The 125,811-nt window shown below is 38.2% G+C and overlaps 2 protein-coding genes across 4 annotated transcripts; one reads left to right on the forward strand and one right to left on the reverse strand.

Moving 5' to 3' along the window:
• Positions 1 to 57,546: 57,546 nt before the first annotated feature.
• Positions 57,547 to 114,074, forward strand: Tab3 (TGF-beta activated kinase 1 (MAP3K7) binding protein 3). 3 transcript variants are annotated; one of them, XM_070040675.1, is made up of 8 exons: positions 57,547 to 57,707; positions 86,475 to 86,666; positions 90,266 to 91,727; positions 93,074 to 93,234; positions 98,949 to 99,042; positions 102,038 to 102,121; positions 106,358 to 106,459; positions 109,807 to 114,074. In XM_070040675.1, the coding sequence occupies exons 2-8, from the start codon at positions 86,565 to 86,567 to the stop codon at positions 109,953 to 109,955; spliced, it is 2,154 nt and encodes a 717-aa protein (XP_069896776.1). In that variant the 5' UTR covers positions 57,547 to 57,707; positions 86,475 to 86,564; the 3' UTR covers positions 109,956 to 114,074. The 3 variants fall into 3 exon arrangements, with proteins under 3 accessions (XP_069896776.1, XP_069896777.1, XP_069896778.1); XM_070040676.1 differs by lacking the exon at positions 57,547 to 57,707 and adding an exon at positions 72,969 to 73,066; XM_070040677.1 differs by lacking the exon at positions 57,547 to 57,707 and adding an exon at positions 76,724 to 76,738.
• LOC138839926 (uncharacterized) lies at positions 57,783 to 58,085 on the reverse strand. Its single transcript, XM_070039398.1, has one exon. The coding sequence runs from the start codon at positions 58,083 to 58,085 to the stop codon at positions 57,783 to 57,785; it is 303 nt and encodes a 100-aa protein (XP_069895499.1).
• Positions 114,075 to 125,811: the final 11,737 nt, after the last annotated feature.

Genomic DNA, 125,811 nt, shown 5'->3' on the forward strand with positions numbered 1-125,811 from the left:
GTGACAAGACAATGATATTCGATTGTGTCTTAAAAGACTAAGTGGTAAACTCAACAAAATATGCCTACTGGTAGTCATTTCTAATGGATTTTTCAAATCCAAATTTGGCCTTACTACTTAGGATCTTTCTTTGGCTTTTTATATTCAGGTTCATCATTTCTATACCTTTACCCTAGAAAGCCTACTTCTTGGAATCATACTCCCATAATAATGTTCACTATTAAGCCAGGCGCCAGTGGCTCACACCTGTAATCCTAGCTACTCAGGAGACTGAGATCTGAGGATTGAGGTTCAAAGCCTGCCCGGGCATGAAAGTCCGTGAGACTCTTACTTCCAATTAACCACCAGAAAACTGGAAGTGGTGCTGTGGCTCAATTGGTAGAGCTCTTGCCTTGAGTTGAAGAGCTAAGGGACAGCACCCAGGCCCAGTGTTCAAGCCCCACGACCAACAAAAAAATAAAAAATAATAATGTTCACTATTTTATGTTGTTGTTTGTTTTTGTTTTATTTTGTTTTGCTTTTGTCCATCCTGGGCTGAGTCCTGAATGAGTCTCAGGGCCTGGGCACTGTTCCTGAGCTTCTTTTGCTCAAGGCTAGCACTGTACCACTTGAGCCACAGCGCCACTTCTGGCTTTTCCTGTTTATGTGGTACTGAGGAATCGAACCCAGGGCTTTGTGCATGCTAGGCAAGCACTCTACCACTAAGCCATATTCCCAGCCCTGTTTATATTTTCCTGCTGAGCAAAATCAGCTTTGAGCTTGTTTAAGCAGATGTGAAGTTTAAGGATGCATGTCCTGCTTTCTTTTCTTCTCCCCATGCTGTCATAGCTACTGGCTGTTGCCCCTTGGCTAATCATTAGTTCTAATGTGCATACAATGAATAAAGCCTTCATCTTATACTTCAACAAAAGAGGGAAAAAGACATCTTCTGCAAGTATAAAGCACTTAGGTTTCACAACATGAACAAAAACTTCAAAATTATTACCAGTTCCTGACATGCAGATAATTCTTCCAGAATTGCAGGTTCCTATCCAAATTATACTTGAAAAACTACCAGTTCCCTAGAATAAACTCTTTGTAATGTCCAGCTCATACCACCCCCGCAGGAACAGGAAGAATACTGCTTCATATTTCTCCCTTGAAAGGCAATGCAGTGTAGTTGATAAGAGATCAGAACAGATATCATAAACCTGGCTGTATTTATGACTCTACTTCTTAGAAACTGTGCTATTTTATTCTGTTCTCCTCGCCTCTCTCCTCCTCTCCTTTCTCCTCCCCTCCCTTCCTCTCCTGTCTCCTCTTCTTCTCTACTCTTCCCCTCTTCCCCACACTTTCTTCCCCTCTCTTCTCACTTTCCTCTGCTGTTGCTTTCTCTCCTTTTCCTCCGCTCCCTCCCCTCCCCTCTCTCTTTCAATGGTCCTGGGGCCTTGGCATTGTCCCTGAGCTTTTATGCTCAAGGCTAGCACTCACCAGACCAGAGTCACAGTGCTACTTCTGGCTTTTTTGGTGGTTAATTGGAGATGAGAGTCTCATGGCTGGCTTCAAACCATGATCCTCAGGTCTAAGCCTCCTGAGTAGCTGTCCTCTGTCTCTCAATTGTTCTCTTTCCTTGTCAGCAAAATATTTGCTAAATAATAAACTTATACTAGGACTGACAATCCCTACCGTTGACAAGGATGTAGAGGAACTAGATTTCTCATGTATTGCTGGTGGAAGTATAAAACAGCACAGTAACTTTGGTAAAGTTTCCATGGTTTCTTTTTTTCATAGTTTCTTATAAAGCTAAAACAGGCTTTTACCCCATGGTCCAGCAATTCTAACATTAAGTATAAACTCAAGAGAAATACAACATATTTCCACACAAAGGCTTATTCAAAAGGTCATAGCAACTTATTTGTAATATCTCTGAACTAGAAATAACCTAATGCCCATCAACAAATGAATGCACAATCCACAACTACTTAAGAAAAAGAAATGGCTGCTGATATAAGCATGAATTTGGATGAGTCTCAGCAATACAAAGTTGAAGGAGAGAGTGTAGCTATAAAATATTACATACTAGACTTTTTAAATTTTATTGTAAGTTGATGTACAGAGCATTTATAGTTACATAATTATATGTGTTTGTTTATATAAAGTTTTGTAACACATAAAACTATAGTGATAGAAATAAAATCAGTAGGCTCCCTGAGTCAATATGAGTATCAAAGGTGAAAATACTGGCATAAAGGAGAATGAAGGAACTTTCTGGATGTGGTTAAAATGTTTTATATCATGGTTTCAAGGTTATCTATATTTGTCAAAACTCATCAAACTATGAAATGTCATAATTATGCATTTTATTGTGTGTAGTTATACCTCAATAGAATTGCTTGACAGATCCATACTGCTTTCTAGGCAAGAGTTTAGAAAATATTTTTCTTCCCAGACCACAAAGAGGGATAGTGTATCAGCCTATCCGTGCGTTCACACACAAGATAGGCTGGAGGAACTAGGGTGAATCAGTGAAGATGAGTCTGTTGATAAAAGTCCTTCTACCAAAGTCTTTAAATTCAATAGTCATTGAGCACTCCAACATGACAGATAATATGTTTGGTATTATGGGTGATGCAAAAATAAATGATTCAGAAGTCCTACTCCCAGGTTGCTAATTACTTTTTACTTAATAGTGATAAAAACAAGCAAAAATGGTCAGGCCAGGCACAAGTGGCTCACTCCTGTAATCCTAGCTACTCAGGAGGCTGAGATCTGAAGACCACAATTCAAAGCCAGTCCTGGTAGGAAAGTCTTTGAAATTCTTATCTCCAACCACCAAAAGGCTGGAAGTAGAGCTGTGGTTCAAGTGGTAGAGCACTATATTTGAGTAAAACAAGTTCAAAAATGGTGCCCAGTCCCTAGATTCAAAACCCAAGGTCAACACACACACACAAACACACACACACACAGACACACACACAAGCAATAGTTATAGACTCAATTACTGTACAATAGGGCCATATATTGTAATGCATTCAATCAATATCCAGGAAGGTCACAAGTTATTAGGTATCCTATATATGGTTGCGAAGTGCCCTGGAGAACTTGCAGCCCAGGAATAGATTAACAAAGGCAAATTAGCACTCATCTACCAGAGTGTTAGGATAGGATTACCTTTTTTCTCCTGGGAATGATGTTTAGGAATATTGAGGACAAGTCTTGCTCGTGATGGCAATTTGGTAGTGAGTTAAAGGTGAGTATATACTTTGAGACACTGGGATGAGATTGATGAATAACAGTTATTAGCATTGCCAAAAGCAAGCTGAGTAACCGTAGGCTCATGTCTCTAATCCTAGCTACTAGGGAGGCTGAGATCTGAGGATCAAAATTCAAAGTCAGCCTGGGCAGACAAATCTTTGAAACTCTCATAGCTAATTAACTAGCAAAAACCCAGGTGTGGCTCAAATGGTACAGTGCCATCCCAGAGTGAAAAAGGCCAGGCAAAAGTGCTCTGGCCCTGAGTTCAAGCCCCAGTGCTAACACAATGAAAAAGACTTGCCCAAAGCAGCGCTATACTGAAGAGCTTCATACACTAGATCTTTATGAAAGGGAGTTGTCAAACTGAAAGGGTGAGTGTAGGTCATCTCAATGACTTCATTCAAGGAAACAAATGTTTTCTTCCTCTGTCAAAGTGCTATCTGGGCATTCTTATGTGGGCAGTTCTCATGGACCATTGTCCTCCAAGTGGTGACTTGGGAATCTTGATGCCTTCATTTTATAACTTCAAGGTAACTCTAGAGCCATCTAGCTAATAGATGAAGTGATAGACACATAGATTATGTGACATGTTTCATGGGTTAGGCCTAGAAGTGACAAACATCAATGCTGCCTACATTTCAAGAACCAGAATTCAGTTATACAATGCTACTTAGACACAAAGGTAACCAGGTAGTTTGATATGTGTCCAGCAAAAAGCAGAGCCGATTGGTGAACACCAGTTTGTATTAACCACAGCAATTCTAGCTGAGCAATTAATGTAAATGCTCACTGTTCAATTGTTCAAGAGTAGCCAAAAGAGCTATACCATAAAGTAAGGAGTGGGGGAGGGTGGGGGGAAGCATTCTACTCTTTGTGAAGGAAGTTTACTTTTTAGGAATATGTAAACAAATCAACAGGTGATGCCTGAAGAGCAATCCTATGCCACAATTGTAGGGTTTTAATGAACTAGAAAATAAAAATAGCAGTGATGACCATCCAAAATAACTCCACTAAAGACCTGATGAAATTGTCACTATGCTTAGTGAATCCTAAGCCTGGAGTTGGTATGTTACTTAGAGCAGCAGAAAGTTGGATTGTGTTGATTGGACTGAACTGTTGGGAGATATAGTTCTAGGAATTTGGCCGTGAGCTCGAAATAGGTATCCCATATATTATTAGTTAGGCTCTCATTTTTACTTTGTATAATATAGACTAAAAATGAAAGACATAAACATAGAACTATTATATGATCTAGCAATTCTATTTCTGAATATGTACCCAAATGAATTGAAAGCAAAGACTCAATCTGCTACTCGTAAACCAATTTTCTTAGCAACATAATTTACAATAGCCAACGTAGAAATGACCTGTCCATTAACAGACTAATGAATAAACAAAATGTGTCATATATATCAAGTGAACTATATAAGCCTTAAAATGAAGTGAAATTACGATATATGCTTCACCAAAGATGAAGCCTCAAAGTAGAATGCTAAGTGAAATAAGCCAGACATGATAAAACACATATTGTATTATTCCATTTATGAGATCTCTAGGATAGGAAGTTAACTAGAAACAGAAACGAAAATAAAAATTCCCAGGACTGTCCAGGCACTGTTGACTCATGCCAGCAATTCCAGCTACTCAGAAGGCTGAGATCTGAGGACTATGGTTAGAAGCCAGCCCAGGCACAACAGTGTATGACCAGCAAAATGCTAAGAAGTGAAGATGTGATTCAACTGGTGGAGATCTAGCCATGAGTTAAAAAGATAATGAGAAAGAAGTGTTTGGGGGGCTGGGAATGTGGCTTAGTGGTAGAGTGCTTGCCTTGCATGCATGAAACCCTGAGTTTGATTCCACAGTAGCACATTAACAGAAAAAGCCAGAAGTGGCATTGTGGCTCAAGTGGTAGTGTGCTAGCCTTGAGCAAAAGAAGCTCAGGGACAGTGCCCAGGTCCTAAGTTCAAGCCCCAGGACTGGGGAAAAAAAGAAAGAAAGAAAAACAAAAAAGTGTTTTTGCCCTGAGTTCAAGCTGCATTACTGGCACACCAAAAAAATTATGAGGAATAAATAATGAATAATTGCTCAATGTGTACAGTTTCTAGTTGGAATGATGAAACAGCTCAGGATGATGAAAAGTTCTAGAGTTTGAATTCTGGAAATAAGTAGTGATAGTTGAACAATGTTTGAATGTGCTTAATGCCATTTTGCACCAGTTATTTTAGGCATGTTTTCCTACAACTTAAAATTGAGAAAAAATGAGGGACACGGGCTACATAGCAGAGAAACAATCTGCAAAGAGCCAAATAAAGATCCCAGTGAGGAATCAAGTAATGTTTCATAGAAGAGAGAATTAGTTCATCTGAGCCTTGGAGAGTTCCAAGTTAAATATTGAAGGAAGAAGGAAAAAAGCATGACATATTCCAAGCTGCAAGAAAATGTAAACAAATGCAGTCATGAAAGTATGTAGCATATCCTATAAAGAAGTAATTTGTCTGGTCTATTCAGTGTAGTTCCTGATCTGCCCTGGAGGGGGCACTAGTGTTTTCTCTTTGGAACCCTGCTTGGTTAATTGCTGGCTACTCAACAATTCCTAGTACCTAGAACATAGAATATTGCCACCTGGTTTCACATGAGAAGATACAAAACTCAATCACTGCAATGCATGTTTTTACTTTGTTCATTTCAGAAGGATCTGCATAACTTTCTTAAGGGGAGATCATTCTGAAGAGTTTTATTCATTAAAAAAAATCTATCAATATATTGTCAGATACAGAGTACATTTTATTCCTGACACGTTAACTAATATCTTTTCTCCCCTTTGTTTGTTCCTCTTTCTCTGTGTTCAAGCTAAATAGATAAGTTTGTACAATTCTTCAAGGGAAGGATGAACTGGTGCTGGTTTTGATTCTTCCAAAAATTAGAACTCTTTCTCTGGATGACTAATTTTCATCCACTCTTCATTGATTAATTCACTCATGCATTCATTTGCCATTACTAGGGTTTGAACTCAGAGTCATGTGCTTGCTCAGATTGTTTAATTGCTTAACTGGCACTCTACCACTTGAATCACACTTACAATCTTACTATTTGCTTGTTATTTTAGAGATGACTGAGGCCTCACAGACTTTTCTGCCAAGGTTGGCTTTGAACCTTGAGCCTCATGATCTCCACATCCAGATTAGGATTTCAGGCCTGAGCCATGGTCATCTGATTTATCTGGATCCTTTTAAAATTAACAAGATGGAAATTTCTGAACATCAGGAATGAGGTTTGCTTATTCATTTGTGTACATTTTAACTACATGTTCCCTGCCCAAGCCAATTGTAAACAACATCAAGCACTGCATGCATTCTTATCTATACAGTTTCTATCCTTCTGCAGAATGTTAGCTCTATCTTTTTGTCTCTGAGCTGCCCTGGATCAGGAACTACTTGAGCTCATCTGTCTCAGGAATGGTTTGGCCATGCCCCATAGCCAAGCCCTGTAAGTCTGCCAGTGTAGTCTTTCTTGGGGCAGAAATGAAAGGCTGAGGAGACCTCCATGCCCCCAATCAAAGGACAGTTTTTCTCTAGTCATTTCATCAAACAAGAGGTGAACATAAGGGGCTGGGAAGGGAAGGTGGCTCAGTGGTAGCGCGCTTGCCTTGCATGCATGAGGCCCTGGGTTCAATTCCTCAGCACCCCATAAGCAAAAAAGAAAAAACCGGAAGTGGCGCTGTGGCTCAAGTGGTAGAGTGCTAGCGTTGAGCTGAAGAGCTGAGGGACAGCACCCAGGCCCAGAGTTCAGGCCCCACGACCGGACCAAAAAAAAAAAAGGTGAACATAAGTTCTAAACACATATTTTCAAGTCACAAATTAAGACTCTTTTGAGGCAAATGATAACAATTAATACCATGCCAGATACTGCTGGCTCATGCCTTTAATCCTAGCTACTCAGAAGGCTGAGCACTGAGGATCACAGTTCAAAACCAGCCTGGGCAGGAAAGTCCATGAGACTCTTATCTCCAATTAACTACCAGAAAACAGGAAGTGGCGCTGTGGCTCAAAGTGATAGAGTGCTAGCCTTGAGCTGAGAAGTTCAGGGACAGCATCCAGGCCTTGAGTTCAAGTCCCACAACTGATAAAAAAAATAATGTGGTCCCCTGGCTAGAAGTTGTTCATGATATAAACCTGGGAAGTTGTTACTGATGCAAACGTTAGACCTATTTACTTACTGAATGAGAAACCCTGGGCCAAGTGAAATGCATAGGACAAATAATTTAAAGACATGCCTAGTCTTGGGATCATGCAAATGCAGGGTAGGTAACTGACAGGATAGGTGTGACAACTCTGAGTCCTCTGGGTACTGTAGTTTGTTTTACAAACCCTCCTTGAGATTCTGATGGATGCTAGAGTTTGAGAACCATTGTTCCATTTCTTTTCAGTAAATCATTACGGGAGAAGCTTGTGTCTGAATCCTCTGGACACCAATTGAGACCTATTGAGTCAACCTTTGAAAATAGACATTTTCATCGAGTCCATAAGTGACTGTGCATGAGAATGCTCATCACAGAGCTGTCAGAGTGAAGATTTAGAAGAACAAACGCAAGATATTAACTATGATATATTGGATAAGCAAAGTGTGTAGAGGCACATAGCAGTTAGAGGTAAAGAGCTAGATGGGCCCTGCAGCAATTTGATGAATTCTTGGAAACAAAAATGATGAAAACATGATTTACAGCACTCCATCATCTGTGTAAGTGTAAAACGTCATTGTTTGGTTTGGTTTCGTTTTGTACTGATAGAAAAGCTTGAACCGAAGGCCTCATGCTATTGGCTAACTACTTTTACACATGGCTGTTGCTTTACCACTTGAGCTATGCCTCCATTCCAGAATTTTTCTGTTTAATGGAGATAGTCTTGCAGACTTTTCTTCCTAGGCTGACTTTGAACTACAAGCCTCCAGGTCTCAGATTCCTGATTAACTAGTATTATATATGTAAGCCATTGCACCTGGCATTCCAATCCATGTTTTTTAAATTCCCTGTTTCTTTTGGAATAAAGATACATTAGTAGGGAGAGTAACAGAGGGGAAGTAGAGAGTAATTTGTGAATAATAAACAAGTAAACAAAACAGAAAGTCTTGGTGCCAATGGAGATAATGATAGGAAATGTGATTAACTCTGCTGCTACATGAGATCCAAGGTGTACAGAAATCTCAGAAGACAGGGTTGGAAAATCCATCATAAACAAAAGCTACTTGCATCTTTTCTACCGCCCCCCTATCAATTTTTAATTCCAAAGTATGTTTCCTCTTAAGCATTTGCATAATTTGGTCACTGTATATCTTTCTAATCATCCTGCTTTGCCTTTTACAGTCCAGTAATCTAGTAAATACCATGATGTTTCCCACCCCTAGATCTTTATTCATGCTGTGTCTCCTGCCTGAAACATTCTTTTGATGTTTCTTCACCTGACTAACTTCTTTTTTTTCCCCTCTCAACTCAAATTAGTTCTATTCCTTCAGGAAAATATCTCTGACCTCTTGGTCAGGGTTCATTTTAACCCCTAGTTCTTACAGTACAGGGCAATCTAGTCATTCATTATACTGGAGTGATTGGTTTGAGTTTTATATAAATCTCTTCAGGCCAATGACCTACTCTTTTCACTGTTTTACCTCAGTACCTGCCAATATTGTTCCTGCAATTCAATAGGTTCTTAAATATGGGAAAGCTTACCTGGAAATAGAAATATTATTCTTTTGTTCTCTTACACAGATCTTCGCTGTCTTTGGACAGACAGCATTTGAAAACTAAATGAGAGAGAAAGACAGTGGAGAGAGAGAAAATAGTTCACTGTAACAAACCAGGGCATAAGCAGCCCTCTACAGCTACAGGGATCCATCATGGCTCTCTCTGGGCAAACCTGAAGTTTCATCTCTGTCTGCTACTGCCATCTCCAGGGGACTGGTTAGTTTTCACCCAGCTGCCAGTCTCCAGCTGCTAGGGAAGTCATAGCTCTATATTAAGATCACCTTCATGAATGAACCAAAAGTTCATTCATTCTATCCCTCTCTTCTCCAGAGTTCTGAAAAGGGTATTGCAGATGCCATATTTTCTAGTCAGGTAGAGACAAGAAGGGTCATTTTATACAACCTCCTCATATACATCAAATAATCTCTGAATTTAGAGTCTCACCAGAAAACTCCTAAAATAGACTGCTGTTATAAAGCCAAGGAGTTACATAAGAGATTAATATAGCAAATCAGAAAAAAATTAAAAATTTACAAACCATCCAGAGAAAACACCTGAAATACTCAATCTTAAATGGAGTTCTCTTTTTTTTTTTTCCCTGAAGAGGTTCCAGGAAGATGGCGGAGGAGAAGCTGGAATCTTTTTTTTTTCCTGAGTTTTTTTTTCAGTCTTATACCATTACATTTTGTAAAGATCCACTGGAGGTGTGGCTTAATTGGTAGAGCACATGCCTAGCAAGCACAAGGGATTGAGTTCAAACCCCAATACAATAGAAAGCAACCTTGTAAAGTTTGGGTTTTTTAAATATGTAATTTATTGTAAAAATTATTGTACAGAGGGGTTACAGTTACATGAGTAAGGTAATGAGTACATTTTCTATCGAGCATTGTTACCTCCTCCTTTGTTTTTCCCCTACCATCCCTTCCCTCCCCACCTCCCTAACTCCCCCCTCCCCCCAAGTTGTAAAGTTCATTTTCTACATAGTGTCTTGTACATCTCATTGTTACAGTAGGTAATCCTGTATCCTTGTTTCAGCATTTTGTTATTTCCCTTCCCCTCCCCAAATCAGAAAAAATGTATATATAAGATTCAGGGCACTGGAATCAAATATAGTGATAATAGGGATTATAACATGGGGGAAGAACATACAAAAAATCACATTGTACATTAAAAACAACAGCGACAAAGAAAAAAACCTCTTCTGTCTATATCTTGGGATTCATTTCACATAGCATCATCTTATATAGTCATATGTACATAACTTTTGGCCTTTTCTGCTTGCCTGGTAAGATTATCCTAGACAAATACTAGATATTGCAAATAAGGGAAACCATGGGACCTATGTTTCTTTGGGCCTGGCTTACTTCACTTAATATAATTTTTTCCAAATCTTTCCATTTCCTAACAAATGGGGCCATATCCTTCTTTCTGATGGAGGCAGAGAATTCCATTATATATATATATATATATATATATATATATATATATATAATGCATACATGCATACATACACACACACATACACAACACATTTTCTTGATCCATTCATCTACTGAGGAGCATCTGGGTTGGTTCCATATCTTAGCTATGGTAAATAAAGCTGTGATAAACATAGTTGTGCTGGTAGCTTTAATATGGTCTTGTTTGTGATCGTTTGGGTAAATACCCAGAAGTGGGATTGCTGGGTCATAGGGGAGCTCTATTTGAAGGAATTTGAGGAACCTCATACTGCTTTCCAGAGTGGTTGAGCAATTTTTTTTGACAGGCCAACTTATACTTTCTTAATGATAGAAAAAAATATCATTTGAGAAAATCTATTATACTGGTTTAAAAAAAAACACCTTTCTCCTAGTCAGTAATATATTATCTCAGAATGAGAAGTAATAACCAAGACAATTGAATTTATTGGCCTCAGCCCTAGTGATATTTTACAGTGAGCGATTTTCTCTTTGTGGGGGGGGGCGGGGTAAGAGGCTGCTCCATGAACTGCAGGATGCTCAGAAGCTTTCCTGACCTCTGCCCAATAGACACCAGTGGCACCTTCCTACATCCCAGTATCAGTAACATAAATGTCCCATGGATGGGGGCCCTAAAATGTGCTACACTAGGGGGAGACACAAAGCCATTCTCAGATAAAATGGATTCTGTAAATTAAAACATTAGGGCTAGGAATGTGTCTCAGTGGTAGAATGCTTGCCTAGCATGCATGAAGCCCTGATTCAATTCCTTAGTAGCACATGAACAGAAAAATCCAGAAGGGGTGCTGTGGCTCAAGTGGAAGAGCACTAGCCTTGAGCAAAAGATGCTCAGAAACAGTGCCTAGGCCATGAGTTCAAGCCCAGGACTGGCAAGAAGAAGAAGAGGAGGAGGAGGAGGAGGAGGAGGAGGTGGAGGAGGAGGAGGAGGAGGAGGAGGAGGAGGAATGGAGGAGGAGGAGGAGGAGGTGGAGGAGGAGGAGGAGGAGGAGGAGGAGGAGGTGGAGGAGGAGGAGGAGGAGGAGGTGGAGGAGGAGGAGGAGGAGGAGGAGGAGGTGGAGGAGGAGGAGGAGGAGGAGGAATGGAGGAGGAATGGAGGAGGAGGAGGAGGAGGAGGAGGAGGAGGAATGGAGGAGGAATGGAGGAGGAGGAGGAGGAGGAGGAGGAGGTGGAAGAGGAGGAGGAGGAGGAGGAGGAGGAGGAGATTGGATACTTAGCCTTTTCCTCTAATCCAAACTCCAAAGATTCAACCTTTTAAACTCAAAAGTATCCACCTTTCCAGTCACTGTTGGCTCCACCTGTAATCCTAGCTACTTAGGAAGCTGAGATCTGAGGATCACTGTTCAAAGTCAGCCCACACAGGAAAGGCCATGAGACTCTTATCTCTAGTTAACTACCAAAAAGGCTGGAAGTGGCTCAAGTGATAGAGCACTAGTCTTGAGCAAAGAAGCTTCAGAGACAGTGCCCAGACCCTTAGTTCAAGGCCAAGTACCAGCACACAAAAAGTCATACTTGCCAAAACTGTATTTAGAAAAATAGTATTTCAAAAATCTAATGAAGAGATACCTAACATAGGAAGTCTAGCTTTCCATAGTGACTATAGTTTTTCATTGAATAAGAACTCCTTAATAGCTGGGTGCTGGTGGCTCATGCCTGTAACCCTAGCTACTCAGGAGGCTGAGATCTGAGGATCATGGTTCAAAGCCAGCCTTGGGCAAGAAAGTCTGTAAGACTCTGATCTCCAATTAACCACCAGAAAACCAAAGTGATGCTGTGGCTCAAGTGGTAGAGCACTCACCTTGAGCTGAAGAGCTCAGGGTTAGCGCCGAGGCCCAGATTTCAAGCCCCATGACCAAAAAAAAAAAAAAAAAAGAACTCCTTAATTTTGGCTTCTGACAAATACTATCCAAGATGACCAAAAGAGAGAGAGAGAGAGAGAGAGAGAGAGAGAGAGAGAGAGAGAGAGAGAGAGAGAGAGAGAGAGAGAGAAAAGAAAAGAAAAAGAGCTATGCTGACCTCAATAAACATTCAACCATTCTTGATAGGGAATAATTAGGAAAGTGAAATATAGCAACTAATCATTCAGTGTTTACAGTGAGCAGAATACCAAACACCTCCCACTAACTCTACTCTTACCTTTTAGTATCTCAATCCCTAGAACCTATGCAGTACATGATAAAGTTAAGAAAATGATGGGATTACCCTGGATTACCCTGTAGAGTTCATTGTAATTACATAAATCCTAGTAAGCAAAAGTAGAAGACAGAGAGTCAGAGAAGATGATATGACAGAAGCAGAGCAGAGTTTAGAGTGATAAAATTGTCTGCTTTGAAGATGGAGGAAGTGGCTAAGGAATGCAAATGGCCTCTATAAACTGGGAAAGTCAAGGAAAAGATTCTCTCCTAGTGTCGCCAGGAGTAATGAAACTCAGTTAAAACCTTGATTGTAGCCCAATGAGACTGAACCATAAGGTAATAAACGTGTGATTAAGCTTCTAAACTTATGCTGATTTGTTACAACAATAGAAAACTAATGTATGGATCATGTCGGAGCACAGTTGCATCGCAGGGGAAAATCCAACAGCAATATTGTGGCTGTAAAGGCAGAATAAGGAGATTATTTTTTAGCTTTTATTAGCACAATTAAAATTTTAAATCATAGCTGCAGGTTTCGAACAATAGCAGTGATGCACTATTTTACCCTGCTAATGGCAAATAAGTATATTGCTTTTTGACATCAGACACTATTCTGAGGGCTTTGAATGTATTAAATCACTCAATCATAATAACACTATAATGAAAACATTTTCCTTGTTTCTGTTTTGCTGACAAGGAAACAATTTCAAGCTCATATGGCTAGGAAAAGGAGGCCTTGCTTCACATTCAGTCTCCAGAATGCAACTAAAAGCTGTCCATAGAAATTCTATGAAGTTCAGGTGTGGAATGCTTAAAAAGCAAAACTCTGAACTTTTACAATGGAAAACGATGCTTAACGATATATACCACAGTATCCAAGTATAGGGATTATCTATGGTTTTGTTCATTCTTCATGCCTGCCAGCTCGTTTTGATAGTATCTCGAGTTTCCCATAGGTAACCTCCTCCCCCATTGAAAACAGTCTCTGCCCTGATATAATACAAGCCAGACCAACGCAACCTACCACCACTACCAGATGATGAATTTGAATCTCAGAAACCCAGAAAGATTCTTTTTAATACTTGCTCCCAGATTTGTGGAGTTTCCCAGCTCTTGTCTTTTCCTAAGGATTGTTTTTTGGCCTTTTAACTCTGATTTGGTTAGCTGTCCCATATCCATTCAGTAAAGTCCTTTTTCATATTAGTCTACAAGGGTCTGTTATTTCACTTTTCTAATTAGTTCCTATCAAGAATGGTTGAATTTGTTTATTGAGGTCAGTATAGCTCTTTTTTTTTTGTCATCTTCGGTAGTATTTGTTAGAAGCCAAAATTAAGGAGTTCTCATTCAGTGAAAAAATGTAGTCACTATTGAAAGCTATGTTAGCTATGTTAGGTATCCTATGTTAGGTATCTCTTCATTAGATTTTTGAAATGCTATTTTTCTAAATACAGTTTTGGAAGCTTGACTTTTTGTGTGCTGGTACAGGGTCTGTTTCAAAATATATTAGCTAATTCTGACCAGTCAAGAAACTTTTAATTTACTGCAAACCCAGGCTGAACCCATTACTTTTCCTACCACATGAAAAGAGGCTGAAACATTCCCCTCACAGGTATAAAAGAAGCAGAACAAGGACCCTGGATTAGAGAGTAGATAGAGCCTCTTAAAAGGAGGCTGTAGACTGTAAAGCCATTCAAATAAAACGAAGCCATTCTCCAGTAATCACTCAGTAGTAGTTTGGAACACAGACAACTTTTCCTTAGCAACTATTGTTGCACAGACCATGTATCTAAAGGGAACTATGAGTAATGATTCAACCATCTCAATAGCCACTGGTGGGGACATACAGTAAAAGTTGCCTTGAACCTCAATAGCACCTGAAGTGATTATATTCAAATACCACTATTGGTAACTGTCTTGATTCAGTGTACACTATTGAACATTGCTGCCAAGTTTTTGTTGACAGAGGTGACCAATCAAACAAGAATTATTTCCAACAGAATGATACCATAATAAGGCTCATTTATTTCATAGCTACCTTATGAAACTAGGACATGAATAAAACTTATTTTGGATTCTTTAAGCTTCTGCAAGCCTATGCATCATTGCAATCTAAAAATGTTTCTTTGGGGTACATTTTCTCTCTGCAGGACCTAATATGTATATAGCTATAAAACCACAGCCTCCAATCTCTCATTGTTAAGATAAAAAAAAAAAAAAAAAAACTTTGAGATGCTCAGCAACTTCACTGGCCTGATTTTAACAGGTCTTAAAGTCATTTTTAGTTGTCAAAAACTTTTTTAATTACAAAAAGCTACATTTTTTCAGTAAATGAAATGTCAAGCGTTTTGAGATTGCCTGAGGCAGACTTTTTTTTTAACTGTTGTGGGTATTTTTTTAAACATTTCATTCTTGACTGATTCAAGGACATTAAAGACCTGATGTATACTGTCATCACCCCCTTATCTATCTCAACAATATTGTCCTAGATTCAGCCTATAGAAAGCAGGTTTTACTGTCATTCTAAGAATGTCACCAAGAAGTCATTCTACTTTTTTTTGTGGTAGCTAGCTCCATGATGGGGTCATTTTATATTTTTTTTAAAAGCTTCAGTTTGGCCTTTTGATTGAATGTTAAGCATTTCTAAGTACATTAAAAGAACAGGTGCAAATCTGGAAATACATTCAAATTTCAGTGTACTTTGTTTCGTTACCAAAACCATGTCCATTTGTACTCTCAACAGTCATCAGAGTAGACTTCTTATCATAGCCTACTCACTAATTAGCTATGCATCTAAGATAGGTTGCAAAAATGTTCCAAATCTTTTCCTTTTCATATTACAACTTTCCTCATTGAAGGAAAAAGTTTTATTCTTTCACCTTTGTGGTTTGTTTTGGCTACTAGAAAAAAATTGGGGGGCTGGGAAGGTGGCTCAGTGGTAGAGCGCTTGCCTTGCATGCCTGAGGCCCTGGGTTCCATTCCTCAACACCACATAAACAAAAAGAAAAAAGCCGGAAGTGGTGCTGTGGCTCAAGTGGTAGAGCGCTAGCCTTGAGCTGAAGAGCTGAAAGACAGCGCCCAGGCCCAGAGTTCAGTCCCCACGACCGGACCCCCCCCCCAAAAAAAAAATTGGAAAGTGATATTCAAGATGCACATTACAAGACCTTACAGGTTCCGTTCTCCTTGCTGTTGAGACTTGACATCACTATATGAATAGACCCGGGCTATCCTGTGGAGAGATGTGTTAGCTGCCCCAGACTCCCCAGCCAATCCCCTGACATACAACTGAGTCCAGACAAGATAAGTAGAATCTGGTTTAGACCATAAGGACTGCCCTCAGACTTATGAGCTAAATAAATGGTAGTTATTTTAAGCCACCAAGCTTTTGAATGTTTGTTACACAGCAAGAGCTGACTGATATAGAAGCACTAAAGTGCCATGGGCTCTGTGAAATAGAAGGATAGAAATAGGACTACAATTTTCTCATTGTGAAAACATTCTCAGTGTCCTGTTTACTTCTCGGCACTCAAGTGGTAAGAACTCACACATTTCTATATAAAAATTCAAGATATACAATATAGTATGTAAAAATGCTTGGAAACATTAAAGCATTCTACAAAATTAAGCTATCTGTGTAGTTGCACACAAGTTGGAAGTACAAATTAATCTAAGGGAAATCATGAGACACTAGGGCAAATCTAGGGAGGAGAACTCCATCTCTGTGGCAGCCTAGGGAATGGAGAAAAAAGGACTATAGAATTGATATGATATAGGATATATACCATATATATGATACAGATATATTGCTATGTATCATATATGGAGGGGGGGGTGTCCTACAGGAGCCCTCCCCCAATCATCTCATAGTTTATTTTTTGCTTACAATTCTCCCAACAGCTAAACACATTTGTCCACGAGACAAGAAAATGTGCAATTTATTTGCACAAAGGTACCATGTATTAAATTCACAATATAATGTCTGAGAATGTAAAAATGGAACTTTCAAGTACTTTATTGGAAATTAGAAATATCATAAATTATGCAACAATTTCCATTGTTTCTAATAATCATTACAGCCCTGCTTGAAATATACTCAATGTATTTAAATGCATTTTAAGTACTTTTAAATTTATTCAAGTTAATTTTCAAATGACATTAAAAAGTGTCATTTTCTTCTTTTCTCTTGGGCTGTACTGAGCTTAAGTGTTAAGCTCCTGAAACAATTGGCAATGTAGACTTTGGGTAACTTAGCCATTTCTAGCTCAAAACTCAGACTCTCTTGAGTACTGTTCACTCTTTGTTTCTTCCAGGGATAAACTAGTTCTTTTCTGGGTAGTTTACGAACAGATCAGAGTTCAGAGGGTTTCCAGATACAGGGATCCTGCCTTTTCTTGGATTTACTGGAATTTTAACTTGCTTATCTGGTTTTTGTCATTGACTGTAATCCTGTCATGGCCTATTATCACCAGGAGACAACTCTGATTCTTCTCAATCTTGTTCTCAGGCAAGCACCTTCAGGTCCACTAATACTCTCTGAGACCTTGTGAAGACTAGAAACACTCAGTTACTTTTCCTATACCAGGCTAATGTACATGGACCTCTGTGGGGCTGACATAAAAGAATATCTGCCTGGAGATCTCTCTGTCTCTATGTCCTCTACTGTGATACCTTGCTAGACAGCAGACTACTCTGGCTATACTTGACATATACGTCACAATTCCCTCTATCCTCAGATTTCCTCACATCCCTCCCTTTCCAGTCCCTACGTCTCCAAGAGAGTGAGGACCAGGCTCTAAGACTTAAAAATTCTCACCAACCCATCACTCTTTATTCCTGCTTTAAATACTTCCTCACTGCTGGAGTCGTTTGTCTCCAGGTCTGGCACAGAAACTACTTTCACATCATCTGGAATTCTCACCCACTTTGTTGTTTACAGATAAACCTTATGTTCTAACTCACTTAGGAGGTTATAAAGGGGGAAAAGGTAGTAAAAATGTTCTTTGGAAACTCTAAAGTTCTTTGAAAACAGAAGGTAGTATTTCAAGTAGTTTTCAGAATGGATGATACCTTTCTAATTTGAACTTAAGATTTCTTCAAACTTTTAATAGGGAAAAAGGGGAAAACAAAGAAGTATACCATTAATGGTCCTAAAATCTGAATTTATAAAGTTATTCACACATGGTATTCTTTACCAAACTATCTTATTTCTCTAAGGCATGATTCTCTTTTGTAAAATTTACACGAGTCATAATAGCAGTTGATTTTTTCTTCTAGGCATCAAAACTACTTTCAGGCTTCATTTTTCTTCCTTCTTGTGTCACATGCAATTAATTATACCTCCCTCAAAAAACTGACCACACTGATTACATATTCAAGTCACAGTCTGCCCACTCAATGGTCTAGAATTAAAATAAAGAGGAAAATGTGGGACATTCATCTTCAAATCAGAAATAAGGTTTCCAAAAGTATCAAAGGAATTCTACATATTGGAAGAAGCTCTTCTGTTCTTTTCCTTTTGCCAGACCTGGGGCTTGAACTCAGGGCCTGGGCACTGTCCCTGAGCTTCTTATGCTCAAGGCTACCACTTGAGCCACAGCACCACTTCTGGCTTTTTCTATTTATGTGGTACTGAGGAATTGAACCTAGGGCTGCATGCATGCAAGGCTATCACTCTACTACCAGCCCTGGAAGAAGCTTTTCATAACCCTTTTTTGCTCTTGATCATATATCAGGCCACCCTGAAGGCAGTGTCATCCACGGTGCTCCATATTTTAGGCTTCCTACTTCTACTACTTTAAGCAATTTTATCTTAATATAATCTGATGTTTAAAAATCAAATGCAATCTTTTAAATTTTTATTAACACATGTGCACACACACACACACACACACACACACACACACACACACACACTGGATTCTGTATGATAGTTCCACAAATACATGTAACATATGCTAAGTAGATCCAAATGCTCCTTTCCAATCTCTATTTACTACAGTTCTACTTCCAGAGACTTTTTTTAGTTTCTAGGTATGAGAGAGAACAAGTAGTATTTGTCTTTCTGTCTGTGTTATTTCACTTAACATTTTCCTTCAACATAAATAATAGTTCATTGTGTATATATACTACATTTTCTTTGTCTATTCATATTCTGAAGGGTACCAAGGATGCTTCTGTTAGGTTTTTAAAAAGAGGTAGCCGAGTAAGAACAGCAGCATACACGTGGTATTCAGGTAAGGGGTAGGTTTATTCATCGTTTCGGCTGGCACCAGGCCATCTTGGTCCTCCATGCCGTGGGGAAAGGCCTGGGAAAGAGAGCTGGGAGAGCTGGGAGAGAGAGAGCTGGGAAACAGAGAGAGCTGGGAAAGAGAGAGAACTGGGAAAGAGAGAGAAAAGAGCTAGAAAAGAGGGCCTTCTGGGCCTGGGCTAGGCCTTATCTAGGGTATGGGCGGAGAAAGGTGTGGCCACATCAAATTCAGATGTGACCTCAGCGGATGCAGATGTGACCTCTTCCAGGTGTGCCAGTTGCCTAGGTAACACAGGCACTGGGCAGAGACTTTGCTGACAGGAGGGTGAGTCTGCTTGCCATCCAGGAGCGGACCTTACAGCTTCCATCGTTTATTGTGACTAGTGCTATAATGAAGTGGATATGCAGGTATCTATTTGGTTTGCTGATTTCATTTCCTTTAGCTATATAGTAGTTGTAAAAATGTAGCCAGGTGCCAGTGACACACACTTATAATCCTAAGTATTCAGAAAGCTGACATCTGAGGATTGCAGTTCAAAGCCAGACCAAGCAGACAAGTCTGTGAAATTCTTCTTCCCAATTAACCAGCATAAAGTTGGAAGTAGAGCTGTGGCTATAATGGTAGAATGCCAACCACAAGTGGAAGAGCTGAGCAAGAAAAGAAGGCCTAAATTGAAATGCTAGTGCCATCGTATGCGCAAAAATCATAAATACCATACCTTACACAAATAAGATACACAATACATATGTTGATTATAAAAATACACATATTGAATAATATTACTTGTCAAATATATAATTCTAGAAATCTGACATTCTAATAAGTTCCATGGACTATGGAACTTTACAAAGGAGCAAGAATAGGTTTGAAAGTGGTCAATGCATATGACATGTATGCAGATAGGTAAGCATGAGCAGAAATGAGGAAATGCACCAGGCTATAACAGTTGGAATTACAAAACTCTAGATGGCCAATACACTGTACCAACAATTAAAATAATGTCTTTATATCCTCCTTATTTAACATACTTCCCATATTAAGGCTACATATGAACCTTGAAGTAGATAATGACCACTACATGAGTTTTACTGCCTGAAGGACAAAGAGAATCAAATGTCCATGCACTCACCCTCACTTCTTCAAAAGCACAGGTGTATAACTTCGCATACCTAAAAGTCATACCTGTGAAATTGCCAAACCATTGGGGAAGTCCCCAGGGGATGACCCTAACTTCAGGTCTCCTAGTAAGCTTGCCCTATTGGATAGTAAATCCTCAAGCCCTAATAATTTAAAACCAGTTGTCTCTTATCAGAACTGATGGTCTCCTAGCTAGAAGTATCATTTGTCTTTGCTAATGAATAACTTCTTGGCATCTTCCTACTCTCTGTGGTCCTTTTGCGTATTTGAGGCAGTGTTTCAATCATAGACATTGCATTCAAGGAACCAAGAAACATCCCATCCACTGGGAAAAAAATATATCTCTGAAATATTTTATTACTTAAAACATCTGAAGTGAATATAGAAAAATGTTAGCATTTGAAAAAGTCAAGTGTTAGGCTCATAAATATTTATTTCCTTTTCCATAATTTGTGTGTTTGTAATATTTTACAATAAGATATTCCTAGGACCTAACAATAATTAGTTGATATTTTCTATTATAAGTTTCCAGACAGTATGTATACATATGCAAATATATGTTTATGTTTTTAAAAATATTGAGCTCATAGGATTCACAGTACCTTGTTACATGCTACTTTCACTCTACTGTTAGAAGTGTTCAGTGATACAACACTTGTTTAACATGCATAAGTCTCTAATTTTAATTCCCTAGGACCACAAAAAATAGTGTCATGAATATATTACATTAACAAAGATAAATTTAAAATATTTTACTACATTATAATTCTATCATGCATTTATATCATATTTTTTATGCAAGTAATGGTCTTTAAACTCGGGACCTGAGCACTGTTCTTTAGAAAAACCCAAGGCTAGTGCTCTACTACTTGAGCCACAATTCCACTTCTGGCTTTTTGATGGTTAATTGGAAATAAGAATTGTAAGATATCTTAAGTAGGTAGGTTTCATTAGGTAGCCGATAAAGAGAACACCACATGCTATTCAGGCACAAAAAGAAGTTTATTTACCAAACTGTTGCCCCTGCAATGCATGGTGGAGAGGCATGGCTGAAAAAGGGAGGTGACCACCCCTGGGCCAGGACTTATCTAAGCCGGGGACAGGAAGAGGTATGGGTGGGGAAGGTGTGGCCACACTGGATCCGGATGTGACCTCAGGGTCTGGGACCCTCCTAAGGCCACATGGGAGGCATGTGACCAGAGGCGGCCCAGGATGTAACCTAGCCAGAGGAGGAGGTAACTGCTTCCAGGTCTGCCACTTACTTAGGTAACATAGATACTGGGTAGAAACTTGGCCAAGAGGTAGGGAGGTGTCTGCACAGGGCCTGCGTGGCCCAGGCAAACCTTACATGAATTTCATGAACTTTCTTCCCAGTCTGACTTTGATCCACAATCTTCAGATCTGAGCCTCCTAAGTAGCTAGAATTATAGATGTAAGCCACCAACACCTGAATGTACCACAATTTTAAACTAATCTTTATGCTGTTATAGCTTGTAATAAATTTCATTGTTTTATTTCATAATCAAAACTGTAAAGTATTATTTTGCAAATATCTTTGCTTAGTTATGTGATTTTATTCTTGCAAAAAATTGCTGAACATGGAGATGCTTAGACAAAAGAAATGTACTTGGGGGAGGGGCTGGGATGCCAGTCTTGGGGCTTGAATTCAGAGCCTATGCACTGTCCCCAAGATTTTTCATTCAAGGCTAACATTCTAATACAATTCCACTTCTGGCATTTTGGGTGGTTAACTGGAAATAAGAGTCGCAAGTACTTTCCTGTCTATGCTGGCTTTGAACATGATCCTCAGATCTCAGTCACATGAGTAGTTAGGATTAGAGGCGTGAGCCACTGGTGCCTGGCAAGAAATGTACTTTTTAAAAAATTATTAATGTTTTTTTATTGTGAAAATACCATACGAGGGGTTACAATTACATGAGCAAGGTAATGAGTACATTTCTTATCAAGCATTGTTGCCTCCTCCTTTGTTTCCCCTTACCATCCCTACCCTCCCATCTCCCTCCTTCCCCCCACCTTGCCAAGTTGTAAAGTTCATTTTTCGACATAGAATCTTGTACATTTCATTGTTGCAATGGGTCCACCTGTATCCCTATTTAAACAATTTGTTTTTTCCCTTCCCCTCCCCCAATTATACCAACATCAAATACAGTAAAAATAGGGGTTATACTGTGGGGGAGGGACATACAAAGCAACAAAGAAATCACCTAAACTTCTCTAAAGAGGAAAGGATGGCCAATAGATACACGAAGAAATGTTCAACCTCTCTAGCCATAAAAGAAATGCAAATCAAAACAATATTGAGATATCACCTCACCCCAGTTAGAATGGCTATAATCAAGATCTCTAATAACAACAGATGTTGGAGGGGATGTGGCCAGAAGGGAACCCTACTGCATTGTTAGTGGGAGTGTAAACTTGTTCAACCACTTTGGAAAGCAGTATGGAGGTTCCTCAAAAGACTCCACATAGAGCTCCCCTATAACCCAGCAATCCCACTTTTGGGCATTTACCTGAATGATCACAAACAAGACCATATTAAAGCTACCAACACAACTATGTTTATCGCAGCATTATTTACCATAGCTAAGATATGGAACCAACCCAGATGCCCCTCAGTAGATGAATGGATCAAGAAAATGTGGTATATATACACAATGGAATTTGATGCCTCCATCAGAAAGAATGGCATTGCCCCATTTGTTAGGAAATAGAAAGACTTGGAAAAAATCATATTAAGTGAAGTAAGCCAGGCCCAAAGAAACATAGGTCCCATGGTTTCCCTTATTTGCAATAACTAGTATATGTCTGAGACAAGCAGAAAAGGTCAGATAAGTTGATGTTAGGCGAAATGAACCCCAAGATAAGGACTCAAATGGTTTTTATTTCTTGCTATTGTTTCTAAGAAATGTACTTTTCAAAAGAAATATAAACATACATTTAAAACTTTGATACACATTACCAAGTTTCCCTGTTGAAAAATATATTCCAGGGGCTGGGAATTTTAAGGTCTGGCCATCTCCCTACCTCTTGGCTAAGTTTCTGCCCAGTATCTGTGTTACCTAGGTAACTGGCACACCTGGAAGCAGTTACCTCCCCCTTCTACTCGGCCACATCCTGGGCCACCTCTGCTCATGTCTCCCATCTCACCATAGGAGGGTCCCAGGACCTGAGGTCACATCCAGATCCAGTGTGGCCACACCTTTCCCCCACGTGGCCACACCTCTTCCTGTCGCTGGCCTAGATAAGTCCTGGCCCCGGGATGGATTGCCCTTTTTAGCCATGTCTCTCCACCATGCACAGCATGAGCAGCAATTCAGTAAATAAACTTCTTTTCCTTCCCGAATACTATGGTGTTCTCTTCACCAGCTACCTAATGAAACCTACCTATTTAATATTCCTTATAGGAATGTGGCTTAGCGGTAGAGTTCTTGCCTAGCACACATGAAACCCTGGGTTCAATTCTTCAGTACCACATAAACAGAAAAGCCTGGAAGGGGCTCTGTGGCTCAAGTGGTAGAATGCTAATCTTGAGCAAAAGAAGCCCAAGGACAGTGCCCAGTCCCTGAGTTTCAAGCCCCAGAAGAAAAATATATTCCATTTTATTCTATATATACAAGATTGTCTTTTTCTTTGTCAGTTTTAATCATTTGTATATAGATATCTTTGGAAAATTAAATATCATAGCTAAAAAAGGACTGGTTCTTTGCAAGCAATTGTCTTAAGAGAGCCCTGTTGGCTTAAATGTGAAACTTCTCAACAAACTAACTACAATTGCAAATTGTGTATTGCTGAGTGACAAGAAGTGTGACATCTTAGAAAAATATTGTCTATATCCTTAGGGCTAGTGTTATACATTATGCTAAAGGTATTTTTTAATCTTTGGAGAACGTATAGCATTTACCTTACTTCAACTGGCAATTTAACTGGTCCTAGAATCTAATTAGATAGAGATAATAAAAGGCTTAAAAAGTAATCCAGAATAAGGAGATTTTTATTCCATTGGAAATTTCCTGCTGTTTCTTAAAATTGCCCAGAAGTGTCCAGAGAAAGAAACTTCCCCTTCTGTTTCTAACAACAAACTATTGACAATTAAAATCACATTCCAGGCTTTGGTAAATGTGGGCCTCGCCCTTCCAGATTCTGGTTTGACAAGTACTGTTGAGATACAACAAAACAAAACACAACACAACCTTAGCCTGGCTAATAAAATGTCCTTTGAAAAGGGATACAGAAGAGGTCTCCTCAGTGGCACTTACTAAAGCTAATTAACTTATTACAAACTCTTTGCTGCCTAAGAAATGCTTAACTAAAACCATCAGTTTAAAAATATTGTAAGGAAAAGTAATGGATATGTAATATATACCTTTGATATATTATCAGATTTTCCTTAGGTTAGGCCAGTATAAGCCTCAAATACAGGCCTGTATTATGTACATAATTTAGAAGACATTATAAACTTCTATGTTTAGTTTTAGTCTTTTGAAAGTGAGAATTTTATTTTTTTATTCTTTTTAATTGACTGATAAAATTGTGCCTACCATGAACATGATACTTGATTGTATGTATATCTAGTTAAGGATAAGTCAGGCACGTAATCCTAGCTACTCGGGAGGCTCACTGTTCAAAGCCAGCCCAGGGAGGAAAGTCCATGAACTCTTGTCTCCAATTAATCAGAAAACCAGAAGTGGTGCTGTGGCTCAAGTGGTAGAGCACTTGCCTTGAACTGAAGAGCTGAGGGACAGGGCCCAGGCCCAGAGTTCAAGCCCCACGACTGGCAAAAAAAAAGAATAAGAATTCAAGTTGGAATAATGGAACTACTTTTATTCTTTCCAAAATTTGCTCCAGAATAGAACAAGATCTGCCTAAAACATTTAAACAGTTTACTATTAGAGTTTTCCAATTGTACTATGTTGGCAGTAATGCTAAGTTTTAAGTTTTCCTTGTATCAAGAATTCAACACTAGCAGAAGAATTTTTTTAAATACTCAAAATATACCTTAAAATTCACAGGCTTGTGGCAATTATCCAATGGTTATATTAGAAAACACAGGCACTTTACAAAAAACTTGTTCCACTGGTTCTTCACAATAGGAATTGTATCTGTATGACATCCATCCCAATTACACCAGTGCTTTCCATACTTTATCCCAAGGCACACATAGAGAGCTATCATAGAACTCAATGGTACTCCAACAGCTTGAAGGTAAAGGCTGCCTATGGTCAGAGAATCTAGGATTCTCAGACAGTTCCCTGAGCCATAATACTCCTAATAAGTCTGGCCTAAGTCCCAGCTTTGAAGGAGTTCCTGAGTCTGCTAAGATTGCCAAGAAATTGACTTTAGTAAATGATTCTTCAGGTATAACCCCCCTATTTTGAATTTGGTTAATCAGATTAGAGGAGCATTTCAATTACCTACCAGCAAGTTTTCTTTTATAATCTAGGGGAAAATGTTTAATAATTTTATTAATGTATTCCTGGCAAGGCTTCTTTACATGATATTCACTTGCTTTGATGGCAATACCCTACTACAACCCCAACCATAGATCACAGGATCTGAAGATTCACTCTACTTAAATGTAGTATCTTGTTTTACTTGACAAATTTTGTTTATGAAGACAGTTCAGATAAAATAACTTTTGGTGATTATCTGTTAAGGATAGCAGAAAATCAAAATACAGGGTTAATTTAATTGACTGCTCCTTAAACACTGACTGTCAAGTATGAATGTCAATTCTGATTATTCATACTTACTAGGTTCCCATTCTCAGCACTATTGTGGGAGTTACCATCTGTCCTAATAGCTCCAGACAGATAAACCAGTGATTTGATTTGATTTTTTGCCAGTCCTGGGGCTTGAACTCAGGGCCTGGGCACTGCCCCTGAGCTTCTTTTGCTCAAGGCTAGCACTCTACCACTTGAGCCACAGCACCACTTCCAGCTTTTTCTCTTTATGTGGTACTGAGAAATCGAACCCAGGGCTTCATGCATGCTGGGCAAGCAGTCTACCACTAAGCCACATTCTCAGCCCTAAATCAGTGATTTTAAATGGTGTAATCAGGGATGGGTACTACCCTACTTCCCTAGCCTTGTATCTTGACTATTTTCAAAGCACTTTTAGATAACCTAGAATCTGCCCTTCTCACATTAACTCCTGTTTTACAATGAAAAAATCAGCACGATTTTTTTAAGTGATCTTGTGAACTGCCAACAATATTGATAGACATTTCTTTTATCTAATCATCAGAAACTCTTAAAAAACCAGTCATGCTAAAAAAAACCCACCATTATTTGGAGCTGGAAATCCTATATTGTAATCAGGATTGGTTGTGACAAGAATGCAAAATAACATTAGCTTAAATCTGATCAAGTTTATTTCTCTTGCACACAAGTTGAGTCTTAAACAATTTCCTAAGTATGCTCCATGGAGAGGCTTTATAATGATCAGACACCTACCTAAGCACTGCCTAACTTGTTGGACCATCTTTAAAACATAGCAATAGCATGTTGATCATCATGATCCAAGAGAGTTACTTGAGCTTCAGTCCTCATACTCACTGTCCATCTATCAAAACAATTAAAAATGTTTACTGTCCTCCTTCATAATGACACCTTCATAGCATATTGACTAGAACTTAGTTAAAAGTTCACCTAACTGCAAAGGAGTCTGGGTAATGAGTCTTTGTTTCAGGAATCAATGTGCCCAATGAAGGTTAGTAGTTTCTATTAGTAAACAGAAAAGACAAAGTCTGGTGCTGGTGGCTCTCACCTATAATCCTAGCTACTGGAGAGGCTGAGATCTGAGGATCACACTTCACAGCTAGCCCAGGAAGAAAAGTCCCCATGAGACTCTTATCTCCAATTAACCACTCAAAAAAACAGCAGTGGCATTGTAACTCAGTTCATAGAGCATAGCCTTGATCACAAAGAGTCTCAGGAGCAGTGTCTAGACCCTGAATTCAAGCCCTACAACTAACAGCAACAGCAGCAGCAGCAGCAACAACAACAAAACAGAAAAGAGAGGAGTATTAATGTAAGCTCTAATGGAGATAAACCCAAAGTCCTACCCAGTTACTGCATTCACATCATAGTTAGGGAATCATGTATGGAGATGTCTCTTGATGGCCAAACACTTAAACTAAAAGAGTAAGTCACACACTTTCATATCCTCAAAACTCAATGCTGTCATAATTTGAAGTAAACATTCAGAGTTAATGTGGCTGATATTAGTCCTCTGTGTTACTCAGATATTTTAATTGCTATGACAAATACCTGAGGGAGATATTTATTTCAGCTCACAGTTTCAGAGGTTTTAGTTTATAGTAAGCTGACCCTTGTTTCTGGGCTAGGGTAAGACAGAACATCGTGGTGGAGAGGGTGTGGTAGAGCAAAGTAGCTCAGGGCTGGGAAGGTGGCTCAGTGGTAGAGAGCTTGCCTTGCATGCAAGAGGCCCTGGGTTCAATTCCTCAGCACCACATAAGCAAAAAGAAAAAAAGCCAGAAGTGGCACTGTGGCTCAAGTGGTAGAGCGCTAGCCTTGAGCTGAAGAGCTGAGGGACAGCCCCCAGGCCCAGAGTTCAGGCCCCATGACCGACAAAAAAAAAAAAAAGGGAGAGCAAAGTAACTCATTCCATGACAAAAAGGAAGCTGTTTCCTGGGCTTCCACCTTCTTCCCCTTCTATCCCATATGAGCCTCCAGCCTGCTGGATGGTACCATCCATATTCAGGGCCTGTCTTTCTCTCTTAGTTATCATTTCTGGAAACACCCTCACAGACATACCAGGAGTGTGCTTTACTAATCTCCTTAGCATCTCTCAATCCGGTCAAGTTGACAATCAAGATTTGCCATCACATCATCTTACCCCACTTAGTCACAAGGTTAGCTAGGAAACATAGATTTATCTTAGAAGCCATGTACCAGATAAAAGCAATGGGTTATATCACTAAAGAGGAACTGTAGGACAAATATTGTGGCAAGACTATTAGTTAATTTCTGACACAAACCCCAATTCATTAAAATTTACATGTTCAAGTGTTTACATATTTATATTTAAAGTTCTATGCATTAGGAAATTTAAAAGTGCATATCCAATAACTACATATTATTTACTCTTTTTCAGGGAACCCACCCTTTGAGGTCAACCAAACGGCTATGTTAATTAAACTATCTCACAGATTCATTGCAATCCTTCCTATGGCATATGAAGAGTCACTAATGAGCTCTGCTTTCAAATTATAGGAGATAAGAAATCACTGAAAGGTACTTTATGGAATAGACTATAAATTCATTTGAGAGCCCAGAACTATTTTCTAAGGAACATGTTGGTGCTTCCTTGGCTTACCTCCATGCCAAGATGAGTTATTTTATAAATTAGAGTCAATATCAAAATCTACCCACCACTAGGATTTTGGTTAAACATACAAATCTACTTTTAATCAGTAATATAGAAACAGTCTGAGGTCAATGCATGAATAATGTTTTCATATTTACTGACTTATTTTAAGAGAAAGTGCCAATCCATGGACCCTGTATGAGCTAAGTAGAACTGTTGATTATAAGTAATAGAAACCAAGCTCAAACTAACTCAAGCTTGATTTCCTGTGAGCTCATCTGATTGAGAAGCCCAAAGTGGCTAGTTTTGTATGCTTATCTACTTGGCTGTTCTATGTTTCTATGTGTTCTCTGATGGTAACCTTCTAGCTTCTTGACCAGATGGCCAGGCCATATTCCACTACCCATGACTCCATATATTTTTTTCTCATTGTGCATCTTTTCCTCTACACAAATTTCAAGGCAGTGTTCTGCTTAGAAATTCTGACTACTGAGAAGGTTGTATTCATCTGTCTTTAAATGCTACCCCAAGCATAGCTAGGGAGAAACCCGTGCTGATTTTCAGCTTGCATCTATACATGCATGGATCTGGACTGTACATATATAACATATACACAGTTATTTTTCTCTATCTTCAAGTGGTTAGCTGTACAGAATTCCCATGTGTAGCCATAAGAGTGAGTTGAAGAAGGGATGCTGACAAAACCATGATGGCAGACATAGGATCTGATTAACCTGTTTATGTAACTTACTCATATTCTTTGGGCCTGCTCGGGCTTGATTCTGGATGTGGAATTGCCATCTTAATGGATTCTTACTGAGTCTACCCAACATTATAACTCTATGTGTCTGACAGAACCTTGTTCATATCAGCAGTTTTTGACACATGGTAACTTAGTGTCTAATTGTCAATCACTGCAGGTCTACCAATGCCTAGTAGCCTGCTGCAGAATGACAGAGGCATGTTAATTCTCCCACTGCATCTTGGCATGAACTCCAAACTCCATACTGATACTCCCAACACCATGGAATCTGCTGGATCAGTAGAACTGATTGCATTATAGCCTGAACCTGCTACAAACCCCTTTCCAGTGCTTAACCCATTCAATGTTGGAAGACATTTGTATCATCCAAGACACATGCCCAAAATAGCATTAGTAGGTATATAAGATATATTGTCTCCAAGACTTAAAGAAGCCAGTGGGATTAGGATTTCCTTTTTTTTGTAGGAGGGAGGAAAGATCCAGAGATCTGTTTTCACTTTACAGAGGATATCTTAGCATGTTCTAACCTGTGGCTCCTTCAAAAATTGTACTGAAGTGTAAGATTCCTGCTGGCCAACTCTCTCTTTCATCCTTCCCAGTCAGCATAATGTCATCAGTAAAATGGATTGATGTAATATTATGAGGAACTGCCTAGATCTCTTTGGACTATGTTACAATAGAAGATGAACAGCCTTGTGTTAAAACTGTGAGTGCGTATTTTTATCCATTTTAGGTAAATGATGATTGTTTCTGATCTTCTTGCCCAACTGGGATAGAAAATAACACATTTGCCAAAAGGATGGCAGCATATCATGTCCTGAGGCCATGTTAATCTCTTCTGACATAAATACCATGTCCAGCAGAGAAGCTGTGGGTGAGTTGACCATTTGTAACAATTCACGATAATTCCTTAGGATCCTACCAGTTACTTCATGGGACAGATTAGCAAGTTAAAGGATCCATGAGAGTCTTTTAGATAGTTAAGGATAGCATTAATTCCTACCAACCCCCGGAGAAACAATATTATTTGGCATATAGTCACTACAACAGCTGCTGTAGGGAACAGGCAATAGAGGAGAGTATGTTACATTTACTTAGTCTCCTCTTCTCTCTCTCTTTTTTTTGTTCTGGTCCTGGGACTTGAACTCAAGGTCAGGCCACTGTCCCTTAGCTCTTTTGTTCATGGATGGCACCCTACCACTTAAGACACAACTCCACTTCCAGATTTTTTTTTTTGGTGGCTAGTTGGGAACCAGAGTCTCACAAACTTTCCTGCCTAGGCTGGCTTTAAACTGTGATCCTCCTATCTCAACCTCCTGAATAGCCAGGATCACAGGGGTGACAAATCCACATTCAGCCTTCTCTTCTTTGATAGCTCTTGGCTTTACACATACTACACACCTAACATGGGAGTGAAATCAGTTGCCAAATTTATCCCAATTATACATTCCAGAAATAGAAAAATGACCATCAGGTAGGTGCATAAAACCAGTAGAAACACTGTAAACTAGAAGTTGGTTCCCATATGCCTCTACTCTGCAGAGAGGGGAGGAGTTCAATGTCAATTAAACTCTGTGGAGTTCAATGTCAATTCAAATATTTTGTCTCAATTTTTCCCTTTTCCCAGAATAACAATCAACTAAACTGACATCAGGCCCTTTCTTACTGGGGAGATGTTGTGCTCTATACTTGCAACAATGTTACAAGGGGTCTTTCTCTTGGAGACCTGGCTTTCTGGCTATCTCTTAGGTCAGCGGGTCATGGTGACTGGGAACTAGTTCAGATCCAGGAATGGACAATGAGTCAGGACTTTTTATTGGCATGACCCTAAAGTTTCCTATGCCTGCACTTTTGTTTTCTTTTGATTAATCAGTACCCTGTTTGTATGCCCATCACTATTGTCCCCAGGGAGCTGTAGCTTTCAATCCTCTTCACAATTCTCTGTTACTTAAGGACCCTTGGCAGCCACTCCAACCTTTCTGGTCATAATGATAATTGCACCCCCATGGCTCCTGCTGATTAAGCATGATTACCTGACCTGCTTTTGAGTCTCACCATTCCCACTGCTATCAACCAGCAACGTTTTACAACAGCCCCAATGTTTTAACCCAGGCCAGCAAGCAGAGGAAGTCACCACAAAATGTCTTAGGAATGCCGATGACCACCTTATCAATGCTTTCCTGATGGCTTTGGTGAGTGATGTGTCTTCTATACCTTTTCCAACAGCCATAATCTACTGGTGGATCTTTTTGCCTGACAATATATGTATTACCATCTACATATTTCTCTCATACTCTATTCCTTGTTCTATCATTTGTTATAGAACATTAGACATCTCAACTTAGCTCAGCTTGGCCTACCACATTCGCTGAACATTTATAAGCACCTCGCAGTGAATTTGCCCCATATCCTGGGGTCCTTGTCAGAGTGTCCCAAGAGAATGACATGAAGGCAATAACTCCTTCCTCATGTGGTTGTAGTTTTTCACCTCACTAATCAATCACCAGCAAAATCCAGTCCACTATCACTATCACTTCTCTAGCTCTTGTCAGTGCTTGCTTAACAAGTCTTACAGCAATCTAGGGGGTATTGTCCTCCCTGCCCCCACCCTTCTCTGTAATTAGACATTCCCCAGATGAGTGACATCAGAATAGACTCCTTTTTTACACCAATATATATTAATTGTACAAAGTACTGAATATACTCTTAATAGGAGGACTGAGGAAACTTTGAACGTTGTATAGTGTTCAAAGGAGAGTATACAGCCAAAATCCTGAGAATTACATGTCCTCATTCGATGTTTCAGGATCCAAGGTTGTCCCAAACAAGGGCTCTGACCCTCAGCTGAGCCTTTTATCTTCTTTAAAGGCCAATGAATAAGTCATGTGTTTCAGCCAGGGTACTGGTGGCTCACAATTGTAATCCTAGCTACCAGGGGGGGTTGAGATCTGAGGATCATATTCTAAAGCCAGCCCGCAGGAAAGCCCATGAGTTTCTTCTCCTGTTAACTACCAAAAAGCCAGAAGTGAGGCTGTGGCTCATGCAGTAGAATGCCAGCCTTGAGTGAAAAAACTAAGGGGCAGCACCCAGGCCCTGAGTTTAAGCTTTTGTACTGGCACAAAAAAAGTCATGAGTTTTGTTTTCAGCTTTTTCTGTTCTTCCACTGAAGGAGATATGGGTCTCTTTATAAACTACGAAAGAGACCTTCTGGGCTTTCAATTATTCACGACCTACCTTCAGTTTTCACCATCTCTCTACAGTGTCATTAAAAGTTAAAGCAACCAAGCAATCCCATTGCCTTTATATGAAATTGTGACTACCCCACCAAGGACTTTTCAAATCCTCGCACCAGCCAGAGCACTTCCCTCTAATAGAACTTTCTCCCAGATTACCACCAGTGGAAGTTTTAGCAACCTCAAGCCAAAAGCCATGGTAATTACTCAGGATGTGAGGTTCTCCTTTGGCAGTCAGGGAGTAAGCAACCCCATCCCATCCCACCTTTACTCCTGCTTTCTCAGGCCGCTTTTAGTTCCATTACCTCAGTTCAGGTCTCCCAGGAAGAAAACAGGGAACTGAGTGAAGAGTACAAAAAGTCAATTGAGATAGTTCATCCTTGTGACAAAGAAATAGGAGCAAAAATCAAGAGAGAAAGCCTTCCAATAATAATGCACATCTGACGCATTTTTTTTAAGAGAGAAAGGAAGTCGAATCTGGAAGGGAGATCCTCAGACTGCAATGCAAAGCTGATCATTTCAGCCAACCCAGTGGGGAGCTCTGCACAAAGATTGTTTGTTAATGAAGACCTTTGTTTGGCAGAAATGTCATGGTATTTGTTTTTTTCCCTTCCCCTCCACAAATTATACCAACATCAAATACAGTGAAAACAGGGGTTATACTGTAGGGGAGGGACATACAAAGCCACAAAGAAATCATCTTATAAATATGTTAGAAACAATAGCAAGAAAGAAAAAGTATTTGAGTCCTTATCTTGGGGTTCATTTTGCCTAACATCAACTTGTCTGACCGTTTCTGCTTGTCTCAGACATTGTTTAAATAGGGATACAGGTGGACCCATTGCAACAATGAGATGTACAAGACGTTATGTTGAAAAACGAACTTTACAACTTTGTTGTGGGGGGGGGGGGAGGAGATGGGAAGAGAAACAGAGAAACAAAGGAGGCAATAATGCTTGACAAGAAGTATATTCATTACCTTGCCCATGAAATTGTATCCTCTCTGTATGGTATTTTCACAATTAAAAAAATGTAATGGTAGCTACATGATGCTTGCCTTGAAAGACCAGGGGTGTACCATTATGTGCTGATCCTGAAGATTCTGCAGTTGCAGACAGTCAGCTATTGGCACTCTACAGCTGATGAAGAGGGAATTTCTTGAAGGAAGAAAAAAGTGTCATCATCTACTAATTTGCTACAGCAGGCAAAACTGACAGATGTCCTTCCATTTTTACCAATAATATGAATACCTTCTATAGTAAACCAATAAGTCATAGAGCTATCCCATCTCATAATTCCCTTTAGAGAAAACTGAGACTGGGAATGTGGCTTAGCGGTAGAGTGCTTGCATAGTGTGCATGAAGCCCTGGGTTTGATTCTTCAGTACCTCATAAACAGAAAACAGTGACACTGTGGCTCAAGTGGTAGAGCACTAGCCTTGAGCACAGAGAGGCTCAAGGACAGTGTCCAGGCCCTGAGTTCAAGCCCCAGCACTGACAAAACAAAAAAAAACAAAAACAAAAACCTGACTCAACTGTAACCTGAACTGAGAATGCTTAAGAATCTGCTCTTTTCAGATACTAAACAAAGGGCCTGATGTAAATTATGTTTAACCTTTAACCTTTATATTATTCATTGTCCCAGAATAACCTTAATCTCCAAAAATATGCTATTGGCAAAACTGAATAGTACAAAAGCTTCTATTTCCCAAGATTCAAGTCAGGCAATTCTGGGCAGGACATTCACTCCCATCTCCTTTCCCTGTTGCTTTCCTTCTTGAATTCCAAACTTGTATCTTTTACTGAAGCATGTTCCTGGCTTTATCTCTTAAATTTCCTTTCCTTTTGAGTCCTCCTTTGATTTGCTACCCCTTTCATTTGTTACACTTGGTTTTTCCTTCTAGGCTTTCCATCCACTAGCTACAGTGACTAGGCTTCAGCTCATTTCCTCAGCCACTCTTGTATCTCTACACTCAATCATGAGTGTAAAATGTACCCAATGCTATCTTCTTTCTCTGCCCCAGGACTTTCTTCTTTGGTCTCTCTTAGGTAATGATCAAGAAACATTCAGTAAAATCACAGGCAAGGTAAATATCTTAGCTCCAATTTTACAGATAAAGAAACTGAGTCCCAAAAAACTTAGGTAATTAATTGCTCAACAGGTAACATATGGTATAGCAAAGTGTTTTAGCTACTGCTAAGATACATTATTTAACACTTGGGAAATAAGCAGTAAAACTGAGATTGCATGTTTTTCATACCATCCTGGATATTAACAGGGCCACCCATGCATTATTTAATTATGGAAGGGATGAATCTCTGTATAATTTCACCATTAACTATTAACCAAAGGCTCAGACTCTACATTTATATGTTAATTTTTCTGTCCAGTAAAAAAAAAATAACCCCAACGTTATAGTTTCATTGCCCTTTTGATAGTAAACTTTTTCTATAACTTTGTAAACTTATTTCAAGAGTCCTTATCTGGTAGATTATAAATATGTCATTGCTCAAAATGCTCTTTCAGCCAGGCTTACCATATTATTGATTTTTCTCATTTATGAATTGAGTAATACTTTTGATATGTCTAGTTTACATTTGTGTAAGAGTCGTGTTTTTAAATTTTGAAAATCACTCTTTGGCATAATAACTTGATTTCAAAGTCCTTAATCTTTCCTATTCTAGACCTTTGAAGATGGGAATAGCAGTTTATAGAACAGGAAAGGAGCCATGACTTTTTGAGGTTAATTTTCTCTGCAATAGGGAGAGAGATCTGCTGCATCTCTCCTCATGGCAAGGATATATCTCCATCTTGGGTTATGTTTGGAGGAAAAATATTTCTCTTGCAGAGATTTCTGGTAAACAAAACAAAACAAAACATCTCAGATACATTGACTATGAGAGTTGCCTAGAAAAAGCATCCCCTGAACTATTGGAAGCTCCAAAGAAAGCCTCAGTGCTTAAGACAGGGGCTTTAATTCTTCAAGGGCTCTTTTGCCTTGGGAAAGCATTAGGATGAATAAAAGGAAAGCCAAGATCTTCTTCATAAATGGACTATGAAGAACCAATCCACTCTGCATAATGGAAAACATTCATTTTGGCAAAGTGATATACAGAGAGTTCATGTTCCTTCAACTCATAATTATTGCCTGGCAAGATGTCCCTTCTTTTCCTAACACAAAGCAATGTTAGGTAAGAACTGAAAAAATACTTTTTAAATCATAATCAAGTTGAAAAGCAAATTCCCATGTGTCAAAGCAGTAGGAAAGAACTGAAGCCAGACAACTTTCAGAGTACTGGGCCTGGATATATCCCTCAGGGGCTGAGCTTTGGCACAAGAACAACCCTGGAATCCAGGCTAAAGAAACAAGTCAAATCAGGAAACTGGCCCTAGGCTTTGTAAATAAGGCTTGGGTATTAGGAAGGGGCTTCCTTGTCCTTTGCCAAAAAGTAAAATATATAGAATCAGGGTACATATCTTGGGCCATTGGTGGAAATAGAGCTACCTACCTATAAGAAATTCAGTCCCTTATTGTGATCTCTGAAGTTGGGAACAAGTTTTTAAAATCTTGGCATGTGAGTATCTTTTAATGAGAAACAAACTAATCTTGACTCTATAAAAGGTGCAAGGCCAGAGAAGAGGCAGAAATTAAGTCATCTGTGTGCGACACCTCCTTGATGTGGAGTGTACAGACACTCTTGTGGAAGGTAATTCTCACTGAAAATGAGCTCACAGCAAAAAAACAAATCACATGAGGACATTCTATGTCTTAAGTATTAGATGCTATTAATCACAGAATTCATTGCAAGGAACTATAGTGAAACCTAATAAGTATGTAGGGAGCCATTCTCTCCCTTTCCCCTTATTTTTCTTGGGCTAAATATAAAGGAAGCTTTTTCCTCTGTAAAAAGCACTGGGAATAGTTTGAGCACCTCAAAAAGGGAACTGTGGGACGATTCAAGGACAAGTAGTTTGAGAGATATATAAATCACCTGTGTGTTGGGGGTAAGGGATTAGGAACTGAGGCAGGGATAATTATGAGTTGAAGCAGTATAAACTCTCAGCAGATAACCTTGGCCTACCCCTTCAGTAAGGCATAAATATACAATATTAAGCCACTTAGTGAGCACCTGTAATTTGATCCCAAATGATAGCTTTGGAAAAAGAGTATCAAAATCATACCTCAGAATCATACCACCTAAGGGATAAAGGATCTAGGATGTTAATAATAAGATATACTGTAGCCGAGCTTTAGTAGTTCACACCTGTCATCCTAGCTACTCAGGAGGCTGAGATCTGAGGATCATGCTTCAAAGCCAATCCAGGCAGGAAAGTCCGTGAGACTCTTATCTCCAATTATCCACCAGAAAACCGGCTCAAGTGGTAGAGTGCTTGCCTTGAGCTGAAGAGCTGAGGGACAGTGCCAGGCCCAGAGTTCAAGCCCCATGACCGACAAAAATAAAAAGATATAATTTATGATAGGGCACAATAATTATAAAATGAGAGAGAGATTTGGGGTGAGTTTGCTCTCAGAGTTGATGCCTGGCATTCTGATTGGGGGCAAAAGGGCTGGGCAGGATCTTTAGATGTGGATGGAAGTCTTGGCCAATAGAAGTCCTAGAGAACATACTGAAATGGTTAGGGTCAGAAGGCTGAAGATGGGCTAAAGAAAGTATCAGTTATAAGCAACTTTTGACTATGCCTTTGCCCTTTTATTCTCTTTGTCTGGGGGGGGGGTATATTCAGGGACTAGAGCCCTGTCTCAGGAACACATTTATAAGTTGCTTTTCCCCTCTGAATCTTCTTTTTGCTAGTCCTGGAAAGGCTTCATATTGCTTTAGGCAGATCTGATTGATCTGGTCTTCTCTAGATCTTGCTGTGTCTACCCTGAAGCCTTTGGGGCCTTGACTTTTGATATTTAAACCACTGAGGTTCTTGGAAGCAAAAAAACCTTTTCTCTCATAAATATTACCTCTGCAAAGAAAGCTTTAGAAGTACAAAAGTAAATGATTCTCTTTTTTTCTGCTGATTTTAATAAGAGAAGAGCTTTAGGAGTAAAAAGGAATTACCAATAATGGAAACCACTTTCATTTACACTGCAAAATATTGTTCTCAAGAAGCAGACTCTGAGACAGGGCTTCAAGTGCAAGTAGTGTGGTTGAGGGATATACACATTAACTATATATTGGTGGTAGGAAAATAGGGGAGGGAGGCAGGGATAATTATTGTGTATGCTCACAACAGATCACTCTGCCTATACTTCAGAAAAGTGGATAAAATACATTATTAAAGCCACCTATTAGAGGGGCAACTGGAGTTTGACAGGAAGCATGGCATAGATTTCCATTAATCATTTTAAATTTGAAGTCTCCATCCAATGTACAAATGATCTCAGTCGCTATTGGAACAGCTCTCTTCTCATAGTTACATGAGAATCCAGGCATCTTTTAGAGAAAAAAGGAAAGGGTCTGTGGTAGTAAAGTCTGTGGCCTTGAAAAAAAAAGAATGTGGCCTTGCCCAAAGACTCATTTGACTTTTGTCCTGAATTCTATGGGAAAATTCTAAATCCTTGGACCTTCTAAATTGATGGGAGTAGGCTTGTTGTTTTTATTCATGGTGGGCTACTTGGGTTATACCTGATAGCTTATGGTAAGATATAACTGCGGATGGGAGAAAAAATCACATAATCATGCTGTGGGGATTGGGCACACGATAAAGACCAATAGTGTGAAGGAGTTGAGGCTACAGATTGAATTCAACCACAATTTAATCAATATGCCTTATATTAAAAAAAGCCAAATAAAACCTCTAGCCACTGAAGCTGGGTAGCTCTTCCTCAGTGCACAATCGATGCAGAACATTGGTGGCAATAGTCTGTATATATTATTATGTGCCAATGTCAAAATAGTAATGTGTGGTAGGGATAATGAGCTCTTCAGGTTTCCAAGTCTTTAGAATGACCCCATATTCTTCCCTATAAATCTTTGGTATATGATAATATATCCTTTTCTTACATAAAAAATGTAGTTCAAAGTATAATATGTTTCACTGAAGCCTTTTAGTGAGTTATTGAGCCCAAGGATAATATGGGGAAACCTTTGATCTTCTTTTAGTTGGAATGATAATCTTAGACAGACTTCGAAATCTGGAGAACTATGCCCTTGACCTTCAGGTAATCATGGCTAATTGCTCTGTTGACGAAGAAAGTTTTCCTTAAGGTACATTAATTCTCCACTTTGGTACCTTGCTTGAGTCAAAGAATTCACATAGGCAAAAACCCCAAAGTGAATCTAGTATTCCTATGTCCACTTTATATTATCTCCTGTAAACATTGCTTCTTCCTTGAGATTCTGCCAAATACCCATTGCCCCTCTTCTTTCCTTAGCAGCAAAAAGATTCATAGTGGTACTCTTCATAATAACCACAAGTATCTACCAAAATAAGAACAAAGAAAATTTTTATTAATCATACAATTTGATATTATACAGCAATTAAAATGAACAAACTAAGTGACACACAATATAGATGAATGGAAGAAACTAGAAATGCACATATAAGCTATATGATTCCATAACAGACCTAATTTAATGGTTGTTCAAAAGGATGGGACCTCAGAGACTCTGGAAACATGTTTTTATTATTTTTATCTGGCAACTCTGTGGTTTGAATTCTGGGCTTTGTGCTTGCTAGTCAGATACTCTACCACTCGAGCCTACAATGACTGCTTTGTGTTTTGAGATAAGGACTCACTTTTTGCCTGGGCTGGCCTCAAACCATGATCCTCCCATTGCTGCTTCCTGAACAGCTGGTATTATAGGCATGCACCCCTATGTTCAGATGATCGTGGAAACATTCTTTCTTGATCTGGGTACTACTCACATGTGTGTGTTCACTTGGTCAAAATTAATAGAGGGATAAACGTATGATTTCTGCAACTTTTGTATCTATGTTATAGTCTAATGGAAAGTTTACAGAAGCATAGTATCCTTTTCTCCTTGAATCAAGGTTTAGAAAAAATCAACGATGGAAAAGAATCTTGTATATGATTTCTACCTAAGGATAGCCAACCTGTCCTGGCTTGCCAGGGACTTTCCTGATTATACTACTGAAAGTCCTACTTGTAATGTGCCAGAAACTATTTCCCACCCCCAAAGTGCTGGTCTTACTGGGGATAGTTGGTGTTCTGGTTTAAATGTGTTCCTCAAAGTTTATGTGTTGGACAATTATTCTCTAATTTCACATGGCAGTGGTATTTGAAGGAAGGAAGTAACCAGGCCTATTTAAAGTAATAAGTGTGGGACCTCAGTGATATTAGTGGCCTTAATAAGAGGAAGAGGGGTCTGAGTTGATTGATACATTCCACCTTTTATCATGTGCAGTGCAAGAATGCCCTCATCAGATGCCAGCACCTTGGCACTGTGAAAAATAGATTTTTTTTCATTACAAATTACCTAGCCAGTGGCATTCTGTCATAACAATGATAAGTGGACTAAAACACTTGGTCATCATACCTTTGCCTACAAATAATGTATAAAGCCTCCTCTGGGACTGTGCACTAATGTTCTAGAATATGGAAGGAGAAACAATAAGGAAGAATATATCTGATCGCCTCAATGAATTATCCTGCCACAATACTTTGGTTTACTAATCATTATAATCAAACAAGCTCTGTTTGAGAAAATAGAAACTTACTGTATCACTTTGAAAAGTGAAAATCCACATTACCCTAAAAGCTCAAGTCACATGCACGCGTGCGCGCGCACGCGCGCACACACACACACACACACACACACACACACACACACACACACACACACACACAAAAACTGTCTGAATCTAGACCCACAGGGAGATTCTCAGTTAGAAAGTTTACTTTTAAAAAGGTCAAGTTATTCTCCCTGAAGTTCCTGTAGACAAGTGATTTTAAGATAGAGACCCCTTGAGATCTAAAGGAAATGCTATTATAATACAAATAAATGTTCACGAAACCCAGCTATGACATTTGATACCAGAGAGAATATGACTAAAAGTACACAGCACCACTCTGGCTTTTCTCAAATGAAAAGGGAATTCTCAGAGACAACTCTTAACTTGCAAGGACAAAAACCTAAACATGTGAATTTCCATTTATAGTTCAAAGGATAATAATGTTGGGGGTGGGTGGCAGCAGTTGACTACAATATAGAAATATTATGCTCAATCCTAGTCAACCTTCTTCAAAATGGAAATCCAAAGGAGAGCAGGAGAAAGTGGACCCAGTTTAAATTAACTCTAGCCAATAAGTCTCATAAATAAAGTGTTGTTTCTTTAAAGTCTTCTACTACACAATGATTAAATGGATTAAATGTGCTCCCACATACCTCTGATTAAAAACATTTTGTGGGGCCCATTTCTCCCATTCCAGTTCTATAGCACTTAATGTTCCTTCCAAAATTGCTTTGGGAAAAGCAATCTCATGTCAGGGAAATGAATTCAAAAGTGTTTCCCTATAAGGGCTGAGGGAAATTCATACTTTCAATTCACAACTTGGAAAATAGCAGGCTTTAGATTGCTTTTGGAAGTTCACAAAATAAATTCAAGAAGCTTGATGTTGAGTAAAGTGATCTTAGACAGTTCCCATACACACTTAGTCTTTACAACTATCATTACCAATATTCTTCAGCAAAATGTGCTTGTTTCCCAAGTGAACTATCTGAACAGAATGCTTTGTACGCATTAGCTTTGATAAACATCTTTTCAGAGGAAATACTTTATCCTTTACACTTCACAACTTTTAGACATGTCATGTGTTCAGATTCTGAGCATACATTATTTAATATTCAACCACAGATTGATAAAGGACTCCTATGCAAATTCCTAGATCTTTTGTTTCTGTCCTCTCCCACTTAGGACTTTGTCCAGTATATGTACCTCTCTCCACTGGACAATCTTTCCAGACCCATGGTAAGTATTGGGACAGCTTGAAATCTAATTGGAAATAGACCTCTCTTATATTCCTTTATACATGGCTATACTCTTCTTTCCTCTAAGTAGATACTCTTACAAAAGCAATAGGTTAGCCCATTCCAAGGATTACCGTTCAAATAAATGATCCAGAAGATGTTACTCAATGTTTTATGATGTCCAGGTTCTCTCAACCTCCCATCTCCTTCTGTTCACTTGTAATAAGAATTAATCTCATGTTTATATTTTTCCTAAAACTATCCTCTCTATATCTTTTGTTTTTGTTTTTGTTTTCAGTCATGGGACTTGAACTTTGGGCCTGGGCACTGTCCCTTAGCTCTTCAGCTCAAGGCTAGCATTCTACCACCACTTGACCCACAGTGTCACTTCCAGTTTTCTGGTGGTTTATTGGAAATAAGAGTCTCACGTACTTTCCTGCCTGGGCTGGCTTTGAACCGCAATCCTCACTCAGATCTCAGCCTCCTGAGTAGCTAAAATTACAGGCGTGAGCCACCAGCTCCAGGTTCTGTACCTTTTTAATTAGTTTTTTTGGTTAATTTTTTTTATCACATTATTTAATGTATTTATACCCTTATTTATAAAGAAAATGGTTGGGTACTGGTAGCTCATACCTGTAATCCTAGCTACTCAGGAGTCTGAAATCTGAGGACTGTAGTTCAAAGCCAGCCAGGACAGGAAAGTCCGTGTGACTCTTATCTCCAATTATCCACCAAAAATTGGAAATAGTGCTGTGGCTTAAGTTAAGCTGATGCTAAGTTAGAATTTGTAGTGAGACAAAGAGACTATAAATAAGAAGAATACTTGAAAATGTTTAATTCAGTACTAATGTTGCCACTTGTTTGAATCAGTCTTTCATCAGCCATCATCTTCCAGCACAGACACACATAGTTGTTTCTCACAGTTCTCCTCTCTCATGGTATGAATATTCATAGGCAGTAAACTGAGATTAAATGTATTTTTACCTGATTTAAAGGTTTTCATGAATTTACTATTCTAAAGTGAATTAAATATTCTAAATCCCATGATGTCTTCTTATTATTAGACTTGAAACAACCTAACTTTCTTCTAACTACTTTGGGCAATTCTTTAATGTATTTTAGGATTATTTAAAGCAAAAAACTTAAACTAGTATAACCATTCTGGACAGCAGTCTGGAGATTCCTAAAAAAAAAATACAAAACATAGATCTTTCCTATGACCCAGCGGTAACACTCCTGGGCATCTACCCAGAACATCACAAGCCAGGATACCATAAAGACACTTGCATACCCATGTACATTGTTGCACTATTATTCATAGCCAACTTATGGAAACAGCCCAGATACCCTACAATAGATGAGTGGATCCAAAAACTGTGGTACCTATACACAATAGAATTTTACTCACCCATTCGAAAGAATAATATTATGTCATGTGCAAGGAAATTGATGGACCTAAAACAAATCATGTTAAGTGAGGTAACCCAAGCTCAGACACACAAACAGCACATGTTTTCTCTCATATGTGGAAGGTAGATCTAAAATACACCAGGACATGATACATTATACAGGTCTCTAGGCTTTCACACTCAGTAAGAACATAAGAGGATATTCTTAAGAGAGGAACACAAAGGCACAGTGGCTATGTGCATCTGATCATATGAAATAACATTTATCAAAATGAATTCCAGAAAATGGAAACAAGAAGTTTTTTCTTTGTTGCTGTTTTTGTTTGCTTTTCCTTTTGTCTTGTTTGCTCATTTATCTGTCTTTTGGAGGGTAAGGGAAGAAATGTAGCAGTGGTACTCACTAGACACTACGTTGAAAATAAACTATAAAACTTGTGGGTGAGGACAGGAGGGAAAAACTGGGAGAGCATGAGGGAAGGGGTGACATTGTTCAAAAAGAAACATACTTGTTACCTGACTTACATAACTGTAGCCCCTCTTTTTATCACCTTTATAATAACAATTAAAAAAGAAAAAAAGAAAAACAGAGTCAGTTATAAGTGACTCACACTTCCCTCATTAAGGAGGCTAATGCAGGAGGATTGTGAGGCCAGGCTAGGCTGCTTTAAATATCCGTTGAGTGTCCACCCAATGCTGTCTTAGGCACCAGGTATATAACAGCAAATAAAGCAGCTAAGAGTCCCCTATATTTTATCTTAATACAAATAGCTATAATAACATAAACTTCTTAAAGTCAGCTCACTTTGTTCCAGAACTTCTGTTTAGAATGGCCACTATTTTCCTTCTCAAATAAAATTGGGATTCAAGTTGTATTGTAGCAGTGTACACCAATGAATGAATGTTTAGTGCTAGGGATGAATTAATCTTTACACTTATCAGATGAATTGCACATGAATAAAATGACATGCTGAGAAAGAAGAACCTTTTTGTGACAATTTTTAAGGTTTTTTAAAAGATGTATTTTTTACTGTAAGAAGGGAGTAAACATCACAAGGTATTTAGAAGGTAAGTGCCAAGCAAATCTACATGAAAGGTATATAAGAGAGAAAAAAGAATTTTAGATGTAACTTCAGTAATCTGACAACCACAGTGATGACTTAAAATGGTGCATAAGTTTTCTCATTTCCAAATCGCAATCATCTTCTGTTAGTTTTTGACAGGGGCCAGAAAGGCAGTTTCGTTGCTAGTTATAAGCTAATATTTAGGCATCTGTTCCAATGAAAAAATTTAGCTATGATTTGTTTGATGTGGAGGAGGCTGTCTGGGTTTCCCTTTTACAGTGAGTCCTTTCATACTGTACAATATGGCAATCTGAGGGTGCCAGTTTTCTATTTTACTGGCCCCGTGCCGTCTATGAGTTGCTGACTCACTTGATGGAATAGAATTAAGAGCCAGTTTGAATCAATAGGCATTTGTAGCAGAGAATGCTAGTTTCCCCCCAATATCCATTTTCTCTTTTTTTCAAAGGAACTCGAAATTTTATCTAGGCATAGCATCAGCAAAGGTCAGCAATATGTTAGAAGCAAGCTTGCATGTATGAAAAGCAATAGCAGTGGCATAAATGGTAGGAAAGTTAAAATGTTGGGCAATATCTGCTGCATCTCACAACATTCAGCACCACTCTGTAGAGGTATAAAGCCTGTTTAGAGCTAGATAGTAAGCCAAAATGGAAGGAAACATAGTTCTGTCTAGAGTATATGCTTTGTCTGTGACCTGTCACTTCAGAGCCCCACATAACCACATAAATTACAAAAGTCAATACTTTCTATAGCTTCACAGTGAAGTAAGGTGAAGACTACAGAAAAGGAAAGACTAGGAAATAGATAATCCAGAAGCTAGCTCCTCAAGCGACTTTTGCCTTCTTCTTCCTCTTCCTCTTTTTGCCAGTCCTGGGCAAGGCCTCAAGGCCTGGGCACTGTCCCTCAGCTGCTTTTGCTCAAGGCAAGCATTCTACCACTTGAGCCACAATGCCACTTTCGGCTTTTTCTGTTTATGTGGTACTGAGGAATCGAACCCAAGGCTTCATGCATACTAGGCAAGCACTCTACCACTAAGCCACATTCCCAGTCACCACTTTCCTTCTTGATCAGTAAATAAGAGGTAGGGCAAAAGTAAAACTCATATTAATGATTTCATATTCCGACTTAAACCTATTTGAGAAGACATTAAGGAAGCAGGTGTGGAACTGAATAACAGAAGACAAGTCAGCACAAATTGTGACACAGCAAGAGAATGTTCTTGGATGTGATCTTACGTTATGATAACTTTAGTATGTAAAAAACAAGTAGCAAATAAACATAAGCTTACAGTACATAAGAAAGAATCTGAAAGATTAAGAAACAGAAAGCTTACCTTTCAAATACCTATGATGTGTAGAGCCCTCAAATAGTATTAGGAACCCCCAAACTGCTCAGCAGGAAATGAGACATCAAAGATGAGAAATCCCCAAGAAAGACTCACTTTAGATGTAGCCATAGTAATCAATGGAAATGAACCTTTTAGGAAGGCTAAGATAAGGACTATAAAGGACATTGGAAAAGAACATCTTGTACGAAAACAGAGCTAAGGGCTATCAGAGGAGCTAAGAAATTAATCCAAAGATAGAACAAGGAGCTCTGGCACTTCTAAGCCAGAAGGCCTTAGTACTGTAAAGTGATGGCTACTTAATGGTTCCACTTTTCGGTTTTAAATATCACTGTTTTGTTCTTGTGACTTTACTCCTCCTAATCTAGCATCATGTAGTGAATAAAACAAATGTCTTCTTTTCATAAATCAGAAGATCAGAAGGAGACACAACTGAACTTATATAGAGAAGTTAGAATTTCAAGCAGGGCACCAGTGGCTCACACCTGTAATCATAGCTACTCAGGAGGTTGAGATCTAAGGATCGTGGTTCAAAGCCAGCCCAGGCATGAAAGTCTGTGAGACTCTTACCTCCAATAAACCACCAGAAAATTGGAAGTGGCGCTGTGGCTCAAGTGGTAGAGTGCTCACCTTGAGCTGAAGAGCACAGAGACAGCACCCAAGCCCAGAGTTCAAACCCCACAACCGACAAAAAAAAAAAAATTTCAGATAATTTAGTGTAATCAATAAATATCAACATGCTTTTTATTACTAGATATGCTTCATATATATATATATATACACATAACCAGTGTCTGGGTCATTTATACTTACTTAAACAAATACGCTAAATTAAGTATTGGCAGCTATTATTTCGTAGTCCATCTTTTGGACATTGCAAAAACCATATTATGAATTTGAAATTAGCTTTTATTTTGTTTTGTTTTTATTTTATTTTTGACAGCCTTGAGGCTTGAACTCAGGACCTGGGTGCTGACACTGAGCTTCTTTTGCTCAAGGGTAGAGCTCTACCACTTGAGCCACACAGCTCCACTTCTGGCTTTTTTCATAATTTACTAGACTTTCCTGCCAAGTCTGGCTACAAACTGCGATCCTCAGATCTCACCCTCCTATGTAGATAGGATTTACACGCATGAGCCACCAGTGCTTGATGGAACTAGCTTTAAAAAAAGTATTTCTTTATGTGGAGTCTTTTGAGGAACTTCCATACTGCTTTCCAAAGTGGTTGAACAAGTTGACACTCCCACCAACACTGCAGTAAGGTTCCTTTCTGTCCACATCCCCTCCAGCATCTGTTATTATTAGAGATCTTGATGATAGCCATTCTAACTGGGGTGAGGTGGTATCTCAGTGTTGTTTTGATTTACATTTCTTTTATGGCTAGAGAGGTTGAGCATTTTTTCATGTGTCTATTGGCCATCCTTCTTTCCTCTTCATAAAAGTTTCTTTTTAAGTCTTCAGCCCACTTATTTATTGGGCAGTTGTTTCTTTGAGGATTTGTTGTTGGGGTATTTAACTTTTTGAGTTCCAGGTATATTTTAGATATGAGACCCTTGACTGTTGTATGGCTAGTGAAGATCTTCTCCCAATCTGTGGGCTTTCTATTGATCTTGCTAGCTATGTCTGGAAATGTACTATATAAAGCAGTAAAAAGGGTACATATGTTCTTTTTGTTTGTTATTTTGAGATAGGCTTTCCTTCTTTTCTTTTTCTTTTTCTCTTTTTCCAATCCTGGGGCTTAAACTCAGAGCCTGGTCTCTGTCCCTGAGCCTTTCTGTATTCAAGGCTAGCACTCTACCACTTGAGCCACAGAGCCACTTCCAGCCTTTTCTGTTTATGTGCTACTGAGGAATCAAACCCAGGGCTTTATATAAACGACACAAGCACTCTACCACTAAGCCACATACCCAGGCCCTTGAGATAGGCTTTCTATGTAGTCTAAGTTAGCTTTGAAATCACGATCCTCCTGGCTTAACCTTCTGAATTATGAACTTAAAAGCATGTATTACTTACTATAGTTGGCTGGTTTTAACAAACTTCATTGCTGCCTCTTTTCCTCTGTTGTTCCAGTGAGTATTTTAAATGAAGATATGGAAAAGCTATGTCATAAAATTAAAATATTTATGAGCTCTCCAGAATCTCAATCCATAGGCCTTTATTACTATTTTCAAATGAAATTCTAAGTTATTTAGGAAACAGGAATTTTGTTTTTTGTTGTGTGTTTCTTGCTATTATTGAGGCTTGAACTCGGGTCCCAGGTACTGTCCCTGAGCTTTTTTTGCTAAAGGCTAGTGCTCTACCACTTGAGCCACTGCTCTACCTCTAGCTTTCTTTGTGGTTATTGAGGGATTAGAGTCTCACAGACTTTACTGCCCAAGCTGGCTTCAAACTGCAATCCTCAGGTCTCAGTTTCCTGAGTAGCTAGGATTAACAGGTGTGAACATGTGTACCAGCACCAACCTGGAAACAATATTTTCAAATGCTCTAAAAGCAATCAAAATTAAATTTAACTCACTCTAGTTAGAAATAAAGTACAACATCCATAGGAATTAACTGTTCATGAGAATATCAAGTAGTTTAGCCCCTGAGATTTACAGAACTCATTTAAGGGTTTCAAGATATGGATTCATTTACTAGGAAACCCAGCTGGAGTCTTGGCTGAGGTCTAAGGGCTAGTTATGGAACGAGGATTCAGTCTGGGTTTCTAATTTCTAATCCATGGCAAAATTAGTACCTAGTCTGTCATAGTTCGAAAGAGCTAAGCATACAATTTATCAGTTACTCTAAGACTATCCTTTGGATTGTAATCTATAGATGCTATTCCACACATGACGGGTTACATCCCAATAAACCTACTGTTATGTTGAAAATAGCAAAATCATAAATGCATTGAATATATCTAAGCTACTAAACACCATACCTTATAAAATCCTACACTGTAAAGTATCACCTGTTTCTCCTTCTGATTCCTGGTGATCCTCTGGCTAACTGGGAGCTGTACTTGCTGGCCAGAGACTATCAGACCACATGTTACTATCACAGGAAAACAAATCAAAATTTAAAGGACGTTTTCTACTGAATGCATATTGCTTTGATATCATCATTTCATTAAAAAATGGTAAATTATACCATAACAGGTCAAAGACCATCTGTATATAAGAAGACCCATTACCATGCACCTGACATTCCCAACTTGCTCAGAGACAGTTCTTATGATATCACCACTTTTAGATCAGGAACATGAGATTTTTTTTTTTTTTTTTTTTTTTTTTGTCGGCCGTGGGGCTTGAACTCTGGGCCTGGGCACAGCTCAAGGCGAGCGCTCTACCATTTGAGCTACAGCGCCACTTCCGGTTTTCTGGTGGTTTATTGGAGATAGGAGTCTCACGGTCTCTCCTGCGCAGGCTGGCTTTGAACCGCGATCCTCAGATCTCAGCTTCTTGAGTAGCTAGGATTACAGGCGTGAGCCACCAGCGCCCGGCTTTTTTTTTTTTAAACTCAAGTGCTTCTACTCCCCCCCCCATTTTATTTAGTTATTTATTTTATTGTAAAGATACTATACAGAGGGTTACAGTTACATGAGTGAGGTAATGAGTACACTTCCTCTTGAACATTGTTACCCCCTCCATTGTTTTCCCCCTACCATCCCCTCCCTCCCTCCCTTCCCCGAGGTTCTTTTTTTTTTGTTTTTTGTTTTTATTGTGATTAAGTGATTATATAATTTCCGGAATTTCACAGTATTGTGGAGTAATGATGCTCATTTAAAGTTACAAGTTCATTCTAAGTTTCCTGGAGCAAATTGTCTATCACAGTCTGTAACATATAACGGTGTTCACATGTTATATACCATATATGTGATCAGCAGCATGGGGATATTTAGTAGTGGTTCAACCAGATGAGTGGGAGTTCTTTGTTTCTTAAGTCCTGTTAGTTTTGTCGTATCACCTAACATTTTGGATTTAGCATCCACTTATCAGGGAGACCATGTACCGTTTATCTCTTCGTTCTTGGCTTACCTCGCTCAACATGATTCCTTCTAGCTCCATCCATTTCCCTGCAAATGCCATTATTTTGTCATTTCTAATGGCTGCATAATATTCCATTGTGTATAGATACCACAATTTTTGGATCCATTCATCTGTGGTGGGGCATCTGGGTTGTTTCCATATCCTAGCTATTGCGAACAGTGCTGCAATAAACATGGAGGTGCACGTGTCCTTGTATATTGGTTCCTGTTGTTCAGGGTAGATGCCTAGAAGTGGTATGACTGGGTCATAAGGGAGGTCAATCTTTAGCTTTCTAAGGACCCTCCAGACTGCTTTCCAAAGTGGTTGTATAAGTGTTCATTCCCACCAGCAGGGTAATAGGAGGAACATGAGATTTTGAAATAAATAATTTTTAAAGGGCCCAAAAGGAATATATTTTTGGAATCCTTTGTAAAAATATTTCCTTGGATGAATTGAAATAATCATAAACTTTAATTTTGAATGTTTATTTCATTTATAAAACTAGTTACATATAGTTATTCTTGCGTATTTTTTTTGAGACAGGGCCTCACTATATAACCCAAGCTGGCCTCCAATGTACTATCTTCCTGCCAGAGTCTGAAATGTATTCATATTTGTTAGGAATTTGCATTTGACTTCCTTTGGGACAAACTCCTCAGACTGCTTTTCCTTTCTCATAAGTTTTCCCAACTCTCACTCCCCCAAATACTTCTTTCAGATTCATAGCTTCTAGAACACCAAAAACATGAACTATAGCTGCCATTTGCTACATTCCATTTACTTATTATTTTAAGTGACAATTTTCTCCAATAGACTGGAAATACTTAAAGCCAGGGATTTTTGTCCTATTCATCTTTGTTTCCTCAAAAGCTGGTTCCATGCATGTAGATTGAATGTGAAAGATGAACGAATCCCTAAGGCAATTGGTAAATGACACTGGTTCTGTGTTCCTAGCAGAGAGCTCATTACATTGGGGAAGAGAAAGGCCAAATTCCCTTCTTGGCTGGACCAGTTACCTATTACCTTGGGCAATTCTCTTAACCTCAATTTTCATCTGTCAAATGTCTCTTTGTACTATCACATGCTTACAGTGAAAAAGAAACTGTGCTTCACAAAGACCCAAGACCATTTGGAAAAGAAAGCAACCAAAGCAAGTCATATGTTTTATGCGTATTAAAGAGGTTAGCTATAATCTTCCAAAAACAAAGAACCCTCACCCATAACACTTCGAAAGCAATATTAAATTACCTAAGTGATTTAAGTGGTTTTGGAGGGGAGAGTTTTAAATCCTCTTTATGTACAAATTTACTATGGCACTTAGGTTTTTCAGGCTTATTTCCTTTTGAGCACCTATGTCCTGACTACTTATACATTGAGCATAAGCACTAGTCACAAATTGGATTAAATTTATTAATGCAGAACATAAATGTTTTGGTCATTTTACCTTCTATATACTCATAGTATTGTGTCCATATAATATTCATTTATTAATGTTAGGTAATTTTATATTCTTTTGGTTACAAGTAATGTAAAAATTATCCACAGCTATGCAAAAAGAAAATGTGTTCATTCATGTCTTTGAATATAATAAGTATACCACAGTGTAAGAGTTCAGATGATGCACTTAAACCTAGGCTCCTCTTATTCTTTCTTGCTCTCTCTGTCCCTTACACTCTCTCTCTCTCTCTCTCTCTCTCTCTCTCTCTCTCTCTCTCTCTCTCTCTCTCTCTCTCTCTCTCTCTCTCTCTCTCTCTCTCTCTCTCTCTCTCTCTCTCTCACACACACACACACACACACACACACACATTTACTCTCCTTCCTTTAGGTTGGTATCATTCTTTGGACAGAGTTTCTACTTCATTGCTGAGACAGCTGTAGGAACTCTAAATCTCAGGCAAAAGTAACTGTGTACTTAGATATTTCAGCAAAAAGTTTCACTGCATCCATGGCCTTTGCCTAAGCCATGTGCTTACTTCTACCTCAATTTCAGTGGCTTGAGGTAAGGCTGTGACTGACCAGGACTATGTAATGTGATTAGTTTTGGAATTAGAATGGGAGAGGCAGTGGCCTCCAGTCAAAAGAACTCTGGGAGAGTTGCTGGAAGGATCTGTAGATATGAGCCAACAAAACATCTTAGTCCACTAAGATGTGTTATTATAATAAAATACCTGAGAATTAATAATTTATAAAGAACAGAAATTTGTGCCTTGGAGTTCTGGAGGCTAGGAAGTCCAAGATTGTGGGACCTGCACCTAGATTATGCTTCTTGCTCCCTCATCCTGTGAAAGGGTCAGAGAGAGGGAAGAAGAAGAGGGAGGGGGCAAACAAGGGAGGCCAATTAGCCTTTTTATAATTAACCACTTCCTTTTTATAACTAACAACTTCCTATAGTAATGGCATTAATCCCACCATAAGGGTGGAGCCCTGACTGCCTAATCATTTCTTAAAGGTTTCACCTCAATACTGATACAATGAAACTATATTTTCTTCTTTTCCTTCCTTCCTTCCTTCCTTCCTTCCTTCCTTCCTTCCTTCCTTCCTTCCTTCCTTCCTTCCTTCCTTCCCTCCCTCCCTCTTTCTTTCTTTCTTTCTTTCTTTCTTTCTTTCTTTCTTTCTTTCTTTCTTTCTTTCTTTCTTTCTTTCTTTCTTTCTTTCTTTCTTTCTTTCTTTCTTTCGGTCCTGGGCACTGTCCCTCAGCTCTTCAGCTCAAGGCAAGCGCTCTACCAATTGAGTCACAGCGCCACTTCTGTTTTTCTGATGGTTAATTGGAGATAAGAGTCTTATGGACTTTCCTGCCAGGGCTAATTTTGAACTGAGATACTCATATCTCAGCCTTCTGAGTAGCTAGGATTACAGGCATGAACCACTGGCACCCAGCAATGATAACTATATATTCAACAGGAGTTTGCAGGGGACATTCAATCATTCATTATCCATTCATTATCCTTAAGTCTTAGGTTACATTCTGGAGAAGCAGACTTTGAGATAACTGAGTGCACAAGGTTCAGTTTTAAAGAAGTGGGATCCAGGGACTGGGAATGTGGCTTAGTGATGGAGTGCTTGCCTAGCATACATGAAGCCCTGGGTTTGATTCCTCAGTACCAATAAACAAAAAAGCCAGAATTGGCACTGTGGCTCAAGTGGTAGAGCATTAGTCTTGAGCAAAAGAAGCTTGGGGAAAGTGCCCAGGCCCTGAGTTCAAGCCCCAGGACTGGCAAAAAAAAAAGAAGTGGTATCCATAACCATTAATTCTTGACACTTAACATATATGTCCCTCATCAATAATTATCTTTGACAGTAAGCAAGTCCTCCATAAAAATATACACTGTCACAGTAGGTGGTCCATAGCCAAAGAGTGGATGATGTTGAGATATAAAAGCCAATCACTTTTGCTGAAGTGCCATTCAACTTTAGTGATCCATGTGAAATAGTCTGAAGGCTTGGTTGAGACTGCATCATGGGCAAGTCTCTATCCAATCCTACCAAACTGGGCCAGGATCCTAGAACAGAGCACCTGGTTGAGCACCACAGCATCCACTACACATGTGCCCTACCATTACTATAATTTTGGTGATGGGGGTAACAGTGTTTAAAAAGAAATGTACTTGGGGCTGGGAAGGTGGCTCAGTGGTAGAGTGCTTGCCTCACATACATGAGGCCCTGGGTTCAATTCCTCAGCACCACATAAGCAAAAAAAGCCAGAAGTGGCTCTGTAGCTCAAGTGGTAGAGCACTAGCCTTGAGCTGAAGAGCTGAAGGACAGTGCCCAGGCCCAGAGTTCAAGCCCCACAACCCACACACACACAAAAAAGAAATATAATCATTACCTTACTTTTATAGCTGTAACAACCCCCAATTCATCTCCTTTACAATAAATTAAAAAATATAAATTAAAAAATCTCGAGGTTACTCCATAGGAATGTTTCCTAATGCATCTATCTATGTGTTAGCTTCTTCATGCCTCACCCAAAATAGTGTTTTCCTCACTGGTCTTCCCCTTCACCCACTGAATCTGTAGCAAGTCTACCTTGCTGGCCCATTATAGGAAAGTTTTTGTTAAGAATTTTGTTTGTAACTAGGCAATAGTAGCACTTGAGTGTGAAAATTAACATATAGGGCATTTTAGCAGAAGGAGTAAATCTGTCAGTTATAATACTTGGGACTCATGCTGGATTTGTAAGCAAGAAGCTAACTGAAACATGGGTTTGCCCTGTTCCAGAGAAGAGTACACTCAAGCTCAACTTCCTATGGGACATCTTTCCCTCACAATAGGATTGCAATAATCCATTAATCCCAACATCCCAGATAAGGTATATAAATAGCTAGCATCCCAAATTTACATTGTCTGGTATCAAACAGCCGGAAAAATCCATTGCTGACAAGCTTTCTTTTAGATTTATGTCATAAGAAGGGAGAACAGGGACTAAGGGACTCTTGTAATAGAACCTAGAATCACCCTTAAAGTACAGTAAGGGCTCTAGTTCACCAAGATTCAATTACTTTACTAGTAATAGAGACCAACTTAACCCACAGTATGGCACCATTTCTCAGAGACCAGTTAGCTACTTTGGCAGATGGATTACTTTGGATCTTTTCCACAGGATGTGTGTGTGTATGTGACTGTGAGACAGCAATTCATTCTTTCCAGAACTGATTCATAATGTTAATAAGAGTTTTCCTTCCCTATCTATCTACAGTTGCTCCACTAGCACCACTCTTAAAAAGTTTACAAAATGGTCATCTCATACAGCGTTGGCCTAAAACCAAGAGGCCATTTCACTACAAAGTAAAATTTGTACAATGAAAACCATAGCTCTCCTTAGGCATCTCATCACTAAAAAATCAGGCAGCCAAATGAAATGGCCTATTAGACACCCTAGCTAACTTTTTCACTTTTAGATTATACTCTATGGAGATAGGAATGACATTACATATTCTTATCACTATGAATGACCCTAAGTGAGACTAGAAGGAATGCTAAATTGAGCCCAAATTGCTGACTCACTGCATAATGAACAAATACAATGATTACTATTTTAGACTATTATATTTTGAAAGGGTTAGTTCCAAATTCTATTCCATTCTAAAGAGAGATTCTAGGCTCTTCTCAATAGGGCATACCAGAAGGTGGCAAAACCGGTTCTATGACTATCACTGGAACACTTCCTCCAGTCAAATAAAAGAAGACTACAAGGGAGATGTTTATTAGCTATTGACTTTGAAGAACTACTGCAGATTTTTTTCCCCAGTGGGAAACGGGGCCCTGTTGGAGCTGAGTTAGAGGTGTCTTCAAGAAGTAGCAACTGCCAGCTGCTTGATTATTCAACTGTAGATATCTATAGATCATACCCAGATAGTTATCCCAAGAACCTGTCACATATTCTTGGAAATTGGAGACCTTTGTCAATGTAGACACTGCTGTTTTCCTCTTAATCAGAATTCTGATTATAGCAAGCTTGTTGTAACACCAATGACAGAACAGCATGCTTGCTCACCAAAGAAAGGATATATGAGGTTTTCATGGATCAAATGAATGTCTCTGAAAAGAAGAAAGGAGGAAGAAAGAAAGAAAGAAAAAAAGAAAGAAAGAAAGAAAGAAAGAAAGAAGAAAGAAAGAAAGAAAGACAGAGAGAGAGAAAGAAAGGAGGGAGGGAGGGAGGGAGGAAGGAAGGAAGGAAGGAAGGAAAGAAAGAAGGAGCTGAGGAAAGAGTGGCCATAGGAAAGAGTATCACTTATGTGTTGGAATGTACTATCAAACCTTCCCAGTAGGAGCCTGAAAATAAACCAAAAAAAATAAATCAAGGAGGAAAGAACTAGTTAGGTGTGGTAGTAGCACACACACCTGTAATCCCAGCAATCAGGAGGAGGAGGAGGAAGGAGGATGGAGAGTTCAGTGCCAATCTGACCTATATATCAAAACTCTATCTAAAAACAAAGAATGAGAAGGAAGGGAGAGAGGGAGGGAGGGAAGGAGGAGGAACTGTTTGAGGTATCTGCCATGTCCACAGAGGACAAAGACATCTTATGATAGAATCGTGTAAGGCAATAACTTGGCCAGCTCCATTCCTACCCTTTTCACTCCTGGAGAAGAAGCTATTGCTAAGATGGTGGGGGTGGAGAAGGGGTTTGTGAAGTATGTCCACAGAGAGATAGAAAAGATCACTTTCTCCTAATTCTACGCTTCTTGCGGTAGCAGGAGTGACAATAAGCTCTAACTTTAGATACAGTTTGAGGGGTTTTGTTGTTGTTTTTTTTTTTTATCATTTTAGGGGGCTGCTGATTGTCATTATCCTCTTTGCAGTTTTTTTCCCCCACAAACTCATAGAATTATTAACTATATAGCCTTGCCTTGTAAATAGATGCAAGAGTATGATTAAGTTCTGGCCAATGGGTTGTTTATAACTTCCAGGTCATGAGCTTAAAAGAACTGAGTAGCTTTTTCCTTCCTGGTTGCTGGAATATGATGTAGTGGCTGAGCCATGTTGGACCATGTAGACTAGGATGGCTCTATTATTGTTGTTGTTGCTATCATTAAGTAGCTGTATAAGAAGGTTTCAATTGAACATCTCAATTTATAAGTACAATGCATCTTGATTAATGTCACCCCTTTCATTATTCTCCCCCATCTCTCCAAACTCCACCCATCCCCTTACTTTTCCTAGTTAGATGAGTTCTTAGTGTGATGGAGCAAGAAGACAGAGACACATTAACTTTGGCTTACTTTGTAGAACAGAGCTGCTGCATTAGTCTGAATTTGTTATAAAATAAGGAAAATTCTCAATGCTCTTCTACATTAAGCATTCATGGATCATTTAAATTGCCTGGAGGCTACTTTGCTTGGCCTGAAACTCTGATCTTGAAGCATATTTGTACAAGATAGTCTTCAATGTGTAGGGTGTGTGATAAGAGTTCGTGGCTTTTCCTTCTTATCATATACAGCTTCCCAAATGAATGGCTTCCAAAATGAATGGTTACTTCTGCTTTAATGAATAGGTAAAATTCAGCTCCAGATTCCATGTTTCATTCTAAAACCCAGAATGAAGGGATACTAGAAACTATTGAGGGAGAAGCTCACATCCTTTCCATAGCAGCAATTGGATTTGGTTTGTAGATTTCCTATTTCTATACTATTCTATTCAAATCCAGTGTTGTGAGTCCTGTCAGAAATATTAGTACCAATGAGTGCTACTTTTGCAGGCCTGAATTTGCTTTCACAAGGGCCCCCTTTAAATGTCTAAACTACAACCATCTCCTTCATTTCTCTTTGTTCGTCCCACTCCAGATAGAATAGTTACAGTTCCTACCCGAGTGATATGTAGAATCCTTTGGCATTTTTCATTTGCCTAATAATGAGATCTTTCGATTAACTTGTGTTAAAAGTAATTAGGGTGGTTTGTTTCTTGAAATCACTTTGATTGGCTGGACTAAAGCTTGGGTGACACTCCTGAAGAACTTCCTTGGAAAGGAATTATCATAACGTCTTTTCCATATCTGTCACTGTGCTCTCTACTCATTTCTATCACAGAATTTACTGTGTTAAATTGTGATAATTAAAAACAATTCTTCCCATACATTTCCTTCTCAGGCTAATAGCTTCCAGTAGTAAGAGCATGTGTATTTCCTCAGAACTGAGCACACAAGAAACTGAACACACGTTTGAAGAAATGAATGAACAAGGAAAAATACAAGTGGAAAAGGAGTTACTTGTATGAGGTCTAGAAGGCTCACATAGCACCACAGTGAAAGACAAAATTAGATGGTGAAGTGAACAACAGAACGTCTATGGCTCCCAGATGTAAAGCACTTCTGTAAGTGTGCAGTAAACTCTTGGTACCCTGAACCAACCAACAGGATGGAGAAGAAGCACTGTCCCAATGGGAACAGAGAGGACAAGAGTGCTGGAGGACTGTTGGTGGATGCAAAAGTGTGTAGACTATCTGAGATTCTGAGGGTTTTAAGAGACACCTTACACTTTGGCAGTTATCCTGTCAAACCCTTCTCCAGGTTTCATTCCCGGTTTCTCTGCCTGGCGCCTCTATGGAGTAAACAGGTAAAACACCAGAGAACTACGTCCCAATTCAGGGGCTGTTCTGGGCTTGCGTCAGTCCCGCGCTCTTGCGCAGGCGCAATAATCTTCCCTGGTAACTGGTACTGCCCATTTCCGATATGAGGGAGCGTCCGTTCAGGATAATTTATCACCTTTTCTGTGTGTGTGTGTGTGGGGGGGGGCAGAGGCGCCCTTCTGTTCCTGTGGGGGAAGCCTCGCGAGATTGCCTACAGCCGTCCCCAGCGCCGCCATCTTTGTGCCTGGCGAGCGACGGCGTCCGACGGAAGCCCTGAAGCTGGAGGTTCACTTGCCAAGCTCTCACCGAGACCGGATCCAGGAAATACGAGGCGGGCCTCGGTGGGAGGGACGCATCGAGGGAGGAGGGAGTGAAGTGAAGTGAAGGGGGCGGCGGCGGCGGCGGTGGCGGCGACGGCGGCTTACACCGGATCTGGGCTTCGCGCGGCGTGCACCCGAGGGGGGTCGGGCGGGGAAGCTACACCGGCCCGGACCCCCCCGCGGGAGCAGACGGCGGGCGTGAGGGCGAGGCGGCGGCCAGGGGAGCCGCGACCGCCGGGTGAGTGTCTGGGAGGAGGCCCGGCACCTGCCCGGGCCAGGGCGTCGGGTGTGCCCAGGGGTCGTTCTAGTCATCCTATGCCCAGGACGGTGGGCGTGTGCAACTGCAGGTGTCGGGGGGGGGGGGCTTGGCTGGGCCTCGAACTGTAGCCTCCACCAGGAACTGCGGGGCTGCAGGAGGTCTGCGCAGGGCCTGACGCGTCCGCGCGCGTCCCGGACGCCCCGAACGGCACCGGGAGGCCGAGGGGTGAGGGAGTGGCCGCGGCGCGCTGCCTGGGTGCGGGGTGCGGGGTGTGTGAGTGGAGGGGCGCGGTGGTTTGATTGACGTTCGCTTCCAGGGCAGAGGCGATGGTGCCCTTCTTTGCGGGTTCCGAGACATTGAGAAGAGTGTACCTGTGGACAGACTTCACGCCTCAGCAAGGTGTTTTGGGATGACTAGCAGCGCTAAGGTTGACTGGGTTGTGGATGTTCACACTTGGTGAAAGGGGAGTAGTAATAATAGTAATACTGGTTGTAGATGAGGTGTACAAATAATTGTTGGCAGGTGTTGAGTACGAGGAGAAAAAAGAAACAAACAATGTCTACATTCATTTAAAGGAGATTCCATTAAAGGAGCTATAAGGTCCGGGAAGGAGAATTTAGACTTAGTTCCAGTTGAAGTTCTGTAAGTTTAATACCTTATGGGTCTGTTCCTAGAGTGTATAAAAGCGGGATTTGGGGCGTGGGCTGTGTTAGAGAACAAGGTGTAAAAAGCTTGAATAAAGCTCACTTTATACAAGTAAGGTGCATTTTTAAAAAGCCATAAGTTGTACTGTTTGATATGTTAAAATATAAAGCATTTCTGTCGTTACTGAAACAAATATTTCAACTCTTTAAGAAAATTCGCTACTTTGGGTCTAGACAAGACTTTTCGGTTTGGTTTGTTCTTCAGTGATATTTATCACACAATAATCTTGGCATAATTCTCCTTATGGTTTATAGAACAGGAATGAAAAGGATAAAAGAACAATTTGACCAAAGAGGTTCTGTTGCAGGCTTATTCATTTTGGAAGGCTAACTTTTTGCTTTCCCTTAGGAATGATCTGCAGTGGTACACAAGACCGTGTAAGAAATAGTTTGATCAAGAAAGGGTTTTGTGATGAGAGTAATTAATTCAGTGTTAAATTACAAAACACCTCATCCCCCATGGTAAGTTTTCTGCTGGTGTTTTTTTATGAGCACTGGAACAATGCAAGCATCTACATATAGATAATTTTAAATCAGTGTGTGATAGGAACTTTTAGAGCTTTAGATTCTCCCTCCCCCACTCCCATTGGCTTAAAACTCAAGAGACTTAGACTTCAGCAAAGGTAAATATTAAATATGTGAGTTCCATCTTTACATCTGATGGAAAGTAATCTATGTTCAATTACCCTGAAAATTTTTTATGTTTATTTGACACATTCTTCTCCTTAATTATAAACCACACTGTACAGTTTGTGTTGGACTGAATTGAGCTACCATTGAGTATATCCAGACACTGGGGTTGTAGGCAATGTATATTTCAATTTAATCCTTATAGTTACCCTGTGCTAAAGATAATGTCCCTGTTGCAGAGATAAAGACAATAACCTCTGGTATTCCTCTGTAGTTGACATAGTTGGGGAGGTCATATACCTGGTACATTGCAGATCTAGGATTTAAACACGTGTTGTTTAGTTCTAAAGCATGTGTTCTTTTTCAACATTTTGCATACATTTATATGCTGACTGATACAAATTTTATGAAAATGAGAATTTGTGTGATAAGGAAACTTTATAGTTCTGTTGATCTTGAAAGTTTTCAGCGTCCTTGCCTCAAGATAATCTCAAGGCTTTTCTTTTCTTTTTAGATGTGTCCATTTTCTAGCCAGGGGTATCATTTGAACAGATTTCTAATCTCTGTTTAAAGATTCTTAATAGTCTGTAACTGTTTCAGTACCTAAAAAACGTTGCCTCATTTTAATAGTATTTAAAATTACATTGCCAAAGTAAAATATGAGCTATATAGGAATTTGAGTTAGCTTAATGGGAGCTGGGAGTTATACACGAACACATACATCCCTGCCTTCTCCAGTACTGGATAGATCACCCTGTTTTTCTCCTCTTTAATTCAGTACAAAGGTTTGGGGCTTAGGTCATGGTTTTCAGAAAATACAGCAGCTGCTATGAGAATCGGCAGAATCTTTTAACAAGGCTAGGAATTGCCAGACTTCAGAGATTCTAAGGCAGCATCGGAATTGTTGGTGAAGTGGCCAGGAATGTTTTTCAGAGTGAGGGTGGAGTGTCACTTTGTCTCTCAGTGGTGTCTGCTGTTGCTTTTCTGATGTGCTGTTGTGCCTGCCATACTGACCCTTATCTCTGGTTAAAGAGAGAGACCTCACATCTGAGTAGAGTTCAACTGGAAGAACCCCATAGAGATCAGAGGGGAAAACCCATGATACCTAAGTGGTGTTTATGCTCCATTTGGTCGAGTTTACTTATGAAACTATCTTTGACCAGAAATTCTAGAAAAAAATGGTTATTGTGCAATTTGGAGTTTGTTGCCCCATTTTTGAAGAAGTAAATTGTTTGAGTTTTTGGTGAAATAGCTATGTCTTATAGAAAAGGAAAAAAGAATTCTTGTGTTACTCAGTACATACGTCATTAACATGTGTGTCTGTGTGTAGTGTGGAATATGAGGCTGTTTTAAGTAATAACTTGGAGACCTGGCAATCTTTGGGATGAATGAGTAAGTTCTTAATTACAGTTATACTCTCAAGAAAGGGTTAAATATACTTTACTTGTGAAGGTAATTATTCATAATATTTGGGCTATTAGGGCGAAAAACTTGACAAATGATAATGTAACTGAGTGCTTACCAAGTAAATGAAGAAGCCTTTCTGAATTGATTTTTATTGCCACTATATAAAAGACACCAGGAAATTGTCTTGGATATAGTTAGAAGTTTATTTTCATATAGTCTGCAAAATAAATCTTAGATTATTACTTTGGCCACAGACATTTGTCTAAATGTGAAGTGGACTTGATGAACTACTTGGAACTGTCAAATGGAATCTTAAATATTTGACATTTATTATAGTTCAGTTCATTTACAGATCTGTTATTTGCTCCCCTCTCTAATATCACACTTCCTTCCTTGCTTCAAAATCTGTATGCCTGTTTTCCTTCCTCTCTGTAGCTGTTCCTGCGATGACCTGGACCTCCCCCCCCCCCCAATTCTCAGTTGACACTGAAGTCTTTACTGGGTGAATTGTGACAAAAAGGCCTCCAACACTTCCCTAAGTTCATTCCCCTTTAAATTCCTGTGCTCTAGCAAGTCAGTGGGGAAGAGTATACGGCCTCATTCTTTCTTGTAAAGGGGAATGAGCATAACCTGAGGGAGGACTCCTCTTCTTCCCGTTTTTTTTGGGGTGTCTTTCTGGGGCTTGAACAAAGGGCCTGGGAACTGTCCCTGAGCATTTTTCACTCAAGGCTAGAACATTTCCACTTGAGCCACAGCTCTACTTAGGACTTTTGGGTAGGTTTTTGTTTTGTTTTGTTTTGAGGCAAGAGTATCACAAAATTTCCTACCCAGGCTGGCTTTTGATCCAAGATCTTCAGATCTCAGCCTCCCAAGTAGCTGGTGTGAGTCACCAATCGCTCATACCCAGCGTTCAATTCCTACTCATCACATTTTTGTGTTTGTGCCAGTCCTGGGGCTTGAACTCAATGACTGAGTGAGGTCCCTGATGGTTTTTGCTCAAGGCTGGGGCTCTACCACTTGAGCCACTGCTCCACTTCTGGCTTTTTTGGTGCTTAATTGGAGATGAGTCTCATGGGATTTCCTGCCCAGGCTGGCTTGGAACCACAATCCCCATATCTCAGCCTCCTGAATAGATGGAATTACAGACATGAGCCAACTGCACCCTGACCTTTTCCCTCTTTTTAAGTATGAAAGAGGAACTGTTGTAAAAGCTGGTGTAGTTGGAGCAGGCCCTTTTCCTTATCCTCTTCACAGGCCCTCTACCAATCCCTCATACTCCCACCTCTCCTTATGGCTGTTATCCCGTCTTCCATCTTACTCTCCAAAGTAGGTCTTGCCTTCCTGCTCCAGATCCTTTCCCACCCAAGCTCTGCCTTTCTCCCCAATTCATACCTTTACTTCTGCTGTGCCATAATCTGGAAGGCTGAGGATCCTAAGGAAGCTCAGACTCCCAGTTAGGAAGGAAGATTTCTTTATTCTACTCCTAGGACACAGTGGAGCAAGGTAGGTGTTTTTATCCTAAGTTGGAATGCTAAATGTGTTTTTGGATAGAAATATTGCCCACACAAGGTTTGGCATTTTGTTATACTTCTATACCCTTATGTTTAGGCTTTTGTGGGCTGGCTTGCAGAAACCAAGATCTGAAGTTCAAATAGATGATTTAAAAAATCAACTTGTGCTCTTGAAGTGGTTGGAGGTTGCCTGCTTTTCATAACAAGTAGCATAGCTTTAGCTAATGAAATTAAGTTTGCCATGTTGATCATGTGGCTCTTCTAGGAAATAAGCAGTAGGCTTTTTGGATTGTCAATGAGGAATTTTTAAAATTTAAGCAGATGTTTTGAAATAAAAATTAATGTTTACTTCATCTCAACTTAATCTTTGTTGTTAAAGAAGATCTTACAGTGCTATTGAAAGAACAAAATTTTAATTTGTCCTAAAAGGAATATCTAGTTCCCACTGTTTCCTGATGTTTTGAAATTTTTCAAAGGGTTGGCCCTCTTGTAGTTATTTTACCCTAGTTTACTTGGTGGTAAAGATGGACAATGTGTTTTACCTGAAATTTTTAAAATAAAGTTTTATTAGTCTGCTCAGTAACATTGTTAACCATTGTTTGTGGTGCTCAAACAGTTGAGAGATTTCAGAGTGATAAAAGCAAAGCTAAGTACACTTAAATGTGTTCTTCATAAATGTATTTAATCTTAGTTTAGAAATATTCCTTATAAAAGCCAGATGAGCCTTTTGGGGGGCTCCAAACCACTCTAATTAAGAAATGAGTTTGAGTATGCATCCTATATTTATTTTAAGATTATGACTTCTTTATACCGAATATGGTGGTTAAAAACATGATCTTCGGGGGTAAAATGTTCAGATGGTCAGATCTTCTGACACTAACTCTGCATTCTTGGGCAAATTGCTTAATCTCTGACCTATTTCCTCATTTTTGAAATGGGGATAATGTGGTATTTACCTCATGTGAGGATTAAATGAACCAGAAGATGTTTTGTATTTAAAACTTGCATAGCAGTTGTAAAAAGTACTTCTTGATATTATTATTGACATTGTCTTGCTCATTACTGCTGTTTCTGCTTTTTACCTCCTGAGCTGCTAACCTTTTCTGGTCTGGGAGTGGAGTAACTGTGAAAGATATATTTGCTCTTTGGTAATAATTTTTTTTAAAGTAAATCTTCTTGAGAGGGATAGGGAAAATGGTATAATGACTGCTAGATCCATCCACAATTGGCCACAGTACAGGGAATCCATAGAATATTAAGCTATTTTTTCCGGTAGCATCATTTCTATCATGTTAAGTATAAAGAATTATGGCTCTTTGATGTATGAGGAAAACTGGATTGAGTAACTGCAGTGCCTTTATTAAAATTTAATGATCTTGGCATCCATAAGGCTAAAGTCTATGTAGAAGGAGGCACAATTTTTAAATGCTCTATAAAGATTTTTTTGTTTTCTTTTGAAATCAGCACCATTTTTCCCACAGAAAAAAAAATGTTGCATATGGTGTTCACATTCCCAGACCAGCCCAACGTATCTGAATTTGAATACTGATAACACTATAAAAACTAACTTTTATGTATAACAGTGTCTCAGCAAGAACATGTACCAAGCACATCAGATATGAATGCAGTCTTGTAGACTTTATGACCAAGTGGGTTCTCTTTCTGGCCCAAATAAGAACTCCTTATACGTTGGGAAGAGCACTTTGTTATTTGGAGGAGGCTAAGGATAGGATAAATAGCCTGGTATGGTCTCTAAAATGCAGTATTTCCTTCCTGTATCTACTGCGAAGCTTGGTGGACTATCCACCCAGGGTGCCTGCCTTCATATCTCTGTTCCATTATGTATGAAACTTCTCATCTGTAAATGTATTACTCTCTGTACAGAGTACTTGGAAAGATTAATACTTTCTTCTTCTTCTTCTTTTTTTTTTTTTTTGCCAGTCCTGGGACCTGAACTCTGGGCCTGGGCACTATCCCTCAGCTCTTCAGCTCAAGGCTAGCACTCTACCACTTGAGCCACAGTGCCACTTCCAGCTTTTTCTGCTTATGTGGTGCTAAGGAATCAAACCCAGGGCCTCATGCATACTAGGCAAGCGCTCTACCACTGAGCCACTTCCCCAGCCCCAGATTAATACTTTTGATCTGTGAGTACACAAAAAATACTATTTATTTATGCTTTTTAATCTTTACTATTTTTCTTTGTTTTTGTGTTTGTCCTAGGGCTGGGTGCTATCCTTGAGCTTTTTTTGGTTCAAGACTAGTGCTCTACCACTTTGAACCATAGCTCCACTTCTGGCTTTTTGATGGTGAATTGGCGATCACAAACTACTGAGTATATAGGATTACAGGTGTGAGCCTCTGGTACCTGGCTTTTTATTATTTTTGAACCTCAAGAATACCCTTCTCTACTTGGCCATCTACCTCTGTTCTACCTTATATAGGTTGAACCTTACATGCAAAAATTTGTTACACCTTCGAGAGGATTCTTCTCTTCACTTTCCATTGAGGGATAGTTTCTGACTTTCATTTCATTATTCTCATTTTGAGCTTGATTTTTTTTATAAGGTTGGACTAGTAGCATTTAATTAGTCCTTTCTTGTTGTACCCTCCCTTGAGGCCTTAGGCAAAAAGATATTTTTAAGAGATACATTGGCTTGGCTGGCCGCTGGTGGCTCACTTAAGCCTGCTAGCTACTCAGGGGCCTGAGATCTGAGGATCATGGTTCAAAGCCAGCCTGGGCAAGGAAAATACCTGAGACTCTTATCTCCAATTAACCACCAGAAAACAGGAAGTTGCCCTTTGGCTCAAATGGTACAGTGTTAGCCTTGAGCTGAAGAGCTGAGGGACAGCACCCAGCCCCACAACCAACAGGCACACAAAAAGAGAGAGATACATTGTTACTTGAAAGTAAATACTGATCAGACTTTTTTTCAGCTATCTTGAGTTATAAATTTCCCAACTTTGGGCAGTTTTTGCCTTTTTAAATAAAATCCCTCTCTCCCCCTCTCCCTCCCCCTCTCCCTCCCTCCCTCCCTCCCTCCCTCCTTCCCTCCCTCCCTTCCTCCCTTCCTTCCTTCTTTCCTTTTTTTTTTTTTTTTTTTTTGTCGGTCATCAGGCTTGAACTCTGGACCAGGGTGCTGTCCCTGAGCTCTTCAGCTCAAGGCCAGTTCTCCTCTACCACTTGAGCCACAGTGCCACTTCTGGTTTTCTGCTGTCACGGACTTTCCTGCTTGGGCTGACTTTGAACCATGTTCCTCAGATCTCAGCCTCCTGAGTAGCTAGGATTACAGGTGTGAGTTACTGGTGCCTGGCTACCTTCCATTTTTGGTGCAGGTACTAGAGAGAGCTTGAACTCGAGGCCTTCTGCTCTTGCTTGGCTTTTTCATTTAAAGCTGCTATTGTAACACTTGAGCCACACCTCTTTCCAGATAAGCTTTTTACTTAGTGATAATTTTAGACTCACAATAAAGTTGCAAAGATAGTACAAATATTCCATGTACTCCTCACCCCCAACTGGTACATATATAAAAACTAAGACTATTGTTAGTGCTATCTGAACTGCAGTTTTATTGCTTTTCTCACGTAGTCCTTTTTTTCTGTTTCAAGATACTATGTTGTATTTTGGTCCTGAGTATATCTGTCTTTTTCCCTTCTTCCTTTTCTCTCTCCTTCTCCCCTCTCCCTACTCTTTCTCTCTCTTTTACCACTACAGACACTAGAACTCAGAGCCTCCGCTTGCTTGTCTTGCTTACTCCTGGCTGACATTCAATTATTTGAGCCATGCCTGCAGCCCAGGTGTTGAATAACTTTTAAGTGTTTGTATTTATATTATTGAGACCTTCAGGTCTTCACTGAACAAATTTCCATGGTTCGAAAGCAATTTTCTGATTTATTTTCAATTTTATACAGGTCCTCAAAGGTATTTTCTGTACAGCTGGCAAGGGCAAAGATTCATTTTTTTATAGTCTAAAATAAAGGGAGAAGAAAATAGCAATTTAAAAAAATGAAGGGAGAGTCTTTTGGGGACTTATTTTATATACTGTTCACTTTTGATGCATCTGGCTCCAAAGTAATGTCATTCTCTTAAAAAAATTAAGCAGATTTCTTATTCTTGGATATAAAAGTAAATTGGGCCAGGTGCAGGTGGCTCATACCCATAATCTTAGGTACTCAGAAGGCTGAAACCTGAGGACTGTGGTTCAAAGCCTGCCCCGGCAGGAAAGTCTTTTGAGACTCTGATCTCAAATTAACTACCAGAAAAGTTGGAAATGGAGCCATGACCCAAGTGGTAGAGCACTAGCCTTGAGCAAAAAACAGAAACAAAAATACAAACAAAAAACAATTCAAGGACAGTACTTCAGGGCCCTGAATTCAAGCCCTGGAATAGCCATCAACAAAAAGTAAATTGGAGAATTTAGTTGTTTTGGATTTATAATTATGACCAAATTAATAAGTGTTAAGCTACTATAATAATTTAATGTACGTTAGAACATGTATTTGTTAACATGAGCATCTAGAAAATTCTTGGTTTCAATTTGAGTTCATGATTGATTTCCAAAGTCTATTTTCTGGAATACCATATGCCGTATGTGCAGGTACTGTTGTTATTGCAAATTACCATACATGTCAAAGTCATCATTTACTGTGAACAGAGAGTTATCTGCTAGGCTGCACATCATGAACTTTACTTTTAGAAAGTCTTATCTTTTTCTGCCACAGAAATAACTTGGCTATTAGTCATAGATGCCAAAGAAATTACTTTTGAGTTGTTTGGATAAAAATGTTTCAGTTTAATATGGCATATATTGGTGGACCCTGCTGGAGAACAAAATCTCTTGGTAGGTGGAAATCTAGAACTTAGAAAATTGGGACAGGCGAAAACAAACTTTACAACTTTGGTGGGGGGGGAGGAGGGTTGGGTGGGGGGGTAAGGGGAGGATAGGATGGGAATGGGAAACAAAGGAGGAGGCTACAATGCTTGATAAGAAATGGACTCATTATCTTGCCCATGTAATTGTAACCCCACTGTACAGTATTTTCACAATAAAAAAAGAAAATTGGGACAGGTAAACATAATTAAATAACTTAAATTGTTTATACTTAGAATAAAACTATTAACTTAGACAAATTATTCAATGTCAAAACATCTTGGTTTAATTGTCAAATTAAGAGGTTTAATTAAGTACATCAATCAAATGATTAGTAATGGCTAAGATTTACAATCCTTTTTTTTTTGCCATTCCTGGGCCTTGCACTCTTGGTCTGGGCACTGTCTCTAAGCTCCTTTTGCTCCTTTTGCTAGCACTCTACCATTTGAGTTACAGCACTACTTCCAGCTTTTTCTGTGATTTAATTGGAGGTGTCTCATGGACTTTCCTGCTGGGCTGACTTTGAACTGTGATCCTCAGATCTCAGCCTCCTGAGATTATGGGTGTGACCCACCAGCACTTGGCTTTAAAATCTTTCCTGTCTAACAAAAACCTACAAGGTGAAATTTCTTGTCTTATATCTTTATGAGTCAATACCTGTCTCTAAGTCTAGACTTGAGTCAAATAATTTCAAACCAAAACTGCTGTAATTTATTTTGGCTATTTTGACATTTCTATGAATTTTTAGTAATTAGCATATTGCTTTTAAACTATTGGCTATTTAATTTTTGTGTTTTGACCTGAGGTAATGAATATTAAAGGTTTTGCTCTCATATTCCCTAAATAATTTTGAAAGATATACTCCTTTACATACAAAGAACAAAAAAACCTTTACTGAACCTTAACATGCAGAAGGTACCCATTTTAATAGTGAATAACTCAAATGAATATTTTTGCTCAATTTTGCTCAAAGCTAGTCACAGCACCACTTCTGGCTTTTTCTGTGGTACTGTGGAATTGAACCCAGGGCTTCATGCATGCTTGGCAAGCACTCTAACACTAAGCCACATTCTCAGCCCCAACTCAAATGAATTTTCATCAAGTAAACACATTTGTGTACCAGCTCCCAGACCAAGAAATTAAAACATCATTTGCAACTTCGAAGTCCTGCTTATCACATTCTACCTTCAACCATTTTTCTGATTTTTTTAACACCGCAGATTACTTTTGTCCACTTTGTCTTGTAGTTTATGTAAGTGGAATCGTATTGTTTGGGCTCTTTTGAGCAAATTTGAACATGAGATGTATCTGATTTATGTCTTGCTGGAGACTATTCATTATCATTACTGTGTACTATTCCATTACGTGAATATATCACCCTGTGTGTGTGTGTGCATGCGCGCATGTGCATTGTTAATATTATTGAAATAGCTCTCAATGTTTGGAAAAGGTCTTTGTGGATTTGTCTAGGAAATCTTTGTGCAATTCAAGACTTTTCAGTGATTCTTATAGTGTTCAGAGGAGGAATAACAACTGGTTTGTTGAAATGTGAGCATTTAATACATTTTAAGTTTCTCAAATGTTAATATATAAATAAAACATTAATTGTATATATCTCAGAGTGTGTATATTTGTAACTAAATCTAGGTAGAGGCTTGTGTTTTTAAAATGATTTTGGACAGAATTCCTTGAAAAAAGGTGTCATATAAATCCTTGTCTTTTTTGAATTGCTAATTTACAGGGGTTGGGTTTTTTTTTTTTTTTTACTATATGCTGGAAATGAGTGTTAGTTGCAAATATATTCTCTCATTGGGTGGTATGGTTTTACATTTTTATTTGTTGTTTTATAAACACACATTTTAATGCAGTTGATATTTTATTTTTTTTCTTTATTTACTTGTTGATAGTCCTGGCACTTGAACTAAGGGCCTGGGCACTGTCCCTGAGCTGCTTTTTTCTGAAGGCTAGCTTTCTACCACTTGAGCCACAATGCTACTTCCAGCTTTTTCTGTTTATGTAGTACTGAGGAATTGAACTCAGGGCTTCATGCATGCCAGACAATCACTCTATCACTAAGTCATATTCCTAGCCTTGATATTTTATTTTATGCTTAAACTAGACATCAGACAGTTAATACTTTTTCTGTCCCATGGTTTTACGTATATTTTTGCTCATCTAGAAGCTATATGATTTTGGCTTTCACATAGATACAACATTGAGCTGAAACTGGTGTGTGTGTGTATGTTTGTGTGTGTGTGTGTGTGTGTGTGTGTGTGCATGTGTGTGTGCATGTGTGTGGCTCATGAGGTAGAGGACAATGCTCTGTTTTTTTCTCCATATGGATAGCTAATGGTCCCAGCATGTGTCTTCGCTATTGTGAAGGATCAAATGTTCGTATGTGTTATGGTTCTGTTTCCCTACATGCTGTTTTCTTCCAGTGGCCTATTTGTCTCTTTTCCTGATAGCACTTTGTCTTGTTTATCATACCTTTGTAATAAGTCTCAATAGTTAGTAGAACAAGTTCTTCTACTTTATTGTTCTTTGAGAACATCTTGGCTATCCTCAGTCCTTTACACATTTATATGAACTTCAGTATCATCTTATCATTTTCCACATTCACATTCATAAAAAAATCTGTTGATTTGATTGGAATTGTATGGAATCTAGAAAAATTTCGGGAGAATTGACATCTTTGTAATATTATTTTCTATTTCTTTTTGTGTGTATGTGTGTGTGTGTGTGCTGCTGGTCCTGGGACTTGAACTTGGGGCCTGGGCATTGTCCCTGAGTTTTTTGTTATTATTATTATTATTATTATTATTATTATTTTGCTCAAGGCTAGTACTCTACCACTTGAGCCATAGCTCCACTTCTGGATTTTTGGGTGTTAGATTGGAGATAAGGGTCTGATGACTCTTGGTATTTATTTTTACAATTTCTTACTGGTGTTCATTTTCTTTTTTTTTTTTTTTTTTTGGGTTCGGTTGTGGGGCCTGAACTCTGGGCCTGGGCGCTGTCCCTCAGCTCTTCAGCTCAAGGCTAGTGCTCTACCACTTAAGCCACAGCGCCACTTCTGACTTTTTTCTTTTTGCTTATGTGATGCTGAGGAATCGAACCCAGGGCCTCATGCATGCAAGGCAAGCACTCTACCACTGAGCTACCTTCCCAGCCCTAGCGCTACTTCCGGCTTTTTTCTTTTTCTTTTTGCTTATGTGGTGCCGAGGAATCGAACCCAGGGCCTCAGGCATGCAAGGCAAGCACTCTACCACTGAGCCACCTTCCCAGCCGGTGTTCATCTTCTTAACTAGAAATAAAGAACATTTTCTTTTCAAGTTGATATACTTTCATTTAATTCTTGTTTCACTGTGCTTAGTACTTTGATATAATTTTAATGGAAGTAATATTAGTGGACACCATTGTTCCTTTCTCAAAGGAAAATGTTCAGCATTTCTGCATTAAACATGTTTGTTTTAATATTTAGTATGCAATTAAGGAGGTTTCATTCTATTCTTATTTTTCTAAAAACTTATATTGTGAGTGGATATTAGACTCCATCAGATGCTTTTCGATGGCTTGTACCCATAATCTTAGCTACTCAAGAGGCTGAATTCTGAGGATCAAGGTTTGAAGCCAGCCCAAGCAGGAAAGTTCATGAGAGTCTTATCTCTAGTTAACTGTCAAAAAAACCCAGAAATGACTTTAGACATTCACACACAATCAGACTAAAGGGGCATACCTTCAGGGAAAGAACACAAAGATGTAACTTCTCTGAATACTTAAAATAGTATCTATTGAAACAAACCCAGGAAATAGAAACATTTTTTTCTGTTGTTGTTGTTGATGATGATAGTGTTTTTGTTTTGTTTTTTTCCTTCCTCTTCTTGGGGGGGGCCTGTACAAGGAGAACACCAAAAGTGTGTGTGTGTGGAGGGGGAATGAACAATTGCAATCATGCTGTGTGGAATATACTGTGTGGAAAATGACCTAAGTAACTTGTGGGCAGGGTTAGGAGGAGGAAACTAGGGGAAAGTAAAGGAAGGGGTGACATTGTTCAGAAAGAGAAATGCACTCATTACCTGACTAATGAAATGGTAACTCCTCTGTACAACATGTTAATAGTAACAATGAAATTATGTTTAAAATGCCAGAAGTGGATCTGTGGCTCAAGAAATAATGTACCATCCTTGAGCAAAAAAAAAAAAAGCTCAGGGAGAGAGCTCAGGCCCTGAGTTCAAGCCCCATGACTGACGGACACACACGCACGTGCACTTGTGCACACATGTACACACGTAGTTTTGTCATCTAATCAAAATATATTGGTTAATTTCCTTTTGTGAAATGAGCTTTGTAACTCAGGTTAGTAAATACTACATTTTTCTATCATTTTACTTCTTAGGAATTTTGGATCTTTGTTCATGAGTGAAATTGGTCTCTAATTTTGTATCTTTGTCAGGGTACCTTATAAAATGAGCTAAGGCGTATTTTTGTTTTTTACTCTTTGAGAGAGTTCATGTTAAAATTGGTTTTATTCCATTTCATATATGATAGAATTTTGTAGTAAAGCCATGCAGGCATGTAGGCCTACAGTTTTCTTTGTGGGAAACTTACAAAATTAGTCTTTTAAGTGAATAATAGTATTTACCAGGCTTATTTGTACTTACTACTATTTTGGTAAATTATATTTCTTGAAAAAGTTTGTTTCATCTGATTTTTTAAATGTACTGTCGTTAAGTACACAAAAAGTTCTAAAGATTTCTGATGCTGTAGTCAATCTACACAGATTTCCCGTGTCTCTGTAATGACCCCCTCTCTCATTTCATGATATAGTGTTATTGTTTCATTCTTTGCATTTTAATTAGATCTGTGTGCTTGTTTTGGAGTAGTAGACGAAAGTGTACATGCTGTCACTTTATTTCACATCACATCTGGAAGCACATACTTAGACAATTCAGTTGGACAACCCAGACTTTTACCTAGTGCTTTCTACTATAAGTTGCTTTCAGTATGTAAATTAGTTATTTGATTAAAAGTTTCAAAATTGCAATTGTTAAAAAGTTGTCACTTCTGTCATTCTTAGTTAAAATTTGTCCCTACAAAAAATCTTTTCCTCATTTACTAGTGTCTGCTTAACCTTAACTATCTTTGTCAGTTCTTGAGTTATTGAAGTCCTTAATTGGGAAACTGAAGACTTTACTTCTTCAAGATTCTTTGTATTGTGTCTCTAAGACTTATACTAAAGTAATTTTCTTTCTTCTTGGGCAAGTTAAAGTCATTCCCAAATGGTGGATTAGAGTTTCATGGGTTAGGGTGTAGAAAATATCACCAGTCTTGAGTGAGTAGTTCTTATTCTACTGAGGAGACATAACGTAACTGAGAAAAAAGCCATGAAGAAAAGACTTTTGCTGTTAAGGTGTGGTGCTTACAAAGTCCTGTACTTCACCAGAGACTAAATCAGTCACTGTATGGAATCATTTAAATTTAAAGACCTCCAGCTCTAAAAGGGTTCCAGAACAGTTTTGTAACCAAATTAATTTTTAATGACTACTTTATCTTGGGAAGCTGCTGGGACCCCTGATGGTTTGTTTCTTGCTTGCTTTCTCTGAAGCCCTAATTCCAGCAAAGCTAGTACCTCTGCCAGATGGAAGCTCTTCCCCTAGGCACTAGAGGTGACTAAGGGGAGGGAGGAGTATGGTATGGTTCAGGTACTTTCTTTTGTCATTGATTAAACAAATTTAATTCACTGAAATATCAGATAAATGACTGCTTACATTTTCATGACATTTTTTTGTGGATCCTGGGGCTTGAATTCAGGGCCTGGGCACTGTCCTTGAGCTTTTTTATTCAAGGGCAATGCTCAACCACTTGAACCACAGCTCTACTTCCAGCATTTTTTGGTGTTTAATTGGAGATAACAGTCTCACAGGCTTCCTGCTGGGGCTGGCTTCAAAACACCATGCTCAAATCTCAGCCTCCTGAGTACCTAGGATTGCAGGAATGAACCAGCAGCTTCTAGTTCATCATGACATTTTACTTATAAACTTAGATCACTTACTAACTCACTTTAATTAAAAAAAAACTTTCACTGTTTAGTCTTGCCTCTCTGATCTTTCATTTTTTTAGGACAGTGTTTTCTGCTTTTTCTTCAAGTTTTCCATCGTGAATGATGTCGAATTGTATAAGGTATCTTAATTGAAATATTACCAGTTGAAAAATTGGAGGTAAGTAGTATGTATCTCTTTTGAAAATGCATCTTTATTGTTACTAATATGTTCATGTTTACATACCTCCCTCTGTATAATCTCTTCCCCTTTGTGCATTCCAAAGTAGGGATAGCTGGGCATTGTGGCATGTGCCTAATTACTTATAATTGTTTGGGAAACTGAATTGGGAGGGTCACTTCAGGCTGCAAGTTGAAATATTATCACAAAACAAAATTTTATAAAAAATTGAACAGCAGTGATTAAATATAAAAGATGTCCGTGTGATTTCATGTATTTAGATTTAGGTCTTAAATCAAGGCCCTAAGCAGTTACTATTAGCTGTGTAGCATTGAAGGGGTACAAATTCTTTGAACAATTGGTCTTAGATAATTCACCAGCAAATGATTCCAAATAAAAGGGATTAATTCTGTCTAGGACCCACTGGTTAGAACTTAACTTTGGAAGATCTTCCCTAAGTAATGCGTATTCTTTGCTAGTATGAGGTAGGAAGCCTTTTTTTTCCTGCCAACGGCCTTTTGCATATTTAAAACAAACCCTTCTTAGGTCACACAAAATTATCAGTATAGGCAGATGGCTGTAGGCAGCAGAGGAGAAGCACAAAAAACAGCACGTCCTGTCATATACCAAATAATTTCAAGCCCTTGAGATAGCCATTTCTCACACCTGAAAAACAAAATGCACTCTTGCAATCCAGCTTCACCACCATCCCTTCCATGAAGCTTTCCTCAGCTCTTCTTTTTGTCTTTATCTTAACTATTTTTCTGAAAACATAACCCTATTCTATTCAAACTGCCTCTGTGTTTCTCTCACTTTTTAAGGGCATGCATCTTCTTTATCTCTAAGCTCAGATTTTGTTAAATGAATGTCCAGTGGATTCAGAAATATGGCCTGGTTAGAATTTGTTAAATAAATCATTTTAAATAGTGTTTTGTGAGCTTTACCAAATGTTTCCACTACGATATTCTCACAGAACTTGAATTTTTAGGATGAGACTGAGCACCGTTTTTTAAAAAATCTTTTAGAAATGTTGGGAAATTTCTATATGTATGTGTGAGAATTACATGATACATGGAGGCTCTACTTAAGAGAAAGAAAGTCAAGAAAGTCACATAGAAATTCATAGAGTTAGCCTTTAATTTAAAAAAAAATTTTTTTTGCCGGTGGTGAGGCCTGAACTCTGGGCCTGGGCACTGTCCCTCAGCTCTTCAGCTCAAGGCTAGTGCTCTATCTTGAGCCACAGCACCACTTCTGGCTTTTTCTGCTTATATGGTGCTGAGGAATCGAACCCAAGGCCTCATGCGTACAAGGCAAGCACTCTACCACTGAGCCACCTTCCCAGCCCCCTTTAAAATTTTTATACTCAAAGATTTCTCAAGTAACTCCACTTTATCAATTGATCAAAAAGCTTCCATCTATTTGGGAAAAAAGTAAGCAGTAGGAGCTTGGAATGTGGTTTAGTGGTAGAATGCTTGCCTAGCACGCATGAAGCTCTGGGTTGGATGCCTCAGTACCACATAAACAGAAAAAGCCAGAAGTGGTGCGGTGGCTCAAGTGGTAGAGTGCTAGCCTTTAGCAAAAGAGCTCAGGGACATCACTCAGGCCCTGAGTTCAAGCCCTATGACTGACAAAAACAAAACAAAACAGAAGTAAGCAGGAAATGTAAGAAGTGTTTTCTTACATAAGCTAGAACACCTCACTATATTTTAAGCTAATATTTCTCAAAGCAGCCCACAGTAAGAAATATATCTATTCACAATCTAGTGCTTATTGACCTGAATTGTGTGTTTTTCAAATGATCCAATAAATAATATAATTCAGTAATCAGTTACAGCCTAGCAATTAAAAATCACTATTAAATAATATGATGTGGAGTCTGGCGCTGGTGGCTCATGCCACCAATCAGGAGGCTGAGATCTGAAGATCACAGTTTGAAGCCAGCCTGAGTAAAAAAAAGTCTGTGATACTCTTATCTCCAATATACTACTCAGAAAAAGCAAGAAGTGACGCTTGTCTCAAGTGGTAGAGTGATAGCGTTGAGCACAAAAAGGCCCAGGGACAGCACCCAGGCCCTGAGTTGAAGCCCCAGGACTGACAAGTGTGTGTGTGTGTGTGTGTGTGTGTGTGTGTGTGTGTGTGTGTGTGTGTGTGTGTGTGTGTGTGTGTGTGTGTGTGTGTGTGTGTGTGTGTGTGTGTGTGTGTGTGTGTGTGTGTGTGTGTGTGTGTGTGTGTGTGTGTGTGTGTGTGTGTGTGTGTGTGTGATGTCGAAATGATCTGCCTCTGACATAGGCCACTAGTAGGTTGTCCTATCTTTCTTTTTAATAATCTCATTTACAATTGACCCAACAAAGGCATTAGGACATCTTAACCAGGAAAAATTACATATCCATTTATCTTAGGGTCCTATAGTTGGTCATTTATTCTGAGTATTTAGCATTATGAAGCATTTAGTCAAGGAACATGTTTTAAAGTCACTCAAGATTTATATTGATAAAAACCTAGAGAATAAAAATGTCAGATTTTTTTTCATTTCAAGTGGTGAAAGTAGTAATAGACACACATTTAAGAAGAGCAGACAGTTAACATTATAGAAAAAGCTATTATGCATGGTGGATACTACTTCTTGCTCATACTTGTTCAATTTTAGATAATATTCAAGATAAAATGAGAACTTAACAAATAAGTATGGTAAAGTGCTGAAAACATAAATAGGGTATGTTATTTTAGCTCTACTGTTGTAAACTGAAGTTTACTCAGGAGGTTAATTAGAAACTTGTATGAATGATAGCTCTGTTATAACCCAACACTTGGTATAAAATGATGTTAATCTGGGTGATGGTGGCTCATGCCTATAATCCTAGCTACTCAGGAGGTTGAGATCTGAGGATTGTGGTTCAAAGCCAGCCTGGGCAGGAAAGTCTGTGCAACTCTTATCTCCAATAAACCACCAGAAAATCAGAAGTGGCTCTGTGGCTCAAGTGGTAGAGCATTATCCTTGAGCTGAAGAGATGAGGTACAGTGCCCAGGCCCAGAGTTCAAGCCCCATGACCGACAACAAATAAAAAAAATGATGACTTACTAGGTTTACTGGAAATGCCTGAATCTCTTATGATGGAAAGAGTAGACTCATCTGTAAAATAATGATTATTAGTCTCTATATACATTGCTCTTTGAGGAACAGAAACAGTTGTGCAATAGTCAGAATTTTTTAAAAGTTATATACTGTTGTAGCTGTATCATTTAAAATTAAATATCTGCACCACAGACTCCAGCTTAATCTTTTCTAAATAAAATGAGAGGTTCAGGATGGTTACTTACAAATATGTGTACCACAAAAGTCTTAATAAGCACTGGACTATGTTTTGTCTTTTTGAACTGTGGCTTTCTTCTGTGGAATAATGTAGAGTTTAATTACTATAAAAGGTATTTCTGATCTAAAAGAAAAGATGATTCAACTTGTGATGGTGTTTGGGAAAAGAGCCACTTGCTGTCAAAGTGTGGTCTAGCAGCTTATCTGCTGTTTTTGTCATTTCCCATATTGAGTTAAGAATTTAGCAAAAGGATAAATTTTTTTTATTTTGTCAGATTTCTAGACTACTGAAAAGAAGGTGCTTTCAGAGCTGGAGATGTGAATTCAAAATTCCTGTGCCAGGGTTCATAAACCATATTGAGGTATTTTCTGTAATTTAAGTAGACTTTATAACAGTTTCAGTTTTACAAAAAGTTGAGAAGATAGTATATACATGAGATCCAGTTTCTCGTATTAATAGTTTACATGATGCATTTGTTACAGTTAATCAGTATTGAGCCATTGTTATTAATTGAAATCCATATTTTATTCACATTTCTTTAGTTTATAAACATTTTAATGTATATTTTTTCTTTCAGAATTCTATTCAGGAAACCATATATTTGGCGGTCATGTCTCTTTATGCTCCTCTTGGTTATATGGTTTTTCAGACTTCCCTTGATTTTGAAGACCTTGACAGTTTTGAGAAATAATGATCAGATATTTTGTAGAATATCCTTCAGTGGGAGATTGTCAGATGGTTAGATTGTGGTTATAAACATTTTTAAAGGAAGATGATAAAGATAAAGTGCTATTTGACGTTCTAATTTTATTATATTCACAGTACATACTATGAATATGATTTATCACCATTTATGTTGGGAAACTGTTTGCCAGGCTTCTTCACTGTAAAGGCAGTCTTCTGGTAAAACCTCATTCCTTTCTATATTGTATTCTTTGGAAAGAAGTTACAGTGTGCAGTCCCTTCTAAAGGACTAGAAAGTTATGCTCCATCCATCTCCTTAACATTAAGTTAAAAACAGAGGAAATCTGAATAAAATATGGACTTCAGTTCATGATAATGGCTCAGTGAGGACCTGTTATATGTACAAATTATTTGGAGTTTTTGGAAGTTTTCTCTCCCCACTTGCCTAATTATTTCTTTGTATCAGTAGAGGCTAATGGATATTTATTTTTATTTGGAGTTGTATTCTAATACTCTCTTACTTAATTAAATTGATTGAGCTGAACTGCTGAGAGACAGCGCCCAGGCCCAGAGTTCAGGCCCCACGACTGGACTTGCCCCCCCCCCCCCCGACCAAAAAAAAGAATGGTGTTAGAAATCATGATCTCAGTGCTAGATGTTCATTGATGCTTGGGAGTTGTTTCTTGTGAGCTCTGTTGGCTGAAATGCTATGTATATAGTATCTATATGTGTATACTTATAAATATTTCTATGTATAGGTTACTTATGACAAACTTACTAATTTGGGGGCTGTTAAATCTGAATATGCTTCTGTTTGTTTGGGGGGGAGCATTATTTAATTTGATTGGTTTTCTTTTCAATACTGGGGATTGAACCCAGAGCCTCACACATGGTAGACAAGCACTGTGCCACTAGATCCATTCCCAGAGCCCTTGAAAATGTTTTTGGTGAAAATTTTAATATAAATATAATTTTGATTTTGCATTATATCTCTTTTGAGACTATAACAATGTGAAATAGATGCAACAAATCTGTAACTAGTTCAAAATGGCTTCTACTATAATGAAAATCTAACAGGATGCTTGCTTTAGATATTATTTGGAGGGTCTATTTGGGGAAAATAATTACTGTTTTCCTATCTCTCTCGTTATTTTGTACCACTTTTACATACATATACAGAACTTGAAATTGGAGCTGTTACCTTTGTCAGTAAAAGATTATTATGCTCCGATATCAGCCACTTGTTGCTGTTTATCTTGGAAAATTCAGTCCAATACAAACACTATTCTGCTTCTTAAAGCTGCGTTTAAGAATTATGACACCATCAGTGTCATCATGTAGCCAGTGATACAGGAAAATAATGGTGAAAACTTCAAGTTTGTATTCCTTGTTGCTTACTAACACTTTCGAGGCAAATTATTTGCCTTCTCTGAGCCTCATTTCCTCATTTATAAAATACAAATATTATTACCTCTCACACGGGGTTATTTTTTGAATTAAATTAGGTAAAGATTTTAGCACAGTGCCTAGTCCATAGATATATATAAGGAAATACTTAAACTCACAACCTCTAAAGCATCAACCAAATGGAAGAAAGTTTATAAAAGCTTTATAATCATGTACATACTTAGTTTTGCTCAACTGTTATTAATAGAACAGCCAATAAGAAAAATAGGTGATTTTTTTCTTTTTTTCTTTTTTTTGTCAGTCGTGGGGCCTGCACTCTGAGCCTGGGCACTGTCCCTCAGCTCTTCAACTCAAGGCTAGCACTCTACCACTTAAGCCAAAGTACCACTTCCATTTTTTTCTGCTTATGTTATGCCGAGGATTCAAACCCAGGGCCTCATGCATACAAGGCAAGCACTCTACCACTGAGTCACCTTCCCAGCCCTTTTATTCATATTTTTAATCTTGAATGTTTCCACACAGAAAGACTCCTTGAGACCTGGGAGACTGCTCACGCCACTGATCATGTTAACAAGGGTCATCAGCCAAGATGTTATTACCTCTTTAGAAGCTGTTTGCTGATGTTGAGATTTATGGGAAGGATCAGGATACTGAATAACTTCCCTTTCCTGGGGCAGTGTTACATAATGATAAATTATTGTGCCCCGTATAAGTGCATCAACAATATGCTATTAAGGCACACTAAACTGGCATAATAGTATCTTTAATTAAATTAATAGTTTTTTGGCTATACTAGGGTTTGAACTCATGGTCTTGCACTCACATGGATCACTTGCTTAGCCAGTGCTCTAACACTTTAGGTTGTGCCTTCAGCCTAGCTTTCTGCTGATTATTATGGAGATGTGGAGGCTTGTGGCCTCCCTGGCCTGACCTTGGATCCTTTGGATCTCAGCTTCTTGAGTAGCTAGGATTACAAGAGTGAGCCACCAGTGCTCAGCCAGTAACACCTTTAAATCTCACTGTAGAACACATTACAGGTACCATTAATTTAGCCAGTATGTAAACAACTGAAGCAAGGCAAGCCTTATTATTTAGGATTTCGAGGCACTGTAGGATCTAGGCAAAGGAGCAGGTGGCACCTCAGCTTCAGTTAATTGTTGCCTGCATTTTATAGGGAATTTTTCAGAGGAAAGCTAGATGTTTAATTTTTATGGAAAGTCTTCCTGTTTTAAAATGTAGTGCAATTTGTTTCAAAATCCAAAAGATCTGTGGGCTAGATTTCAGCCCACAGACCATTGGTTTGCAACCTCTGATATACTTATTTTAGGAAGTAAGCTAAAATTCTGGCAGAGGTAAAATTCTCTGAGCCATAATGGCACCATTCTATGTATTTGCTGAGCTCAGAGAAGGCTGTGGAAACAAACCACTTAAATGTTCACATCATTTTCTGGAGTGTGGGGAATTGTGCTATCAGAGCAAAGCTCTGTGGGGGGGGGGCTTCCTCTTCAATTAGGAAGAGGAATTCTTTTTGGGAGAAGTCCTAGCAACTACTTTTTTGGGAATAGAACCCACTGTACTTACAGTGCCAAGTCTCCTGAATTAGGGAGATGGCTATAAAACTAAAGACAGCCTCCATGATGCCATTTCTAAGCACAGCATCAGGAGCCCCAGTCTTTGTCTTGCCTGCAAAATTCAGAAGTTCTCCCTCCCCCAGAGCTGACAGGCAGTAAATGTCACCTCTGCAGAAGCTCCCGGTTCATGTGGCCCATGAGCTATGTGATGATCAAGATTTAGGATGACTGTCTGCACAACTTCATAAGCTACAGCTATGGCTATCTGGGCTTTAGTGTTAGCTGTTTCATGGGTGTCCTGGGAGTTTGATCAGTTCTGAGCATAGCGCATACAGCTCAGGTTTTTCTTTGTGTCATCTTTTTAAAAATATGTTTTATTTTTAAAATCTTTAAATAATTTTAAAATAGTTTTTATTTAAAAATTTAAAAACATAAAGTCATGTAATATTAACTATGGTTGGTATAATTAATTATTCTAAAGTAAATACTCTTAAAGTCCCCAAAATAGAAATGTGCCAGCCACCTTAGAAGTACCTTGTCCCATTTTGAGCATACTCGTGTTCTACCATTAAAAAAGAAATTTTAGAGTAACCATATCTACAGCTTTTCACCAAAGGTATATCCTAGTGGCGCTGTGGCTCAAGTGGTAGAATGCTCACCTTGAGCTGAAGAGCTGAGGGACAATGCCCATGCCCCACAACTGACAAAAAAAAAATACTATCTGGAGCCAAAAGTATATCCTAAACTAAACCCATTTAGTCTCATCTACTTTTCAAAAATGTGATGTATCTTTTACATCTCTCTGCATCTAATAGTCCCTTTTCCCAGCCTTTTCTTTTCCCTACAATTTGAAGAACTGAGTCCTTTACATCTGTCAAGTTTCCCAGAGTCTAGATTTTGCTTATTAGGCATACAGGGAGCAGCGTATCATGACCCTCTGTACTCTGAATTTCTGTATGTGGACATCTAGATCCAAAGGTTGTTCAGATACACATTTTAACCCATCAGCAAACTCTAGGGGAAGACTATAGGAATCACATGTCTGCTTTTCTCTCTTCTATAACATTAGTAGGCATTAATATTTAATACCTATATACATTTTCAATCAGGGCTGCAAAAAAGCAACATTCTATCATTTTTATCTTGGTAAAGTGAAATAACTTCCAAAAAATATCCTTTACAATCACAAAAATAAGTACATTACTTTTTTATATTTATAAATATAGGACTTCTTAGGGGTATAATTTCAGTCTAAGATTGTGGAGCATCTTGAAATTCTTGGTATGCAGAGTAGCAAGGAAGTTATACAATATAACAATATCATGTCAAATTGACATAGAGCCAGCTTAGAGAAATCTGCTGGTCAAAACTGGAAAAATTTGAGCATCGGAGTAATAATATCAAATATATTCAAATTCATGATTTCAGGACAGCACTGCAAAGAACAAAAAGATCAGCTTTGGAGCATGGTACAAACTAATCATTTTCTTAGACATATGTAAAAAGAGACATTGTTTCCCTGATACATTAATTTTGCCAATGGATAACAAATAATATTTGCAAATGTGTCTCTGCGTGGTTTTAAATGAAAAAAATCATCATTGAGTACTTCTGATATTGTACAAAAGTAGCAGTCCATGTTAATGTTCATAAACAAAGTCAGTGTGTATTCTGTATAGTAGTCAGTGCATACCTTGATATATATGGACAATAAATTGTATGTTTAATCTGCATTGTAGCTAAGATTAATGCACTATCTGAAGGTTTCATTTTAGTTGTTTGTGATGGTACTAAATACAAAAATACAGTGTAGTACTTTTGTGTTTTGTTTCTTTTTCCTTATCTTTAAGGCTTCAATTCAGTATGTCAATTTATGAGTACAAAAATCTCAATCAATGATAGCCCTTTGAAAATTTTCTCCCAACCCTACACATTACCTCAATTTTCCTAGTTTCATTTTCACATATATATCTTGACTATTATGACTTCATTCCCTCATCCTTTTCCTCTCCATTAATCTACCCTTCTCTTTGTGACCTTACTTCACTCTGACACCAGAAGTTTTTAAGTGTTTTTAAAGGAACTTGACTTATCAACTGAAATAATTTATTCGTAAGCTGTTTTTTTGTTTTGTTTTGTTTTTTGCTGGTCTTGGGGCCTGAACGCTGGGCCTGGGTGCTGTCCCTTAGCTCTTCACCTCAAGGCTAGCACTCTACCACTTGAGCCACAGCGCCAATTCTGGCTTTTTTCTGCTTATATGCTACGAGGAATCAAACCCAGGGCCTCATGCATGCAAGGCAAGCACTCTACCACTGAGCCACCTTCCCAGCCCCCTCAAGCTGGTTTTAAACTTTTTTTTTAAGCTGGTTTGCTACTTCTTGGTGAACAAAAGGGAAATTACTTTTTAAAAGACATATTTTAACATTTTATGAAAGCTATTCAGGAGCCTGTGATTGTAGTTCTAAGCCAGACTAGGCAGGAAAGCACAGGAGACTCTTACCTCTTTTTAAGCACCAAAACTAGCCAGAAGTGCAGGTGTGGCTTAAGTGATACATACCACCATGAAACACTACGTGATTATCCATGTCTGTTAGAGCTTATGTTAATAAATGTCCTGGGCAGAATGTCAACTACTATGGAATTCTATGCCTCCATCAGAAAGAATGACATCGCTCCATTTGTTAGGAAATGGAAAGACTTGGAAAAAATTATATTAAGTGAAGTAAGCCAGGCCCAAAGAAACATAGGTCCCATGGTTTGCCTTATTTGCAATAACTAGTATATATCTGGGACAAGTAGAAAAGGTCAAAAGCTATGTACATATGGCCAGATAAAATGAAGTTAAGCAAAATGAACCCGAAGATAGGGACACAAGTGGTTTTTTTCTTTCTTGCTATTCTTTTGTTTTGTTTTTGTTTTGGTCGATCATGGGGCTTGAACTCTGGGCCTGGGCGCTGTCCCTCAGCTCTTCAGCTCAAGGCGCGCACTCTACCACTTGAGCTACAGCGCCACTTCCCATTGTCTTGTGGTTTATTGGAGATAAGAGTTTCATGGACTTTCGTGCCCAGGCTGGCTTTGAACCATGATCCTCATATCTCAGCCTCCTGAGTAGCTAGGATTACAGGCGTGAGCCACCGGTGCCTGGCTATCTTTCTTGCTATTGTTTATAATGTATTTATAGGGTACCATGTGATTTTTTTTTTGTTGCTTTGTATAACCCCTGTTTTCACTGTATTTGATGTTGGTATACTTTGTGAAGGGGAAGGGAAAAAACAAATTGTTTAAATAGGAATACAGGTGGACCCATTGCACCAATGAGATGTACAAGATATTATGTCAAAAATGAACTATACATCTTTGGCCTGGGTGGGGGGAGGGTAGTAGTGAGGGGGGAGTGTAGTTGTGGAGATAGGAGGGAAGGGATGGTAGGGGAAAAACAAAGGAGGAGGCAACAATGCTTGATAAGAAATGTGCTCATTACCTTGCTCATGTAACTGTAACCCCTCTGTACAGTATTTTCTCAATAAAAAACTTATTTAAAAAAGATTATATGCTTTAATCCTTTCTCTTTAACTTTTTTTTTGCCAGTCGTAGGACTTGAACTCTGGGCTTGGGCGCTGTCCCTGCGCTCTTCAGCGAGCACTCTACCACTTGAGTCACATCACCATTTCTGGTTTTGTAGTGATTTATTGAAGATAGGAGTCTTGGGTACTTTCTTGCCCCGCCTGCACCCGGTGCTATAATCCTTTAAGAAAAATGGTTCTATCAGTTCAGATTCCTATTTGTTGTAGAATGTTGGTCTACTATCAATCATCTTTTCAGGTTACAGGCATCTTTTTGGGTGTTTAAGTCATTGGCTTAGATTTGAAAGTGCCTTAATAAACTATTTCCAAGGCAAATATTTGCAACCCTTAAGAAAAAATAACTTCTTCCTTGTACCACTGCTTTTTACATTCTGAAACAGCCAGTTCATTTGTACAAGAATTATTTCCTTCCCTCACAGCTTTCTACCTCCCTGAATACCTTTAAATCCCTATTTGGATGATACACTAAATGTTGCTTGTCATTAGAAAGGTGCCCTCGGGATTTCTTCCTTCCTGTTGGTGGCATGGTGGAAAGATTATAGACTTTTTAGAAAACTCTTTGGGTTTAACTCATAATTCTGCCATATACTCAGTCTCTGCATTCATTTTCTTATTTGTGAAATGGAAATAATTATAGTTAATTTTGTGGACATAATTGTTTAGTAAATAGTAGCTGATAATAGTGATAAGATTAATGGCAGGGGCTGGGAAAGTGGCTCAGTGGTAGAGTGCTTGCCTTGCATGCATGAGGCCCTGGGTTTGGTTCCTCAGCACCACATAAACAGAAAAAGCTGGAAATGGTGCCATGGCTCAAGTGGTAGTGCTAGCCTTGAACCCAGGCCCAGAGTGCAGGCCCCACAGCCAACAAAAAAAAAAAAAAAGAAAAAGATTAATGGCAATTTTGTCCTGGAGGCTGACAAAACTATCTGAGAGCTGGCAACTCCGAAGTACTATGAACTGCGTGGAGCCCAAGCTCTTCTTACACCTGAAACCTGTATGTCTTTGTTGACTCTTGGTTTTTCTTGTTTCTCATACAAAGAGAACTATATTGATCTTGTATTTTAAAGACTTCTAATTAAAGAGAGGAAGATGCAAAAGGAAAAGAAAAACAAAGATATATACCTGCGGGAAATTGCTAACATTTGCATGCTTCAGAAGCTCTTTATAGAAGTTTGGAGTTGTTCAGAATGTGGTCAGTTCCTGGTAGGAGGTCCTAGTACTGATCATTTCCTGGTAGGAAAGCTGTTAACATTTCTGTTAAATTTAAATTTGATTCATTTTTTTCAGTTTATCTAATATCTACTGAATTATCTAGTCTCTGTGAGGCCCTGTGTCTAGTCAGCTATATACCATCAAAAAAAATACAAAGATAGGCACTGATGGCTCACACCTTGTAATCCTCACTACTCAGGAGGCTGGTATCTGAGGATCATAGTTCGAAACCAACCTGGGCCAGAAAGCCCATGAGTCTCCTATCTACAATTATCTATCCAAAAGATGGAAGTGGAGTTATAGCTCAAGTGGTAGAGAACTAACTTTGAACAATAAAGTTCAGGGACAGCACTCAGGCCAATTAAAATCCCAAAGAGTGGAGTGTGTATGCATGCACATGTGTAGTATGCATGTGTGTGTGCATGTGTATGTGTGTGAACGCACATGCACACCCACACAATGTCCTTTACTCCTGCATGGTCTAGTTCCTAAGACAAAGTGTTTTTACATGCAACTACAGCAATTACTGCTTGAGTAATCCTTGTAAACTCAACACATCTAACATTGATTAAATACTTCTAATGTTCTGCTTACAATTCAGTTTTGTCAATTGATACATTAATATCCCATTAACCAGCAAAAAGTGGGAAGAAGAGCTGTGACTCAAATGGTAGAGCACTAATGTTGAGCACAAAAGTTTAGGGACAGTGCCCAGGTTCTGCGTTCAGACCCCAGACAAGCACAAAAAAATACTTGATCACCTTGAACTCAGCAGAAATAAGAGATTCTATGATATTTACTGCACCTTTTACTTTTAAAAATGGCAAATACAGATTAAGGAATGGATTGCTTAATTGACCTTGCATACTGCCAGTTTATTTATGAGGCATTGTTGCTTCTGCAGTTGCTTTATGAGGGTGCTTAACTTGAGTTGTGGCCTGAAAGCCTGCATTTAGTGCTTGTGCCAGTGGCACCAAAAGTAGGAGAAAACCTACCCAGGCAGGTCTGGATAATAATGAGACATCAGTATAATTTAAAAACAAAAAAAAAAAAAAACAAAAATATCACCTTTCCATTTGGGTCTGTTTTAAGTTGTTACCATTTAGAAATTGAGTTTCCTTTATTTAAACTTTAAATTCAAACCTTTTTTGGATTCAGAGTACAAAAAGAATGTAAGGCAAACCATATAAGTATGCTTGGTGCTGTTCCCAGTCCTTTTTTCTTTATTTCATTAGTCCAGACATCAAAATGATTACTGTGCTTCAAAAGAGTGATGTGAGAGCCCTTGGGCAAACATGAGTGACATACATAAGTAGGATTTCTAAAGGCTAGAAAAATGTGGCTGCCAAATAATAATACTCTACATTTTCTCTGGCTGCTGCTATTTTTATTTCAGTTTTAAGATGAAACAAGATTTGGGGTTTTTAAATTTTTTTTTATCTTGTTTTGGTTTTAAGCCATTTATTGGCTATATTATATCAGAAAAATCTCTGGCTAAGTTCAACTTGGTCTATTTTCTCACCTTGGAATTAGATATATACATACTTTAAGTTTTTCAATTTAATGTATTTTATGGCATTTGTCTGAATACAGTGAAATAAGTAGTTGGGAGTAATCACATTTTACTTTCTTTTAATAGAAAATGACTGTGATGTTGGAAGATCATTTCTTTTGGAAGGCTGGTTAACATTGATTTTCTAAGAGAAACTCAACCACCATTTGCTCTGGCATGGCGCAAAGCAGCCCACACCTTGATATTCAGGTGCTTCATGACCTCCGACAACGTTTCCCTGAAATTCCAGAGGGTGTGGTGTCTCAGTGCATGTTACAGGTAAATTTCCTGTCAAAGACAGTGATATTACTAAGTTATAGTTTTTCTTGTTGGAGTTGGTTTTGTGTGGTGACCAAACAGTTAAGTTTCAGCAGTGTTTATAAATTCTCTTTTAGGAGCAGTATTCAACTCTGACCACTGGTCTTCACCACACATAGCCAATACTTTACCTGTGTTCACACTACCCTAAACTGCAATATGAAGGTATAACAAACTATACAGGGGAGGGCAGTTATAATAGACTCACATAACAATAGTGGTAACAGAGGTGCTTCCCCTGTTTGTAAACACATTATTAGGTCTAGGCCTTTGGGATTAAGATTTTTTTGTTAGTTTGATTTTTTTTTCCTAACACATTCTTTCATTTAGCTCTTTCTTTAGCCACGTTTTTTTTCTGGTAGAGCAAAGGTATTTCCCTACTGCAATGAAACCAAATAGAGTAAATCTTCCTAATGGAAACCACTTCCTAGCAATCACTGTCCTAACATATTCTAGGTCTACAATGAGTTCTGACATTGTTTTGTTTTATTTATCTTCTAATTACCTGCCATTTAACCAAACTGAGAGAATAGAATTTGAAATTCAGCTCAATGAATATTTGTTTATATTTACCTTGTGCTGAGTCTTTCACTTTTTTCTTCCTTTAGAATTAACAATCCATTGTTATGGAGATATTCCACCCTACTGGCTCTGGAAATTTTCTCTGCTTTCATTAGAACAAATGAGATTTAGTAGTTTGTGCTTAACATACAGGCCTTAAAAACCTCTCTCTTGACTATCATCCCTTAATTTAGGATCACTTTTTAGGAATATGATGCTTTCCCCCCACCCCTTCAGTCCTTTCAACAGTGTTCGAATATGCCTTGTTAAAAATTCTAACCTTGCTAGTGCTGATGGCTCATGCCTGTAATCCCAGCTACTCAGGAAGCTAGATCCCAGGCTCCTGATCAAAGGTAGCCCTGGCAGGAAAGTTCATGTGACTCTTAGCTCCTATTAACCACCAGAAAATTGGAAGTGATTCTGTGGCTCAAAGTAGTAGAGCACTAGCCTTGTGCTGAAGAGCTCAGGGACAGTACTCAGGCCCAGAGTTCAAGCCCCACAACCGACAAAAAAAAATTCTAACCTCTTTATCCATTTGCTCTTTTGATACATTTTTAGCAAATTTTAAAAGACATTTAGCAAATCACACATAACATTTGAGTATTTTTCCCTCTTTAAAAGGCCCATTGATGCTATAAAATCTGGGCAAAGGTTTGTAAATTACACTTCCCCTTCTGTATAGAGCATATAGCAAGTACAAAACTCAGCCTGGGCATGTGGAATGAGAATTATTTGTGTGTGTGTGTGTGTGTGTGTGTGTGTGTGTGTGTGTGTGTGTGTGTGTGTGTGTGTGTGTGTGTGTGTGTGTGTGTGTGTGTGTGTGTGTGTGTGTGTGTGTGTGTGTGTGTGTGTGTGTGTAAATTCTTTCCTCCTTTTTTCTTTTTTATTAAATTTTTTATTGTTATTATAAAGGTAATGTACAGAAGGGTTGCTGTTTCATAAGTCAGGCAATGAGTATATTTCTCTTTGGACAATGTCACCCCTTCCTTTTCTCTTTCCCAGTTTTCCCCTCCCATCCTCACCACAAGTTATATAGTTCATTTTCAACATAGTATCTACACAGTGCCACTGATGCATTTGTTCACCTTTTGTCCCTCCATTTCTGTGTCCCTTTCCCCTCCCAAAGACAGGCAAACAAAAAAAAACAAGACAAAAATGCTCCTGTTTCCAGTTACTGGAGTTCATTTCAATAAATATTATTTTATATGATCAGAAGCACAGACACATTGTGCCTTTGTGTTCCTCCCCTAACTGTATCCTCCTTTGGTCTCACTGTGTGTGAAGGTCTGGAGTCCTGTATGATATATTATGTCCCAGTATGTTTTAGATCTAGCTTCTACGTATGAGAGAAAACATTGAATCTATTTTTGATGATACTCTTCTTTGAATCTGTGCAAAAGTGGGGTGTGGTGGTACACACCTAGAGAGTTAGGAAGAGCAAAGTTCAAGGCCAGCCGTGGCTACTTAGTGAAAACTAGTCTCAAATGGAAAGAATGAATTATTTAGCTGTCTTATATTTGTGATCTGAATTTTTTTCATATATTTGTCTTAGGTTTATTCAACTTGTTGCTATAAACATGCAATTGAATAAGTTGCCAAATTCATTCTTTCCTCATTTTGAAGTAGTATCCTTTTTTGTGAGGATACTAATTAAACACCCTAATTCGGTGGTAGAAAGCATTACATTTCAAGAATATTAATAAAATTGTCAAACAAGAAAATGGATAAGCCATGAGTTTATTTTAAAACTTCAAGAAGACACTTTATTATGCATATTTCATTTTGCAAAGCCTTACTTGACTGAATGTGATTTCTACCTGACACTTAAGTTTGGTGATGTCCTTTGGCCAAATAGTCTATCCCTTGTAATTATTGTGTGGAAAGAGCACTTGGATGCAGGAGATGAGAAATTTGGAACTGGCCCTTCAGTTAATTAGTTCCATGCTTATTGTCAAACCATATTACTTTTTAGGATTCTCTTTCCTCCTGTGTAAGTGTAAGTTGGACAGTAGTTGAACCCTTACAGAGTTCTCTCAGCTCTGAAATTAATTGCATATATGTCCCATTTTAAGTTTAGCTTTATTTAGTTCTCAACAGAAGCTTAAGTGATTCATTTTTGTACAAAATGCACTTTCCTGAAATAAATGTGTAATAGTTATTGTGTACATTATCTGTATGTGTTATTATAAGTTACAAAGAAAGTCATGATAATTAAGAAACTGTTTGGATTATTTCAAAGGCAGTGAATAATACATGTTTAATTATATAGTTAGAAATTCTGTATTTTAATGGGAAATTTTGTTTAACACCAGGAAACCTTTGTTTATAATCAATTGGAATTCTTTAATAACAGTTTGTAATTACTATCTTTGTGAATGAATATAACTTGAAAAAAATTCAGATTTTTCAATGAAATTGAGTATTTCCTCTCAGTTGATGAAAACTTTTTAAATTATGGAAGTGAATTTCATTAAGGTGGTCCATAAGAGGTTTTTGTTTATTAACTTACCACTGAATGGCAAAGTCACAGAGCCATAGTTCAAAATATGGAATTGGAGTTTTATTTGTTTATTTTACTGACTTGTTTTGCACAAAAGTTTGAAATTATATAGGAATACATTCAAATAAAAGATAAGGCTGCTTTATTATTTTATTGTTTTAGCTCTTAAGGAATTTTGCCGTTTTCTTCTTTTCGTGGTCATGGTGCTTAAGAATTAATGATGAGTTATATAGTACGGTAATTGGGGTAAAACCAAGATTCATCCAACATTTTAATTTATTGAGATACAACAAATATAAAATGAATCCTGGATTTGGAGTCAGAAAACTTGGGGGTTGATAATATAAATTGTTTGGGATCTCCTTTCCAGAAATAGACCATATTGTTCTCTACTAATCTTATGACAGTAATATTTTTATAACTCTCTGGCAGGGCCTGTCTTCTGCTATTAGGCTTTGTTAATTTTGCCAATGATGCTTTTACCATTTTTCTTCCATAGAATAATAACAATCTTGAAGCCTGTTGCCGAGCCCTTTCCCAGGAGAGTAGCAAATACTTGTATATGGAATATCATAGTCCAGATGACAACCGAATGAATAGAAATCGCCTTTTACATATTAACCTAGGTATCCATTCTCCTGGTAGCTACCACCCAGGAGATGGAGCTCAACTTAATGGTGGTCGAACACTGGTACATAGCTCAAGTGATGGACATATAGATCCACAGCATACAGCAGGTAAACAGCTAATCTGTTTAGTTCAAGAACCACACTCAGCTCCAGCTGTTGTGGCTGCTACTCCCAGCTACAATCCATTTTTTATGAATGAACAGAACAGAAGTGCAGCTACTCCACCTTCACAGCCACCTCAACAACCATCTTCCATGCAAACAGGAATGAATCCATCTGCTATGCAAGGGCCTTCACCACCACCACCACCACCTCCATCATTTATGCACATACCTCGGTATAGTACAAATCCAATTACTGTTACAGTATCTCAGAATCTCCCTTCTGGACAGACTGTACCAAGAGCTTTACAGATTCTTCCACAAATTCCAAGCAATCTCTATGGTTCTCCTGGTTCTATTTATATTAGACAGACATCTCAGAGTTCATCAGGAAGACAAACTCCCCAAAGTACGCCGTGGCAGTCCTCACCACAGGGCCCAGTCCCTCATTATAGCCAACGTCCTTTGCCTGTTTATCCACACCAACAAAACTATCAACCTTCTCAGTATTCTCCCAAACAGCAGCAAATCCCTCAGTCAGCTTACCATTCACCTCCTCCTTCTCAGTGTCCTTCACCCTTCAGCTCCCCACAGCATCAAGTGCAACCTCCCCAGTTGGGCCACCCAAGCTCCCATGTGTTTATGCCACCTAGTCCTTCAACTACTCCACCCCATCTATATCAACAAGGACCTCCTAGCTATCAGAAGCAAGGAAGTCATTCAGTGGCCTATCTCCCATACACAGCATCTAGCTTACCCAAAGGTTCCATGAAGAAGATAGAAATTACAGTTGAACCTTCTCAGAGACCTGGGGCAACAATTACTAGGAGTCCATCACCCATCAGCAATCAGCCGTCTCCACGGAATCAGCACTCCTTGTACACAGCCACCACACCACCTTCAAGTTCCCCTTCAAGAGGAATATCTAGTCAACCAAAACCTCCATTTAGTGTTAATCCTGTGTACATTACATATACACAGCCAACTGGACCTTCGTGTGTTCCATCACCATCTCCTCGGGTGATGCCAAACCCAACTACAGTTTTCAAAATTACTGTAGGCCGAGCAACAACTGAAAATCTTCTAAATTTAGTGGACCAAGAAGAGCGATCTGCAGCACCAGAACCTATTCAGCCCATTTCAGTGATACCAGGATCTGGGGGAGAAAAGGGAAGCCATAAATATCAAAGAAGTTCTAGTTCTGGATCAGATGATTATGCCTATACACAAGGTAAATTTTAGCCCTTTTATGAAATACAATGTTTGTGGCAAAGTAACGGTTTCTTACATTAAAACACTGTTTGTTAGTTATTTAAATTAAATGTTTCATTTTTATTAATATTATGCCATAACATTACTATTACAAGTAGGGGTAGTGATTCTGAATTATCTACAGACTTTGTTTTAAAATATAAAAGTGCAGGCATGATGTTTATGAACCAGTAAGACTTGTGGTGAGGGGAGACTATCTACTGTGAAAAATACAGTCATGTAAAATGTCTGTTGCTAAAAATAGAAACTATAGAGTGGGGAAAATTCATACAGGATAAACTAGTTCATCACATAAAAGAATTTTCATGTTTTCCAAAGAGGATGGCCTGAATGGTGTAGTATTTATAAGTAATTAAATTATTAATGATGAGCATTGCCAGAATAGCTAATAGTAGACCTCTTCTAGATTTTTAAAAATCTATTCAGGATATTTTTGAGATTTTGACATTTTTTGAGTATATAAGAAGAAATGTGATCATGTGTACATAGCTATTGAGCTATTCTGATCATTTGCTGCGATTATCCTAGACATACATGAGTTATTGCAAATAAGGGAAACCATGGGACCTGTTTCTTTGAGTGTGGCTTACTTCACTTAGTATGATTTTTTCCCCAAAAAAGAAATGTGATTAAATTGTAATTATATATATATAATTTAGACATATATCAACCCTTTAAAGCACAGATAATTATGTTAAAAAGAGTCTTAGGAAAGGCAAAGAATATCCTTAGAAAAACTATGATGACAAAACAAATGGGTGATATCATTTTGGTAGCAGTTACAAGCTAAATTAAAACAGATATGGAGCCAGGCGCTGGTGGCTCATGCCTATAATCTTAGCTACTCCGGAGGCTGAGATCTGAGGATTGCGGTTCAAAGCCAGCCCAGGCAGAAAAGTTCTTAAGACTCTTATCTCCAATTAACCACCAGAAAACTGGATGTGGCACTTTGGCTCAAGTGGTAGAGTACTGGCCTTGAGCTGAAGAGCTGAGGGACAGTGCCCGGTCCCAGAGTTCAAGCCCTGCAACCAAAAAAAAAAAAGAAAACCTGAAGTGGCACTGTGACTCAAGTGGTAGAGCACTAGCCTTGAGCTGAATTGCTGAGGGACAGCACTCAGGCCCAGAGTTCAAGCCCCATGACCGACCATAAAACAACAAACAAACCAACCAAACAGCCGTAGGAAGACCTTAGAGTAAATGTCAGCCCCCAAGTTGGCATCCTTTATACATAGCCGTGCATGTAGAAAATTTCCAGTCAGTTTTTTCAGTGTATTCTTTGCAATGATTGTATCTGTAATGCTTTAGCCTTGCTGTTACATCAGCGAGCAAGGATGGAGAGGTTAGCAAAGCAACTGAAACTTGAAAAAGAGGAGCTAGAGCGACTGAAGGCTGAAGTTAATGGTATGGAGCATGACCTGATGCAGAGACGACTCAGAAGGGTCAGTTGTACTACTGCAATCCCCACGGTAAGTGATCCACTGGGATGTATTAATAAGGACATGGGTACATTGTATAGGCCATTTGTTTCTCTGTTAGGTTGTTCCTGGCAGGTTTTTTTTTTTTTTGTCCAACAATGGGTACAAGACTTACTTTCAGTAATCCTCATCAATATTTTCAAAGACTGACAGGAGAGTGGTATCTCATTTATTATAGGTTGCTTTCTATCACAGAAAAGTGAATTTTTACCAATAGTTTTATAAATTATTCTCCATGTACTCTTCCTTCTAAACACACAATACATAATTTTTCACACATGCATTTTTCTAAGTACTTCAGGTAAAATGAAAGAATTTTGAAGAAGTTGTAGAATATCTTGAGGCAGTTTTGTTAAATGTGATTGTAGAAACAAGATGATCATATTGACTGATAGTCATTCAGGGGATTGCTCCTATACAGAGATTTGGTTAATTTATTTTTGATGTGTTATTTAATGGTTATGAATTCTGATAATCTGACACACCTCTGAAAATTCTAAAATGTCTCCTAAAATCTAGTGGCTTTTTCAACCTTTTTATTATCCATCCTCTCATTGCAAGTTTCAACACTGATTTTTCAAGATTTTTTTTTGTATACAGTTAATGAGTATTATACTAGGCTAGGTAATTAGTACTACCTGCCAGTATAAAATGTAGTTACCAGCAGGTAACTACATTATCCTGTAGTGTGTTAAGTGCTGTATATGTACACGGACAATGAGAGAATCCATACACTAACTGTTTCTGAATATACAGTCCTCCTGGAATGCCCCTCCAAAGACCTGTGTTTATAAATCCTGTTGTTCTTCAAGCTTACTTGCCCTCTACTTTTTCCATGTAGCTTTTCCTCCCTTGTTTAAATTCAAGGTAATCTCTCACTGAGAGTTTACTGATTTAAGGAAGTAGGCAAATGCATCAGTTTCCCTGCAGTCAGCATGACTTTAACTTTTCTCACAGAGTCGTTTTCATCTGAGCTTTCTGGCTTCAAAGGGGGAATCTGTGAATTTCTTGAAATTATATGCAGTTTCATTTGTGAGATTATATAGGATGTGAATGTGTAGCTTTCATTCGATTTTCCTAAGGTTACTAGATTGAAAGGAGTGAGAAACAACTGCCCTACAGGACAGATAGTACTGCTACAGGCAGAGTGCAAAGGGGAGGCCTTTTTGAAGGAAAAAGAACATGAAGTAATGAAGGCTTGAAGGTAAGATAGAGTCTTACATTTAGGAGGCAGTGAGTAGAGTTCCCTGGTTTAAGCATGAAATTTCTGATGAGTTTACAGAGGTTAATGTACATAGAGGTAGAATAGAGGCTTAGACCTTGAACAGTTTTTCAGTGTGGTACTCTTGAAAAATGTACTCTGCTGATAACTGGGAACCAGTGGAAGTTTTTGAGAAAATGATTCCCGATAAACAGGCATATTCAGTGAGTTAGCTTTTTTCTATTAGTGACTGTCCCTTAGTTTAGTCATCATTAGAAGGGAGAGTTTAAATTACATAGTTACTTAGAAAAATACAAACCAAACTGAAAAGTGATGTTCATTGACTGGTATTTGGGGAAAGATGCTGAAGCCTGTGACTCATAAGGGAACCCTTGGGTAACTATAGAGCATTAAATGAATCTATACCTTAGAAGTCATATTATTTAAAATAACCATGTAAACCTTGTTTAGCAACTACTTGCTGTGTGATAATTACTGCTTAAGTAAAATCCTATTGATCTTTCTCAAATTCAAAGTAGAACACTGTTTAAGGTAGTAGTGGGTTGTTGCCTCAAAAAAATCTAGATCTTAAGTTGGACTTTTTATTGAGTCCTTTTTAGGAAAACAATGTTGATAATCCTGCTGTCATGGACTACATAAAGGTATACATAAAGTAGATAGAAAAGTATAATGAGCCCAGGTGTAAACAATCCTCCAGGTTCAAAAATTTACAGTTCATGTGGCTGGTAATCAAGACAAAGTGTTGGAGTAGGCTTTTGAATGAGTGGTGAATCTCAGTTTTCCAATACTGTGTCACTGGTAGATCCTTGGATAAGTAACATTCTTTTCATGCTTATGTTTTATGTATAAAGTATGTGTGAGCTGGGTACCAGTGGCTCATGCCCGTAATCTTAGCTACTAAGGTGGCTAAGCTCTGAAGGATCTCATTTTGAAGCCAGACTAGGCAGCAAAGCCCATAAGACTACATCTCTGATTAACCAGCAAAAAGCTAGGCTGGAGGTGTATACAGTTCAAGTGGTAGAGAGTACCAGCTGTGAGCAAAAAAGCTCAGTGTGAGGCCCTGAGTTCAATCCCCAGTATCAGCAAAAGAAAAAGAATGTTTATTAGAATTGCTTAATGAGAGGGCTGGGAAGGTGGCTCAGTGGTAGAGTGCTTGCCTTGCAGGCATGAGGCCCTGGGTTCGATTCCTCAGCACCACATAAGCAAAAAGAAAAAAGCCGGAAGTGGCGCTGTGGCTCAAGTGGTAGAGCGCTTGCCTTGAGCTGAAGAGCTGAGGGACAGCGCTCAGATCCAGAGTTCAGGCCCCACGACTGGACCCCCCAAAAACAAACAAACATACAAACAAAACCTAAAAAAAAAGAATTGCTTAATGAGAGTGGAATACACATCTGTGATCACAGCAGTGAAATGACCTTTTAAAGGCAAGCACAAGTGTGAGATATATGATAGGTGCCATTCCCCCCCCCCCAATTTACTATTTACAAAGCATTGTATTAACTACTATAAAACATACCATCATTAAAGAGATATGGCTCTTAGAAATATATATATGTGTGTGTGTGTGTGTGTGTACACACACACACACACACACATACATACTCAAATCTAGAGAAAATGTGAAAGTGTTGATCAGCTAAATGGTAATGATACAAGTATTTTCAGAGTTTGGAGATAAAAATGTTAGCCTTTTGCTAATAAGATACAAAGACAATATAATTTCATGGAGGAGGGGAATATTTTTAATCTTACCTTGAAGGGTAAGATTTTAATAAGAAAGCTGCCATTGTCCCTAGCCAGAAGTTACTTCCACCCTCTCATCTTATTCTTAGTGGATTGTTTTTTGTGGTCATGGGGCTTGAACTCTGGGCCTGGGCACTGTGCCTCAGCTCTTCAGCTCAAGGCTAGTGCTCTACCACTTGAGCCATTCCACCATTTCCGGTTTTCTGAGTGGTTATTGGAGATAGGAGTCTCACGGACTTTCCCTGCTGGGGCTGGCTTTAAACCACAATCCTCAAATCTCAGCCTCCTGAGTAGCTAAGATTACAGGTGTGAGCCACCGACGCCCAGCTTTTGAGTCCCAGATATGTAATATGGGGCCAACAAAGAATATCAATGGTCTTCAGAGTGCCAAAACAGTTGACTTGTGGTATTTCCCCACCTTGTGAAAAGAACTAAGAATTTTTCATTTTGCAATGTTAGATATAAACATCTGTTACCTTAAAAACCTAAAATTGGTAAATCTTGAAATCCTAAATTTCTAAAAGTAAGTGTGTGTGTGTGTGTGTGTGTGTGTGTGTGTGTGTGTGTGTGTGTGTGTGTGTGTGTGTGTATGTTTGCTTGTTTGTTTGTTTGTTTTGCTGCTACTAGGACCTGAACTCATAGAATTCCATACTTGGCGTGCTTGCTTGCTTGTGGCTGGCATTATACCATTTGCTTCACTTTTTTGCTGGCTAATTGGAGATGGAGACACAGGGATTTTTCTCCCTGGCTGGCTTTCAGTTATAATCTTTTGTATCTCAGCCTTTTGAGTAGCTAAGAATACAGATGTGAGGTACCAGCCCCCAGCTAACTGAGAAGCAATGACAAAGAACAAGAAATCTTATCAACTCTGCGTTCAGTGTGTTCCAGTGGTTTTTGTTGCCAGCACATATGTAGTAGCCTGTTTACTGTAATGCATATTTTCATACTGAGTTATAGAGCTTCCCTACTCAGGGCCATCATGGCTGAAGCATCTCTCTTTAGATGGCTCAAAATATCTAGGAAAGCTCAGCCTCTTCTGCTTCTTGACTGTCACAAAGAATAGGTTCTTTTTACATGTTTGTATTAGTATAACATCATTCTTCAGACCTTTAACTGAGTGCTTTATCTTTTCTTTTCTTTTTTGTCGATCGTGGGGCCTGAACTCTGGGCTTGGGCACTGTCTCTCAGCTCTTCCGCTCAAGGCTAGCACTCTACCACTTGAGCCACAGCACCACTTCCGTTTTTTTTTCTGTTTATGTGGTACTGAGGAATCAAACTCAGGGCCTCATGCATGCAAGGCAAGCACTCTACCACTGAGCCAACTTCCCAGCCTGAGTGCTTTATCTTTGAAAATTCTCAAGTATACGTTTTAAACTACTTTAGTATTGCTTAATAATTAAGGGAAGCACATTATACATTATTGTCACATAATTAGTTTACTGGTAGGAATGAGGAAATATTTTAAAGTGATTTTTGTTGTTCTCTTGGCAGTCCAAGGGATTTTAGCTCAAACATTTTTTTGTCATTTTTGGAACTTCTGCTAACTTCCTGCTAATTTTTTTTCTGGTTGTGGGGCTTAAACTCAGGGCCTGGGCACTGCTCAAGGCTAGCGCTCTACCAATTTGAGCCATAACGCCACTTCCCCTGCTAATGTAATGGGCATTCCAACTCACTCTTACAATACCTCCTAAAGATCTTGTATTTTTGTAACTTAAGATAACCTTCCTGTTCATTTTCCTCACTGTTAACATATTTAACTTATGCCCCCGAAAGCATTAACAGAATAGGATATTTTCATGTAATAATAGGTATTTAGCATTTTACTCCATATAGTTGAAACCAATCTAGTTAATGGAGTTAATCCCTGGGATGTGCTAAAATTTCAGTACCCATTCCTCTAGAATCCATGCACTGGCTTTACTATTTATGTATATGTACAGTAAGGAATAAAGAAGGAAAGGCTTCCAAAAAACTTCCTTGCTTCATTTGGCTGACTCATATGTGTTCCTGAAAGGGCTAAGAAGTTGGGTGGGCTTGAAAGCTTGCAATAAGCAAAGCTGGAGAAAAAAACAAACTCTATTTGTACCTGAAATGTTTATGTACAAGATTAAGCACTGCCTTCAATCTAGGAAAAAAGAGAAAAATATTTCTAAATGAATTAATATGTGAGACTTGTATATAAGTCTTGGCCTATTCCAGTCATTGGATTTATAACTTTGTGAAAATTAACTTGTCTCAGTTTTATCATCAACAAATTGGTGTGGTGTATGACATTACTACCTACCTCAATGAATTGTTTAAAGAAAGAAGAGAATCCTGGTAAAATGTGCTTGAAACTATCACTAAAATGAGCTGTCATTTTTACCAGGCTAGACAAATCTTAAACCATAGACATTTCTTGTTTGAAATGTTGGTTCTCATAGTTTACCTTATATGAAAACATAAGATATTCTCTATAGTCAGTGTTTTAAATGGTCTTTTCTGATAGAACATAGTCCAGAAGTATGGCAAGCCACTATATGCAGCTTTTGTTCATTAGAAGCTCTGTTGTTGTGGTCCCCATTTGACTTGATTATTCCTTTAAAAGCATAACATATAAGAATTCTTAAATGTGTCCTCTTATGGACTAAGGCCATATTCTTGGTAATACCCAATCAGAACAAATAACATGAAACACAGTTTTTAAGTATTGGGCTTGATAACGACTTTCCCACAATTGCTATTTTGGGTCCTTTCTTACTAGCCTGAGGAAATGACAAGATTGAGAAGCATGAACAGACAACTCCAGATAAATGTTGACTGTACATTGAAAGAAGTTGATCTCCTTCAATCTAGAGGTATAGACTTGATTATTTGGTAAACCATAAAGTAATAGTGTGGTTTTTAAAGCTGCTTAACTAGCAATAATTTTGGTTTTTATAGATTTAAAAGACAGTTTTTATTCATTATAAGATTAAGAGATTCCCAAATCCCATGGTCATCCATCATATTTAGGGAGTTTGAAAAGTTAATTTTACTTTGGCAGTTTCATCATTTAGTTCTTAGCATTTAGACTGTTCTATGTTGTTACTTTAAATTTATGTTTTAGTCATTTAGTGGCTACATTTTATAAAGTGATAGGTTTTAAATTCCAAGACAGTAGAGTTTATATTATGTGATAGTCATCTAAAATAATAGGGATCCCAAATTAGAATTCAGTGTGCTACTTTTGGGTTATCTGTTGCATAACAATATAAGAATATAATTATAGTGTAGTTCCTTGGATTTCTTACAGAAGTATGCTACGGCAGCAGCTGTTTTAACTGATTTTCATTCATTCACATAGAATGCCATATTAGCAACGGCCTTCATTTCTTTTGGAAAATAGACTTTTCTAAGTTGCTGCACACCGTTGACTAGTAGATGACATTTCCATAAGAAACTTAATTTTAAGTTTCCAAGGCAGGGGCTGGGAAGGTGGCTTAGTGGTAGAGTGCTTGCCTTGCATGCATGAGGCCCTGGGTTCGATTCCTCAGCACCACATAAACAGAAAAAGCCAGAAGTAGACGCTGTGACTCAAGTGGCAGAGCATGCTAACCTTGAAAGAGCTGAGGGAGAGCGCCCAGGCCCAGAATTCAAGCCACACTGCCAACAAAACAACAACAACAACAACAAAACTCAAAAAGATTCCAAGGCAAATCACTATAAAAGTAAGGACTTTGAGTTAGATATGGATAAGAAGATTAAGTGGGAAAAACAATCGATTTTAGATTCTAAAGAAATGAGATAGAAAATTACTGATCAATGTTCTGCAAACATATCCACCTCTCTGTTTTTGAAAAGTTTTAGTGAAGCAGTAGACATACCCATTTGTTTACATATTGTCCATGGCTACTTTTGTGTTTCAAGGACACAGTTGAGTACTTGGACCAGGGATTATATTACAGGCCACAAAGTCTAAAATATTTATTATATGGCCTGTGAAATAAAGTTTGATGACCTCTGCTTAACTAATTATGGATGAATACAGTTTATGTAAGACAATGTGGACCTTCAGTTATAGTCAAATATTAAAATATTGATATATTAGTTGAATATGTAGCTCAATGGCAGTGTGATTGGATTGCCTAAAGTATACAAGGCCCTGAGCTCAATCTCCAGCATGATAAGGATAAAAATACTATTATATTCATATCCTGTTACATTAAAGTTGATATGTAGTTTAAAACAATTCCGTTTTTTAAAACGACTTTCCCCCCCAAATCCCTATACTTACTGTTCTTAATTATGGCCTAAGAGAGCTTCTGCATTGTCATTTTTAGGCAAGATAAAAGAGATAGGTAAACTCCAAAGATAGGGAATTATCTGAACAATATAAACAGGCAAATTTGAATGCAACAGTTGAGCTATGCAGTCCAGGTCCCTTGGAAGTTATTTTTAGATGCCTAGTCACTGTATAGCCTACTAGTTTTAGACAGTAAAAGGAATCAGGATGCATGATGTAAAGCTTATACAAGCTTTTGCATCAGGTTTTTTACTTGTGTGGTCTGTAAGCAAAACAAAAGACACTAACTGAAACATTTGGTTAAGATATGTATAGCATGTCTTACAGAATCCAGAAATTAGAACATCACTTGTACCTTCATAATTGAAATAGATAAGCAGCATTTTAAAGATAAAAAATCGAATTAATTTACCAAATAGCATTGTGACTTCCATGAACTATAATAGTTTTTAGAAAATTCTCTTAAAATAATAGAACATATCCAACTAGGATAAAGCATTTGTAATAGGACCTGCAGAGGAAACCATTATTAATGTTTCATAAGCAAGGCTTTTAGAATGTACTTGGCAATGAGCTCTTTGTAAGCATTTCTTAATCTCGTAAGGAGTGCAAAGATACTTATTTTACACTAAATTCCACACCTTAGAAAACCTTATATTGAGTTTTTACCTAATTTTTGGTGGGGTTCAGCATGTAGATTACATGTAAGTCAGTGCATGGATTGAAAAACAGCTGAAGTGTTTTCTTTAATAAGGAAAAGTTTTGTTGGGGAAAACAATCAAGTTTAGAAAACGAGAGATTTGATATAGTTAAACTGTGAGTACTATATGGCATAAAGCATGGGTACAAATGTAAAGCCTATTTGGATTTATGTAGAATAAGCCTAGTACAGAAGTGAAAATGGACCCAGAATTTGCACTGTATCCAAATTAACCTTGGAAGAGTCACAGTAGGGTTAAGGAGTGATCAGTTTAAGAGGTTAAACTTTGTTGCAATTCTCAGTGATTGTATTATGTATTCAAAAATAGGCACATTGTCAAAGCCTGTAGATACCATTTAACATGAAATTTAAGATTTGCTTTTCTTGAAAATTGAAATTTATGAGCTGCTGATATTTCACATTTATCTAGATTATTTGATATCTCAAAATATAATTTGATGACTAATGTATATCTTTGGCTTCTATAGATGAATTTATGATAATAAATTTATGAAAGTAAGCTGTCACTATTTTCTTATGGCTTGTTCATTAAATTAAACAAGCAGAACTATAAGCAATTCTTTCATATCCCTTCAAATACCCCATGTGCCTAATTCTGCTGAAGGAGATTAATTTTACTGTTAAGATGATTTCTCCTTCAGGTAAGACATTGTAGACAGATATTAGTGTGGTTAGATTTGATTTTAAAAACCTTTTCTTACAGTGATAAAACAATTTCAGTGGGAAAAGGAGGAAAGGAATAATGAAAATATTTTCTCTTCTTACATTTTAAAATTCTTTTTTAAAATTCTTTTTTAAAATTCAAGTAACAAGACAAAGAATCTTACTCTGTATATTTACTTTATAGGAAACTTTGACCCAAAAGCCATGAATAATTTTTATGATAACATAGAACCTGGCCCAGTTGTACCACCAAAACCATCTAAAAAAGGTGAGTATGGATCTAACACAAACATTGGAGAAAATAAATAACCAAAATTTTGGGGATTTCATATAACTATCTGAAGTATATTGATGATATTAATATGACCATACTGATGGTTTCCAAATTTTTATTTTTAAAAACATTAAAATAACTCATTAACAATGACAATTTAGATGGGATATATTTTTAAAAGAAATTAAAGCAGTATGTCATATAGTTTACATTATGTTTTATTCAGCATTGTACGAACTATAATTCTAAAAGATAATTCTTGCAAAAACAGTCCAAATTGTAAAGATGCTATACTAAAATAAAAAGTTAGATCTACAGATTTTCAGGCAATAGAATCCTTGTATATTTCAAAAGATGAGTCTTAACAATTACATAGAACTCCCTATTTTTTCATTAAAGGTAAAATAAATCCTTCATAACAAAGGTTTGAATGAATTATTTTCAGATACTCAGTATCAAGAAGTGATTCTATAATAAAGGCATCAAATGGTTAATTAGAATCTCAGTATCTTTAAACTTAATTAAGTTTACATGTTGAGTCATTGAATGTAGATTTTGCCCCCTTCTTATTAATAGCCTATATTGTTTTATAGTCATAATTCTAAAGACTGAATTAAAGTTACATATTTTGTGTTTTAAAGATAGTTTAATCATGAAGACATTTAGTAGTGGAAAATGCCTTATATTTAAAATAGTACTTGAGAGCTGGATGTGGTATTGCTCATCTGGAATCTCAGCTACAAGGATACAGTAGAATTGAAGCCCAGTCTAGCCAAATACACAAGACACTATCCAAAAAATTACTAAAGCAAGAGAAGGTCTAGAGGCATGGCTAAAGTATAGAGCACCTGCATAGAAAGCACAGGTAATCACTTGACTATATGATGATTTTAATTTCAGAATGTTTAAAATGTATTTAAATAATGTAACTTGATCTGCCTTCAGAGTGCTTTATATTTTGTTTATGAAATTTAACACAGAATCAGTTTTCTAAAAATGTTACAAAAAAGTCTTAGTGATGACTGCCAAATTTGGCAACATTATGGAGTTTCATGCTCAAAGCCACTGGGTTGTATACATATTGATCACTTTAGTGTTTTGGGTTCATAAAATATGAGCTTTTAAACTTGAGTAAGTGTCATGTACTGGTGACCACCAGTCATGGAGGAATTGTCCTTTTATGGAATTGTGTTGAGAAACTGAGAGCAGAGGACCAAGTTAATCAGAAATGGTAGACAATTTATCTGTCACAGGCCCAATACAAAAAAAAAACCCAAAGACATTGTTATTACTCAGGAAATTGCAAAGTTACAGAAGTTATCTCATAGTAGTAGGAGATATAAGTAGGACTTTGAATGCTTTAAATGCTTATGTAAGATGGGAAGATCTAGCCTGGAGCCAGTGGCTCACGCCTGTAACCCTAGCTACTTTAGGAGGCTGAGATCTGAGAAGTGTAGTCAAAGCCATTCTGGGCAGGAAAATCCATGAGATTCTTATCTCCAACTAACCACCAGAAAACCGGAAGTGGCCTGTGGCTCAAGTGATAGAGCGCTAGCCTTGAGCTGAAGAGCTGAGGGACAGCACCCAGGCCCAGAGTTCAAGCCCCACAACTGGAAAAAAAAAAGGATGGGAAGATCTAAAATTCCACTATAAGAAGCAAACAAAGAACAGCCCACCGTATTGGAGTGGGATTGAATGGAATTTCAGGATGATTTTTTGCCCAGGCTGACTTCAAACCAAGGTCCTTCTGAGTAGTTGGAATTACAGATGGAAGCCACAATATATGGCTCCCAATTTCTTAAATATGAATCAGATGTTCAGTATGTAGACTATATAAATAGTGCTAGCTCCCATATAAAGGGAATACTTGACTCCTATCCCCAAGGAGTTTATACTATGCATGTACACAATATTTGTTGTGTGTGCCAATCTTGGGGCTTGAACTTGGCCTATATGTTGTCCCTGACTTTTGTTTTTCCTTTTTTTAAAATTTTTCCCAAGGCTAGTGCTCTACCACTTGATCCACAGCTCCATTCTGGCTTTTTGGTAGTTTATTGGAGATAAACTTTTGGCTTATTGGAGATAAAAGTCTCATGGACTTTCCTTTCCAAGCTGGATTCAAATCTTTGATCCTCAGATCTCAACTTCCCGAGTAGCTAGGATTACAGATGTGAGTCACTGATGTGAAGCTCACAATTTTTCATTAAGACTAGATGCCTTGTAAAATCACATCTATTTCATAAATACTAAACCTTAGTTTTTGTCAAGTTAATTCAATTGTATGAAGTCAGACTTGTTTTCTGCTAAGCATATTATTTTTGGAGGCAAGGTTTTTCTGTATATCCCAGATTGATCTCAAACTAGAAAATCTACTTCCTCAGCCTCTGGAGTGCTGGGATTGCAAGTCAACCACTATATTTAGATTGATTTTGTTTCTTAAATTAAATCACCTTTAAAAAATACATGTAATGCCAGGCGCCGGTGGCTCACGCCTGTCATCGTAGCTACTTAGGAGCCTGAGATCTGAGGATCATACTTCAAAGCCAGTCTGGGCAGGAAAGTCCGTGAGACTCTTATCTCCAATTAAGCACTAAGAAAACAGGAAGTGGCACTGTGGCTCAAGTGGTAGAGCACTACCCTTGAGCTGAAGAGCTGGGGTACAGCACCCAGGCCCCGAGTGCAAGCCTCATGACCAACAACAACAAATAAATATATCTGATTTAATGCAGATTTATTTACAGTATCATTCACTTTGAACATCAGTAAATTGCTACTAAGACTGATTTATTGTTGAGTAAATATCTTGGAGTTATTATAGATATACTCTAGAATCCACATGGAATATGGAAGTGTAGCAGAGTAATAAGGGTGTTAGATAGGGACACAGAAATGTCTTTGGATTGGACTTTGCTGTTAAGCAATACCGTGTACCTGTGTGACTCAGCAGGTCTCTAGGCCCTCACTTGAAACTTATATAGGAGTAAGAGCACTCACCTGATGTTGCAAGACCTGAATTCTGCTCATATCTAATCTATGCACTACACAGAGGTGATCTGTTCAAACACATACCTGTGTATCTTACAAAGTTTTTGTCAGAGTCAGTACGTGATGCTATACAAGTTCTTCACAAATAGAGCTTTGCCTTATTCTTTTGAACCTAAAGAGTCACTTACTCTGATAAAGGTTAAATTTAAGTGTGTAAGCACCATGCTTCGAATTCTGGAACAGTGATTTCCCTTGGTGGGTTAAATTAGGAAATTACATATGGTCTAAGAACTGATTAGAAAATGCAAGAAAGAAAGAAAATCTTCTTTCTTTGCTTCATAAAGGCAAATAATATCTAAAGTGAAATATTTTATCTAATACAAAGATTTGCTTACCAATAACCTATTAAGTCATAGAAATAATATTCTATCAAGACTTTGGGATACCTACAGTTTTTATCTATATTGCAAAGTATCTACTGGCCGGCTGCAAATTTAGGTAATTGGAATTCATGAAATGATTTAGAATATATGTTTGTTGGTAATTGTATTTTGAGTTGTTTCTGCTCTTAATTTGGTTAGATTTGTATGTGCACTGTATCTTTTTTGTGAGTCTATCTTTTTTGGTGCTGGTCCTGGAGTTTGAACTCAGGGCCTGGCCACTGTCCTTGAACTTTTTTGCTCAGGCCAAGAATTCTACCACTTGAGCCTCAGATCCACTTCCAGGTTTTTGGTGATTAATTGTAGTTAAGAGTCTCATGGACTTTCCTGCCTGGGCTGGCTTAGAACTGCAATCCTCAGATCTCAGCTGCCTTGGTAGCTATGTTTACAGGTTTGAGCCAGTGATACCTGGCTGTGTAGTGTATTTTCAGCCCATTATTTTCTATTTACTGTTATTCATAGTTATTGAAGTGTAACCTCCTAAATACTGATTTTTTGCATTGACATTTAATTGCTATTGTTGGATTTGTTCCCCATATTCACTAAAAAGTGGAAATCTAGTGAAGTGGGGCATTTTCCCAAGTAATCAGGAAGGATTAAAAAGGTTGTAAAAGCCATTACTCTATGTAGGTTGCAGAGCAACATTAAATGTAATACTTGCAGTACAGAGAACTAAGGTAACATGAACAAAAGAAAAGGTAAACACACTCACCTGTGGGCTACATCAGCGATCCTTGTGAGCATCTACAGTCTAGCTGAAGAATGACTTGATTGCACCTAATTGGCTTTGCTTCTTCTTATGCAGACTCCTCAGACCCCTGTACCATTGAGAGAAAAGCCCGAAGAATTAGTGTGACTTCCAAAGTACAGGCAGATGTCCATGACACCCAGGCAGCAGTTGCAGATGGTTCGTACTTCTGTGTCCAGAGTTTGTGTTACCATAATGAAAATCCCATCTTTACTTTTTGCTTGCAAAATTATGAGCCACATGTATAATTCAAAGTATTCTAGTAGCTAAAGTAAAAAAATATAAGAAATATAAAATTCATTATAATGTATCTTAATCTAATATATATATATATATATATATAAAATATTTCAATATGAAAAAATACATAAAATTTTTCATAAGTTTTTAAAACTGGTGTTACCTGGTATTTTTTTTTGTTTTGGTTTTTGGCTTTTTTTGGTCCCAGTTCTGGGGCTTGAATTCAGGGCCTGGCGTGCTTAAGCTTTTTTGCTCAAAGCTAGCACTCTACCATTTGGGCCACAGCTCCACTTCTGGCTTTTTAGTGGTTAATTGGAGATAAGAATCTCATGGACTTTCCTGCCTGAGCTATCTTTGAACCATGATCTACAAATCGCAGCCTCAGGGTAGCTAGGATAATAAGCATGAGCCACCGGAGCCCTGCTTAATACTACATTTGGTACACTTTTTTTGCCAGTCTTAGGGCTTGAACTCAGGGCCTGGGTACTGTCCCTGAGTGTCTTTTGCTCAAGGCTTGCACTGTACCACTTGATCCACAGTGCCATTTCTGGCTTTTTGTGTTTATGTGGTACTGAGGAATCAAACCCAGTGCTTCATGCAGGCTAGGCAAGCACTCTATTACAAAGCCACATTCCCAGCCCTACATTTATACATTTTAAAGCACATATCAATAAGGACATATTTCAAGTACCTATGCAGCCATATTGAAAACCTTCAGCTCTATGGTAAGAGTAGAGAGAAACTTCTCATTGATAAATCTTCTTTAGCTTTGTCCTGGCCTTCAGTTGAGATGATGTTTCTAAAAATAAGGTATATACTTGAGTTTGTGCAAATATTTTACTTGTACTTTCTTGAATTCCCTCTAATATGCAAAGAGCCCATCCTAAGAACAAACAAGGCACAAAATCCTTTCTCTTTATCATTGTCATAGTTGTCATTTTTAAATTTAATTTTCTAAGAATTTTTCAAAATTTTAGTTACATGTTTTGAGCAGTTTGACTTCTGTATTCTAATTTCTATTTGTGGGGCTTTTTGTGGAAACTTAGTCTATAATCTATTCCAAAACATGAAAGGAGAAACATACTTCATTTATATATAAATATGCATATTTTGAGCCCTGTAGAAAAGAAAAAGAATGGCTTAAGTTTTAAGATATGCCACAAAAGAGAAAAGATGGACTACCTGAAAATGCAATGAGAGTAGACATCTTAAAATAGGAATTCTGTATGATAAAATGAATCATGTCTGTTTTAGGTCCAAAAATAATTGTAATTAAAGTACCTTTTAAAAGTATACTTTCAGTAAGTAACTCCAGGATAATTTATTATTCCATATTAAATTATCATAGCACTAAACAGTCAAGAATCCCCAGATGTCTTGGATTAGTTAGGTTAAAAGAGGTTTTGGATTTTTTTCAGTTATTTATGCAATTTAAAAAATATACAGTTTGAGCCAGGCGCTAGTGGCTCATGCCTATAATCCTAGCTACTAAGGAGGCTGAGATCTGAGGAACACAGTTCAAAGCCAGCCCACGCAGGAAAGTCCGGGAGACCCAGAAGTGGTGCTATGGCTCACGTGGTAGAACACTAGCCTTGAGCTGAAGAGCTGAGGGACAGTGCCCAGGCTCAGAGTTCAAGCCCCATGACTGACAAAAAAAATCAGTTTGAAAAACCTTTTCATGTTGAAGGCTACATTTAGAATTGACATAGAAAGACTGTAACACCTAGGAGTTTAATGCCTTAATTTTTCTTACTCTGTAATATTCATGAAATATGTCATCTAGGAAAGGATAGATTGAGTTATTAGAACTTGTATATATTTTAAGGTATATTTTGCTTTGAAAAGACAGACTACTATATAAGATCTTTTCTATAAACATTCTTTCCTTAAAGCAGAAGACTTTGTTCCATACAAGAAAAAAACTATTAAATCTACATGTTTTCAAGTCATAAAGTAAAAGATAGGTGGTGATGGCAATTGAAATTGGCATTTAAAGCAAGAGAAACAAGCATCTCTCTCATTTGTAGTTATAGGAATAAGCCAGAGAATCCAGTAATTTTCTGTCATATGGTAAAACTAGGGTCACCTACCTGATTGGAACCAAGTCTTATCATGGGGTAAAGTTCAGGGTCTAAACCTCAGTTCTCTTTACCTCTTGGGAAATGTTCACACTATCCATTTGTCACAAAAGACAAATTGATAAGCCAGAAGTCACCTAGTTAATTTTCAGTGGAAGGTATGCTCAGCCCTAAACAGTTAACTGACAAAGGTTCCTCAGATCTCAGTTTCTTTTGTTACCTATTTGGAAAACTTGCTTACCTTAGATCTTAATCACATTTTAAGTTCATAGTGAGGGTTTCCAGGGGATTCTGTCAATCTCCTGGCCTTGCCCCACTTTTCTAGGATGAATTCCATCTGGAGAGCTTTAGCCTTGTAGTCACTGGCCCTCTTCTCAGTAGGGATTGTTCCCAGAAGGGAACAGGATTTACAAATTAACTAGCAGAGCCGAAAAAAGAATGAAGACTTCATAGGAACACAAGTTTGAAGGTTTTTTTTTTTAATCCTAGAGATCAATATAAGGTTGCCAGTATTTGATATTGCCAGTTAGAGACAATTTTTCAAAAACTATTCTGTGAAGGGTATTTTTAGTGCCAACAAGGTTATATACACAGTCTAGGATTAAAGTCTTATATTGAATGAATTTTAGCTTTATGAATAACGATAGAGTCTTTATCTGTTAGAAGCTATGCTATTTATGAACCATTTGTATAAAAATGGCCATCATTGGATATTGGAGCTTTAAGGTCTCATAGTAGAGGACACATTGAAAAAGATAAACTATAGAGTGGGTAATACTATAGGAAGGAGAAATCAAGGTAGGCTGAAGATTGTCAAGGAAATCCTATGGAGGAGATTAATTTAACATGCTATAAAATAGTTTTCATTCTTACAGCTGTCTAGGATAAAGCATAACTGTTCAGTATTTATGAATATTGAATTAGGAAGGCAATTTCTTCTGAACTTGTATCTATCCTCTTCTTACACCAAGAAAATCAAACTGCTTAGAACAAGGTAGATCTTGTATATTGTAAAGTTTCTGTTCATTTGTGCTATTCCAGTCCATGTCTTTGCCAATTGGTTTACCCATTAAATAAGGTAGGAGTATTCTCCCTTGCTGGTGGTCATTTTTTTCATTTCAGTTTAGATCATACTTGAGAATAAATTTAATCGCTATTCCCTTCTCCTTCAATCCTTACTCCCCTCAGAGCTTCTAAGTGGCGCCAAACAAAGTCCTCGGACACAACCCCGAGATGAAGACTATGAAGGGGCTCCATGGAATTGTGACAGCTGCACCTTTCTCAACCACCCTGCACTGAATCGCTGTGAGCAGTGCGAGATGCCACGGTACACTTGAATTCAGAAGAGTCTGCACCAGGTTGAGAGTGAAACTTTGAGCACCCACCAGAAGAAAAGGAAACCTTGGGAGTCTGTTCACCTGCCCAGCCTTTTCATTTCCGATTGCATGCGGGGGGAGGAGGAGGAGGAATGGCACTGGGAGTCAATGTGCTCACAAAAGGAAAAAGAGGGAGGGTTTTTTTGTTTTCTGTTCTTGTTTTTGGCTTTCTTAACTCATTACAGAGTGAGAGAAAGAAGGGGATACTTGAAACTGGGAAAGGATTCACTCCTGAAAGAATGTACACAGGGGAGTCAAGAGCTCTTCTGTTGAATCCCAGTTGTTAAAGTTATTGCTGAGTGGCCCGTACTTTTTAAAGTGGAACTTTGAATTGTGGGATGAAATGTTACAGTTGATGCAGACAAACTGTGAATTCCAGAGCAGACTTAACATGGTCACCGCTCTTTGGAAACCAAGGCTCCCTGTGCTTCTTCCCAGCTGCTTCCTATAAAGAGAAGTACAGGAAAAAGCACCTAGAATGTGGGTATTTTATCTTATTTTTTTGGCAAAATAATGAGGGTTTTTTTGTAATTGCTGCTCTTTTCAGGGGTAATTTCAAACACACGTACATACATAAACAAGATGTTTTAAAATGTGATTTGTAGCAGTCAGGAATTGGGCTTATCAGGCACATAGGGGGAAAGTACAATCAGAGGGGGTAAGTTCCCTTGGCTTGTACAATGGTTCACTGAGCTACATCAACACTGGTAACTAAGACCTACTTATGCCGCATAAAAGGCAGATTTTTAAGTTACTGTATGCTTTTATTAGACCCTTAGTTTAAAAAATAAACCCTTACAAACTATGATTTGATAAGTGACATTTTCATAAAACTGTGCTCTACCAATAGCACAGTGAATGTATGCCAAATACCAGTCCATTCCAAAATTAGTTTGGAAATCTTGAGCTCAGATGTGGTTCTTAAGAAATGTTTGCAGTCCATAGGGCCCTTTTGTCCCTCCTTTCAATTTTATGATGAATTCATGATGTTTACAGCACAGATAATACTTTGTGCCATAATCCTAATTTAGCTGAAAAAAGTCAACATGAGCTGTTCAGTAAAGATTTATTTGCACATGTTAATAAGCCAACGTGAGGGAAATTAAAGTTGACCCGTATCATGTAGCACACTGCATTATTTGAGCAAGAGAATGCTATGAAATTAAGAAATCCTATGGGGCTGGGATTATAGCCTAGTGTGTACAAGGCTCTAAGGTTGACCCTAAGCACTGCAATATATATCAAGAAAATAATGAGTACAGAATACTTTGAAACAAGCAACCTTTTAACCTTAACATTACTACTTTATCACTGGATTTGCTATTTAATGGTAAAGGACTATTTCTTAAAGAATTTTTGGACTGAACAAATGAATTATGTGACTCATAGGGATGGATCAATGGAAAAAATTGCTACTAGCACATTTAAGTTCTCTACCATTGTTGAATTTTCTTCTTGGCTCAAAATGGGATTTTGGAGTCCCCTCCATTTTATTGAATATAAATAAAGAGCAATAAATTTGATAGGTTTTCCCATTCTGTATAATTTTATGTAATATTCTAAACTTAGGAATACCAGGTTTGCCCCCTTTTCCGGCTGTGTACACACACATATATAAACATGCACTCTTTGTGCAGTCATTGTATTCTAATTTAGCAGTAAACCTTGACAGACCTGGAAAAATAAAAGCTGCACTTAATATAAGCATAATGAAACCAAAGGTATAACTCATCATCATAGCTTTCCATCAAAATCATAACTTTTTACACTGAGTATAGCTTTGAAAGCATTTTTGTTCATGTGTGGAAAACTCCCCAAAATATATCCACTTGTTTCCCCAAGTAAACCTGGTTATATAATTACACTGATAAAACATCTTTCATACAACAACTGTGGAAAAACTGTGAAAATTATGGTGAGAAAGACAGATTTAAGAGCATCAGCCTAGAAATGGTATTCTTCAGAGGCTTTTATAACACTGGTTTCTGTCCATCACCAATAACAGTCTAGCGGTCCTACTATCCTGTAAGATGCGTTTGTATTGTTTCATATTGTGTTAGTGATGGTCAGCCCTATTTGGTGTCATGAGACAACTTGGGGGAGATTTTATACACACACACACACACACACACACACACACACACACACACTCATACATACATGTACACTGCTCCGTATTCTTGTGAAAAGGTTTACCAGTATTCGTAGTGATATGCTGAAGTGGCAGCAGTTATCTTGGCAGTTGTGAATTGAAAATGAAAGTAGCATGTCTGAAAACAGTCTGATGCTTTATTAAAACCATGTAGATGACTTAAAACTATTGCATGACAGTACATCAAGGTAAATAAACTGTTATCATACAGTAGATGCATGGTTTCAAGCCCTTTGATGACATATATAGTCTACCATTGCTTTCACCTGCCAGGAAAAATGAGGAAATAGTGGATCTGCTAGGTGTGGAGGGTGGGGTATGAGAAATCAGAGATTGACTTTAAGGAAGTTTTGTACACATTAATTTTTAATTGTGCACGGGTTTCATATGCCACTATTGGCTGCATTCAGTTTGTAAAAATGAGTAAAATAATTTGACACTGATAAATTTGATATATTTAACTGTGTCCCATATGTAGATTGCTTTTTGCATAAGACCAGTTTGATTAAGAATTCACCCCATTTTCAAGGTGCTTTTTCAGAAGGATCTCTTGTCAGATTGGTATGCATAAGCACTTGGCATATAAGTGGTGGATTTAAAATCGGGTGATTCCTGGCTACAGAGTTGCCTCTGCTCTTGGATCAGTTAGTATACTCCTGTTCTTGTAAGAGGCTTGCTTTCTTAAAAACACTAGTTTGGAGTATCTGGTATTATATACATTTTACATCATTTCACTGTTTTATAAACTGGGTTTTTAGAAAACACATTTGCCTTTGTGTTAAAAGAACATCGCCCCTTAAATTTGGGACTTCTTAAAAAGTGTAAAGTGGTAATAGAGGAGCAGAAACTTATAAGCATTGTATATTGTTTTGATATTGACCTAGTTTGGGAGAAAGTAGAGGCAAGGGATTTTAAAGAAATGCATTGTAAAAATGTAGTTTTAGAGCAGATTAATGATGGTGGGGGAAAAGTGTTGCTAATTTGCTTATTTCCCAGAAGAAATGGGAAGTATAAGCAGTTTAATTTTTAAGGAGCTGGTCTCAACTTTAGTACTTTTGAATTATGAATGAAATCGATGTTTCTTTAAATTTTGTCAATTGCTTTATCACAGTTACCTAGGGTTCATATCCAACTTTTGTCGCAACTCCATATTATGTAGTCTTTTAAAAGGTAATTGTAATGTCTTTCTGACAGTATAAACAGAAAGCAAGAATATAAGGCATAGAAGAATTGTCCTTTAAAAATATCAATGATGTATCCTGGAATGTGAAGCTGACCCTTTATAGTTATAAATTGAATTATTTTAATATTGTACCACTGTTAGATCTTGAGTGAGCCCATGTTACAGTGTGTGTGTGTATCTGTAGAAAGAAGAAAATGACTATTAAAATGTTACTTTTAAAAATCTGAATTGGGCACCACTGCCTGTGTTGCACCACTACTGTATCTTTTTGAAAGAATTAACAGTATTTTCCTATTGTGAAAGTTAATTCTGATGTTTTCACATTCACCAGACTGTTTTTCTGTATTATTTGCATCCCCAAATATTTAATACACGTAGATTCTGCATGGCTTGGGCATTCAGAGATTTAGAATGATGACTCAATTTTAATTTCTAAAGCCATGAAAAGTTGCTTTGAGACTGAACAATTCTGAATTCTTATTTATAAATAACAACACCCACTGTCCATGTTTCTTTCCCTACTGTAAAGGAATTGATCAGTTTCTTCATTAAAGCAGCAAAAACTTATTAAATCTTGTAAATACCATGTGTCTTTTAGATTTCTGTGTATGCTGTGAATGAAGTTATTTTGAAATGAAATTGTACAAAGGCATTTTTAAAGGCTATGCATGCATCGTACCTCCAAACAGTACATATTCAGAAAGTCAAAGATTTCTGCAAAATAAATTAATAAACTAAAGCACTACATTCTGTATCTTTTCTGTGTAGTTAGATATAATTTATAGAATCAAACTAGTTCTTGTTCAGACATTTGTATTTCTGCATTAAGCACATTTTGCTTTATTAGAACATGCAGTAATGATAGATTTGGGAGGAGTATTAAGTGCATATTACTCTGGACGATTTTGTGAAAATGTGTATAAGCAGATTTTATATATAAGTGGAAAAATGTTAGGAACTTTCTTATTCCATTTAACATTATTTACAAAAGGATGAACAGTTTGCTCTTTAAAAATGTCATCAGGGCACCATTGGCTCATGCCTGTAATCCTTGCTACTCAATAGGCTGAGCTCTGAGAATAACAGTTTGAAACCTGCTGGGCCAGGAAAGTCTGTGAGATTTTGTTTTTGCTGGTCCTGGGGCTTGAACACAGGACACTAGCTCTGTCCCTGAGCCTCTTTGTGCTCTACCATTTGCACTATAGCACCAGTTTGGTTTTTTTGAGTAGTTTGTTAGAGATAAAGAGTCTCGAGGGGACTTTCCTTCCCAGGCTAGCTTCAAACCATGATCCTCTGACCCTCTGATCTCAGCCTCCTGAGTAGCTAGGATGACAGGTTTGAGCCACTGGCACCTGGCTGTCTATGAGCCTTTTTAACCACCAAAAAGCTGGGAAGTGGCATTGTGGCTCAAATGGTACAGTGCTAGCCTTGAGCAGAATGCACAGGGACGGTATCGAAGCCTTAAGTTCAAGCCCCAGGACAGGCACAAAAAAAGTTTCATCTATTTATACTTAACACTTCAAAGTCAAATACTCAGTGACGCTGATCCTCACCTTTCCTAGGGTCTAGTAAATCTTCCCAACAGAAATCACTATTAGATTACCTTCTTAGATACTTACTTGAATTTATATTATTTCAGCTACATTTTTTTGGTCAGTCATGAGGCTTGACCTCTGGGCCTGGGCGCTGTCCCTCAGCTATTCAGCTCAAGGCTAGCCCTGTACCACTTGAACCGCAGCTCCTCTTCCGACTTCTGTTTATGTGGTGCTGAGGAACCGAACCCAGGGCCTCATGCATGCGAGGCAAGCATTCTACCACTGAGCCACCTTCACAGCCCCTTCAGCTACATTTTTGATACTAATAATTTCAGACATAGAGATGTACAGGATAGTTGCATAATGATACCTAGTTACTATCCAACTTACAAAATCAATATACATAAGCATTCTTATTCCCATTCTATAATTATTTGAAATAAGCCCCAGCTATATCAATTCAGTTATAAATAAAATTTAACATTTATGCCTATCATGTACACATCACACTGTATAAAACTTTTAAAATAATTGAAATACTGAATATTTAAAACTTTATGTATTGAAAATCCAGTATCATTTCCCCAATAAGTCTCAGGCTTTTGAAAAAGCTTTCCAAATTAGGATGTAAGTAGAATATCTGAGATTTATTGTCTTAAAAGTTTATATAGACATGTCCAATATTCCCCCTCTCTGAAATGTCTTCACAAGGAAATACTCCATCAACCATTGTTACCCTCCTCCCCATTTTAGAGTGAACGAAGGAAGAGTAAACAGGCTGTACATGTGGTGCAGACATGTAACCCCAACACGAGCTGAGACAGGAAAAGTATGAGGCCAGCCTAGGCTACATAGCAAGAACATATCCCAGAAACAATTTAATAGAAGAAATTTATGAAAGGGGAAAACTATGATGGCAGATTAAAGACACCTGCCCACACATACTCCTTTTAATTGGGTCAATAGGAAGAGTCAGGTAACAAAAGAGTGAATTGGGAATCACCAGAGAGATAGCAGGACAGCTGAAAACCAAGTCAGAAAAGTGAAAGAGAAAAAGCAATGCAGTCTCAAGTTCCATTCACAGCTCCTGGGGCCAGAGTGGAAGAGACAAAATGCAAATACAAGGTATTTCCAGATGCCTCTAGGAACTTGATCACTCCCAGCATGCCTTAAAAATCCAGTGAAAGGCTTAGTGAGACTGCTCTAGTGTAGAAGGCTAGCATCCATTTTTATTAAGCCTTTGTTCCTGCGCTTGTCTTGGATAGCTGTAGCAAGACACCATCTTGAGAGGGCATGTCTTGATACTGAGCCATTCTGGGAACTGGAAAACAAAGGGTAATCATGGCTTGGATTTGGGGGCTATTCTGAAAGTGTCTAGATGGGTAATGGCTATCAGAAATCATGTAGGATAGAATCTGATATGGTGCTGCTGAGAGCCCCAAGAGTCACATAGTAATAAAGATACCAATTATAAAGGAACTCAGTAAGGCAAAGTTTACTCCATTGGAAGGGAAAACCGTCAGCCAAAATCTAGCAGGGCTACTCCTCTTTTGTCCCTAAAGCAGCAGATCCTGCCCCTCTGCTCGGGTTGGCAGAGCTCAGGTTGATCATCTGCAGTAGGATGTGGTTTAATAGAAATAAGATGTCTTAACAGGAACAGGATGTAACTAAAATTCAATAAGCTTGTAGCAGGTGTTCTTAAAGTGTAGCAGGAATAGGACGTAATCAACAAGGGCCAAGCCACCTGGCCAAAGCAGGAACTTTACAAGATTGAAATTCTGGAAATGAAAAGCTGAATAAAAGAAAACTCAATTGGGCTAGAGAGAGGGATGAGGTGGGGAGGGAAGGGATGGTAGGGGAAAAACAAAGGAGAAGGTAACAATGCTCAATAGGAAATTACTCATTACCTTACTCATGTAACTGTACCCCCTCTGTACAGTATTTTTTGTTAGAAAAATTATATATTAAATGAAAATTGACTGCTTATCAAATAGTCTGGATCAAATTGTGGCAGGCTCGAGGATCTACTAAAACATTCAGATGAAGATATAAAAAAAGCTAAGGCAATACAAGTGTAACACAACTGTGATATCATTGAAAAATCAGTGAATCATGGCCCCAAAGAAGAGAGGAGAGCTAAAAGCATAGAAAACCAATATAATAAACAGGAAAAAGAACAAGAAAAACACATAGCCAAACTGACAAAAAGAAAGGGAAAGAAATTAATAAGCTTGAAAGTGAAAAAAAAAAAACAAAAATACCAATAAAATCAAGTGGAACATTAGGGAATACTTAAGAACGTATCTTCTAGTAAACTCGAAAATTAAATTTCTATATGTATTTGATCTACCAATATTAAACTAAAAGTATATAAGCCATTTAAGCAGATCTGTAATGAACAACAAGATTGATAGAACAAATGCAAACTACACCACTTTCGGTCTAAAAATCAAAATGAATAAAAAAACCAAGTGTCTGTAATCCTAGCTACTCAGCAAACTGAGATCTGAGGATCGCCTTTTGAAGCCAGCTGGGCAGAAAATTCCCTGTGAGACTCTTATCTCCAATAAACTACTCAGAAAAACCAAGTATCCAAAAACCAATGAATGGATAAAGAAAATTCAGTACATATATACATGGTGTATTATTTAGCCATAAAGAATACAATTATAGGAAACTGGATAGAATTGGAGATGGTCATGTTGTGTAAAATAAAGTAAACTCAAAGAACCAAATATCACATGCTTATATGTGGAATCATAAAATAATGATAATAATTGGACATGAATGTTAAAAGGGGGCTATTTCGGGGGGGAGCAGAAGGAGGAGTTAAGAGGATGATAGGGAGGTAAAGAGGTTTAAAGTACATTCTGTCATCTATCATCTATCAATATATCATCTATCATTTTATCTATCATCTATCTGTGGGAACTCTAGGACCCTGTGGTAACTATGATTAAGTATGTGCAGAATGGCTAAAACCAATGGAAAACTGCTGGTTGTGTGAGTGATTATATTATGTCTAAGTAAAGTCTGATCTTCTACAATAACCCTGTCAAAAGACTAGAAGAGAGCCCGCAGAGTACTTATCTTACTGCTTCCAGATATCCTGTAATCTACCTCTTGGAATGTACCCTTTTGATCTGTTTCAATAATTCCCTTAAGCTAGTCCCAGGACAACCTGAACCTATAAAAGTGGAGGATGGGGAAGACATCTTAGGTTTAATAATTTCTGATGATTAAACACATTCGTTTCTCCATAGTACTGTATTATTGACAGATTATGAAATAATGCTGCATGGGTATTACTTCATCTGTTGCCCTAGTATCTGCTGGGCAGAACTGGTATCTATTATCTATCTATCCTCTATCTATATAATCTATGATACACACAATGAAATCTATAACATACAGTTTGAAAAACAGGGAGGGGAGGGAGAGCAGTTAAAGGAAACTAAAGAGATATTAAAGTTGTTCAAAAACTGTCAGCTTGAGCTGAAAAGGTGAGTGAGGGACAGCGCCCAGGCCCAGAGTTCAAGCCCCACGACCAACAACAACAACAAAAAATTCACTGTCAGTATCTATGGAATTATGTGAATTCTAAGCCAGGTCTAGTGGTACATCCTGTAATTCCACCATTTGGGAGGCAGAAGCAGGAAAACCTTGAGTTCAAGATGAGCCTGTGCTACATAGTAATTTTGAGATGAAAATATAGAGGGGGAGAGTGGGGATGAGTTGTAGATTTGAGACAAAAATGGGGAGGAGGGAGGAGAGAAACAAAGAAAGGTGAATTGTAGGTTCGTGGCTGTAATAAGAAACCAGAAGAAATAAAATACACCAGACAACAGGAAATTGACCCATAGTGATACAATAACAATAACAAGTTCTCAGTCACAATAGATGACTGCATATATATGTTGTGTTATCAAAGCTATGTAAGAACATAATGGAGCAGCTCAAAAATTCGGATTACCTAGTGACATAATCATAGCATAGCATTAATGTACCACTTCTATTGTCACATTGTAACACAGTGATGTTTCTCATGCATTTGTGTGTTCCTATTATAAATGAATCTATGAGATCAGGTTTATAAAAATATAGCACACACAATTATATGCAGTATTTACTTGATAATAATTGATGGTGTTACAAGTTACTTATCATACAATATTTTGTCATTATTTGAGAATGTGCTTTTTCTTAAAAATGTGCTGTGAAAATATACATCACATGTTGACTGCTTATCTTCATTACATCAAGAATCATTTAAGTTTGTATTCGTATACTCAGTGATGTTCACACAACAGAATCACTGTTTCTCAGAATATATTGCCATCAGTAAGAGACAAAACTATAGACGAAATGTGGAGTGAGTGTAAACAAAAAAGTTAACATCTGAATTCTCCTAAACGTTTATGCAATTCAAGTCTGGTTTTTGTAAGGTATATTAAATACATAGGTTTCATTAAGTAGCCATTGAAGAGAATACCACGCAGTATTCAGGCAGGAAAAGAAGTTTATAAAACTGTTGCCCACACTTTGCATGGTGGAGAGGCATGGCCAAAAGGGGAGATCCACCTCTGGGCCAAGACTTATCTAGGCCAGGGACAGGAAGAGGTGTGGCCAGGTGGTGGAAAGATGTGGCCACACTGGATCTGGATGTGACCTCAGGGTCTGGGACCCTTCTATGGTCAGATGGGAGGCATGTGACCAGAGGTGGCCCAGGATGTGACCTAGCAGGAGGGGGAGGTAACTGCTTCCAGGTGTGCCAGTTACCTAGGTAACAGATACTGGGTGAAAACTTAGTCAAGAGGTAGGTTGGTGTCTGCACAGGGCCTGCAAGGTCCTGGGAAGACCTTACAGGTTTGACATGCAAAAATCAACAAAATTTATGTTGTGACTATTTTTTTTATTAAATCAGAAATATCACACAGAAATTAAATGTTGTTTTTCAAGCTGTGCCTTTGTGGCTCACAACTGTAATCCTAGCTACTCAGGAGGCTGAGATCTGAGGATCATAGTTCAAAGCCAGCTGGTGCAGGAAAGTTTGTGAGAGTCTTATCTCTAATAAACTACTCAAACAAGCTGGAAATGGTGCTCTGGCTCAAGTGGTAGAACACTAGCTTTGAGCAAAAAGAAGCTCAAGAATGGCACCCAAGCCCAGCATTCAAGCCCCAGGACTGGTTTAAAAAAATGTTATTTTTCAAATATATACCATTTACAAAATTAAAAACTTGAGAAAACTGCAATTTGTAAATCAAAACAGACAGGGAGCTTTTTCTGATTATGAGACTTTTTTTTTTAAAAAAATATGAGAAAAATTCAAATCCTCTGAAAACTTACAAAGTTCCATCAATAAATATTGATTCAAACAAAAGTGGAAAACACAGAATTAAAATCAGATTTAATTCAGGCAGGCTTCCAAAAGGAGATTTTTAACAAAGGCACTAAATAAAATGAACTCCCAGACACAGGGCAGTAGAAGAATGCAATATCTTGCAACATTTCAGGAAGTGTGATGTCAGTTTATTTCTAGATACATTTGTCTACACCTGGAACAGAACAAGTCACAAATAATTCAGAGCTCAAGGTGATGCCACTTATAGGACATATGTTACCAGTATAAGATGTTTTGTGCCGGGTGCTGGTGGTGCACACCTGTAATCCTAGCTACTCAGGAGGCTGAAATCTGAGGATGGTGGTTCAAAGCCAGCCAGACAAGGAAAGGCCTTGAGATTCTTATCTCCAATTAACCACCAGAAAACCAGAAGTGGCACTGTGGATCAAAGTGGTAGAGCACTAGCCTTAAGCAAAAGAGCTCAGGGACATTACTGAGGCCACAAGTTCAAGCCCCAAGACCAAACAAAAAAGAAAAGGTACATTTTGTGCAAACTGTAACCGTGAAATAAAAATGTAGAAAATAACATCTCAATATATGCTGAGATAATACTGTGTGCCTCATCTGGTCAGGGTCATGGATCCTTACAAGTTGGAAGTCTCCAGAAAAGTGTTAGATCAAGATTGGGGATTTAACTCAGTGGAAAAGCACTTGCCTGGTAGGTGCAAAGCCCTGAGTTCCATCCTCAGCTCTGGAAAAAAAAAGATCAGAAGTATTACAAGTATTACAAGGCCATGTTGATATGTTAATATGTGAAAAATTGTTTCTAGGGTCCATCATCTTAAAAATATACACCTAAACCGGGCACCAGTGATTCTCACCTGTAATCCTAGCTACTCAGGAGGCTGAGACCTGAGGATGGCTGTTTGAAGCCAGCCTGGGAAAGAAACTCTGTGAGACTCTTATCTCCAATAAACTCCCAAAAAGCTGGAGATGGTGCAGTGGCTCAAGTGGTAGAGCACAGAGGCCCAAGGACAGTGCCCAGGCCCTGAGTTCAAGATCCAGAACTGGCAAAAAAAAAAAGTACACATGCACACACACACACATATTTGTTGGTAAAAAAGTTGGACTACATTTCACATATGTAGAACCACCAGCCTCTGATGACCACTGTTCTGTTCTTTGTTTCTATGAGTTTACCTTTTTACAGTCTATATTTGATGTCACGTTTATCATGTTCTCTGTCTAGATTGTTTGACTTAACATAGTGAGCTCCAGTTTCATCCATGTTTTTGCAAGTCTTAGATTTCATTCTTTTTATGGATGAATAGTATTTCATTGTGCATATATACATAACTCCTTTCTTCCTTCCTTCCTTCCTTCCTTCCTTCTTTCCTTCCTTCCTTCCTTCTTTCCTTCCTTCCTTCCTTCCTTCCTTCCTTCCTTCCTTCCTTCCTTCCTTCCTTCCTTCCTTCCTTTTGTTTCTGTTGGTCCTGGGGCTTGAACTCAGGACCTAAGTGCTGTCCCTGAGCTTTTTCACTCAAGGCTAGCACTCTACCAACTTTGAGCTACAACACCACTTCTGGTTTTCTGGTAGTTAATTGGAGGTAAGGGTCTCATGATCTTTCCTGCCTGAGTTTGAACTATGATCCTTAGATCTCAGCCTCCTGAGTAGCTAAAATTACAGTTGTGAGCCATCAGCTTCCCGATATTTTTCTTAATATTGTGTTGTTTACATTTGTAATGTGTTTTGTATATTAGTCCTTTATTATATTCATGGTTTAAAAATATTTTTGTCGGGCATGTTGGCTTACACCTGTAATCCTAGCTATTTGGGAAGCTGAAATCTGAGGCTTGTGGTTAAAAGTCAGCCTGTGTAGGAAAGCTTGTGAGACACTTATCTCCAGTTAACCACCAAAAAGCCAGAGGCTCAAGTGGTAGAGTGCTAGCCTTGAGCAAACTCAGTGATAGTGCTCGGACCCTGAGTTCAAGCCCCAGGATCTGCGCACGCATGTGTGTGTGTGCGCACACACACACACACACACACACACACACACACACACACACACACACACACACACACACACACACACAAATACTTTGTTCCATTCTTTGGATTGTCACTCACTCTGATATTTCTTTAGCATAAACTTTGATTGATTTTCCTTTTTGTTGCCTGTATTTTTCCTGGTAGTTACATAATTCCATTTTATATATAAATATTTAATCCATCTTGAGTGGCATATATGTTGCTAGGTAAGGATATAATCTTATTCTCTTGCATGTGGATATCCGTTTGTTAAAGACACTGCTCTTTTATCATTTCATGGCTTTAGTACCTTTGTTGAAATGACAATGAATTGTCCACAAACACACAGACTCTTGACTCTTTTCTTCCATTGGTCTGTATTTAGGCTAGTACCAAGATGTTTTTTATAACTATTGTTTTGTAGTAAATTTTGAAGTCAGGTTGTTGTGATCAAAATCACAACAAAATATTGCTGCACATAGGTTATTATGGCTATTACTAAGACAAAAAGAAGGAAGTGTGGTGGTATAATCCTGTAGTTCCAGAACTCAGGAGTCTGAATTAGAAAGATAAGGATTGTGTGTGAGTTCAAGGTCAGTCTGGATTGCATAGCTTTCCTAAATAAATAAATTAATTCATTAATAGCTGGAGGCCTGGCTCAACCAAGAGAGTCTGCTCAGCAAGCATGAAGCTCTCATTTCAACCTCCAGTAACAACAAAAGAATAAATAAAATTTAAAAAAAGAAAGATAGCAACTTTTGGAAAAATGTGAAGGTGGGAAATCCTTATAGCTTTTTGGAGGTATGCAAATTGCTACAGCTACATGGAAACAGTATGGAGTTTACTCAGAAAATTAAAAATAGTACTGCCCTGTGATCCAGTATTCCCAATACTGTTTCTGAATTGAAATTACAAGTCTTTAAGATGTATCTATATTTCCATGTTCACTTCAGAATTATTCTCACTAACACAAATGTCCACAAAGAAATTGTCATTACAATACACACACACACACATATATAGTGTATATAATGTATGTACTATATGTTGTATATACATTATATATAGTATATATACTAAATATATACACATGCACACAGGAGAATATTGTTCAGCTTTAACATAGAAGGTAATGTTTCCTTTTGTGAAGCAATGCAGATAAGCCCTGGGGATGAATAACAAAATAAGCGAAAGAAAATCAACCACTGATTTCTTATATGTGGAATCTATACTGGTCAAACGCAGGAGTTGAGGGTGTGGCTTAGTGGTAGACCGCTGAGAAAATGAAGAAATTGAGAAATGATTATTTGAGTTATGTAAGATATATTCTGAAGATATACTGTGCATCATAGTTTTATAGCTAATAATACTGTGTTGTACATTTAAATTTGCTGAAAGAGTAGATCTTATGTTGTGATCTTACTCTAAATACAAAAAGTTACAAGAAAATAAAGGAATTAGTAGGAAACCTTAGGAGTTCATAAATATGTTGATAACTTTGATTGAAATGATGGTTTCATATATACACACATATACATATATATAACTCATCAAGATTAAATATGTATATGACTTTTCTATGCCAATCAGACCTCACTGAAGTAGTTTAAAGATACTTGTAAATCTTAGTTCTGTCAATTCATCCATGTGGATGAACTGCTTTGCCAAAATATTTACACATACTTCAATTAAGTAGCTTTCAAATAGTGAGTATAATGATTATTTACTTTAAAATATTAATGTGTGGGTGTATCATTAGATTTTTTGAACTGACATAGCATCTCTTAGATAGAACAGTTTGTCCTACAGAATTGAATATATTATGACATGACTTAAGGATTGTCACATTAATTATAGGAAACTGAATGCAGAAAACTTTCAACCAAAATTTTGAAGCTAGATTAATTTATAAAGAATTCAAGATTGATCAGCTAATCATTATTCACTATGTTAAATTTAAAGCAGATGAACCTTCAACTACATTCTAACTAATGAATATTTCTCTCATATATGCAAATTACCACCTCTTACATGATTAAGACCTACATGAAAAGAGCACACCACTATTCGTTTTCTTTAAAAAATTATTGTAACGGTGCTGTACAGAGGGGTCACAGTTACATAGGTAAGGTAATGAGTACATTTCTTTTTGAACAGTGATACCCCCTCCCTCATTTTCTCTCATTTCCCCTCCCCAGCACCTCTCCCCCCCAACACCAGTGTTTTTCAATGCAATATTCTTAGAGATGATTTGGCCAAAGAATTTTCTTCCTCTTCTTCAAACCTTGACCTTTAATCCCATTATTAAGATAAAATGATATCCAAGTATTATATAAGGTTTTACCATGAGGAGAAGCTTGGTGGGTGGTTCATTAGCCTATGTGTTGCTTCTGCTACTAAAATTATGTGGAAATCAAACTTATTTTTTGGTGCTGGTCCTGGGGCTTGAATTCAGGGTCTGGGTACTGTTCCCAAGATTTTGTGTTCAAGGCTAGTGCTCTACTACTTGAGCCACTGGTCCATTTTCAGCTTTTTGGGTGGTCAATTGGACATGAGTCTTACAAGCTTTCCTGCCCAGGCTGACTTTAAATCACAAGCCTCAAAGCTCAGCCTCCCAAGTAGTTAAGATTACAGATGTCAGTCTCAGGCACCTGACCATAAGTATTTTTTTAAACTATGGGGTTAGCCTGTAGTTTAATCCAATGTCTTGTACATGATTTCTGATCATTGGATTCCCTGATATTGTTGGAATGAGTGATGGAATTTCCACTAACAGGTGGATTCTATTTTTATCATCCTTAAGCCAAAGAATATTATAAATATTTATTCTCCAGTCTTCTATGGCACATTACTATGGCATAGAGCAGTTCTCATCCTGGTTTATCTGAACCAGAATAGATGGTGGAACCAATGAATTAATACTAAGGAAAAAAAAAAGACTCCAGCCAATAATTGTAATCTCCAGTCAGGGATCAGGACCATGGATTAGAGTAGCCTTTTTCCTTTTTAAAATTTTTAAAAAATTAATTGTATTTGTTTGCCAGTCCTAAGGCTTAAACTCGGGCTGTGTGCTCCCCTGAGCCTCTTTGTGTTCAAGGCTAACGCTCTACCACTTAAGCCTCCGCGCCACTTCCAGCTTTTTCTGAGTTTATTGGAGATAAGAGTCTCACAGACTTTCTTACCCTGGCTGGCTTCGAACCATGATTCTCAGGTCTCAGCCTCTGGAGTAGCTAGGATTACAGGCGTGAGCCACTGGCACCTGGTTAGCCTAGCTTTTTTCTTTAAAACTATGTGAGTATTTGGATTTTGTCCTGGCACGTACTTTCTCTGCCGAAATATTTGCGATTCTGTAGGCATCAGGCAAATGTCCTGATTATTTGACTTTGCAAACTCCATGGGGAGAAGATTTCTTTTCCTCTGAGGTTTTTTTTTTTTTTAAGTATCTCCAGTCGAAAGTGTGATGCTCATCGAAATGTATTTGGAGTGCATTTGGTTTGTAGTACTTTTAAGTTGTTCTCTCTTTCAATTATAAAAGGTTTATATCGATGTTTTTATTGTTTGAGCACAGGATAAAATG

This window comes from Dipodomys merriami, unplaced genomic scaffold (genome assembly GCF_024711535.1).
Source record: "Dipodomys merriami isolate MVZ:Mamm:240054 unplaced genomic scaffold, mDipMer1.0.p SCAF_3, whole genome shotgun sequence".
In the NCBI taxonomy this organism is placed as follows: domain Eukaryota; kingdom Metazoa; phylum Chordata; class Mammalia; order Rodentia; family Heteromyidae; genus Dipodomys; species Dipodomys merriami.

Excerpts from the sequence above, each read along its gene's own strand:
- LOC138839926 (XM_070039398.1), bottom strand. The coding sequence starts at position 58,085 with ATGTCTCGGAACCCGCAAAGAAGGGCACCATCGCCTCTGCCCTGGAAG.
- Tab3 (XM_070040675.1), top strand. The coding sequence starts at position 86,565 with ATGGCGCAAAGCAGCCCACACCTTGATATTCAGGTGCTTCATGACCTC. Across the intron at positions 86,667-90,265 it reads TGTCTCAGTGCATGTTACAG|AATAATAACAATCTTGAAGC; the intron begins GTAAATTTCCTG and ends TTTCTTCCATAG. Across the intron at positions 99,043-102,037 it reads TGATCTCCTTCAATCTAGAG|GAAACTTTGACCCAAAAGCC; the intron begins GTATAGACTTGA and ends TTTACTTTATAG.